Source organism: Centropristis striata, chromosome 18 (genome assembly GCF_030273125.1).
Source record: "Centropristis striata isolate RG_2023a ecotype Rhode Island chromosome 18, C.striata_1.0, whole genome shotgun sequence".
Classification (NCBI taxonomy): Eukaryota; Metazoa; Chordata; class Actinopteri; order Perciformes; family Serranidae; genus Centropristis; species Centropristis striata.
The window spans coordinates 18,764,970-18,908,171 of NC_081534.1; the positions used below are offsets into that span (position 1 = coordinate 18,764,970).

General features: G+C 38.9%; 8 protein-coding genes across 11 annotated transcripts; 5 read left to right on the top strand and 3 right to left on the bottom strand.

Moving 5' to 3' along the window:
* Nucleotides 1-7,967: 7,967 nt before the first annotated feature.
* smim8 (small integral membrane protein 8) lies at nt 7,968-11,669 on the top strand. The gene is made up of 2 exons (XM_059356487.1): nt 7,968-8,204; nt 11,219-11,669. Exons 1-2 carry the CDS (start codon nt 8,082-8,084, stop codon nt 11,375-11,377), a joined length of 282 nt encoding a protein of 93 aa, XP_059212470.1. The 5' UTR covers nt 7,968-8,081; the 3' UTR covers nt 11,378-11,669.
* Nucleotides 11,670-13,891: 2,222 nt separating this feature from the next.
* ddx51 (DEAD (Asp-Glu-Ala-Asp) box polypeptide 51) lies at nt 13,892-23,656 on the bottom strand. Its single transcript, XM_059356545.1, has 16 exons — nt 23,394-23,656; nt 22,158-22,495; nt 21,172-21,347; nt 20,928-21,078; nt 20,475-20,620; nt 20,277-20,348; nt 20,090-20,196; nt 19,560-19,668; nt 19,284-19,429; nt 18,474-18,675; nt 16,884-16,999; nt 16,682-16,798; nt 15,546-15,647; nt 15,297-15,360; nt 15,075-15,209; nt 13,892-14,830 (listed from the first exon to the last, which is right to left on the bottom strand). The coding sequence occupies exons 1-16, from the start codon at nt 23,414-23,416 to the stop codon at nt 14,813-14,815; spliced, it is 2,022 nt and encodes a 673-aa protein (XP_059212528.1). The 5' UTR covers nt 23,417-23,656; the 3' UTR covers nt 13,892-14,812.
* A 256-nt stretch (nt 23,657-23,912) lies between these two features.
* On the top strand, nt 23,913-54,294 carry cenpe (centromere protein E). The gene is made up of 52 exons (XM_059356993.1): nt 23,913-24,103; nt 25,686-25,798; nt 25,918-26,007; nt 26,123-26,241; nt 26,331-26,450; nt 26,730-26,811; nt 26,913-26,980; nt 27,257-27,331; nt 27,467-27,518; nt 27,650-27,737; nt 27,946-28,075; nt 28,708-28,827; nt 28,931-29,083; nt 29,171-29,315; nt 29,445-29,538; nt 30,290-30,650; nt 30,762-30,818; nt 31,270-31,437; nt 31,555-31,629; nt 32,067-32,135; nt 32,782-32,913; nt 33,684-33,861; nt 33,980-34,113; nt 35,718-35,885; nt 36,805-36,939; nt 37,636-37,873; nt 37,981-38,270; nt 38,395-38,616; nt 38,748-38,969; nt 39,428-39,508; nt 40,090-40,164; nt 41,389-41,541; nt 41,766-41,999; nt 42,187-42,420; nt 42,545-42,763; nt 44,281-44,397; nt 44,495-44,728; nt 44,856-45,089; nt 45,218-45,439; nt 45,535-45,591; nt 46,120-46,239; nt 46,345-46,530; nt 46,963-47,172; nt 48,133-48,345; nt 48,508-48,711; nt 49,259-49,435; nt 49,568-49,662; nt 50,722-50,819; nt 51,299-51,434; nt 51,533-51,936; nt 53,029-53,064; nt 54,129-54,294. Exons 1-52 carry the CDS (start codon nt 24,048-24,050, stop codon nt 54,203-54,205), a joined length of 7,770 nt encoding a protein of 2,589 aa, XP_059212976.1. The 5' UTR covers nt 23,913-24,047; the 3' UTR covers nt 54,206-54,294.
* A 2,152-nt stretch (nt 54,295-56,446) lies between these two features.
* Nucleotides 56,447-64,102, top strand: rad51 (RAD51 recombinase). 2 transcript variants are annotated; one of them, XM_059356450.1, is made up of 10 exons: nt 56,447-56,507; nt 57,676-57,762; nt 58,176-58,313; nt 59,271-59,388; nt 59,545-59,636; nt 60,366-60,460; nt 60,715-60,828; nt 62,304-62,433; nt 62,713-62,834; nt 62,990-64,102. In XM_059356450.1, the coding sequence occupies exons 2-10, from the start codon at nt 57,679-57,681 to the stop codon at nt 63,111-63,113; spliced, it is 1,017 nt and encodes a 338-aa protein (XP_059212433.1). In that variant the 5' UTR covers nt 56,447-56,507; nt 57,676-57,678; the 3' UTR covers nt 63,114-64,102. The 2 variants fall into 2 exon arrangements, with proteins under 2 accessions (XP_059212433.1, XP_059212434.1); XM_059356451.1 differs by having other exon boundaries at nt 56,462-56,507; nt 57,619-57,762.
* On the bottom strand, nt 63,920-72,728 carry rmdn3 (regulator of microtubule dynamics 3). The gene is made up of 12 exons (XM_059356449.1): nt 72,176-72,728; nt 70,980-71,169; nt 69,989-70,132; nt 68,786-69,131; nt 68,398-68,500; nt 67,839-67,899; nt 67,660-67,735; nt 67,475-67,552; nt 67,202-67,300; nt 66,354-66,407; nt 65,718-65,798; nt 63,920-65,466 (listed from the first exon to the last, which is right to left on the bottom strand). Exons 1-12 carry the CDS (start codon nt 72,372-72,374, stop codon nt 65,410-65,412), a joined length of 1,488 nt encoding a protein of 495 aa, XP_059212432.1. The 5' UTR covers nt 72,375-72,728; the 3' UTR covers nt 63,920-65,409.
* A 5,662-nt stretch (nt 72,729-78,390) lies between these two features.
* LOC131991549 (uncharacterized) lies at nt 78,391-99,481 on the top strand. Its single transcript, XM_059357003.1, has 23 exons — nt 78,391-78,583; nt 78,866-78,952; nt 79,277-79,400; nt 79,479-79,581; nt 81,741-81,845; nt 81,925-82,041; nt 83,642-83,802; nt 84,578-84,724; nt 85,586-85,688; nt 85,953-86,078; nt 86,322-86,504; nt 86,889-87,130; nt 87,949-88,896; nt 89,499-89,595; nt 89,762-89,845; nt 90,554-92,023; nt 92,936-93,058; nt 93,172-93,300; nt 93,686-93,878; nt 94,105-94,229; nt 96,164-96,354; nt 96,971-97,104; nt 97,234-99,481. The coding sequence occupies exons 1-23, from the start codon at nt 78,565-78,567 to the stop codon at nt 97,464-97,466; spliced, it is 5,244 nt and encodes a 1,747-aa protein (XP_059212986.1). The 5' UTR covers nt 78,391-78,564; the 3' UTR covers nt 97,467-99,481.
* A 2,847-nt stretch (nt 99,482-102,328) lies between these two features.
* On the top strand, nt 102,329-111,452 carry cfap206 (cilia and flagella associated protein 206). Of its 2 annotated transcripts, none has more exons than XM_059355715.1 (12): nt 102,329-102,522; nt 102,635-102,718; nt 102,960-103,050; nt 103,717-103,905; nt 104,085-104,252; nt 105,479-105,693; nt 106,330-106,389; nt 106,517-106,715; nt 106,871-107,011; nt 108,988-109,181; nt 109,513-109,656; nt 109,826-111,452. In XM_059355715.1, the coding sequence occupies exons 1-12, from the start codon at nt 102,415-102,417 to the stop codon at nt 109,967-109,969; spliced, it is 1,737 nt and encodes a 578-aa protein (XP_059211698.1). In that variant the 5' UTR covers nt 102,329-102,414; the 3' UTR covers nt 109,970-111,452. The 2 variants fall into 2 exon arrangements, with proteins under 2 accessions (XP_059211698.1, XP_059211697.1); XM_059355714.1 differs by having other exon boundaries at nt 106,270-106,389; nt 109,826-111,449.
* A 6,453-nt stretch (nt 111,453-117,905) lies between these two features.
* On the bottom strand, nt 117,906-140,061 carry LOC131991714 (gamma-aminobutyric acid receptor subunit rho-1-like). Of its 2 annotated transcripts, XM_059357219.1 has the most exons (10): nt 139,903-140,061; nt 131,441-131,491; nt 130,001-130,107; nt 128,753-128,820; nt 128,441-128,664; nt 121,985-122,067; nt 121,531-121,671; nt 121,295-121,447; nt 119,161-119,357; nt 117,906-118,321 (listed from the first exon to the last, which is right to left on the bottom strand). In XM_059357219.1, exons 1-10 carry the CDS (start codon nt 140,004-140,006, stop codon nt 118,034-118,036), a joined length of 1,416 nt encoding a protein of 471 aa, XP_059213202.1. In that variant the 5' UTR covers nt 140,007-140,061; the 3' UTR covers nt 117,906-118,033. The 2 variants fall into 2 exon arrangements, with proteins under 2 accessions (XP_059213202.1, XP_059213201.1); XM_059357218.1 differs by lacking the exons at nt 131,441-131,491; nt 139,903-140,061 and adding an exon at nt 130,648-130,765.
* Nucleotides 140,062-143,202: the final 3,141 nt, after the last annotated feature.

Below are 143,202 nucleotides of genomic sequence, written 5' to 3' on the forward strand. Positions count from 1 at the left end.
AGACTATAGGCCCACACTTGCTCTCATCTAAAGACAGGTGTTTAGAGTTTTTAGTCGCAGCCTAGTCTCAGATTGAGATTTTAGACAGACTGTGAATCTTGCAGGGTAACTATTTACAAGACTACAACTTTTACAACTCTTTTTTAAATTTTGACCAATTGTTTTTCTTGCCAATAAATGGTCTAAATGGCAATATCTAAAATTTCAAATTTGAGAGAAATGTTGTCAGCACTTTATAAAATGAAACAAAAATGCCTCTGATTCTTGTAAAAACACTAGAAAATCTCTACATGTGAAGAATAAATATATATGAATCAGCAGTGTGATAAAATAATTTATTGTTCACTGATTATAAACATGTGTACATTTGTTTTTGCTATCAGAAATATGTATTTTTAAAAATAATTCAAGAAATCCAGTGTTAAATAGGTAACTTTTCCTTTCAAACATGCATCGTCTTGTAGAAAGATTTCATTTTAAGACACAAAAAATATTTCTCCTTTGCAGCTGAGAGACTCCTCATAATGACTGCATGCTAACACTGGATTATGGTTTCTTTATAGTGACAATCCTCGGCCCGGTGTCTCTGTGATGGCGCACTAACATTTATTACAGACAGTAAAACCAAAGCTCTTCATTTCACCTGCTGCACCCGGGTCGATGAGTCTGCGCTGTCCGCTCAGACTTCTACATGATGTACTTTCATTTATGAGGCCATTATTTTATTTCAAACTGAAAGAGTCTCGAGCCGGTGCAGAAAAGGAATTATCAATGCTCTGCTTAGCAAAAATCCATACAAGCGTCGCGACTGATCCAAGTGGGATCTGCTTCCTCTCATGTGTTCAAACTGCAAATGTTTCTGCAGCCATCATTTGATTTCCAGTGGCGTCGATGCTGGTGCAGGTTGATTCTGGGGTCATTCCTGTGATGCAGCAACATTTATGTCCACGTGAACCTCTCTAATGCTGGGCTTACACCAAAAGATTTTCACAGTTCCAGACTAAAAACTGGAAGTCTTTTCCTAGTTTGCGACAATAATGCTATTAAGCTCTGTCCTTAATAAAAATATAGTGATGTCATGTATTTACGGCCACAAGCCGGATTTTTGGGGATGCTGTTTCTTAGTAAAGAGAACAGTAAGGAGACCCAGTTAAAATGTATGAATAAATGTATATATAAATAAGTAATAGATAATCGATGATTAATGTATGATTAACTAAATGAAAGTTAATAGAGCTGATAAATATAATTATTCAATTAAACAAATTATGGCCTGGGAGCGCCTCAGGGTCCCCCAGGATGAGCTGGACGTTGTAGGTGGGGAGAGGGGCGTCTGGAATGCCCCGCTTATCCTGCTGCCCCCGCGACCCGGCCCTGGATAAGCAGACGAGAATGGATGGATGGATAATTAATAGGACATAAATGAATATCATGAATTCATTTCAAAATTTTCCTTTCCTCTATTCTTCCTTATATCTATTTTTACTGTAAAATAGTCAACTTTTCATTTCAGAAAAACAGAAACCCTTTTTCATCTTTGTGAGGGGGCATTTTGTGGCGTCTTCTCCTCTTCTTTTTGTTGTTGTTTGTTTTTTTCAACACAAACCACTGCACACACTAGAGCAGCTGGAGCCAAAAGCTGCTTCTCCTCCATTTTGTAAGTTTTTACTAAGAGCATGATGGGGAAAAAATTGCATGATGGGGAAAAAAATGCTGAAAGAATTGAAATAGTTGATATTAGTTAGAATAGTTGTGCTCTTGTAAATAGTTACCCTGCAAGATTCACAGTCTGTCTAAAATCTCAGTCTGGGACTAAAAACTCTAAACACTTGTCTTCAGATGTGAGCAGGTGTGAGCTGATAGTTTTCCGGGAGTCTTTTCCAAATCTTTTCAAAGTCTTCTATTGTATAGGTAGCATAAAATGTGTCCAATATTTGTAACAAATGGTTTATCATGTACAATAGAATTTACAACACCACAGACTATATTATGGTCATTATCATGTGCAACATATCTGTACATTACATCCTGCCATGTCATCTGAACTTTATTCACTTTACTCCTTAGACACTTTATTTTTGTATCGTTATATTTATATTAATATTATATATTGTTATTGCTACCTATTTTGTTACCCATTGTTTTTCTTATATTATCCTATATTGTTATTGTTTTTGTAATTGTTTTGAAAGCTCTGGAGAAATATGGAACCAGAATTTCCTTCGGATTAATAAAATTCTATCTTATCTTATCTCTTAAAAAACAGATTAATGTCTTCTTAATGACACAAAAACTGAATTAATCATCTAGTTTTCTTGTCAGTTGAATCAATTTGCACATTTGTTAACAGGCTAATCCAACTTTTCACCTCAATTTGCCACCCCAAATGGTAATATTTATCTCTTATACAACAAATACTAATATTCTTTTAGGTGCATGTTTGCTTTTATTAGCTGTCCCTTTTTATGTTAAAAAGTTGTTGCCACTGATGGCAGCCAAAGGTCAAGAAAAGGTTTCCAAAGACAACCTGGCATAACTGTCGAGCCCTGTTCTGTATCAGATGTACAATAATAAAATATAAAAAATATTCTTTAATTATTCTATAGGCCATTTAAAGGTCCAACTCTCTCTGATTTTATTTACAGTACTGTGCAAAAGTTTTAGGCAGGTGTGAAAAAAATGCCTGGGTGCCATGATTTGAAAGCAAAGAGTGGTCACACTAAATATTGATAAAAAAATGAACTATTAACAATTTTTTTAAAGCACTTACTTTCCAGCATTTTTTCCCCACACCTGCCTAAAATGTTTGCACTTATTTAGAAGATTTTTTTTTCACAATTTCATGACTGTCTAGTTTCTTGAGTGACCAAAAGATAAAAAGAGACTACAATTCCATTGAGGCCATTTTGAGGAAGTCGCATAATTTTTTGGAAGAGATCTTAAAGGAGTAAAGTAAGGCATGCATAAACGTGGGCCCAACAATTATCCATATCTTTCCATATCCATATCTTTCATATTGTAATGTAGTTTGGGCAAGCACCTTTCCTACTACACTCCACAGAATTTTGCTTCTTAAGAAACGTTTTGTTAGGATGGCAACCTGATCTGAGTCACATGCCTCATCCGTAGCTCTTTTTCAGAACCTTCAGATACTGTTCATGACATCAATATTTCTCAAATATGTGTTTTTATTTATAAGGTATATTCAGATCATGAAAACTTTCCAAAACACTTCAGACTTATTTTAAATTGAATTCTCAGGTTCACTCTTATCCAATGCGTCAATCTTTAGTTTTCATCCTCCAAGATTTCTTACATGTAGAGGTCAATTTATTGTTAAATTTAGGGGGACTAAACTATGGGATACCTTTTCCCATCTGGCAAAGAACTCCATCTCTATAAAATGTTTCAAAAGATGTCTAAAAGCCCATTTAACTGCTGTTTCAAAATTTGTAATTCACACACAAATACACTTTTAGATTGTGGTCATTTTTGTTTTTATTATATTACACACATTATAACTTGTTGTTGATGTTATACATATGTTCTTTTCTATTATCAGTTTGTTATTACTGTCTTATAACTATGACATTTAAGGTGGAGGCTTTAAATAAGCCCATCTGGGTTTTCTGCCTCTCCCTGCACTTTACACTATATGTTATCTTGGGCATTTTATGTAATTCTAACTGTGCAAATAAACCTAAAATCCCACTGTCCTCCTCAGGCCAGAAGCCCTGAACCCTCAGGGACTTGACTGACAGCACCGGCTCATGTGAGAGGCTGCAAGGGCTCGAAATGGTATAAATATGAATGGGACAACACTTTGTAGCAGCATATAAAATCACCTTGACACACCAAAGCCCCTTACCTACAATTGTGGGGTTTTTTTATTATAGTTTTTACTTCTGTCACGGCCAATAGCGTGGAAGTGAGGTAACTGTCAATTGTCAAAACAGTATCATTACACAAAATTGTAAGAAATTGCTGATAAATAAACGAGGTGTATAATTAATTCTGTGCTTACATTTGTCTGATTTTGTGTGTTTTTTTGTGTGCAATTTTAAGTCCTTGTTAAAGCAGTGTTGATATATATTGCCATGTTTTAAAATGTTTCATGATGTTAAATTATTCATCACACTCTTGAAGTTCAACCCCGTGAGATGAAATTATGAAGAAAGTTCATCTGCTGAATTAAAAAAAAAAGCATGTCTGACATAGAACACATTCTGTTTATGTGTAGAGGGTCTGTAGGTCTGTTAGGTCTGTGGACAAATATATAAACCAGTCCAAACATAAGGATTATTATTTGAGTACCTGACATTGGCCTGTTTAACAAGTCACTCTCCTTATATGATGCAAAAAAACAAAACAAACATAAAACATCCATCTTTTTCAAATGTTTTGACGTGAAAATGTTTCTGCATGACAGGAATGAACTTCTGTTGTTTTGGGCTTCACTTATGAGTTTATCTTTCCTGCTGATTGCTTAAAATGATCAAACTCTTCATCTTCAGATCAAACAAAATCTTAATTTGTAATACGACAACTGTGCATGAATTTAGGTAAATGCCAACATTTGACAGAGTATACATCTTTTCTTTAGCCCCAAGATTTCAGGATATATAACTCTGTATAGTTTATGAAGCCATCAGTGTCCTCTGTTTACCTTGAGCTGCTGGTCCAGATGTGGCTGCTGCAGACTCAGTTTGGCATCCTCAAAATCTGGATTGAGCTTTAATGCTTGCTGGAAGTCACTGTTGGCATCGTTGAAAAAACCTGTAAGACATAACAAGTTCATGATTTGTAATGTGCTGCCAAACTGGCTTGTTAGGAGTCAGCAGTTTTTATTTTATGGGCAGCAGGAGCACAGGCAGGAACAGCGAATACACAGCTCCACCTAGGGTTTTAAAGAGGAAGAACACAATAATTTGACTCCACATGCATTTTGATAAAGGGTTTGTGGAAAAACAGTCGACAGGAAGCTTGTAGAAAAAGGCAGTGTTGGAAGAAGTTTTCAGATCCTTTACTTGAGTAAAAATACTAGTAATACCACACTGAGAAATTACTCCACTACAAGTAAAAGTCCTGCATTCAAAACTTACTGAAGTAAAAGTACAAAAGTATCAGCATCAAAATGTACTTAAAGTATCAAAAGTAAAAGTACTCTTTATGCAGACTGTTACATATATTTAACAAATATTACTGGATTATTAATATTGATACATTTATGTAAGCAGCATTGTAATTTTCTCAAGTTAGGGTTTATTTTAACTAAATATACTGCTATGTGCTTGTTTATCTCTAATAATATTTTTAAATTCATCATGTTTTTCATATTATGTATAATGTGTGTATTGCCTATTTTTCTTTTCTGCCGTTTTTATTATATGTTGCCATGTATTGTCACTGTAATTTTAATCTGTAACTGGCAACCAATTTTAGCCAGGTCTCCCTCGAAAAAGACATTTCAATCTCGAGGGACTTCCTGGTAAAATAAAGGTTAAATAAAAATAAATGTTCAGTCTTGACCTGAAAAGTAACTTAAGCTGGCACCATATACTGTTACGATCAATTAAAAGGGATTTTTCAAATTAAACCTCATGTTTTTTAATGTTAAATCTCAAACTGAAAAGTAGCTAAAGCTGTCAGCTAAATATAGTGGAGCTAAAAGTACAATATTTGCCTCAAAATGTAGTGGAGTAGAAGTATAAAGTTACATAAAATGGAAATACTCAAGTAAAGTACATTCAAATTGTACTTAAGTCCAGAAATTTTTTTGTGAAAAGATTCTCTTTTCACTGAGCCAGTGTTTTGATTTTGTCATTGATTGTCTGACCAATATCAGTATCTAGTGCGTCACGGGGAGGATCACAGGAGTTAGTCTGACAGAAGAGCTCTATAGAAATCTAATCCCAGCCATTCAGACAATGAAAATGAGCTGTAACTCGAGTTCTCCTTTCAGATTTCCAGTACAGGCTACTTCTTCTGTCTCCCCTGCAATCATATTACTAGAAATGGGCTGTTTGACACTGAGGCTCCGAAGCCTGTTTCACCCTTTTGAAGCAGACTGGTTTGAAACACTGGCTGTATCCCAATGGAAAAGGAAGGATCCTCAAACGGCTGAATTTGAAGGATACTTCGTCATCGACATCCGCCGAAGGACTGTCCCAATGTCCAGGATCCTCCAGAGGACAGAGTCCTTCTTGCCCAAATTCCATGGATGCATGTGTGTATCCTCCATGCGCCTCGAGTACCCATAATGCCCTGCGCACACTGGTCTACCGGGAGATTTAAATTTTCAGTATACACTGAATATTTGTTATCACATAAATTACAAAACTTGTGTTCAAAGACAAGCAAAACATATGTACAAACAAAGGCCAGAATATTTAGCTAAAAGATGATAAACGAAATCTTGATACATTACATGTATGAAATTACATGTACATGTGTCAGATGATGATGTACAATGTGTCATGTGAGGACAATGATTCTCAGAAAGAAGACACAGCTGCTTAAGACTGATTGTTATTGCTTTTGTGTTGGAACTAGACTTAATAAGATGTGTGAATCATTTGGAAGTTTGTGGCTGCTATAATTGCAGCTGACCACTAGATGTCACTAGTAGGGTCTGTCTTTGAGGCTTTGAAGCTTCAAATCTTTGTCGATATAATCAGGAAGAAGCCTCCAAAGCTTCACAAGGCTTCATCCACCCATCTCTAATAACAAATCTAAAACTTGGCAAAGAAGCAGCAAACCCATTAAGCTACAGACCCATAGCATTAACATCACAGTTGGGACAGACCATGGAGAGAATGGTTACAGAGAGACTGACCCAGTTCTTAGAGAAGAAAGGCCTGATGAACACCTACCAAAGTGGATTTCAGAGGGGAGAAGGGAGAGGGACACTGGACTCAGTGATATGTCTGGAATCAGAAATCAGGAAAGCCCAAGCAAACAAATGAGAACTTCAGAACATCTTTCGGTGTATACGGTGGAACTTATTGGAATACTTTTAGCAATACAGTGGGTCATTGAAAACAGCCATTAAAACATCATTGTGGCATCTGATAGTTTGTCAGCATTTGTAAGTATACGGTCGGGGAAATCAGCTTGTAGACAAGACATCCTATATGAGATTTTTCGCTCACTGCCCATACTGCATAAAAAGGGTTCGGTCATCTCCTTCCATTGGGTTCCTGCTCACATAGGAGTAGATGGAAATGAGAGTATAGCTATTTTGGTGAAACAATCACTAAAATAACCGATAATTGACTGAAAGATCTGGCAAGAACACTGGGGTTTGAGCGACACAGGGAGAAATCTCTACAGTATACAAAAACATGTTGGGGCTGGCGGAGTAAAGAGCGGGAACCCAAAAGAGTAGATGGCCATCTCGTGTTTTAGGATTGGACACACAGGATTAAACCAAACACTCCATAGAATAGGCAAGCACCCTACAGGGCTTTGAAGTCCCTGCAATGAACCAGAAACAGTCCAACATGTGCTGGTAGAATGTAAGAGGTATGATGATGAAAGAAAGAGACTTCTAGAGGATGGGAAACACAGTAACACCCTGGAAATTCTTCTTGGGAATAAATCATGCAAAGGAAACAAGCTTCTATTTAATTACCTGAGGGAAACAGGACTTATAGAGAGAATTTAGTTATGTATTTAATGATGTAAAAATTATAATAATAGTAATACGTATGTTATGTATGTAATTATTTATATTTGTATTGTAATATGCTATTATTTACACTATTGTTCCCATTTTTCCCGTTAAATAATTTATTCATCTTAATTTTTATTATTATTATTACTTTATTTTTATTTTTCATTTTATTTTATTTTATCAGTATTATCATTTTGTGTCCTTATTTTCCTGTCACTCTACTGCTCCACACTCCAGTCCAGTAGGGGGCGGTAATGCACCTGTACGTTGGTCTCCCAACCGCCAAAAAAAACTCAAAAGAAGAAGAAGTAAACATGGCAGCGTTCATGGACGCAGCATAACTTAGCTTCAGATGCCCCTTTGCCGAGTTTCTCCTGAGAACGGTCTTTTGTAGGGTGGAGCAGACATGTCAGATAAAGAGGTCGGAAAGGAGAGCCCTGGGGGGAAAGGGTACAGGACCCCGGGGCTGAGGAGCGCACAGACCACGACGATGTTCCGAGCTTTCAACCCTGAACTGTTCATAAAACCTGTAAGACTCCGACAGGGCCTCGGTTTAATGTTTACTAAGCAAAGGACGAACGTTGAAAGTTGTTTCTGATTTAAATCAGCGTCGCAGTTCATATCTGCATAGTAGTGGGGCGGATTAGCTGAACAATCGTTCACTTTGTGATAAAAGCATGAAATTTGGTAGATGTGTTGGTGAATATGTTTCAAACAAATCTGGATATTGGGCCACCTCAAAAGCGCCCCCTAGTGGCCATGGCAGGCATTTGTTATACGAATAAATCAATGATGAATAAAAACTGCCCTTTTAATAATACCAACTGGTGATGAATTGTATATTGTTGGAAAGCCTGATTAGTCACCTTTACAACGAGGTACAGCTTGTAAGGATCGTGCATTCATGGAATGGGCAACGGGGCTAAACGTGTGGGTAGCAACCCCCAAAAATGTGCATCCCCTGTGGGGCGGATTAGCTCAATAAATCACAAGAATTGTTTATTTTGTGATAGAAGCACACAATTTGGTGGATGTGTTGGTGGATATGTTTCACACAAATCTGTATATTAGGCCATCGCAAATTCGCCCCCTAGTGGCCATAGCAGTCATTTTCTTCATTAAAATTACAAAAAATATTAAAATTATTTCTTAAAATATTTAAAAAATTTAAACTAAATATACAAACGTAAATTAAAAATGTAAATACACATATTAAATTAACAAAAATCCAGTTAGACACTCTTTCAGTTATTTTTCCTGCCCCACCACAATCGGGCTAGCCATCGAGCTAGCTAGCAAATGCTTCCTGGGACAAGCAGTGCAGTGGACTGTCCATCAAGGTATGTCTAAATATTTTATTTCACCTGTTATAATTATGAATAAAATATGCTATGAACATCATAAAGGCTAAAGAGAAAAACAATCATCATGGGCCTTGGCGGAAAGTAAATTAGCAAGATAGCAAAAATCACTAGATGACTCACTATAAATAATTTATTGATCAAGATCTGACATGAGATGAAAGTGTACCCTTGATTTTTTTGAGCAGTGTACATGGCAGCTAATCCACACTCTCCCGTGAGCATTGATTCCAAACAGTTTCAACTCAGGATACCCTGCTGCAGCACTTGAAGCGAGTTGCCCAGTCTGAGTGAATATTAACATATCTATTGGATCAAATAATCATCTAGTGATATTCTCAATAGCTTTAAATGACTCTTTGACCCAGAAAATGTATATTTTGACACCAAGATTGACCTTCTAAGTGGCTTGGAAGATATAGCATTTCTCGAAGACTTTATATGGCTGCCATCACCGCAATCTTTTTTTTTTTTAAAGATTATTTTTTTGGGCATTTTACATCCTTTATTGAAAGTGAGAGACAGATAGAAAGGGGGTGACAGAGGGGAGGACATGCGGCAAAGGGAGCTCAGGCCGGATTCGAACCCGGCTCCACCGCAGCGAGGACTGTAGCCTCTATACATGGGGCGCCTGTGTAACCCACTACGCTACAGACCACCCCCTATCACTGCAATCTTGATGAAGTGGCTCCTACTAAAAATTGAAACCTATAATGATAGAGAGTATGTGGAAAAAATGTGGTGCTTTTGTCCGGCGTGTCCCCTTTATTTGGCTAAGCCGCCTGACTAAGTCACACACCTCAGTACAAGGATTTTGCCAGAAAGAGTAACCTGCTACAAGTAACCCTAGTAGAATTTTTAAAATGTATGATTTTTTCTCTGTCTAAATGTGTTTTGTTTTTATTGTTGCAGGTCATACAATATTGAAAATTATTTTTTCTTTTTAAGGAGCAACAGAAGAATACAAGCCAAAGAGGAGGCTGTAGCCTGTGAATGGGAATATCAAGACCTAATAAAATGTTATACAAAGTTAATGTTCTTTTCTATTAGACTGTAATAAAGCTTTTGCCACTTTAACATGTCTCTAAATTATATTTGTGGTGCTGAAAACATGAAACAGCAGCTGTAGGGTAGGCAAAGCATTCCACGCCAGTAACCACCGGTGGCCATTTTTAAAAATGGCTGCTTTTAAATGGCCATTTTTAAAAATGGCCGCCACAGCCATCAGAATTTTTTTTTGCGATGGCCCAATATCCAGATTCATTAAACATGTATTCAGCAATGAGTGTACCAAATTTGATGCTTTTATCACAAAATGAACGATTGTTCTGCTAATCCGCCCCACTACACAGGGGATGCACATTTTTGGGGGGTGCTACCCACACGTTTAGCCCTGTTGCTCATTCCATGAATGCACGATCCTTACAAGCTGTACCTCGTTGTAAAGGTGACTAATCAGGCTTTCCAACAATATACAATTCATCACCAGTTGGTATGATTAAAAGGGCAATTTTTATTCATCATTGACTTATTCGTATAACAAATGCCTGCCACGGCCACTAGGGGGCGCTTTTGAGGTGGCCCAATATCCAGATTTGTTTGAAACATATTCACCAACACATCTACCAAATTTCATGCTTTTATCACAAAGTGAACGATTGTTGTAAAATATTGAGCTAATCCGCCCCACTATAGCTAGTATAACATGGAGTCTGTTTTTGAATGATCGTTTCATTTCTAAAATGACTTTACTACATGTCTACAAAAATGTATTCTTAGTCACTTGCTACTTTTTTTTAAATACATATTTTCGTTTGATATAATGCTTATTCAAAGATATGCAGAGGGAACCGGTGTTACTGGTTTCCACTCTAACTGGTTGCCGTACTCGTGTGTGCAGCTGTGTTTTGCCTCAGTTAGCAGATTCGTCACATTTTAAATAAATATATAACTGGCGATTTCCAGGTCGCATCTCCTATCTACTGTGGATAATATTGTTATATAAGTGAACACTACATCACAGCCACCTATAAATAAAAATACATCTCTGACTGGAAAAATCTAACAGTGGCTACTTTTGGGTAAATCGCTATTATTTCACTCAGAATGAAAACGTTTTCAGGCTGCCTGATGCATCTCCTCCAAAGTCTTCACCATAATAGAAATCTGTATTTATTTGCAGAATAAACCAGTGATGGCGTTTGGACTGGTGACCATCACCTTGTGTGTGGGCTACCTGGGCTATATGCACGCAATGAAAGAGAACGACCAGCAGCTATACGAGGCAATCGACAGCGAAGGAGACAAATACATGAGGAGGAAGACTTCAAAATGGGACTGATGGCACAGAATGTGCTATAACATGTTTGTGGATGCTTATGCACTGTAAGGACAGAGTGAATTAAACCTGACTTGGTTGGAAAAGGGACATTTATTAAACATTTCCAATCTGTAAATTATATGAAAAGATGCTAATAAAAGATGTTCACTGATGAACCTGCTTTTCTTTTGGACTGTTGGCCAGATGAAGGAAGGCATTTGAAGATGTCTACCGTGAGCTCTGGGAACTTGTAATGAACACTTCAACTAATTAATGTCGTTCATAATGCTGATTAAAAAATATTGATAAATTACTGGATACAACAAAAAATGTTATTTTCAACCCTATTGTAGGGCTTCACATAATTCCCACCATTGCTCCACCCACCTGAGAGGCCTAATCAGATAATTAGGGCCCGAGCAGGCAACGACCTGCGAGGTCCCTATTGTATTTCCAATGATTATTATTTTTATTTATTTATTTATTTTCTTCTTCCCAAATGATCACATTTTTCACTGCCTGAACATACCCCATAACTCATGAAACTTTAAATATAAGTCAGACATGGTGAAAAATTGTATAATCTATTGTCATCCTGAATTTCCACCACTAGGTGGCGCTATAATAAAGGAAAGTGCGTTTAGGCTAATAACTTCCACATACTTTATCACACATTCAAAAAACGTATATCCATGCGTTCACTTGAGTTGTGCTGAATCTCGTGATATAGGCCACTCCCATTTTATTTTTTTTGAAATGTATATATAAAAACATACATAAAAGCAACAATAAATAAACACCTGTGCAAAGCATAGCAGGGACAAAACTGTTTTTGTGTCTTTTTGTTCTACACCTAGGGATTGTAAACCTACGCCCAGAGGGGAGGAGCTGAAATTCTGTGTGCAATGGATGGGAACTGTCATTTAAAATTGAACCACTAATGCACTGTAATTATTTTGTGTACAAGGTCTCCACGTTGAGCTGTGGCTCACCAATCCGTCTGCTAGACCACTTTACTATTTGGTTGACTTTATTTTTCTATTTGACTTTATGAGAGGTTGCCGTCGGGGTGTGTGCGTTACAGGGGCCACCTAGGGTCCGATCGATAAAACCTAAAGTGTTATCCTCAGGAGGGCATTGACAATAATTGTACCAAGTTTTGTATAATAATGCACAAACTATCCCTTTAATCCTCATACAGTGTCTGAAGGAGGACTCTTAACTGATATGTACAAGTTAGAAGAGGCAGGTAGCAATGGTGGAAAGTAACTATGTACATTTACTCAAGTACTGGACTTAAAGTAAAATTTTGAGGTACTTTTATGTACATTTTATGTAACTTTATACTTCTACTCCACTACATTTTGAGACATATATTGTACTTTTTATTCCTTTACATTTAGCTGACAGCTTTACTTACTTTCAGGTCAAGATTTAAAATGAAAAACATGATACATTTAAAATGATTACCCATTTTTATAAATTAAACCACTTAAATGTTTATTAGGTAGTTAAAATGAGCGGAGTGGAGTCATTTCACAGTGTGGTATTAGTACTTTTACTGAAGTAAAGGATCTGAACACTTCTTCCACCACTGTCTTTTTTACTTCTTTATTTTTTTTCTTTATTTTGTATTATTTTTTTTTTAATTTTTATTATTTTTTCTGGGCTGCGCATGCGCGGCCTTTTTTCGCCTCTGCGCATGCGTGGGTTTCTTCTGAAAAAAGCAGAAGCTCGGAAAGGCCGCGCATGCGCAGAAAAAAATAAATAAAAATAAAATAAATATAAAAAAAAGTAAAAAAAAAAAAAAAGTAAAGAAGTAAAAAAGACAGTGGTGGAAGAAGTGTTCAGATCCTTTACTTCAGTAAAAGTACTAATACCACACTGTGAAATGACTCCACTCCGCTCATTTTAACTACCTAATAAACTTTTAAGTTGTTTAATTTATAAAAATGGGTAATCATTTTAAATGTATCATGTTTTTCATTTTAAATGTTGACCTGAAAAGTAAGTAAAGCTGTCAGCTAAATGTAGAGGAATAAAAAGTACAATATATGTCTCAAAATGTAGTGGAGTAGAAGTATAAAGTTACATAAAAGTACCTCAAAATTTTACTTTAAGTCCAGTACTTGAGTAAATGTACATAGTTACTTTCCACCATTGGCCCGTTCAGTACTGCTTGCAGTCCTAGTTAAGCATTGAAACCACTCTGCGGGTGTGTGTAACCTTTAATATTACAAAGAAATTAATGACTAAAACACTTCTATAATCCAAAACACTACTTGGGTGGTGGAAAAAGACATGAAATATTATAATTGTTTGTGTGGTACTAGGTTAAGCACGTTGTCTTTGTCTATACTTGGGACTTAGATGCAAATCAGATCACATTTTATGACAAAATGAATGCAGAAAAATAGGTCATTTTAAGGGTTCACATACTTTTTCTTGCAACTGTAAATTGGATGATAAACTAAGGATAATCACATGGTGTGCTTATGACCCTGATTTTAAGCCTAATCAATTAGATAGCCAAAGGCATAACAATATTTTATTCAAAAACAGACAAGGGACAATTAGAAAAATTGCAAACAAAATATTTCATTTATATCTGCAACTACGTCATTACTTTGACCAAGTTGTTACCAATGATCCACTAGATAGTCATGGTGCAGTGATGAAAGAAGTGATAGGAGCCTACTTGTTAGAGTCAAACAGAGGAACTATATCCAGTCTGTTGGAGGGTTTCATGACAAATAAAATAACCTGGAGATTTCAAAGGAAGAATGGTACAAATATTGCAACATTCAATGAAAGTGCACCAACTCACATACACAGAGAGAGTTCGGGTGAAAGTGTTTCATTACATTTTTTATTCCCCGCAAAATAAAGCACTTCACAGGAGAGGACTCAAATTGTTAGAGACTTTGTGGAAGCCAGGATGCCATTCATTCATTCATTCATTCATTCATTCATTCATTCATTCATTCATTCATTCATTATCCTTAACCACTTTAAGTGGCGGGGGGCTGGAGCCGATCCCAGCTGACATTGGGCGAGAGGCGGGGTTCAAATGGACAGGTCTCCAGACTATCACAGGACTGACATATATAGACAGACAATCGTGCTCTCATTCACTCCTACGGGCAATTTAGAGTCACCGAGTAAACCTAAGTTCATGTTTTCAGACTGTGGGAGGAAGCCGGAGACACGGGGAGAACATGAAAACTCCACACAGAAGACCCACAGGATGGAGCCTAACCGGCGACACTCTTGCTGTGATGCTAACCATTATACCATCGTGTAGCCTGCCAGGATGCCAATCACTGGCATATATTTTGGGAATGTCCAGTAATAAAACATACCTGGTTAGACATACACAAAACATTGGGAAAAAAATCGATGTGGTCTTTATAAGGCACAGATGTCAGCTCAGAGGAGAATGTCAGTGCTGCTCCATTAATTGGTTTTCTCATCCTGTAGAGACAAACAAGACTAAGTACTTGTAGACAAACAGTAATTAGTCATTCATGCCTTATTTTGAGTTTGTGCATATAGTGAAGTGCATGAAAATGAATAATACTCATTGTCATCAGTTGATGATTAAAGAATAGTTCATTAAACCGTACTCAAGTTGTCATAATATAATGCCAGATATGCATAAAGACCTGTTAAAGTAAAGGACATTCAGTCTATTTAAACCATTTGTTTGAGATGGTACCTTGATAATGTTAGCCAGCTCCTTCAGTGATTCTTCATATCGGGCTTCCATACCCTTCAGGTTCTCTGGTTTAATAATTTGCTTTTTAATCCCGGGTGTTCCTGCTTCCATCACCATCTGAAGGAAGTTCTTCTCCTGAGGTTGAAAACAAAAATCGTCATACATCTGTCCGTCCCTCATCCATATTTAATGATGTTTATTTGTGTTATAGAAGTGTTTCACCTGTACTCCTAGCAGAAAGGTGAAGGCCAGGCCTGCTTTCCCAGCTCTTGCTGTTCTTCCAATCCTAAACAAAAATAAATAAATAAGAAAAGGACAAAGTCTCATCTAGAATACAATACAATGGAGCCACACTGGACAATGTGGCGGATCACCCGTAAACCTGTTTTTTTTTTTGGCAAAAACATCCTTATACACATTAGAAAAAATTGGACAGCAGATGTTTACATATACATTTTATGGTCAGCTCACCTGTGAATGTACGTCCTGATGTACTGTGGTGCATCATAATTCACCACACATTTGACCCCACTGATGTCGATGCCTCTGGCAGCTGCATCTGTGCTGATCAACCTGTGGGATGCAACCTTAGTTCCATTAATTGCTCATCAAAGATCACACTGCAGGAATTTATAGGTTGTCAGGTAAATACATATGTACAGATTAGGGTTGTCACGATACTAAAATTTTCAACTCGATACCGATACTCAGAAAAATATTCGATACCATTTTCGATACCACAAGGATAAAAACAAAGACCCCAAAATTTAACAGAAGTATTTTTTATCAACAAGAAAAATGCAAAATGTAAAAATTAAAAGAACCACAGGTTAAATATTTATAATAAAAAACAGTTGTGCAAAAAGAAACTGCAACTATGATAACAAGCTTCAGGTCTGAGGTAGTGCACAAAATAAATAAATACAATAAACAATAAGAATAAGAACACTATTTTGAGGTTGTATGCTGTGCACAATATTAGGCAAGCTTGATAATTAATAACAATAACTTAACTTAAGTGTTCCTTCCTTGGCTATGCTTTACACACATAACAATAAACTAAATCGATACTTTTGAAAATGAATATCGTATCCGGATACAACGTTTTAGTATCGATACTTTTTTGAGTATCGATACTTTTGACAACCCTAGTACAGATATACATTAGGAGAGTACTTATACTGTATTTGCTTTGTTAGGCCCAAGATCAAAATGACTACTTTGCTCCCCAGGTAAGGATATATTGCTAGACTCTTGCAATACCTGTTGATAAATCACATAGTAGCACTCTCTGAGTGAGTGTAAAGTGAGTATAAACTCCGACTTGACTGATTTGCAGTTATTTTAGTTTTGACTATTGTATTCGTTTGAATAATAGGTTGGGCCCTAGGATGCGTCGTTATCTTTCTAAAGTATGTGAAGTATATAGAAGGCCTCTGTGCATTTGAAATTAAATATCTGAAGACCTTTGCTGTACCGGAATATAGATATGAATTTGAAATTAAATTTCTGATGATTATCTGTACTTAAATACAGACATTCAAAAGATGTATCTTGAATATATTATTCTCAAACACAGCTGTGTGCATATAGGTACACTGACTCACAGCTGGATCTTTCCTTGTTCCAGTTCCTTCAGTGTCTTCTTTCGCTCAGCAGGAGAGAGACGGGAGGAGAACTCAGCAGCTTGAATTCCACCAAAGAGCTGCACCAGTAGATAAAGTCTGAGGAGGAAAGAACAGTGATGCCACAAAGAAAATGTGTACAAAAATGAGCTTAATGAGTTGAAACAATGTTGCTTTCTCCAACCTGTGTGCAGTCTCTCTGGAGTTGGTGAAACAGAGGATGGGGTAGAGCTTCATGCGCAGGATGAAGTGGAGGATGAGGAGGGGCTTTTTTCTTAACGTACAGGGCACATAATATTCCTAAAAACATAAAGAGGCAGTCATTTACAAAGTGACCCAAGTCTTCTTACAGCAAAAAGTTCTCCTCGAACAGAAAGCATTGTTGGTTAAACATTTGCTCCTATGATTGATCCGACTTCACTTTGAGCACCCTGAGTTCTTCCTGAACGCCTAAGAAAAATGCAGAAATTGTCTTTTTAGAGTCATCAGAAGAAACTGGTACATCTGCTTTACTCCATAAATGTTCCCACCTTTTTACCATGGCAGTCTATGAGGCTGTGGGTGCGTGTTGGTGGAGCATCTGTGTGTCCCAAACTATAACTCTGACAGCTTTAGCAGTCCAATGTGAGTGAGAAGACCAATTTTCCTACGTTTCGATGTATAAATTATTTCTGTAGAGTGGTATCTGAGGCCTCGAGCACAGTTTCCAAAAATGCTTTTCAATTTTTTTTCTCTCCCTCTGCATTTTTTATCAGATCCCTATATTCAGATTCCTGTCCATTCCTGATACACGCCACAGTACCAGTGTCGTCCAAGTACTTCTGGATGTTGCAGGACTCAGAGTTATATTTGTAGTCTGCTGTGTACAGCGTGAACAGGAATGGAGCCAGAACAGTCCCTTGTGGAGCCCCTGTGCTGTTCATTAATGTCCCAGAAACACAGTTCCCCAACCTGACATACTGTGGTCTTCCTGTCAGGTAATCTGTGATCCAGGAGATTGAGGAAAGATCCACTCCCATCTCTGTGAGCTTGTTTTTAAGTATGTTGGGTTGGATGGTGTTGAATGCGCTTGAAAAACCAAAGAACATGATTCTCACATAAGCACCAGTTTCCTCCAGATGAGCAAGGGCACGGTACGTGTACGAATAGTACATAGTGTGCTCTTTCAAGCACACTAAATTAATAAGCAATGCCCAAAAGGCTTAAAGACAAAACTTGCTCAAGTACTACTATAACCATTAAGTCTGGGACGACTACGTTTTTATGTTCTCTACACCAATTTCACATTCACCCCACCCCAAACACCTGCTGGGTGCTGTGCCTCAGCCTAAGAATGGCCTGTAAAGACCCTGAAAACCACTTTACAGAGTAGGCTGCAATAATAAAATGCATTGTGATTAACTCATGAGCCTATATACATAACTCTGTATCATCATGTCATTGAATATTATTACTTTTTTCATGCAGTTATTGTTTTCTACATTCATAATAAGTTTGTTTTTGTTTTTTAGTTAGTAACTACAATATCACATCTGTATTGCAAAAAAAAAAGTGGGTCACAGAAGTCTGCACACTAAGTGGACTTTTTGGAAGTCTGCGGAAGGCCCCTTGTGGACTGGATAAATTGTGGATTCGACTTCCCAGAATGCGCCCATTAAGTATGCAAATGCAGTGAAGTGGAGACATTTGGATTTAGCTATTGTCCGAAAACAAAGTGTTCTGCACTTCCATGTATGCCTGCACACCTTCCTGATGGTCAAAGGTAATTTCTTACCGTCAGACCTTCGGGGAAGTTAAAGCGACCTTCTTGCTGGATGGGGTCTGCTGGCGTGCTGCTGCTGCTGGTATTGGAGTTACTGTGGATGGAGCTGAAGAGTCTGGGCTGGTGGAGGCCCAGTTGCTGCAGCTTTTCTGGATTCTGTGTCAGAGTGGCAGAAAACAGCAGCTTCTGCAGCGGCATCTGAGGTGGAGACAGACTGAGAAAGGAAACAGATAGTTTCTTAAACTTTCAATTTATTTTGCTATTTTAAAGCTATATCCAGTTCATATTTTCCAGTACACTGCCCTCTAAGTGACATGGACTCACAAGTAGTTGGTTTATTACACGAAATAATTCTAAAGTAGTTAAGTTCATGGTGGTTTGACTTCTGCCCCCCTCATGTATGTAAATTGGGTTTACAAAAAATCTGAAACAGGATGGTTGCCAGGGCCAGTGAAGCCAGAAAAGTGTTCACAGTTGAAGCAACTTAATGTCAGGATTGCTTTTCCTCAAGAAACCCAAACAAAAAACATGAGAAAGACTCAATATTATGCAGTCCAGCACAACACCAACTTTGACCTCAATAACAGAGATATATTTAAGACACCTCTCCAAGAATTAGAAAAAAATTTGTGTCACATTTGCTATTCCTTATCTTGATGAAATGTTGAATATTTAACACAAGTTACATATGAAGGGATTGTGTTCATAAAGAAAAATACATGCTTGAAAAATTTCAATTTCATCTCTATCCATCGAAAAAAAAAATGTTTTGAATGAAAGATGAAAAAAAAAGAAACGTTTGGAGGAGGAATACAGGCTCACCTGGCTGCTGTGACATATGCTGGCTCAGTCCGCATGAAGATGGACTTGTCTTCTGGTCCACCTCCTGAGCTGTACACCGCCTTCACCACCTGACTGAGCCAAGACTGGTGCATGCTGTCAATCATCCTGTCAGCCTCATCAATAATCTGGAATAGATGAGACAATCAAAGCAAAATAAACCAATAGTAGATGATGGGCAGCAGGCTTCATTGTCAGTCGTATCTACTGTTCTTTATCAATATATTGGTCCAAGTTATACAGGTTTTAAGAACTCACAAGAAACCTTAGGTGTTCCAGACTAAAGCCTGAATTCTTGTTGATGTGATCAACCAGTCGACCTGGAGTGGCCACAACAATGTCTGCTAAACTGCGTCTCGTGCCCCATCTGGAAAAAAAAAAGTTTAACATCAGAACTAAAATAAAAGAGGTGCTATTGTGAGAATTATCAATGAAAGGTACCTAAAACCTAAAGTATTCATTGTACAGAACAGCTTCCTACTATGCAGGATCCATCAGCCAAACTGACTGTTTTTCCAAGCTGATTACCCAAATGTGTCTGTAATAATGGCTTTGATTCTATAGAGTCTGAATAAATGATTCAGAATCATCTTTATTGCCAGGTACGGGTGGACATACTAGGAATTTGACTCTGGATTGCTTCCTCTTATATAAAAACATAGAAAAATACATGGCCACGGGTTACGAAAAAGGGGCCTTATGCCTTGCTTATACAATCATATAATATCCAGTCTCATGTCTCCTCAACAGCAGCTGAAGCACACCCATTATTATGAAGCTTCACTCACCTGTGCTCTGAGAGTAGAGCCTGCTCTGCAGCAAAAGACTTTTGACCAGCCAGCATCACCACTTTCAGAGTGGTTCCCTCAGAATATGATGTAAACACTTTGCAAACCTGTACAGAAGAACATGTTAATCTAAAGTGCAAGACTTACTAGATTATGTTATCCACACTTTGTTTGGAAAGATTCTAACCTGCTGGGCGAGCTCTTTTGTCGGCAATACGGCCAAAGCCCGGACTTGACACACCACTCGTTCCATCAGCACCTTATGGTAGAGAAGATCTTTACTTAATCCGGAGATACTTTCTATATATTCCCTCTTCATGCATACACATGCAGTAATGCCTAAAGATATGAATGAATTGAACAAGGGTGATGGTGGGAGGCTCACCTGTATGACAGGTATGACAAATGCAAGAGTCTTGCCACTGCCAGTTGGTGCAGACACACAAATATCTCTAGGCTTGTAGCCACCTTGTCCAATCAGCATCCCCTGCTGAGCACTCTCCAAGATGGCTGGGATAACCTCTGCTTGCACTGTGAAACATTGACAGTATTCTTTCTTATTTATAAGATGTATGCACAATATACCAAATGTTCGCAAACTTTTTTCAATCACAACATCTCTTCACAGGGAATGTTTTCACCCCCACACAACTCATGCACCCTTCTAAGCTATACAGACAACATAGATGTCTGATTTATTATAATTGAGCAAACAACATTGATGTAACATGTGACATATGAACTAACATCAATATTGAGTGAAATAATACAGGCCTATTCTTGATCATTTGAAACTTTGGAGATCAGTGACACAGATAAACACAGCCTGTGTCGTTACCTGGGAAAAGGTGCTGAATTGCATTATTTTGTAGTTTTTTCACAAGCAGAGCAGAAAGTCCTGGGATGTCTGAGATGGGGACCAGGTTGCTTTTAATGTCTCTGTGAATGACATCAGGCTGAGCGAGCCACGGAGGCAGGACTCTGTGCACCTATACAAAGAAGAATACACACATTTTACACATATTGTCCGCAGAGGATGAATACGAATGATATTGTTGAGCATCATCAACACATTACTGTACCTTTTGGACAGGTTTGTTCTCAAATCCTCCCAGAACTGTGAATCCAGTTAGAGCAGTGGTTTGTTTTAGTGTGACATTTTCTGTCTCAGTTTTCTCCACTTCTCCTTCTTCTCCTGTGTCCTTCTGTTCATCTCTCACAGTCACAGAAGTGTCTGAAAGGCCTTTAAAAGAACTACCTAAAATCAAAAGACAGAAAAAAATAAATCATCTGAGGCATATGTTTGTTGTGTAGGTATCATGTACATTTCAAAAGCAACATCACAATTTGACAAGGCCATAACTAAACTAGTGCTGTGACGGTTAAAATCACTAATTAGAATCTACTTTCAAATGTTATAGTAAAGGCTACAGTTAAACCCGTCACAACAACTACAATGCTGACATAAAATAATCTCCTCAAAACTGATAGTGTCCATATATTGTACAATACTGTCTATTGTGTTTATATGCATGTTTGTTTCCACAAGAATATGAACATTTTAGCCAACATGATGCCATAAACAGCAGTTTTCCCAGCCATTATAAGCCGTGAGTGCAACATCTAAACCTTTTTTTCACAGCATCTAGGCCGAATGAAAAAAATATATACTGGGACACGTTGATTATTGCCACTTAAAGTTGTTATAGTACGAGTGGTTCTTAAATGGGGCCCAGTGAGCTGAAAGACACTTGGATAATGTAATAAAATGGATAGTTCCATTTTATTCCATTCCATCCGTTGATTATGATTCGCTGAGCCTTTTCGAAGATGTTTCTCAGTACTGCTGTGCCAAACAAATTCTTACAAAATCTCAGAATATTGATTTCCTAGGGGCGCTTAGCGTGGATACATGGTTAAAAAAGATGGATGGCGACCTGTCCAGGGTGTACCCCTCACCCTCTCGCCGTCAGCTAGGATAGGCTCCAGCCCCCCGTGACCTGGGTGCAGTTAAGCGGTTAAGGATAATGAATTGCCAACGTGAGTCTATGCCAGAACAAGCACACACCTGGCTGATCCTTTTTATTTTTCCGTTTCTCATTTGGACCTGTCTTGCTCTTCTTTTCCTCCAGGACAGGCTCATCACTGTTAGCAGAGTCTGCAACAAACAAAGGTCCTACTTCTGATTTCCTCTTTTTATGGTGTTGATGCTCTTGACTGTCATCCTTGTCAGCTTTTCTTTTTTTTTTAATATTCTGCTGTTCCATCCATTCTTTAGGCGGTGGTGTTCTCTGTACTGCCAGACTCTGCTTTTGCTTTTCTTTTGCCTTCTGCTGAAGTTTAGCCAGTAACGCCTTTGAACGAGACTCCTTTGAATCATTCCCATTTTCCTCTTCTCCAAGATACCTGTGAGCAACATGACAGAATTTAGTCTGTAACAAATTCTTCATAAGCACAGCACGACAGTATTTTGTCAATTTAGAAGTTTGTGACCTTAGAAAACACTTTTCCTCAATATGTTTTTTATGTTATTCCAGTGTGAGGCAGCTTCCGGTGCAGTCTCCACTATCATAACAAACTTTTTGTTGTCTCTTAAATACGGAAGCCGAGAACGGCCATGGATTTTTTTATGCACCAATATCTCGTGATAACGACTTATTTCTTTATCTCGATGTAACAAAGATCCCCTTCTCATGATATCGAATTAAATAAACTTAGGCATTAAGGCTTAATTAGGCTGTTTTGAGGGAAGTGCCTGAAGCACGATACAAAGGGATGCAACATGCAGCAAATATTGAGCAAAATGCAGCATAAACAAAATATTTGACCTTGTTAGTTAACAACAAATGTCTGTAAAACATAATGGGAGTATACATATGTGCAGACTTGGGTTAAACACTGTAAATATAAGGTCTGATGGAATCATATTGTGAAGAGACACATGGCTACTTAATATTCGGGGAACTAGCTGTCAGCGGCTCACTTCAAGTTTAATTGCACGTAAAGGCTATATTGTAACGTTAGTTGTCAAGTCAGATGCGTGTGTGTGTGTCTGCGAGACTGTCAACATTTCTTCGATTTGTCAGAGGAGCTGCGAGGTGAGCCTCCAACGGAAGCAGCCTCACACTGGAGGTTCGCAGCCAGACCCTCTTAGTGGATTTTGATACAATATACATTGCGTTAACCGCCTCTGAAATACTGTATTGACCAATTAAAGATAATTTTACTGCTTACTAGTTTTACTGTCTGATGTGAAATTCCTAAAAAGGAAACCATGTGAGCTAGTAGAGGGAAAAAAGCCTACCTGTTTACAAGAAACAGAGACATTTCAGCAACAAGATGAAACGCTATAAGAAAGTTCTCCTTTTCAGCTACTGCCGCTTTTGGAAATTAAAAGTACCGAAACAGCTTACGAATGATAACAGCTCTGTTGCGTTTAATCACTGTAAACGCTTAGCTTCTACTCGACCACAAAATAAACAATGTTTACAAGTGTTGTACATTCCCCATGCTGTTTCCACATTGTAATAAGACGCGATATGATGACGTCAGTCATGCCAGTCGCTTTCTAACTCGTCACCAGTCGGACGCTACCATATTAACTTTATTTTTGTGGTGCAAAAAAAAATCAAATAAAAAAAATGTAAATTTATTTCGGAGTCAGTTGACCATATATCCTAAGGTTGATAAACGCTTTAATACATGTTAAGAACAATCGCAGCTAAAAACTTAACTAAGCCGTTTTTTCCCCACCGCCACCCCACAGTCATCTGTCGCCCGGAGACCTTCAACCAATCAGATCAAAGCTGCAATATTCAAACCTGAGCAAAGGGAGTCAGTCAACTCTACGCCCTCGCGACGCGACGGTTGTTGAAAACTGTTGTAGTTTATGTGATATGTTTGGTTTATAAACTGTGATAGTTTATGTTATATGTTTGGTTGGTGACAGAAGGCGAAAATGACAGAAGAGTCGGCTGTTAAAGTCTGTGTTCGAGTGCGTCCGCTGATTGCAAGGTAAGTTTTGTGCCAACATCTTACTTTAGTAAGTTGCCATGGTAATGCTAACCGTGAAAGTGACGTTAACGTTAAATTAAAGTTAATAATCGGAAGAGGCTGTTTGCCAAAGTTCGGACGTTAATGGCGAATCTTTGTTCCATTTAAAAATAATTGAGCATCTAGCATTATAGTTAGGCGGTTACACTCATTGTATGTTATAACCACAGTAAGCGCTGTACTAAAATAACTTAAATAAATAAAATGACTTAAATTATTTAGCTTTAAAGAAAATATTATAAGATTGTACCGTGTAAGCGTTAACGTCAATGTAAGTTACTCTGTTGTCTGAATTTGAATGGTAGTTAGAAACACAATGATTTAGGTGTCGAGATGGCGCCCTTGCTTTGCCCTGGTTTATGTCTGTTTAGCAAACTATAGATAGGGAAGGAAGTGTCCTCAATTTTCACAAAAAATAAGTAAGCAACCACTTTCAAAGCATCCAAAATTAATTTAACAACACCTATTCCCAGCAGCAAAAATGTATTGAACTGATAGAGCCATCACAGAGAAAGACAAGACACAAACAATTGCCCAGTTGCCCATATGGTTAATCCAGCCTTGATCCTAACTGTCATTGTCATAACGCAACATCTACGACTATAACGTGAGATGAGTGCATACTATAATAATATTCTAATTGACTCACTGAAATCTGTCAGTAACTTCTCCCATGCAGTAACCTTAAATGATGACATTGCCCTAAAGTTCACAAGATTGAAGTTACACTTATTATCATACTTCTCGCCAATGATCAACGTTACATTTCCACCTGAGAGAGGAAGACTCCTCCAAAACAGAAAGGAGATTTATTGACATAAGTTGTCCCTTTAGTGGTATATTGAACTGGTGTATATCAGAATAGTTCTGGTTTTAAAAGGAGCTAAATTTACATTTAAGTTATGTTGAAAGTATGTACTTTTTTGATATTAGAAGACACAGAGATTTGAGTTATCGAATATTTCCATAATGTTACTAGTGTATATAGCTTAACTTCATATTTATAAATACAATTCCATGGCAAAAAAAATAAATTATTATTGTATGGAAAGGTCAAACAATACACAGATTGTTTATTTCTCTACAAATCCAGATTTAAGAAATAGTCTCTCTGTACACTTTGTAATGATGTACCTGTATTGTACAATTATGTTCTACTATGTTGTTTCAACAAGATGAAGAGAATGGTCTTTCAGTGATGAAAAATATGAATGGTTGGAATAGGTAAAAACTGGTAAAAAACTAATTAAGGGGTTTTCTTTTATGCTGTAAGAAAATCTGAGTTTATTGCGTTTAAGAAGCAAGACCATCATCTGTGATCTTGACGACGTATGTTTAGACTTTTCAGTACTAATTGGGTATGATATTATGATATACATTTTGTTTCATCTGAACTTCTGAAACTTATAAAATCATCAGGGACGTTTAAGCAATTCATTCACAACTTAATTCTCACAGAGCAACGATAAACATTGTCTCTTGGCGGTGTTGTTGAGTCTGTTAATGATCCCACATATATCTTGATTGTGTGTCTTTGTTACAGGGAAGAAAGTGCCGCATCAGAGGACGCAGAGCCTGTCCAGTTCTTTTGGAAAGCTGATAAGAAATCTGTTTATCAGATCAATGATGGAAATTCCACAAAGAGCTTTAGTTTTGGTAAGTATTGCAGCATGTTCAAAGTTAAGACATGTTTCTACATGAGTCACCAGATGACTCTTTGAGGTAAATTGCAACGAGTCATAGAAACAAAAAAGATGCTTCTCTGTTGTTCACAGATCGAGTGTTCACAGAAGTTGAAACTACCAATCATCTATACCAAGACATCGCCAAGCCTCTGGTTGTTTCATCTGTTGAGGGATACAATGGTATGTAATGGAAACTAAATGCAGTGAGACCTTTCTTGCATTAGTGTTGCTCCTTACACTCACTGTAGCATAGTGCTAATGGTGTGCGTGTATTTATTCTTTGTTTGATCTACAGGAACCATATTTGCTTACGGGCAGACATCTTCTGGAAAAACATTTACAATGATGGGAAGTGACCATATTCATGGAGTGATACCTTTGGCTGTGGAGGATGTCTTCCAAACCATAAAAAATGTAAGAGTTATATCACGTTTCAAACATGCCCCAGTTTGTTGTGCAAAACCTCCTTTATTCTAACCAATGTCATCTCTTTTGCCTAAAAGTGCCCAAAGAAGGAGTTCCTTCTTCGGGTTTCTTACATGGAAATCTACAACGAGACTGTAAGTGATCTGCTTGTGGACAGCTGGAAGCGAAAGCCACTAGAAGTCCGAGAAACAATCAATGTAAGTGGGATATTTAGAAGTTTAGGGTTTCACAGGATTTTAGTCAAATATGAATAACAAGGTACTTCTATTTTGTTTTGTATGTAATACTTTTTTTAATGTTTAACAATCTGAGTTAAAAGCAGAAGCTTTAGAAAAATGTACATGAATTTCAGAATTTGGTTTTAATGACTCGAAGAAATTCAATTCAAGATTTCTTCAAAGCACTGAATGCCACAAATCCTGAAAAAATATATTTTCCTGTTTTATGATTGTGATTGCACCTTGAAAACCATGCAGAAAAACATCTATGTGGCTGACCTGACTGAGGAACTGGTTACAACCTCTGCACAAGCCCTTGCCTGGATTAGGAAAGGAGAAAGTAAGATCTGAGATAATGGAACATGAGAATGATTTCTACAGGATTTATACTGCAGACTGAGTGCAACAACTAATGTGTCTCTGAATTATCTGCCTCTGTAGAGAACCGTCACTATGGGAAGACCAAAATGAACGAGCGGAGCAGTCGCTCGCACACAATTTTCCGAATGGTAAGAAACACCAAATGTATGCAGGCAAGTCAAAACTACTCTATAAAGAGTGGTGTGGCTGGAGGGTTTTGTTTCAACCAAACGAGCACACCTCATTTAAGTAATCAACTGTTTTAAGACTTGGATAAGTTGATTAAACAGGTCACAGTCCTGCTTGTTGAAATAAAAACATGTATCCACACAATCTATGGAATAGTTTGGACTTAACCTATGTACAGTAATAACAAGTAGGATGCTGGGGAAATCTGGATTGTTCATTCTTTTAATTCTTCTTAGATACTTGAAAGCAGAGAAAGGAGCGACCCAGCATCAGGGGAAAATGCTGATGGAGCTATCATTGTGTCTCATTTGGTAAGCTAGCTTCTTTCATTATTGCCTTGATATCTATCTTTCTGTTAACTCTGTTGTTTGTCTTGTTGCCTGTATTATTCTTGGTGTTTTATAATAATTTGTTTACTAGAAATTTGATTTTGCTTAATTTTTCAGAATTTAGTTGATCTAGCTGGATCTGAGCGGGCAAGTCAAACAGGAGCTGAAGGTAACATGGATAGAGAATTTAGGTTACTAATTAAAGCCTCATGAAATGCATACTAGGCCTCATCCTATATTAGAGTTTACTCTACAGTGTACAGTTAGCTCACAGTAATCTATTTTGTCTTGGTATTGTAGGCACCCGTTTTAAAGAAGGATGCAATATCAATCGCAGCCTGTTCACACTTGGCCAAGTCATCAAGAAACTGACTGACGAAAGCCAGAAGTAAGTAAAAAATGGACTTGACATGGCTATTCAGCTTGTGTTACAAAACTGTTAATTGAGGAATAAGGAATACATTTTAAAATGATGAATTAATAGACTGTTGAACATTAATTCCAGCTACTTTGATTATTTCTAAAAGCGCTATATAAACCTGATAATTTTTGTTATAAGGTGCTGACATTTGGTAAATACTATCCTCTCTTTTCAGGGGTTTCACCAACTACAGGGACAGTAAGCTGACCCGCATCCTGCAGAACTCTTTGGGTGGAAACGCTAAAACGGTCATCATCTGCACCATCACTCCGGTCGCTCTAGATGAGACCCTCAGCACTCTGCAGGTTGGGGAAATATGCAGATTTCTGTCTTGCACACCTTAAACCTCTAAAATCTGAATATGAAAAGATACTGTATAGTGTAATACTAAATGGCATGATACATGATACAGTACAGGCCAAAAGTTTGGACACACACCTTCTCATTCAATGCGTTATCTTTATTTTCATGACTATTTACATTGTAGATTCTCACTGAAGGCATCAAAACTATGAATGAACACATATGGAATTATGTACTTAACAAAAAGTGTGAAATAACTGAAAACATGTCTTGTATTTTAGATTCCTCAAAGTAACCACCCTTTGCTTACTAGAATATAAGACATGCTTTCAGTTATTTCACACTTTTTTGTTAAGTACATAATTCCACATGTGTTCATTAATAGTTTTGATGAATTTACAATGTCAATAGTCATGAAAATAAAGGAAACGCATTGAATGAGAAGGTGTGTCCAAACTTTTGGCCTGTACTGTATATGGATAGCTACTTCCCCTGTACATTTATGCAAGTTAAAATACTGCTATTCAGGCGTCATCCATCCGGAAAGTGCGGATATATGAGACTTTAAAACCTGAACTATATGAGGCTGGGAAAACAAAGAAGATAATTTTTCACAATTTTTTTTTTGTATTAGTTTGCCAGCACTGCAAAGAAAATGAAGAATGACCCTCATGTGACAGAGGTTTCTGATGACGGAGCGCTGCTCAAAAGGTATCGCAATGAAATTGTAGACCTCAAGCGACGACTTCATGAGGCAAGTGTAATTTCTCTTTCTTTCTTTTTTTCCTTCATGTTTACTGCAAATCCCATTATAGCTGCACTTCCTACCCACTGACATGTGGATGACCTCCCTACAGGTTTCTTCAGTCACACAGACCACAGCGACAGAGAAGAAGCAACTCTCCCAGCTGCTCCAAGAAAAGGATCAGCTCCAACGAGAACAAGAGGATAGGATCAGAAACCTAACCAAACTGCTGGTCACCAGCTCAAACCTGGTTCCTGTTCAAAAGGTAAATAGGACACAAAATAATGCCGTAGTTGTAGTTCAGCTTTCTTTACAATATCATAGTTTTAATGATTTTTGTTCTGCTATTCAGATGCCAAAACGCAGGGTTACATGGGGAGGAAAGATGCTCCGCTTTGCCCGTCTGTCTGAATGTGATGGCGGTTCATCTGACCTTAGTTTCGCAGAATCTTTCAATCGGAAGAGAAAAGGCTCCAACCTAACACAGCTGTGTGAAGGTAAGGACGAGCACATAAAATAAAAAAAGTATCTGCCTACATTTAATCATAATTTATCTATAATTCCCATTCCATGCATAAACTGCACCTTGATAATTAGTTTAATGCATACATGGTACGTTTTAACAGATGATGATGACTTTGACTCTCACTGGGAGATTCCTGACGAGCCTTCAGATGAAATGGACATGAGTTCTGTGACTGATCGAAGGTTTGGAGACAGGTGAATGGCTAGTACAGTTATAGCAGTTTTCATCTGAACACATTTATCTAGTGATGTGCCAATGGAGCCTCATGTATAACTTTCTTTATTTTCTGACCCCTTTAGATGGTACTCTTGATTAATACAAAAATTATCAAGCTATGGTAATTGAGTGTGTTTTATAAAATAAAGAAAATGGTTCATGAGGCTTCATTGGCACATCACTACAATCTAAGTTGTATGGTTCCCATAATTGTTTTTAATTATCCTAATTTATAGTGTTCATTTTTGTTCTGACAAAAAAAAACAATGTCATGAACAAATTTGATATTTCAGCGCCTCTTTTTATTGTATTTGCAAACATTTCTAAAATCCTCTATTCACTTTGTCATTATTGTTTTTTTAGAAAAGATTATCAATGGGCCTATGACGGTCTACTCAGCAGTCGATATGTAAAATTGATTAAAGTATCAGGGTCACCCTCATGTGCCGCCCTAACATTCCACTTCAAGTTACTGAAAGTATTTTTACATTATTCATAATTCATGCCCCCTGGGCTCCTTCATTCTCATGAACCCCTAAATGGTGACATAATTTCACATAATGTGTGCTTTTTCAGTGTGGGGCTTATTCTGTATTGTAAATGTATACTGTTTGTAAGCTCAAGTCTCGGGCTACTGTATGTTACAAAACCCTGGTTTTTGTAAGAAGTTCACAATTGTTCAGCCTAGTAGTCGTCATCCATTAATTTCTTGTTTGTTCCTTTTCCCAGTCCCAAAGACTTTGTGTCTCCAGACTCTATGCGAGAGCTTTCAGGAAAAATGTCCAACCTGGAGGCCCAGCTGGAAATGGAGAGTCAACAGAAAGAGGAAGCCATGGCAAAGGTAGAAACATTAGATGGCAGAGTGGCAGAGCTGGAACTGCAGCTGAAAACAGAGGCCCAACAGAAAGAGGAGGCCTGGGAGAAAATGAAGACAGCAGAACTGAGGGTAGTCGAGCTGGACCTGCAGCTGCAAATAGAGGCCCAACAGAAACAGGAGACCATAGAAAATATGAAGATGCTGGACTTAAGAGTGGTTGATCTGGAGAGTCAACTGGAACAACAGAGCCACACTCAGAGTGATTCTGAACAGGTATGATGTGTTTAAATAAACCTGCTCTCGTATAAAAGTAAGAGGATAAATCTTCAGTTACACATGAGAGTAGCACCTTACCCACTCTGATTTTCACATCTTGTTTTCCAGATGAGAAGAGAGTTTGCAGAGACCATCCAGTTATGTGAAACTCTGGCTTCAGAGAAGGTAATGCTTGATGTGACAATTACTCATCCCACAACTTGGCTTGTTTTGCATTTGAAAGCAGGGAATCTGCTTGTATCTGTATGTTTTGTTATTTTCTGTCTTGTGATTGAAAGGATCCATTCCCCTTACAAGGTATTAAATAAACCAAAAGCATGATTTATTGACAGTTAAGGAAATCCAAATCCAATCACTTAATTCAAGACCAGGATAATGTAGGACTTTTCCCAGAAAGACAGTTGAAGTTAATGGATGATTTGTTTATTTTTATCAGACACTAGTGCAACTTGCTGCTAAAACATTTTTAAAAACAAAAAATATGTTTTAATAAAGGTTGACTTGAGGAGATACAAATATTTTAACATCCAGAAAAGAGAGAAAGTATTCCACAAACAAGATCGGCATATTTAAACTACTGACTGCTGCTTAAATGTATTAAAATCTACGTTTATAGGACATAGTGCTTTCTGAACGGGACTATCTAAGGCAGGAGCTTGGAATGTTCATAGAGCAGACTGAGAGGCTTGAGAAAGAGAAAGCTGCTATGTCTCAGGAGCTGAAGGAGAAAAGAGAGCTGGAAGAGTTCAAATCTCTGGAAGAGGACATCTGGAACGAGGATAAGGTAACGGATTTGATTCCATTCAAACACTGCTTACAGTGTTTGGACTTAAGAACAGAGCTTGGAGTCCGGGGTTTGGGTTTTAGTTAAAATGTTCATTTTGTTTGTGTATTCTTGCAGAATGAGTTGCAAAATGAAATCTCTAACTTGAAGGCAGCAGTAGAATCCTCACAACTTCAATGCCTTGAGCTTCAGGTAAGTTGACATGCTGAGAATTAGTTAACTGAATCTGAAACAATGTGTAAACATTAGTTTTTGTCAGTTACAGTACACACAACATACTTTACCTGATATGAAATTTCTTGCCATTTTATGTCTTCTGTGTGCCTGTTTACTGCAGAGTACAAAAATTCTTAAGCTACAATTCACTTTGGACTCATACCACTCTAGTCGTTGACTTCAACACATGTGCAAAATGAGGTTGAAATGGTTCTGCACTCAAATGCAGATCTGGTCAATGAGATGGAGAGTGATTTTAACTAATTTTGATGTTATTTTGATATGTTTAGTTATTGTTAAGATATTAAGGAAAGAGTGGTTGATTCAATATGTTTATTTATATTATTATGACAAGCCAGACCATAACATTGTAGTTGTTATGTTGAATGATGTTTTTTTTTTTGTCTTTTAAGAATAAACTTGAAACTCTGTCTGAGGAGCTAAAGAAGAAAACTGAATTTGCAGAGCAGCTTCAGAGTATGGTATGTGTCTTTTTAATTGTTGTCATATTACATAAAATCATGAAGGCATCGAATGAAGCCAGTGCATAAAATGACTCTTTAAGCAAAGTTGGGCAGATGCTTTTAGAGATAAGGCTGTGTATTAAACTCAGTTTGTAAGCATCCCATTGTGAATTCAAGATCTAAGTAAATTCCTGTCACTTAAAATCTAAATAGATTCATTGGCATAGCAGTTTAGTACTGCCATACAAGCTGTGCAATATTTACAATTATTAAGAATGAGAGACTTAAAGTCACGTTACTACACCATCCACCCTACATACTATATACTATGCTATAGTACAGTGTGGTCTGGGTCTGCCTCAGGATCTCCTACCAGTTGGACTTGCCCAAATCACCTCCAAATGAGGGTGCCCAGGAGGCATTCTGAAATGCCCAGCCATTTATTTACCTAACATCTTTAGCAAAGAAAGAGATGTGTCTCTATTTTTTTCTGTGCTCCTTGCTCTGTCTGTTGATATGAAATGATATTATATGAGATGAAATTTGGGCTAAATATTTCAGTAAGAATGAAGGTCAGTTGAAGCTGAAGCACAAACGGTTTGGAGTGTAAGGGATAGACGCTGAATCCAGGTGAAATCTGTTGTGTCTTGTTGCCTTTTTGCAGAGTGGTAAGGACTTGGTGCAGGAGGTGGCGCAGCTTCGTCGCTCTCTGGATGACGCTGAGGGACTCAGCAGAGATACAAAGAAGGAATGGGCAGTCCTGCGCAGTCAAAACATCGCTGTGGAGGAGGTCAATGTAAGTGAGATTAACACACGCTACTGACCCGGGCCTCTCATTCTTGCTGGATGCGAGTTTGGAGCACAGAGTGGTGGGAGGGGGTTGTACTGCATTTCTCGGAGCTTCCATGTTGCTGTTCTGGTGGTTCTTCTCCTGTGATTGTATTCATGTTCTGCTACCGGCTTTGTTGGATGTGCCCGAGAGGGGTGGGGGGTGGACCATGCGGAGCATGCGCTGTCTTGTCATACATGCTGGCAAAATCGTATTCCAATCGCATTATCTGGGTATCTTAATCAGAGTTGGAGAACTTCAACATTAGTCGGACTAACACGTTTACATGCACTTCAGTTGTCCAGTTATAGGCAATCATTCATTTTTTTCAAGTGTCATGTAAAGGTACTGAGCGATTTTACCAAACATGTCTTTCACTAAAATAATATGAAGCAATACTTGTCACTGCATTTTACTCACTTCTACAAAGATAATTAAAAAACACGGATGAATTAATTATAACGAAGTTAAGCTATGACATTGACATTCCATTGGATGCTTTCCTTTTCTGGCAGTCCTGGAGTTTTGTTTGGCCTGCACCAGACTTTTGATTGACAGCTGTTGGTGGTTGGCTTATGAACCACGAGATAGTAACACATGCTATGGTCTGCTAGTTGGCTCGATGTGATTTATTGACTTGATGATTTTGTAATATTTGTAATATTGAGACCAAGACCAACAATCATGTTTTGTTTTTGTTAATTTAGTTTAATGTTTCTTCATGACCTTCCCAACAGGCCACCCTGACTGCCAACCATGAGAAGATGGAGGCTGAGGTGAACAGCCTGCGCTTTCATCTGGACACAGAAAAGTCACGCTACCGAAAAATGCAAAACGATCTCCAAAAAGAGCTGAATGTGGTATTTGACGAGAACACCAAGCTCACCACTCTGTTAGATGGAAAAGTCCCAAAAAGTAGGTTTAAAGTCAGGGTGTTTATATGTTGTATCTGCAGATCAAGTTGTAAGTGCAGACATTTAGTCCGTCAAATCAGATAAGAGTTGTAATGATGAATTGATGTTTTTGTCCCCAGATCTGATAGACAACATCGAAATTGAGAGAAAAGTGGCCCAACTGAATAAAGAGCTGGCTGCGTCTCATGAAGCAGAAGGAGCCCTCAGAGCACAGTTGGAGGAGCTAGCTTCATTACAGACTCTTCCAGATAAGGTGAGCAACTCCATGAAACATACTATAATGTAATCAGCCGGGAGACAGTGTATCATCAATGCATGTCAACTTAAAGTGCTTGTTTTCAACACAGACAGGCTGAGATTGTTTTAACATTTTGGTACGATAGTCTGATTAAGACAACAGTGGAAACATGATTGATGGTTCCAGTGAAATTTGTTTAGTTTGAGTGTAGAAAACGTAGTTTATTTTTATCTAAAAGATTTTCACAATGTTGATTAAAACAGTTGTTTATGTTAGCACATTTTCAAATTGTGCCATAAAATGTCAAGCAGGACTTGGCACAGCTTCCATAGGCTACCTATGTTGCAGACTGAGAATTTTCTCTTATTTGACAAAACAATTCTTGATTGAATTTAATTTTGTGGACACAAAATGCAATTTAATGGTTAAATCGCAATATATTGTATCGTAACTCAAGTATCGGGATAAAATCGTATCGTGGGGCCTCCGTAATGTAAACTAGAAGTGTGAATCCCCAAATTATTGATTAATTAATGATTACTGCCAACCAAAGAGGAGATGAAATTGTATACCAAAGTAGAAGAAGAAAGGAATAGAAATGCTTTTCTGAGAGTGGAGAGGGCATATGTTGTTACCTAAAGTTATTGTGTTTAGCTTGCCTGCTGATGTTGCAGCGCTGCTCTCCTGTCACTGCCAGTATTTTGCTCCTTATGTGAGTGAAAGTAGACTGGGATTATGAATTTTGTTGCATTTGTACTTCAACTATCAACTTAAGAAAATACAGACTCTGATAACAAATCTGTTAGCTCTCCTTGCTGTTATAAGCAAAGATCAGTGTACAAAACCTTCAGGAATGGCTTCTTGTTGATTTAAATGCTTAAGATAACAAAGAAGTTGTCAGTAGTTCATATCAGCCCTTCCTGATTAACATTTTTTCTGATGATGATGATGGCAGGGCAAAATTGAAATTGAGTGACTTTTTGCGCTCTCTGTCTGCCAAAAATAGTAATAGAAACACAGCTCTGAAACAGTAATGGTAAATGGAGTGCCCTTATATAGCACTTTTATCCAAAGCGATTTACACTACACACTACGCTCATTCACCCGTTCACACACACATTCATACTGGTGGCCGAGGCTACCAGGGCACACTGGTGCCACCTGCCACCATTGGGAATTCATTCACATAGCGATGAACGCAGCATCGGGAGCAATTTGGGGTTCAATATCTTGCTCAAGGATACTTTGACATGTAGGCTGCCATGGTCGGGGATCAAACCACCAACCTTTTGATCAGTAGGCGACCGCTCTACCAACTGAGCCACATCCGCCCACAGTAATGTTTCTTTTTCACATCAATTTCAAGAGTTGCTTTCTTTCCATTTAAACATTAACCTGACTCTGATCAGGATAAGGTTCCAAAAATGTATGAGAATATCTCGGACCACACTGGAAAAAAAAACTAATTCATAAAAACCATTAGCTGCATTTCATTCAGATTTCATTTGATTGTTGGATTATGTTAAGACATTAAAACATTACTTGTCAAGTCACAGACCTTGATCCGTTAAATGGTAATACCATAATTGTAACCACATCTTTTTTTTGGATAATTGTAGCTGAATCAGCTAACTGAAGAGCTCCAGTGTGTGCAAGCTGAAAAAGATGCGCTTACGTCGAAGCAGAATGCTGATGCAGAGGAGATGGAAAAGCTGCTCTCTATGGTTACATCTGTCACTGAAGAGAGAGATCTGCTCAGGAGCGAGGCTCAGGAAAATGTGGAGATGGTAAGTGTTAAATATTAAATAATAACCTAAAACTGTTTATATCACAAACATTTTATGATTTAGTCCAATAGTCAATCTCTTCCTCCCATGTCCCTATGCCCTTTGGAAGAATCCATGCTGTGATTTGGGTTCAAAAACTTTGGTCATTTTGAAGATTTCTGTATTTTCTGCAATTGGATGAGAAGCACTTTTGTTCTTCAAACTGCTGAGAAACCCCTCTTATTGTCAATATACCTATAAAGCTGCATATCCTCTGAATGCTCTAGGTCTCTAGTTTGTGGTTGTAAGTTTGTAGTTTCATGAGGCTGTGATTATCCTAGAGGGCACAGCAGCTCATTTTATACACTGAGGTCAAGACTCAAGAAATGACCTCATTGCAACTACTGATGACTAACATCATCCCACATGAAGAAAAGTCAAAAGTCTCAAGAAGAGTCTCATCTTTCCACTGATACCCAGTTTCTAATTCAAAGCCTGTTGAGGGACCTCAGTATACACAAATATTCAAATACAGTTGGCGGAAATGGCACATTTGTACTACATGAGAAACAGTTTTTTGCCTTAAACTGCTTGCATAAAGGCATGTATGTAAAGAGGTTTGAAAATCACCATGAAACATCAAAAATAGCCTAACTTTGCAGCATTATTTCGATAACTTCTCAACCGATATCCTGTATCTCCAGTATACTGGTAAACACTGGTATAATACCGATGTAGATATTTGTTTATGATTATATAATATAATCGTGAATTAATTGAAGTCAACTGAAGAGACCAGCTCAAGATAGACCTTCAAGAAGATGTGGTGATGAGAGATGTGACTACTCTGCCATTCCAGTTTTTTTTTCATACCATTTGTTGGGCATCTGCTGTTTATTTTGTCTCCACATGTTATAGCTGCTTTTTTCCCCCCAAACAGATGATTGAGAATCAGGGGGAGCTGAGGACAGCCCTGGAGAAGAATCGTGAACAGAAAGAGCAGATCAAACAACTGTTGACTGCACAAACATCACAAAATGAGATTAATGCACAGATGGAGGAGCTGCAAACACTTGTAAGATTTTGTTAATACATCTGCAGGGGATTCAATATTGTATGACACTATTATGCCAATTCTATTCTTACTGTAGCTTTAACATGATTTGCTGTAAAAGCTGAAAATTTCCATATCAGTACCAATATTAGCATTAAATTTCTTTCAGTCATTTGTAATAGAATCGTGTTTGTTCTACCAGACCCCTTTTTTTTATTGATCAACTAAAAATGAAACTTCTAATTTAAAAGCAGTCTGACAGACATGATAATGCCAACTTTAATACTTTTGTGAATTATGAGTTATTTTAGGGGGCACAATTGAAACACTACAAAGCTTGGATGGGCATGAAAGTATATTGGTTAAATAACCCATACAAAATATACTGTGTTAGATAATGATGAGGGATTAAAAGTTAAATCATGTAGATCTAAAAACAAAGTAAGTTAACTAGATTCTCAATGTCTCGTCTCGACTGTAAACCACCCCAATGTGTGCTGAAGATCACTGTCAGATGAAGCCAGCAGAATTATGATGCCTACTACTGTCTGTGGTCTCTTGAATAGAGAAGCACATGGAATTATTTGATATCATCTGAACTGAATTTTATCATTTATTTTATCTGTTTAGCAAGATCATTTACAAGTAAATACAGATTATATATTCATGTCACTCCCAATATTTGAAATAACATATGTCTCCATTCTTCCCTGACAGGTTCAGAGGCTAACTGAGGAGCTTGAGAGTATACGAGCAGAGAGAGACAGTCTGCTGTCTGAGAGGACGGCCGACACTCAGCCTCACAGTGAGGAGATGGAGAAGCTGCTGTTCAGAGTGACGTCTCTCAGTGAGGAGAGAGATCAGCTGCAGGAGATACTGGAGGGACTGAGGCAGGAGAAGAAACAGCTCAGAGAAGAGCTGGAGGACAGGATGGAGATGATGCAGATGGAGGTTTGTGTCCGGTTGCTTTACTTCTTTTAAAATAAATTTCGTTGAAGGGTTACACACATTCTCTGTATACCCTCTAGTAGTTATATGATTTGGATTGATAATTGTTAAAAGTTACAGCCAGAGTTAAAGAGAACCTTGGATGGTTTCATCTGCTGCCTTCCTCACAGATGAGGACTCTAACTGAGAAACTGAACAGCATTGAAGCAGAGAGAGACACTCTGCTCTCTGAGAAGGAGACGGGCTGTGAGACCTCTACAGAGGAGATGGAGAAGCTGCTGTGCAGAGTGACCTCCCTCAGTGAGGAGAGAGATCAGCTGCAGGAGACACTGGAGGGACTGAGGCAGGAGAAGAAGCAGCTCAGAGAAGAGCTGGAGGACAGGATGGAGACAATGCAGATGGAGGTTTGTGTCTGGTAGCTTTACTTCTTTTAAAATAACTTCCATTGTAGGGTGTGAATACAAAGTATTTGAAGCGACAGCTGGAAAGACACTTGAATGAACATTTTTTCTGCCCCCTTCATCACAGATGAGAACTCTAACTGAGAAACTGGAGTGCATTGAAGCAGAGAGAGACACTCTGCTCTCTGACAAGGAGACGGGCTGTCAGACCTCTACAGAGGAGATGGAGAAGCTGCTGTGCAGAGTGACGTCTCTCAGTGAGGAGAGAGATCAGCTGCAGGCGACACTGGAGGGACTGAGGCAGCTCAGAGAAGAGCTGGAGGACAGGATGGAGACAATGCAGACTGAGGTTTGTGTCTGGTAGCTTTACTTCTTTATAGAATAACTTTCGTTGTAGGGTTTAAATACAAAATGTTTGAAGCGACAGCTGGAGTTCAAGACACACTTGAATGATCATTTTATCTGCCCCCTTCATCACAGATGAGAACTCTAACTGACAAACTGGAGAGCATTACAGCAGAGAGAGACACTCTGCTCTCTGAGAAGGAGACCAGCTGTCAGACCTCTACAGAGGAGATGGAGAAGCTGCTGTGTAGAGTGACCTCCCTCAGTGAGGAGAGAGATCAGCTGCAGGAGACACTGGAGGGACTGAGGCAGGAGAAGAAGCAGCTCAGAGAAGAGCTAGAGGACAGGATGGAGATGGTAAGTTTGGGCTGAATGCTGTAAATTGAGATTACACTTATATCCTTGGCGTTCTTACTGAAATCTGGTCCTTTCTTGGAACAATACCTGCTGGGAGACACATTTTTTTTACATGTTTTTTCCTGGATTTAAGACGTACATGTCCTCAAACAGGGCTGCATGGCCGTGTAGTGGTTGGCACTCTTGCCTCACAGCAAGAGGGTTGCAGGTTCGATTCCGGCCTGCGGCTCTTCTGTGTGGAGTTTACATGTTCTCCCTCTGTCAGCGTGGGGTCTCACCGGATAATCCGGCTTCCTCCCACAGTCCAAAAGCATGCACTTAGGTTTAATGGGTGACTCTAAATTGCCCGTAGCAATGAATGAGAGCGTGATTGTCTGTCTCTGAAGGGTGAATAATTACAAGAAAGTCGTAATTGTCAGTACAAACTGAGGTCATGTGTTTTTCTCTTTGTTGTTCAGATGCAGTGTGAGTTCCAGCAGCAGCTCAGCTCTGCACATCATTCGCTGAAAGACGAGCAGGAGGCTCAACAAGTTCTGCAGGTAATTGTTACCCACTTATTCACATTCTTACACCAGTAACATTTTTACAGTTTAAGCCTCATTTTACTTTGTTGGGCATACTAATATTGAACAAGACTCTGGAAGAAAGTAAGACACAACTTGCTGCACAAAGTTACGTACTACATATGTTCTCTGGAACTCAGTGATTTTCAGTTTGTATTCTTTTTTATGAATTCAGGCATTTCCTGAAGTAATTAAAGCTGTCCTCTGAAAATAAAGTAATGCTGCAAATATTATGTTTTTTTTTCCCTGTATGTGCTGGGCTACTCAGTGGTGTAGTGGTTAGCACTTTTGCCTCACAGCAAGAAGGTCTTGCGGCTTTTCTGTGTAGGTAGCATTTTCTCCCTGTGTCAGCGTTTTTTTCTTTAGTGACTCTAAATCACCTCTAGTTGTGAATGGTTGTCTGTCTTTATATGTCAGCCCTGTGATAGTCTGGAGACCTGTCCAGGCTGTACCCCGCCTCTCGCCCAATTTCAGCTAGGACTGGCTCCAGCTCCCCACCCATGGCCAGTGTTCAGATAAGGATAATTAATTTATGTACTGTGCATCTGATCCAACAGCTGGAGGAGCATCTGGAGAAAACAAAGGAGGAGGTGAGCCAGTTGAAGTCTGACCTTCAAGAAAATATAGAACTGGTGAGTCGTCGTCGTCCCCCCCACCCCCCCTTTCCTCTGATTTTTCTTATTAGATAAATAGTTTGGATTTTAACGATATGAACTAAACTGTTGAACCATATGTTATTGTTTGATATTTTATTTCAAAACCATGGGCTCAGTCAGGTCTCAGATGTGCAGCCCAGTCAAGTTCTTTCACGGTAAAACTTTAGGTTATTTACATAACCCCGGTTCTCTGAATAATATGAGTGACATGTCTCACTATAGCCGTGTTTCCATTAGGGTAAAAAGTGGCAGCTGGGAAAGGGTCAGGCCACACCCTCTCAAATGGACGCTCACTCGGCGTGTCTCCATTAAAAAAAAAAAAAGCCCCCAGAGGGATTTACGAGACTCCGGAGGTGACATGGTTTTCGATCGTCGCGTAATCACTTGGCAACAGTTTCGACCGTGACGTCACATACATACATACATACATACATACATACATGACAGATTTATTTATATATATATATATATATATATATATATATATATATATATAAATAAATAAATAAATAATCTCTATGCGGGAGACACACCAAACGTAAACAATGAGAGATGCCGAGATGGAAGGAGCAAAGCTTGCTGTAACGGCATGCACAACTACTGCGGCCGCCGTCGCTAACTGTGCACAGCGTCCACGGCTTATTGTAAACAAACTGAGCACGCTAACTGTACATAAAGTGTTCGCCGCTGATTGTGCACAGAAAGCGATGCCAGTTAATTCACGGAATGTCCGGTGCTTGTTGTAAACAGAGGTCGCTAAGTGAACACACACTGCTGCAGCACATACACTTACTGCTATACAGCTAATGTTGCAGCCTATTAGCATTGTGCTACTGTACACCTTGCTTGGCAACGCCGGACTGCACTATGAAAGGGCAGAATATAACGCCTTCATGGGATCACTATGAACGCCCTAAGGCGAAAAGCCAGCACAGATCTTTCCAGCAATTTAGAGGTGTTTGAATGACGTGATGCCGTCTGCATGAACTATTTAAGGTAAGTGGTACTACCTGGAGCGGACGGACACGTTTCACCAGCCAATCAGGATTGATCAATTAATCAAGTAATCTTTGTAGCTTTTATTATGTGACAGCCCAAGACTTTACAGGTTTTTAATTGGAGACTGTTCACGCTCTCTGTTGTACACTCCTTTTTAGTGAGTTTTTACAGATCTACACATGTGGTGGTAATCTCTTTCAGATGATCGAGAACCAGGAGGAGCTGAGGGTGTCTCAGGAGAACGTCAGAGTTCTACAAGATGAGATCAATGTGCTGAGGGGACAACAAGCAGAACTGCAGGGCGGACAAAGCACTGCAAGTGATACAGAGATTGCCCTTCAGTTGCAAAATCAGGCAAGACTACATTAGTATACACACAGAAAACACCAAGTGCACCTGCTGTCTAATGATAGCCGTAGTTTCTTGAATTGATCAAATGCAGCATCTGAACTGGTGAATTTCGGCTAAATTAAAAGAAAAAAATTTTTGTTTTTTAATTTTTTTTTAAATACAGATTATAGATTCATTTCACTCCCAATGTTTGAAATAACGAATATGTCTCCATTCTTCCCTGACAGGTTCAGAGGCTAACTGAGGAGCTTGAGAGTATGCGAGCAAAGAGCGACAGTCTGCTGTCTGAGAGGACGACTGACACCCAGCCTCACAGTGAGGAGATGGAGAAGCTGCTGTTCAGAGTGACGTCTCTCAGTGAGGAGAGAGATCAGCTGCAGGAGATACTGGAGGGACTGAGGCAGGAGAAGAAGCAGCTCAGGGAGGAGCTGGAGGACAGGATGGAGATGATGCAGATGGAGGTTTGTGTCTGGTGGCTTTACTTCTTTTACAATAACTTTCGTTGAAGGGTTATACACATTCTTTGTATACCCTGTAGTAGTTATATGATATTTGGATTGATAATTGTTTAAAGTTACAGCCAGAGTTAAAGATACAGCCAGAGTCAAAGAGAACCTTGGATGGTTTCTTCTGCTGCCTTCCTCACAGATGAGAACTCTAACTGAGAAACTGAACAGCATTGAAGCAGAGAGAGACACTCTGCTCTCTGAGAAGGAGACCAGCTGTCAGACCTCTACAGAGGAGATGGAGAAGCTGCTGTGCAGAGTGACCTCCCTCAGTGAGGAGAGAGATCAGCTGCAGGAGATACTGGAGGGACTGAGGCAGGAGAAGAAGCAGCTCAGAGAAGAGCTGGAGGACAGGATGGAGACAATGCAGACTGAGGTTTGTGTCTGGCAGCTTTACTTCTTTTAAAATAACTTCCATTGTAGGGTGTGAATACAAAGTATTTGAAGCGACAGCTGGAAAGACACTTGAATGATCATTTTATCTGCCCCCTTCATCACAGATGAGAACTCTAACTGAGAAACTGGAGAGCATTACAGCAGAGAGAGACACTCTGCTCTCTGAGAAGGAGACCAGCAGTCAGGCTTCTACAGAGGAGATGGAGAAGCTGCTGTGTAGAGTGACGTCTGTCAGTGAGGAGAGAGATCAGCTGCAGGAGATACTGGAGGGACTGAGGCAGGAGAAGAAGCAGCTCAGAGAAGAGCTGGAGGACAGGATGGAGGTTTGTGGCAAAAAGTTGTGCTGTTGGTTATTTACAGGTTTTTGTGAAAATGTTGCAAAATTGCAACTAAATATTACATACTGATAATTCAATTAGGTGACTTTTTATTGACATGACAATGGCTGACACAGCATAAGTAAAACAAATAACTTTGGCTAGTTACATTTGTAATTATTATTCATGTTATAAGGCATTTCTAAATGATAAGAAGTTCCAAAACAAATCATTTTCTTACAGTCTTTATGTCTGGGGAGTATTACTACTTGGTAGATGACATCCATTTAAGTCCAGGATTGTGGTTTTGCAACACTTAAAATCAATCCCCCATATACATTATTCTTTTCAAAATGTTTTAAAAGGTCAAATGCTTACTTGGGTAATTGAAGAGAGCTGGAGGGTCAGTGGGAGACAACCATGTTTGGACTTGAAATGTTTTGTGTATCAAAGTGTTTCTGTTTTCCTTCCAAAAAAGTTGCAGGGACAGAGTTTAGATTCTGGGGTGTTGGGATATGTCAGGTAGGGGTGTGCCATATTGTATTGTTCACAATTATACCAGTATAATTATTTTGAGTAAAAAAATGCATATCATGATATTGGCAACAATCCTACTTCTTGACAGTCGCATTAGGGTTTCCCATTACGGTAATTACCTAGACTGTCGCCAGAGTCTCATGTGCTGCATTAATGTCACATTTCAAGCTACTGAAAGTATATTTACACTGTTCATAATATAAAGTTATTTTTCGTTGTCTCTGCTCAGCAGTGGGTCTGTCACCAGTCAGTCAATCAAAACCCCAACCCACCTCTCCGTCCTCCTCCGAGACATGCGCGCTTTCACACACTTACACACCCACTGAATATACCGAGTCGCCCTGGCAACCTGCCTGTATCAGTCCCGAACCCACATCATTTCTCTGTGTGCGTCTGCGTGCTATCAACCTGTCCGGGCCAGCAGAGGTCCGTACGGTCCAAACACACTGCTGTATTATGCCGTTCGTTAGCCGCGAGCTAACAGTAGCTAACAATTAAAGTTCTGTTATTCACAAAAAGCTACTTTTACTTCCTGTCGCTAAACACATGCAGCTTTCAAAATAACAACACAGTCTGGTGTTAACAGAATCCACCACAGAATTTTCAAGACTGTCAAAATAAGATCCCTTAAATAAAACATACCACAGAGTGCATGCCCCCGGACCCCCTAGATGGTTATTTTTGTATTATTTGCTAATACTCAAGAGTCAAGCGTATTATTTTTAGTTGTATCTATTTTTTCTGACTGAAAAAAACATATTTTCTATATATTTTTCAGTGTTTTGTAATATCGTCAAGAATATCGTGATAATCTTTTAGGGCCATATTGCCCACCCCTAATGTCAGGAATATGTACTATTGCACTTTTTCAAATAGGTTTTGCAACGGTGGGCCTCACAGGGTTGTTACCATGCCTAGTTTCTCATTACCCTTTTTTTTTTTTTTTTTTTACTTTTGACTAACTAAAGTTAACAATTTGTTCAAAGGCTTCCACAACACAAGAAGCTCTGAAGTCAGTCCAAAAGGAGCTGTGTGAACAGAAGCAGATCAACTCTAATCTGGAAAAGCTGTGTCAGGATAAGGAATGCTCTTTAAATCAACAGGTTAGTGTCTAATATGTCATTATTAATTGATTCATTATTGTGTTAAAGCAAGATTTTGTTTTTGCAAAACTTGTTCTAACATCTCCATTCCTCACAGATGAGAACTCTAACTGAGAAACTGAACAGCATTGAAGCAGAGAGAGACACTCTGCTCTCTGAGAAGGAGACCAGCTGTCAGACCTCTACAGAGGAGATGGAGAAGCTGCTGTGCAGAGTGACCTCCCTCAGTGAGGAGAGAGATCAGCTGCAGGAGATACTGGAGGGACTGAGGCAGGAGAAGAAGCAGCTCAGAGAAGAGCTGGAGGACAGGATGGAGACAATGCAGACTGAGGTTTGTGTCTGGTTGCTTTACTTCTTTAAAGAAAGACTTCCGTTGTACGGTTTGAATACAAAGTGTTTGAAGCAACAGCTGGAGTTCAAGAGACACTGAATCATTTTATCTGCCCCCTTCATCACAGATGAGAACTCTAACTGAGAAACTGGAGAGCATTACAGCAGAGAGAGACACTCTGCTCTCTGAGAAGGAGACCAGCAGTCAGAGCTCTACAGAGGAGATGGAGAAGCTGCTGTGCAGAGTGACCTCCCTCAGTGAGGAGAGAGATCAGCTGCAGGAGATACTGGAGGGACTGAAGCAGGAGAAGAAGCAGCTCAGAGAAGAGCTGGAGGACAGGATGGAGACAATGCAGACTGAGGTTTGTGTCTGGTAGCTTTCCTTCTTTATAAAATAACTTCTGTTTTAGGGTTTGAATACAAGGTGTCTGAAGCGACAGCTGGAGTTCAAGAGACACTTGAATGGTTTATTCTGCCCCCTTCCTCACAGATGAGGACTCTAACTGACAAAATGGAGAGCATTACAGCAGAGAGAGACACTCTGCTCTCTGAGAAGGAGACCAGCTGTCAGACCTCTACAGAGGAGATGGAGAAGCTGCTTTGCAAAGTTTCCTCCCTCAGTGAGGAGAGAGATCAGCTGCAGGAGACACTGGAGGGACTGAGGCAGGAGAAGAAGCAGCTCAGAGAGGAGCTGGAGGACAGAATTAAAATGGTACAATATTGTAACTATAAAATCACTGGTAACTTGGATAAACTGACTGCTTCAAAACACACTGACAGCTAATTTATGTTGTCTTACGTCGATAGGTCTCAGCCCTCCAGGAGAAGTTGAGTGAGCAGGAAAAGTTGAACTTGCAGCAGCAGGTGCAGTGTCCCGTTTGACTCTTATTGTCTGTATCTGTAGTTACTGATGCAGTGACTAGCAACAAAGAAACACGTGTGTGTTAACCTTGAGTTTTTCCTCCAAATAAGATGGTTAAGATACGATAAGATAAGATATAAATTAACTGTTGTGGGAATGTCTCTGAGTTCCCAAACATTTACTTTAAATGTGTATTTTATCTCTCTACGAAGTGATGTGGTTTATCCTAACAATACATAGACAAGGCTTTTAGAATAATTTTAAGATGATAGACATGTGAGAAGAGAAGACATGTGCTATGTGGAGACTATTTACAACTTCAATGTCAGAACCATAACATGACAAATATGTTTTATTTTCAAGAATCCAGCATTCTATCTCATATCTTCATATCTAACATACTGTCTGAAAATACAAATTGTGATATAGATACAGCTTTAGCTGGAGATGAACCCTGTGTATATGACTGTATAATTAAAAGGATATTTTAAGTTTGAGGTTTTCTTTTCTTTTTTTTCTCTTAATTTTAGATGCTCAGTGAAGCGACTACAACCATCTCAGCAGACCAGCCAAAGAGTCTAGATCAAAGCACCAGTGGACTTAAGGAGACAATGTCATCACGGCTGCAGGATTCTACTGGGAAGCTTCAGGTAATGTCATCAATCAGTTTTGTTAATGAGCAACTGAAAGGCAAATACATACAAACATAATAATTCAACGTAACACTGATGCAACTGAACTCAATGTCATTGCAGGACTCCTTCAAGAAATTCCAGCACTTTATAGACACGTGTTCCAAGTTTAACTCGACAACCCTGGACAAGGTGCACTGTGGCGTAAAGGACTCTGATTTGACGTTTCTACCAAAATCCACCATGAGTTCCTACATCGCTGTGTCTCATCTGGGGCTGCAGACGGCTCAGAGTTTGGGAAACATAACGGTAAATATCAATATATTTTTTCTATTTGAAATGTTATCATTCTTAAGTGCCGTCCCCATCAACAACGATAACTATAAAGATAACTACAAATAAAAAAACTCCTCTCCCCCTGTCTCTCCTCACCTCCATGGACACACAGCACTACAACTGTGCAGCAGCAGCACTTTTCAACTGTATTCTTATTCTTATTAGTAAGAATATGTTAATAAAACATATTTATTAGACTTAGGAAACACTATAATGCAGAACACGAAGGACATGGGCAGCTCTGACACAGTGGACAGCATGTGTTTGGTGCCGTTGTTTTCAGAACATTATGAGTGTGGAGGCTCACATCATTATAGTTACCATTATAGTTATCCTTGGTGTGGACGGCCCTTTATTCTTTTGATCAGGTCATAACCTTAAAACTCCTGCTCTCTGCTTCCCCAGGAGCATATTCAGGTGCAAGCACAGGGATACAGGCGTCTGTTTGAGGATTTAGTTAAGAAAGATTTGGCTGTTTTTGAAGAGAGGCGTCTGCAGGATGTGTTGCTGTGCAGAGCACAGGCACCCTGCTACTCCGTAAAAGACGAGGACTTCCACACACTGTGGGACCACAGACTGACTGAGCTGCTCGACAAGAGGCAGATCTACCTTCAGGTGAGCTCTGCTGCTCCGCCTTTTTAAAAAGGCCCCATTCACACATGATAAACATTACAGATGGGGAATCCTTAATCCTCATTAATTGTGCTTGTCAGTATTTCACCTTGTTGTTCCTGACAACAACTTTAAACAATGTAGAAATTACAGGATATGGTCTGTAACAGAGCTGGACACTCAGCAGTACCAAATAGCTCAAAGCAAATGCAAATTGCATTAATAATTTAATTTCTGTGTAAATTGCTTTTCTGCATGTCTATTTTGTATGAATTGTTTTGTACGCATCAAGTCTATTTAATTGATGTTAGTGAAGCGTTTTTTTTTGCATAGATGGCTGTTTAAATCACATCGATATCCCGTCGTATATGTGTTTTGAACTTATTTACAGCATCTACGTTCATTGATGGTGCTGATCTGTTTGTGTTCCCGTTTCACTACATGCAAATTCCGCTCACTTGCTACAATGGGTGGTGAAATAAAATCAGTCATCATCATTCAGACCTGGAGTGTTGATTAATAAATCAACATGCTGTAAATCTGTTCAAAACATATACAGCAGGATGTTTGATTTAAACAACTGTCTATGCAGATTATGCTTCACTTTACTTCAAAGTGGAACAAAAGCGCTTTTGCATCTTGGGCCCTAATAATTGCCTATAAATGGGTTAGGTAAAAGCACTTTCCTTATGAGGTCAGTGACAACGTGTTTGTTCAGGGGCTGTTCTTCATCTGTCCTCAGTTACATACACCCTGTGTGTAGGGCTGACCTTTGGCAGTCAGCAAAAAATAACATACAGTGCAGTCCTACTCAACTTCAACAATGACCCGTAGCTCAGTAAGGTTGTGTTTATCACACCTTAGATTTACAGATTATATGTCAAAGTATCCTATTCCTCAGATTGTTTCCATTTCACAAACATTTCTCTATTGAAACTTTATGGTGACTCTTTGGCTTTGTAGAAAATGGACAGCATTTTGGGGAAGCTCTGGGCAAACATGGCATTGTACCCCAGTGAGCTGTCAGCTGATATCCGAGACAGGGAGAGGTTCAAGGAGCAGATGGAGGCCGTGTTAAACAACGAGCCAACCAACTTCAGCGGGCTGGACAGCATGCTGAGCTCTGAGCTGGACCACAGATCTGCAGTGTTACGCCGCCGGAAGACGACTCTGCAGGTTGTGTTTAAAATGAATTTATTTAGTTGTTTGTTGTGTTTTAACCTATACTTCCGGCAAACAACCAGAACCAAATATCCACCACATTTCATTCCCCAATGTATGTATTTTGGTGAAATTTGACATGTTTCTAATGTCATATTTTCCACCTGTCTCCTGCAGGACATCATAAAGGAACAAAACGGTCCAATTAAGGAGCTGAAGCAGCTGAAGGCTCAGGTTGATTCTCAACTCAAAGAGGAGAGAAGCAAAAATTCTACTCTGCTACAGACGATGGAGGGAGCTCCTCTGAAAACAGAGCTCTCCCTGCTGAAGGACAACCAGCAACTCGTGCTTCAGCTTCAGCAAACTGAAGAAAAAGTCAAGGTGTGTCTGACGTAGATCCTCTTCAGGTCTGTTTTATATATACGTGTTTATAACCAGTGGTATCCTGTATGTGTTCTTAAACGAGCTGGGGGTCTTTTCCTTGCGAGTTTTTGGTCAAAAGTGGTGACCACATTACCACATCCTTCATAATCAGGAACACACACACACACACACACACACACACACACTCACACACCATCATGCTTCCAGAAATTCTTAATAGAGCATCAAATGAAGATTAATCCACCTCTGAAAATATAAAACTGTTTTTAAAACCTGTTTTACTAACTTGACAGAATACAAAATGACAGTGACCTGCTTTCTTATAAGATTAATATCTGCATAAGAAACCAGTGGACTCAAGGCTGAGGGCCACAAACAAGATAACACATTGTTGGTGTTGAGAGTTGTACTTTTTCCATAATTTCGTCTCTTCCTAACCTGTCTCTTTGCGTAGCAGTTGTATCCAATGTTTCATGTAATAATGGCATTACTGGGACACTTGTTGATTTACAGATGGTGACAGACAACTTTCTGATTTTTTTAGGCTCTGCGTGTACAAAATGAGCAACTGGAGGAAGCTCAGATCAAAGCCAGCAGCAGGGTGTCCAACCATAAACAGGCTACTCAGCTGCTGCAGACAGAGCTACAGGACAGCCGCGCACAAGTTGAGGAGAAAGAAGATGTGATACAAACTCTCAGGAGCAAACTGCGGGAGTCTGAGGTTCAACTCAACATTTCATTGTCACTTTCTATGGCAGCACATTCTGAGGCTAATTGCTTTATACGCTGAGCTCTTTTTTTATGGTCTTTGGCACTGAGTATCTTATATAATGTTTTTCTTGTTTAAAAAAAGGCATCACCCAGTGCTGTTGAGCTGGAAAAACTACGGACAAAACTTTTCAAAATGGAAGTGGAATTCAGTTCAGCATCTGATAAACATGAACAAGAGTAAGAGCCTTTTTGTTGTATTCTTTTCCTGACTTTCTTTTTCTGCTTTTTTATTATTCATAAGGTGGACCAGGTGGGTTGTTGAAATGTCAGGGTTTCTGTAATTGCCTTCTCTTTAGCTGTGTGGGGGGATTTGTTTTGTTTGGGGTTTTTATGTGTTGGCAGATGGTGAAAGAGGCTTCCCTGTTATTTATAAATCAATCAAATCAAAATTACTTTATTTATCCCCAAGGGCAAATTCAGTTAGTCTGTCAGCTCTTCTGTAGATTACTGAAGACTTAGACAGCCTGATGGCTGTAGGAGCGAAGGATATTTTGAATCTCTCCGTCCTGGAACAAAGGGAGAGGAGCCGTCCACTGCTGTTTTTTTGGTCCATAAAGGTTTTGTGTAGCGGATGATCTGGGTATTTCAAGATGGCCTCAAACATCTTGACAGGTCTTCTCTCCACCACCTCCTCCAGTGTGTCCAACCTGGCTCCAACCACAGAACCAGCTCTTTAGACCAGTCTGTCCAACCGCCTTGCATCTCTGTGTCTGATGCTGCCTCCCCAGCAGACTGCAGCATAAAACAACACACTACCACCATAGACTGATAAAACATCTGCAGCATCTTACTACAGATGTGAAAAGATCTGAGCTTCCTTAAGAAAAAGAGGCAGCTCTGCCCCTTTTTGTAGAGAGCGTCTGTGTTTAGGGACCAGTCCAACTTATTATCCAGGTATACACCTAGATACTTATAACTTGGCACCACCTCCATGTCCACCCCACAGGTATTCACTGGCTGAAGAGGGGTCTTCCCAGTTCCAACCTCACCCCCATCTCTGTGACAGACAAGGGTGGAGGCTTAGGTCTAAGAGGGGGGGTGGATGCTGCTTTGGAGATTTAAACATTTTAAAGAGGAGGAGGTGGAGGAGGAGAAGGAAGGAACAAATGGTTGATCAGTTCAGCATCTCTGATGCATCCTAGCTGTCCTCTTTCTCCCCATTAGGAGAGAATAAAAAGCAATTGATTTAATTCATTCCATGACTGACTGTTCTGACCAGAGGTTTGTTCTTCTCAGGATCCAGAGGATGACCACACTGTTGAGTGAAAAGGAAGAGTCACTGAGGAAGCTGGGAGAAACCTTGCGGAGGTCACAGCAGCAAGGAGAGGACTCGTGTAAGTCAGCAGTATGTCTGTCTGTATGTAGCTGTTTGTCCTTTTTCATGATGTAATAACACTTGTCTGCAGCTTTCAATTTCAGATGGTAACACTTGAATTCTCAAACTCTATTGTCAATACTCAAAAATATTTTAATAATAGGACATCATTAAATAAATATGAAAACAAAACATCCCTGTGGTTTCTCAGTGTGGTGTGGATCACTAAACAAATTAATGTTTGATTAGCTGTATAGTCTGTATAGTCTAGATGAAAGGTGTGTTGTACTATGTAATGGATTTGCATTTATCATGTGGCCAGAAACTGGACTCCAAAATTCTTGCTAATATATGTACTGAATGTGTAAATGTGCAAAGATTTTTCTCAACATGCATAGCCCAATAAGTCTTACACAACAGAAAATACAATTTTAGCCTAAATAGTTGTTTTTTTACAAAATAGTAAATTGTGCTCTGATGTAGTCATGTTGAATCCAGTTCTGCAGGGTGAGGACCTTCATGCTAGACTGACCAACCCCAGAGGTTTAGCGATCAAGACCAGCATTCTGATGGAAAAAAATAAACTGGAGGAGGAAGTCAAAAAACTGCAACTGAAAATTAGTGACCTGGAAAGGTAAGACCTGTTTTGAAGGTGGAAGTACCTGAACAGTTCATGTGATTCCTTGCATGATTTAGACCTTTAGACCTTATCCGATGTCCCTGTCAAATCAGCTTGGTATCCAGTCAGCAGTCCGAGATTAACAAGTGGAAGAGCAGAGCCATCAAGCTGAAGGTGAAGAGCAAGCCCGAGGTGGAGAAGCCTTCATCACCCTGCACTCCTACCAAAAGGCCACACCCTATGGCCTCAGACTCCTCAACCTTTCTGACTTCACCAAAAAAGATTTTGGTTACTCCCAGGAAGGTCCTGGGCTCTCCCATGACGCTGCGTGACTCTCCCAGGAAGGTCCTGGGCTCTCCCATGAAGCTGCCAGACTCTCCCAGGAAGGTCTTGGGCTCTCCCAAGAAGCTAAACTCCCCAAAAAGCAGGTTCTTTGATGTGGACGAAAGCTCTGAGCTGCTGTCCAGAACCTATCCCAAGCAGTTCTTTGATAACTCCAGCCTTGGGACCATTCCAGGTAAGCTCTATCCAAAGTTCACCTTTCTCTACTAGAGTCTGTCTAATAATCTCAGACCCTGTTCCCACTTAGCAGTGACAATGTGGTCTGAGTGATCTGAACACAAGTGGACAGCTCTAAATACAGGTGAAAACACTGTCAGGACGCATTGAGGTTGGATGTCAAAAACCACATTGGGAGGTAGTTCAGGCCGCATGTGTCCCCATTCAGATAGTAGTGAGAACGGGTATGTGACTCTTGTCCACATTAAGGAACGCCTACTCAACTGCTGCCCCCTGCCTGATCAATCTGTGTATTTTAATGATAAATGAATTACTAGGTTTAATTTTATCCAAAACTTATTCCAACACAAACACATTTAAATATGCAAAATTACTGTGATAACTAACCTCATGCCTCTTCGAGGGGTGCTAAAATACGCCTGACAGGATCAAGTCTATTTTCGTCCTTTCAAAATAAATGTGTCCGTTGTCAAAATAGGCTAATAAATAACTGAATTATTGAACGCTGCATATACATGGCAGTTATAGACCACTGTGTCCAGCTGTGGTCAGAGCAACTGTTACAATGTTTTAATTTCATCTTTTTCGCTCAAGTATTTTTTTTCTCCTTGTAATGTTTTCATACTGTCACATTTATTTTTACCACTATATGTGAATCAGGAGCAAGCGAGCGTGTGTGCGAGCAAGAGAGAGGAGATACCGGGCGTGTACAGGCAAAAACTGAAATTGGCCGCTTGGAAATGAAAAGAGGGAAATTGCAGAACACAGGATATGTCCTGGACACTCAGGATGTGAATGAGGGAGGCTCGCATGATGGCTAAGGGAGCTCAGCACACCTTTCTAAAACTTTATTTTGTAGGCTAAGAAAGATTCGTATCGCAACTGGCTGATATACGGTTAATATACGGTTACGGTGGAATGGGATCACAAGTGGTCTCTGAAGATGCATGTGGAGACGCATGCTACTGCCAGGTGAGAACACACAGACTGAGAGCTGTCCACTTGTGTTCGGATCACTCGGACCACATGTTACTGCTAAATGGAAACAGGGTCTTAGCATCATAAAGACCTGAGCTGTTTGTTTTCTCAGAGATTTCCAATGTTCCTGATACAACAGATGAGGAGGGTAACTGCTTTGATATCACTGTTTGTGGTAACCACTGGGGGTTTACTAACAGAGGCATGAGGTGTTGGGACATCACCAGGTTTCCACTGAGCCTAATAACCTGAATCAGGAATGATGCACACTTTCCCAAGCAGATGAATTTACTTTTGTTCTAATTAGTCAGAGCAACTATGCACTGTGTTTGAGTAGTCAATTGATTTAGCATTCATTCAAAGGGGCTGTACATGACATTCAGAACATAATTATAGCAGTAAAAAACCATTTCCTTTCTAGTACAGTATTGGTTTCCTGATCAGAGGGTAAAGATATGCTCCCTCCGTGGATGTTTTAATCTGAGCTCTCTGTTCTTTTTTGACAAAAGCAGATTGTTGTGGTAGACGGTCATTTCACACATCTTTATTTTGGCCTGCTATTTCAACATTTGAGCTGGAATCTCAACCTTCCAAGACAGTATCAAATAATTGATTTAATAAATCCAAGTTTTATTAATTTCACAATTTGAACCTCAGTCTTTGACACGTCCTACTCAAGGAACTTTTAGGTTGTCCCACTTTACATGATGTCCTGTTCACTCCTGTGTGCACACTTTCTACTTGTCTGCAATCCTGTACACATCCCTCAAGTGGAAACATCCACAATTCATAGTTTAGTCTTGTTTTTAAAAAAAATGCAATGTGAAGGAGGTGGTCAGTCTGTTAGACTGTACAGGAAGTATAGTACTTTATCTTGTAAAGGCATAACATTTAATGAGCTGACTTGATATTTACATCATCCAATTTGATAAGACAATAATTACAGACACCAGTTTGTTAACATATTAATAAGAACAAATCATCATGGAATACTATACATATATATATGTTTATATATATATATATATGTATATATATATGTATATATGTGTGTATATATGTGTGTGTATATGTATATATATATATATATATAAAAGACTCACAATGCAACAGGGTGGGTTTAATAGCTTCAGGGGCATTACTGTTGCCATTAAGATGGATTGTAGTATGGAAGTTGAGTACTGCTTTTCTCAAAGGTCTTGTCTGTTGCAGATGCAGCTGTGGGTGCAGACAGGAAGGACCTGTGGCCAAAGTCTCCAACACAAGAGGAAATGTGCAAACATCAGTAAAAAGTTCCAAATGTACAATATTTTTATGTCTTTGTCTTTTAATAATTTCTTTGTAAATAATAATTTCTTCGTAAATAAAGTTTCTTTTAAAGGCATTGATTGTTGTCTCATTTACACCCAATTTATTAGTTTCCATGAGCCAAATAGAAATGGTATAAAGGAGTTGCTTTATTAGGGCCCGAGCAGGCAACAACATGCGAGGTCCCTATTGTATTTCGAATTATTATTATTATTATTATTATTCCCAAATGATCGCATTTTTCAGTGCCTGAACATACCCCAAAACTCATGAAACTTTAAATATAAGTCACACCTGGCGAAAAATTTTATAATCTATTGTCATCCTGAATTTCCACGACTAGGTGGGGCTATAATAATTTTGATAACCCAAAGAATACTCAATTTATTAAATAACTTCCTGCAGGTGGCGCTATTTTAAACACAAAACACTAAGTGTTGCATATCTCCACATTGGTGTGTCTGAATGATATGAAACTCAAGATCCTACTTCCCCATGAGCCCCTGAGGCTCTGTGCAAAATTTTGGCCGATGACCACTAGGTGGCGCTCTTTAAATTGAAGTATTTTATATCTCCAAATCGGAAGGTCGGATTAACACCAAACTTGGTATACTTATTGTCAATGCCCTCCTGAGGATAACCCTTGAAGGTTTTATTGATCGGCCCCTAGGTGGCGCTCTGGTGGCTGTCTAATTTAATATTTGGCGCTGTGCCTAGACCATAAGACTTAAGGCAATGAAATTCATTATCATTATCATGTTTTTTATCTTTTTATCTATGTTATTTACTTCATACTGCAAACAAAATCTACCTCTGGGTACAAATAGAGTCCTCATACACACACACAAAAGAGGCACATATCACACATCATTCAACTTAAGACAGTGGGAGTTAAGAAATGGCAAGTTAAATAAAAAATTAAATAAAAAATTATTAAAAGTTCTTAGAGGTCCAGACTATACTTAGATATTGATGTGAACTAAAATACGAATAGCAACAAAAAAAAGACAGAAAAATAAACAAAATAAAACAGCAAAATAAAATAAAACTTATTTTGGCTGTAAAAAATGTAGATAAAGGTTAAAATGTATATATAGAAATAGTAAAAACATACATAAAAGCAACAATAAACACCTGTGCAAAGCATAGCAGGGACAAAACTGTTTTTGTGTCTTTTTGTTCTACACCTAGGGATTGTAAACCTACGCCCAGAGGGGAGGAGCTGAAACTCTCTGTGCAATGGATGGGGACTGTCATTTAAAATTGAACCAGTAACGCTGTAATTGTTTTGTGTAAACAATGTTGAGCTGTGGCTCACCAATCAGTCTGCTAGACCACTTTACTATTTGGTTGACTTTATTTTTCAATGAGAGGTTGCCGTTGGGGTGTGTGCGTTACAGGGGCCAGTCTATACCACAACTATGAATTTCATAGTGTGGCCACGGTACCAAATATGACATTTTTTCGCTTCTGCGCATGCGCGGGTTTCTGCGCTTCTGCGCATGCGCGGTCTTTCTGGACAATGCGCATGCGCAGAAGCAGAAAAGGTCGCGCATGCGCAGAAAAAATAATAATTAAAAAAATAAAATAAAAATTAATTTAAAAAAAATAAAAATAAACTTTAAAAAATAAAAAAAGGAAAAAAATAAAATAAAATAAAGAGAAAAAAAATAAATGTGAAAAAAAAAGTGTAAAACAGCTATTCTCAACCTTGGGGTCCCCGACCCCAATTGGGGTCGCGAGATGATTTCTGGGGGTCGCCAAATCAGTTTGGAAGTCAGCTCTGTCTCCACTGTGTTAAAGTGTTTTAGACTTTTTGGTAATTTAATGTCTTTTTTTTTGTTAATTTTGTGTTGTTTTTTTTGTCATTTAGTGTCTTTTTTGGGTCATTTGTGTCTTTTTTTGGCCATTTTGTGTCTTTTTTTAGTCATTTTGTGTGTGTTTTTGGTCATTTTGTGTCTTTTTTTGGTAATTTTGTGTCTTTTTTTAGTCATTTTGTGTCTTTTTGGGGTGATCTGAACTGTGCGTGTGAGATTCTGTTCAGTGAGCGGGGGTAGCGGACAACATGTATATTAAATTGGGGGTCGCGACTCAAAAAGGTTGAGAACTACTGGTGTAAAACAATGAAAGTACATCTCCTTTATACAGATTCCCCCAACCCAATCAGAAAACTCGTTAGAGGCTACGTCATCACGTATAACGTCATTGCGTTTGGTTTGTACGTCGCGCGCGGGAGCTTTGGTTACCAAACAGTCGAGTTAGAGGGAAACAAGGAGGCAGCAGGTAGGTGAAACCTGCAGCTATATGAAAATAAACAAGTGTAGTATGTGATTAAAAACAACTTGCCATCTCGCTTTGACGCAGTCTTCGGTGTTATGGTCACTAACACCAGCTCCATGGATGAAATGCAGCGCACTCACCGAAAACAGCGCTAATGCTAATACGCTAACAGCTTAAGCTCAAGTGTTAAAATGCTGATGAGACTTCAATTAAAGCTGTCTCAGGACATAAGCTATAGCACGATTGGGCTACTTCTGTTGTTTACACCGGCTACATTAAGTTGTTCATAAATGTAGTGTAGAATTATATGAAACTCGCAAACGTTAATTATCGCCACCCTGTTAATATAATCGCCCAACTAATTTTTTCAAGTTTTGCAGGAAACACAGAAAACTTCACCAAAACTGTAACATATGACATTTATTGATCATTTCACTCAAAAAATGATGGCTATTGGCATAGTAATAACACTATGTGTAAATTATGTAACTTAAGAGAAATAAATGAATTAGGAAAATTTTGAACATGCCTTTGTGACTTAAGCAAGATATGGTAACACTTTATTTTGAAGGTGTCTACATAAGAGTCACACAAGCCTGTCAGAAACATGACATGACAAGTATCATGAGCATTAATGTTACTTCAAAGTGTCATTAATGTTCATGACACATCCCATGTCATGTTTATGACACGCGCATGTCATGGCATAATAATAAGTAGTAAGCAAACCAAATATAAGCATCTACCGTTCGCAGGTAACGTTAGAACGGTTATGAAATAATTATATTTACTGCTATCTTGCCATAGCTCTGCCTTGCATTCCCAGTATATTTTTAACTTTGAACGTATTTCATATCTGTCCCTTGTGGTGCACACCATACCAATGATGTGAAAAGTGATTCAAGAAAACTCAACATAGGTCTGACAACATTTACAAAGAGCAAATGAGTATTAACTAACAGCAACAAAAGAAAGTACTTTAGAAAGTGATTCTTTATCTCACAACCCATATTGTTCATTTAAAAAACAGCATGCCTACAAAAGTGGATAACTTTTTTCTAAACAATCATAACAAGAGTATCATTTGATTCACTGTCTTCCACCTTGCCGACAGCATTGTCATTACTGGTCACAGAGTCACTTATCCCTGCTGCTTCCACTCTCTTCATAGACTATGGCTATGAGGAGTGAGGCCAGGGTGGAGACAGAGGTAGAAGAGGAAGAAAACTTCGGACCACAACCTCTGAGCAGACTTGAGGTTTGTATCCTAAACACTTTGTTCCCTCTTAAAAACACTGAATTACACTACACTTGGTAGTAATGTAACATCTACTTTTCTGAGTGGGCCTGGTTTGGGGAGAAAGTTGCCTGTTTGTGAAGTGGGTTTGGTTAATATGTTCACATTTTATTTGTTATACAACGATAACATGTACCTCGTTATGTAAATGTGTTGTGTGCAGTTGTTTACATGTCATCTGACCAGAGTTATAATTTTATTTTTATACTATTACTGACTTGTGAGAGAACAGAAAATCACACTTCTTTCTTTGGTTCTTTTTTCCAACTAAGTGTGATTGTGCCTCTCCAGGTGCCAAATACTTCATGAACATTTTCCTTTTTTCCAGTGAATTTACACTGAGCTGTCTCTCCTTTCATTGTCTCTGCATGCAGCAATGTGGAATCAGTGCCAGTGACATAAAGAAGCTGGGGGATGCAGGTTTCCACACCATTGAGGCAGTGGCCTACGCACCCAAGAAAGAGCTACTCAACATCAAAGGCATCAGTGAGGCCAAAGCTGACAAAATTCTCGTAAGAAACAAATTCTTCGCTCAGTGTGGCAGAGTAATCCATGAATTCTAACTGAACTGTCCTAATGTAGCATTTTTCGTCCACACCCTCTTGTGGGGAGTAGGGGTGGGCAGTATGTCCCTAAAAGAGTATCACAATATTTCAGGGTATTTTTGGAATAACAATATTCTTGATGATATTACAAAGTCCTGTCAAATATATAGGACATTTTAAAATTATTTTCAAGTCTGTATTAATAAAAATTGTACAACAAAATAAAAATCAACCATAAATCTAAATTGTAGTGTAAAGTGCAAATCTCACCACAAAAACTCACTTTGATGAAAGTAAAATGCTGCTTACATAAAAAAAATAATTGAGGTCATTCTGCATAACAAGTACTTTTACTTTTGATACTTTAAGTACATTTTGTTGCTGGTGCTTTTGTTCTTTAACTGAAGTAAGTTTTGAATGCAATGATTTGATGTTATTGTGCCAACAAGTAGTAAAGTTGCCATTATCGCGATATGCAATTTTTTTTTTTATCATAAAAAATATTCCAGTATTATGGTGAACGATACAATATGGTAATATTTTTATGTAATGTCAGTAGTGGTTTTATTTCAAACACACATTTATTTTTTAATAGAGTTAACAAGGCATGTGGCTCAGAATCATGCTTTTTGATTTAATCTTTAGTTATAATAGTTGTTATTGAGGTTTCCATATGATGATGTTATCTAAAACATTAACAAACCACAATGCAGACAATTTGTTTTGTATTCAAACTGATAAACACTTTTTTTGTGTGTAAATATACACTGTGAATTTGATGCATTCTGGGGGGTTTTATTTTCAAGTTTTTTATGGAAATAGGATTGAACATTAAGATCACGTTCCCATATTTACTACTAGTAGTATAAAGTTAAAATTGGTAAATACAGTTACTGACTCTTTTTATTTTTCCTTCCCTGTTAGACTGAAGCTGCCAAACTTGTGCCCATGGGTTTCACCACAGCTACTGAGTTCCACCAGAGGAGAGCAGAGATCATCCAGATCTCCACAGGCTCCAAAGAGCTCGACAAACTCCTGCAGGGTTTGTACATCTAGTATATCATCCAGACATTCAGCTGGTTAGTTAAGTGGGAAAACCATCATCCACCACTGACAGGGCCAGTGCTCCATGATCATCCAGTCAGGTCAATAATCACAGACAAATTAAGTTGTTTGGTTTGACCTGTTTTTCCTGCAGGTGGGTTCGAGACGGGCTCTATCACAGAGATGTTTGGGGAGTTTCGGACGGGGAAGACCCAGCTGTGCCATACGCTCGCCGTCACCTGTCAGGTAGAGAAAGAGACGACCTCACTGGGTTCAGGGGAAGATGTATAATGAGTAATAATAATAATAATCCATTTTATTTATAAGCGCCTTTCAGAACACCCAAGGTCCCTGTTCAACAAAACATAAAATAGTAGTAGGACTGAACAATTTATCATAAATTCTTAAAAGTCACCACATGGACCAGTGCAATATCCAATTTGCACTTTCGGTCCAGATCCTCCCAAAAAAAACACCATCATTTTTTTTATATTTTCCAGTAAAAATTAGAATTATGATTTTAAAAAATATTTTTTTTTCTAATATGGTCAGAACAATCAGAATTAGATCATTTTACAAAACGTGTATTATGTTCTTAAGTACTGATAAAAATGGAAAATCATGCAGTTGCTGAGAATACAGATACAGAACTGATTTTTTTCGAGTATGTGTTGATAGAGTCCCGATCCCATACTTTTGTTTTCCCACACAATACAGCTGCATAGGACACTCTCCATGTACACTGGTTAACACAAAGTAATTTTTATTTTTCATTAAATAAGAAGTCCTCTCTGCATTTGTTGCTATCTCAAGGGAATTTCTCTCTCCTATTAAGCATCTAACTCTTCTCAAGAGAGATCAGAATTTAGAGATCAACTCTGCCTGCTGCAAAACACCATAGATGACAGCAAAATGGAGACTTTCAATGATTTTACAACTAAACGGTTTCATACTGCATTTTGTATGCCCATACAGCTGCCCATTGATCAGGGGGGTGGAGAAGGTAAAGCCATGTACATCGACACAGAAGGAACCTTCAGGCCAGAGAGACTCCTGGCTGTAGCCGAGAGGTCGGTCTGCACATTTCATCTCCAGCTGTGACAACTTTTCTTCAGCTGTTTGTTTTTCTTGTTTCTTTCTAAAAGTAGAAGGCTAGAATTAAAGAAAATTGAGTTTAGTAAGTAAAGGCGAAAAGGCATATTCAAATTTTGGTCATGCACAAAAATGCTTCATGCATCAGTGTTGGTCATATTCTGCTTGTATTAATCTGAAGTGAAGTGGACATTAGTAAGAACACCTCCTGATGACCTCTCTCTGCTTTCAGGTACGGGTTGGTAGGCAGTGATGTTCTGGACAACGTGGCCTACGCCCGAGCTTTCAACACAGACCATCAGACCCAGCTGCTGTACCAAGCCTCTGCCATGATGGCTGAATCCAGGTCAGTCACGAGTGGTACTGCATCAAAACTGTGCAAATTCTTTAACCAGTGAATGTAGAGTAGTCAGGAAGTTTCAGACAATTACTGTTGATACTAACTTGGTTGTTGAATTTCCTTGGAATATGATCCTGGTTCTGGCAAGTTGGACTACAAGACTTCATTTCACACAATTAACTTGTACCCTTAATTGATGGTTGATTGATTAATTCATCCCTGCAGAGCTGTAGTTGGGTCACTGTTATCTCCAGCTGAGATGTTATTTGGGATTTGAATATCAACCTAATGAATGTATCATTATCCTCCAGATCCTTTATTCATTTAGTGCTTCAGACTACACCGGAATTATTGTTTATTATTTATTATTCATTTATTAAAATAAAAGTGTGTGGGGAGAATAATATAATTTTGTGATTACTAGGGCATGTTTGTCCCATAACAGGGCCTCTTTTTTTTTCCCCAAAAAGAAAAGGCCATTGTGTAACATCATAAACATTATGTCATGGCAACAAATGTCAACAACAAAAATGTGGTCAGATGAAACACAAGCTAACGAATAAAAAATAAATACAATGGAATACAAATATAAGGAATACTGTATATTGCACAAAATGGCCCTCATTTATGAGACAAACTAATATTACTAGCATGTTATATAGGCTCTTAGACTATACGGCTGTATAAATTAAATAGTTTCATTGTCCACTGCTGCACTGCTGACCTCAGCACTCATTTCCTTCCTCACTGCCCTTTTTTCACTCCCTTTGATGCCACTTTTAAGGCTGCCAAACAAAACCAGTTGGTTCTGATTCTTGTTTTCAGCCACCACATTTATTCATAGATCATTCTTACGCTGTGATTGGCTGGATACAAACTTTTCATGAATCACATGTGGACCCTATCATCAGATGATTTTTGTTTCTATGTTTGATAAATGAGAGCCAATGTGTCATCTCAGTTTTAATTGTCATAATCTAAATGAAACTTCAGACGCATAGGATCAAAGAATAATTATGACTGTCACATTATGTGATTTGTTGCACAGATGTAACAGTATTCCAATAATATTGGAGATTATATAAGGTATTGGCTATTATATTTTAGTGAGTGGGATTGTGGTATAGCTGTAGAATGTTTCAAAGTGAGTTTTTGAAATTGGCAGCGATCCTTGTTTAACTGCATTTTGGTGAATATTTGTTCAAGTAGCTGAAATAAAGAGACTAAATGATGTTGATTAAGACCACAGATGTCTAAAAAGTATTGAATTCAATTTTAGCCTCAACCCCTTTTAATTGCAAATCACCAAATAGATTATAACTGGGTCATATTCTAAGCTTACAATCATGCCTATGTCTTTGATCAATATTTTTTATTTTATTCAATACAAATGTGCTTTTTTACTATAACTGCTGTGAAAAAGGTTTTGTTGTGGACTGTCCCTGACGCTGACACACTCTCTCTCTCTCCCTGTGTGTCAGGTATGCTCTGTTGATAGTAGACAGCGCCACAGCTTTGTACAGAACAGACTACTCGGGCAGAGGAGAGCTGTCCGCCAGACAGGGACACCTGGGGCGATTTCTCCGCATGCTGCTCAGGCTGGCAGACGAGGTAGGCAGCTGGACTGTGTGCAGGTGAACTCTAAGAGGCCACTTGCAGTCATCCTTGTAGTGTGGTGAGATCAAATGCTCCCAGCATGTGATATCACCACACTGCATTGGTGTAGGGGTTATCTCACATATTGTGGCTGTGCTTTAGTCACATTCACTGTCAAATGTAACCATGGCAGCGCATGCACGGTGCTGATATGTGATGCATTGTAACCCAGGAGGTTTTAAACTAAGGTGTCTGTAACATGAGTATTTTTGTGTGTCTCGATCGTCCCGACAGTTTGGAGTTGCGGTGGTGATAACAAACCAGGTGGTAGCACAGGTAGATGGGGCAGCCATGTTTTCCGCAGACCCTAAGAAACCCATCGGAGGCAACATTATGGCTCACGCCTCCACCACACGGTGAGTGTCCCAGTGTGTTTGCATTTGTTCTTATAGCATGGTTTGATACTTGATTGTATGTTTTGATAGTTTGATAGCGAGCGAGAGAAGGTCATGGCTGCAGCTTGATGACACCATGATGTCACGAGGATTTAACAGCGACCTTGTCTTTGCAGCCTGTACCTGAGGAAAGGCAGAGGAGAGACCCGGATCTGTAAAATCTACGACTCGCCCTGCCTGCCAGAGGCTGAAGCCATGTTTGCCATTAATGCTGATGGAGTGGGTGATGCCAAGGACTGAGCTGTCAGGGAGGCATGGAGCAGCAGGGTGGTGGTAAATGTTACTGCCACACCTGTTGACTCATTCTTGGATTCAAGCGTTGTATGTGCAAACTTCACCCATACTATTGCCTTCACATGAAGCCTCAGACTGCTGGGTAATCAAGAGACGAAGGTTTGGTTTTAATGCTTCAGATCTGGCCCTCTGGAGCTCAGTGGTGCAACAGCAAGATGGAATGTTTTTCTTTCATGTTGAAGCACATAAAGACGGTTCTTGTTATTATGACATGTTATCTCATAATTACAAGCTCTGTTATGCTATTATGAGATATTTTCTAATTACAAGATCAATATCTCATAACTATGAGGTCTTTATAGTGCAATTACAAGATCTATTGTCTCATAATTACAAAAATGTGTCCTAACATTATCTAACCTAACAAGATCTCTATTTATTTTATTGAGTGGTGTAAAAAAAATTTTGAAAAATGTTTGGTTTGAGATCTGTTAACGTTATGATGTTTGTAAAATGGTTTCCTTTTTTATGTCAACAGTTAAGTTTTCTGAGAAGGCTGTTGAAGCAAAGCTATACTTGTGTTATTTCTCATATTTAACTTCTTGCCAGCTATACCACTAAAGGTATTCCTCTTTTTAGTTTGTCTTCATCAGAACCTTCTGTATATAAGCTTCCTAGCTAAATAAAACTTCTTTTCCTATTAAATTGTGTAATTTGTAAGCATTACTTCATGGAAGTGTTTGATAAGTTCAGTGGTCATTACTTACGAAGGGTACGATATGGTCTAGATGTTAAACACAAGTCAACAAGAAATCAATACAAAATAATTTTATTCAATGTTATCGATATGTCACTTCAGTGTATATTAACTTTTCCTTGCAGGATCAGAATATTGAGGAAATTTTACACATCTACTGATATTTCACAGCAGAAACTGCAAAAATGGCCTCAACAAGAATAAATTAAAAATAGAAAACAAAGTGCCATTAAAATAATGTTGGATCACATGGTAACAACCTGCTAAGAAACTGCAATTTATCTTTCACTTCAGAAAATAACAGGAATGTTAAAATCATTAAATACCCTCAAAGTTCAAGGCAGCAAACGTACTGGAAAGAAAATTGAGGTACAAAATTATCAGGATACTCTTCAGTCAGAACCAAACAAAAGACCTTATTGTACTGAGGTGACTGACTGCGATCCAATACAGTTTCTTTATACTACATTATTTATTAGTAAAAAATACTAGTTTTACTAAATCTACATGAAGTGTCATTTATCTCCACAACACAAACATCTGTCAAAGAGCAGCAGAGAGGGACACAGCAAAACAATTACAAATAATAGAGAACTTATCACATGTATGGTTTTTTTTCTGTGATGTTTTTTGATTCTGACCCTGTGAAAGGTTTTGGTTCCATTCGTCCCCTCTTTGGAGCTCACTGCCCTGAGGCACCTAAGACACAGTGGTCATCTGTGTGTTCCAATACATATGCTGCCCTAAAAAAATGTTTTCATACTATATAGTTTGTCAAATGTAGTCTGCCAAAATACCAAGATGTCCTACTACACCCAAGTGCAATTTGCAGTATGCAAGTCAGCATGCTTTTCTTATCCACCCAGATAGTCAAAGTTCAAGGTGCCATGTTTTGACTAAGCAGAACGTCTCAGCTACATGCTTACTGCATGAAACAGCAAATACTTTGTAAGGGCAGCTTGTGTACAAACTAAAAAAAAAGTATACAGTATACGATTTGGAATGTAGCTCATGTACTTCACAAATCTAACTAAAGAAAAGATTGGACCAATTAACATACAAACAACTTCAAAAAAAAGTGTCTCAATAGATAAAGCCAAAACCATCTGCATAACTGGATACCACTAGAGTGAAGTGACTGTTTGTTTTGTCATTTAGGGAACTGACCCATTAAGTATGTCTGTTGGATTAAGAATATGGTACATAAAAAAACTATGCATATTTAATCACTGATTATCCGTTAAAAAAAGTGAGCAAAATGATAGATTAAATAAAGATTACATTAAGATTTATATAACTCATAGCAATAATGGTTCAATCAAGCCATATTAAAGATAATAAATATACATCAATAAACTCCATATCATTTCACAGTGACAGTATGACAAAGGTAAATCCACCATTGAAGGGAAAGAAAATAAGTGTGCAATTTGTGGTGCACTTCTGATTGGATGACCACAGATTGGCGGCCTGACTAGCCAATCAGTGTCATCTGCTTAGTGGCTCCTTCTGCTGGATCTTAATAGAAATATTTTTTCTTTTTTTTTAGATTTTTCTGTCAGTTAGGACTTGAAGCTGAGCTTCCAGCTTAGACGTTTCGACCTGGAAATAAAGAAAAGGTAACAATGAATAATTCACACAATAGTGTTACACACACTTAGTCTAAATTCTGACTAACTTGTTATGTTATTCCATGGCACATAGAAGAAAATCATGATTTGATTGTAATCTGCAATACTAAGCTCTGTACACAACTCTAACAACTAGAGGCTAGAAATATTCTATTACATTTTTGGTGAATATTTTGAAGCTCTTGCAGACATTTAAATAGTGAAAATGAAGTGTGTTCTTACATCATTAGAGTTTGTGGGCATTTTCAGAGCGAGCTCAGTCCAGTTTGTGGCCTCAGAGATGTTTCCTAGCTCCTTGTGACACTAACAGTGAAACAACATGAAGATCAGTGATACAGTCCACACAATCACAACAGTGAAGAAAGAGTTAAAATACAAACCCTGTTGTGTTTGCCTTGAAAAGGCATCATCCACTAAAAATGGCCTTTAATCCTTGAGTTTGTGCTCAGATCTCTCTTTTACATAATTTGAAATCATCGCATTTTGTGTAAATATCCAAGGAAAACATACAGTATGTATACACAAATCATTGTAGTGGTATAACCTGTGGTTAAAACACAGTATTAATTCCATTCAGGCTTGATGGGGGTGCTGGTGTTCTGATTCTACATAGAATTGCTTCTCACAAAATATATATAGTCTATTTTAGTATAAATATGAGCCTGTTAATACTGTTTTACAAGTTTTTAAACAAAATGTCTCCATCAGGTTTAAATTGCCAGTACTACAGTTCTGAATCATTGAAAACTCAACACGTCTCTATGTAGCTGCAGTCATCTATGAGCCGCATGGCATGAAAGTACGTAAAGTCATAAAATTGTACTTGTATTAAAAGACTTAGTGGATGTGATGATTTACCTGTGCGATGTTAAGTCTCACAGCCTTGGAGAAACCTGGACTGAGTTCCTCTGCCTGGAAGAGCACAAAGGGTTACGATATTAAACATGCTCTTTGACTATCAATCATAAAGTCCAGTCAAGGCAAAGGGCCATGAAAAACAAAACCAAGTCACCACTCCTCATTTTTCTCAAAGCATTGTGGGAAAGGGGCTTAAATGTTATTAAATATTTCAGACATGTACTACAGTACTGCAACAGGAACCTTTGTTGGATGTCACCATCCCTGCTCTGTGTCTCTATACTGTCATACAACCAATTGATATGATCCAAATTATATCAAAGTTATTTTTAAAAAAGTGGGAAAAAAAACAAAATTCCTTCTTCACTAATCCAACAAAAAAGCATGGTGGGACAGCAGGCGACAGACCACCAACAGTGTTTTAACCTCCAGTTAAAACCTTAATGTAGACCACCTGGATACATTATTGTACATTGTTTAGATTACTTCTGATTAGGCCATGTTTACCTATTAGGTCCCTGTTAATCCAAATAAACAAATTAATATAATAATGTTTAAGCACAGTGCTCAGATAGCCGACAGATTTTTTTTCTTCATATTTTGATAAAGTTGGCCTATTTATAAATGGTGATAATATTTTAATTTGTTTCACGGGAATAAGGAAATTAGGGAATATGTGTAATACAAAGAGCAGATGTCTTTGTTTTTTATGTAAAGGCATTTGTGCACATTATCCCTTTACCAATCGCTTTACCAAACTTTACTGCCGGTTTCACTGTAACAAAGTTACCTAAACTAAATGACTTGAAGAAGGGCCCATGGTTTTTAATGCAGCCTTGCTCTGGTACCTTGAGGAAGTTCTCCAGCGCGTCATGCAGTGTGGAGGTCGGGGGGCTATTGTAGAGTGCAGCAGCTGCCTTCTTCTCCAACCAGTCTAGAGTGGCTACCTGCAGAGACACACACACTTTAAATTCTCACTGTCGTGTCTTGAGTGAAGTTCACATGTGGATATTAGTAATGGGTATAAAGATTTTGTACTTAAGATGTGGTTTTGTTTGTATGTTGGGTGATAATGTGCATGTGATGAGACCAGAGTTAACAACAACAGCCCCTCCTCTCACCTCATAGCACCATCTGCCAAGCAGGTAGAAACACATGGGGTCATCGTCTCTGAGGGTGATTGCACGGTCCAGATGCTCCTGAATGAAGAAAAACAGATTCAGTTGTATGTGGTACAAAACTCTAAAGTTAACCCTGTACACAGTAATAAAGTAAACAAACATTAGCGAAACGCCTAAACTGTTACCTTTAATATATGGCTGCTCTTCAGTTTGCTGTGCATGCTCTCATGCTGGGTGGTCAGTCCTGTCAGCACAGCAAACCTGGAACCCCCCAAAAAAAATAGCATTGTGACATCAAAACACAACGGAATGGTCACTGGTGGCAGCAGTGGAAATCCACAATATTATAAATTCACCATCTTACCATTTGTGGCATTCAGCATTCAGGCCATTCTTCTTCAGGGCCAACTCTGCCTCCTCTTGACCTGCAACACCAGCTCACAGCTCAGTGACAAAAATTCGCAAGTCCTGAAGGTGGAACTGTCCCCCTGCATAAATGTACTAGAAAGCCAGTAGCCATTAGTGCAGCAGTAGCCTTGTAAGCAGACAAGTCCACTCCTTTAAACTGTTTTAGGTTTTAGGTAGTGCAGTGGTGCCTTTTCCACCTCCTGAGAGAACATGAGAGCTTGAAAGGTGGATGATCTTTTTAACTTTGGGTAGATATGTTAAACATGGTAATAATCGTATCTAGGTGTCATTTGAGGCATGCTGCAGGGCTTAATTTTTTTGTCCAATAAGATTTTGTCAAAATGCAAGTGAGAACCTGTTTTTTAGTTTTATTTCTGCATCTTCAACTGGTTTATTCTACCTTTTTTTTTACTTTGATTTATTACTCTGTTAAGATCAAACTCAATTTAATTATAATCATATCTGAGTGTGTGTGTGTATATGTGTGTGTGTGTGTGTGTGTGTGTGTCCATTACCTTGTTGGGCATAGGTCTTCTTCTCTTGTTTGTCCTCAGTGGACTCGTACATATCACTGTAAGCCCGAGCCAGTCGCCACAGAAACTCCCTGCTGTGTCCATACTACAAACAAACAATCCAAAAACCCTGTGGTAAGTGATTTCATCTGCCACTGATTGCTGTTTTAAAAAAAAGAAATCACTTTTATCATTGTCATTATTTTCATATCCTCTATGTGATGCTGTGTGTTCTTAATGTTTGATCTAAAGTGCTACATAAAAACACTATTCTATAACAATAAAAATAGTTATTATTATTATTATTATTATTATAATTATTAATAATAATAATAATAATAATAATAGTTTCACTAGTTTACCATGCAACCAGTGAGTCAGAGTCTCTTACCTCTGCTCTGTTGTCTAGCAGCAGGTGAAAGCCCTCTGCCTTTAAACTTGCGTCTCCTGTGTGGAGGATGTCACTCTGAGCCAGGAGGAGAGCCAACTCCCCACTGGGAACTTCAGTGACCAGCTGCAGCCTTCCCTCATCATCATCATCATCCTCCTCCTCCTCCTCCTCCTCCTCCAGCCCTCTCTCCTCCACTTCCTCTTCCTGGGAGTCCTCCTGGCGGAGGGTGAGGACAGTTGCACAGCTCTTGTCCTCTTCCTCAGACTCCTGTTCAGGCTCCCGCTCACCCTCCTCTTTGTCTGTGTCACGATCAGTATAGTCCGACTCAGCATAGGCCGTGGAGTACCTTGGAGATACACATTTTTTATTTGGCGGGTTGTTTGATGCTTTTGTTTAGTGACTTAAATGATTTGAAATGTGTTCAAATTTGGAATTTCACATAATATTGATTAATCATTTTGCTTTCACTTCTCTTTATATTTTATGCGTCTGTTCACCCTAAGGTCAAACAAAACACTTTCACTCCTCTCTGTAGTGATACTTTTGGTTTAATTTGTTCAGGTTTCGAAATGTCTCGATAAAAAAAGAGATTAATTAAATTTTGTGCTCATAGCATTAAAAAAAATACTTTTACAAAGTTCAGCAACATCACTTTCCCAAATCAGTGTTACTAGGGATAATCCACAGAACACACTGTTGGCAGTCATTACAGGCATTTAGTCCTACTGTTTATAATATTTAGGACACAACCTGGGGTTGGATATTGTGTCTCAGGATCAGAATCAAAATCTGGACGAGGAAAGTATATAAACTATTGGCAACAGTGATCCTGTCAGTTACTAAGTATTTGCCACACATGGCACTATTTAACAGTCTGTAATTGTCTTAGAGATAAACAGGAATTAGCTGATAAAGCTCATTAAGAAACATCAAAACTGGATCTCGGCCTGACCTGATCCTGCACAGTGTTAGATTACTACTTGACTCACAGGCAGGTATCAAAGACTCAAATGATTATTGTTAGCTAAAAAACAATCAAACCAAACAAAAGCTCAAACATTTAAGATACACTGATCAATACTTCTAATTTGACAATGGATCAAATGACCAAACAAGTAGAAAGGAGTTAAATGAATGCAGCTTTAAAAGAAACCAGTTACATATATTATGTAGTATAATATATGACAACAACCCATAACATACCCTCCTTCACTGGTCTCCTCACATGTGCTGGCCATGCCCTGGCTGGCAGTGAAGTAGATGGAGCTGGAGCTGGCGGAGTCAGTGCGCTCCCTGTGTACAACATGGCGCCGCCGACGCACCCGCTGACTGTCCTCCACTCCCTTTCTGAATGTGGGGCAGGAGGAACAAACATTCACATGTGTCAGAACACCAGCAACATCCATGTAGGGAACCATCCCCAAGGTTCCACGCCGTGGTGTTTCAGCTGATTATTAGAACATCCTCCACTCTCTACAGAAGCCATAGTGAAGACTAATGGTAGAAGAGCCAGAGAAGAATGACCTGTGATATAAGGTCTGTGACTGACCCTTTACATGCTGTACACTTATTGTCATGCTGCATTCCCTTGAGATGGGAAATGTATGGAACTAAAAGCAGCAGCAACAGAGATTTCTACAGATTCTTTTTGCTAAGCTTTCCAGAGGCTTTTGTTGATCTTATTAAGATTTCTTACCGAGTGTTACAGCCAGGTTTATCATAATATAACAGAGATTACATACAAAAGCATACATTACTTAATCTATTTCAATGCAAGTCTCTGCAGGTCTTTTACTTTTGGTCATTATTAAGAAGCGGCTCTACTGTTATTGAAGAATTCTCTTGAAATTGGAATCATAATAATCATTTTCTTCTTTTTTTCTTAAAAACTGTGTTTGTAGTTAGTGCATATTCTCTATTCTCATTTTGATGTATGTTTTTTTTAATTGTGTAACCCTGCTGAATACATTTAACAGCAGTGCAACCGTTTGAGGCTCAGCCTCAGTGTTTCCCTCACATTTTGAATTTCATACCAAATAACTTTATATGAAGAAAACTCCTGTTTGACCATGTCACACTGGATGTGTGTGGATCAGACCAGTGTTAAAACATACACCATGCCTTTATTGATTGGCATCATACCCAAAAAAGGTTCAGTAGGGCAGATGCTATACATTTCTCCACTGTGACTCACTTGACATCCTGAATAATCTGCAGGGCAATGTCCTGCAGGCCTCCCCTCAGCTCAGCCACCTCTGAGCGCAGTGAGGACACGCAGTTCAGCACCTGGTCCAGCTGGTTCCTGAGCTCCTGCTGCTGCTCCGGGGACAGGCCCTGCACCACTGCCTCCACTGCTGCCAGAGCCTGCTCCTGGGCCTCCACCTCTGTAAAAGCAGAAAACAAGTATATAGATGCAGGTTTGGACTTTCAATTTAGTCACTTAAATCCATAACCCTTTCCCAGCCTCCAAACATGAACATCCATCCATCTATTTTCCTTTGATTATCAAGGTTGTAGCTACAGCTGGCTAGGAAAGGTAGCCCAGACATCATTCTCCATACTGCCCTTCATAGATCCCAACATGTTCCCAGGCCATATGGGATATACAGTACAATATAATCCAGTGTAATTACGGTATACCACTGGTTTGGTATGTGTCAGGATTCAGGAATACCTGAAAGGATGTAACAAAGGATGGTTATTGGTATAGTTAACATTGTGTGTAAATTAAGTAACTTAAGAAATAAATTATTTTTTGAACATGCCTTTGTGACTTAAGCAAGATATGGTAACACTTTATTTTGAAGGTGTCTACATAAGAGTCACACAAGCCTGTCAGAAACATGACATGACAAGTATCATGAGCATTAATGTTACTTCAAAGTGTCATTAATGTTCATGACACATCCCATGTCATGTTTATGACACACTCATGTCACTCTTGTGTAGACACCTTAGAGTAAAGTGTTACCAATATTAGTGTAAACAATAAAACACTGATAACTAAACAATCTCCCTCTAGCTCGTCTTTGCTGGGTTCTTATCTGATGACTATGAATGTGGCAAATTGTCAAAGAAGTGATGATCTTAAACGGGTAAAATCACATGATCAGATAAACTGAGGATGTAGGCAATTTTACCATAGGTGGCTGGCGTCATGAGGAGATGATTTAGGCAAAAAAAGACAAACAATGACGATTATTTTAACAGGGGGACGACATGTGATGCGTGGTACAAATGATCCATCATAATAACGAAAGAGAAGTTTTATCACATCCCAACTACTAAAACATAACGTTAGTTGGAACCAAGCTTCCTTTACTATCTCTCAAACACACGCATCTTTTTGACCAGCTGGTGTCGGTACCAGGCAGCGCAGTGCCAACCCACCCTGCTCATCCAGAGCCTCCAGCAGCATTGCTTTCTCCGCCCCGTCAAACAGCCGGGGAGCTGGCCGGGCCTCCAGCACCAGGCTCTGGGATCTTCTCCTACATATCTCCTTGTAAATAATGAAGGCAATCAAACCGCAACCGGCTGTAGCTCCGATAGCAAGCCCGATTAACCCGTTCCTCCCGAGCGGCGTGTTCATCTCCTCGCAAACGCAGGTCGTTTCTAAGTAGCGTTAACGTCAATCGCTTACAAGTGTCGCAGTCGTCTGTAACCAAACATGACTGCTTATGACGAATCTCTAGGATGCTGCTAGAACGTTATGGCGTTAACTGGCTAATAAATACACTGACGGTTAGTAATAAGCTAGACTCAAATGTTACAATTTTCATTTGAGACCTCACCTATTTTATATATCTAACACCACGTTTTCATATGTAACATTAACGAAACCAAAGCGGCTTATTTACACCATACCAGGGTGCAAATGTTTGACGGCTAGCGCAACGATGCTATAAAATATATAACGTCACTACATCGCATCATGTCAACGAGGCTCGCGCATGGGCATGGGAAAACAACTTCCGGTCCCAACTTACAAAATAAAAGGTGTTGACAAGCGGACTGCGACGTTTTTTTTAATGTTGTTAAATGTTGTAGCTATTTTTATTGTGCTTTTAAGGGAGACTCACACAAAGTGGTGTTAGTTTATTCATTTTACAAATCGTCACCCTGTTAAAATAATCGCCTAACTAATTTTTTTCAAGTTTTGCAGGAAACACAAAAAACTAAACCAAAAGTGTAACATATGACATTTATTGATCATTTCACTCAAAAAGGATGTAACAAAGGATGGCTATTGGCATAGTAATACCACTGTGTGTAAATTATGTACCTTAAGAGAAATAAATGACTTAGGCAATTTTTGAACATGCCTTTGTGACTTAAGCAAGATATGTTAACACTTTATTTTGAAGGTGTCTACATAAGAGTCACACAAACCTGTCAGAAACATGACATGACAAGTATCATGAGCATTAATGTTACTTCAAAGTGTCATTAATGTTCATGACACATCCCATGTCATGTTTATGACACGCTCATGTCACTCTTATGTAGATACCTTCAAAATAAAGTGATTTCATATCTTGCTTAAGTCACAAAGGCATGTTCAAAAAAATGGAAACTGTGTATGTACCCTTTCTCAGTGCATTTATAGATTAATCATGCAAGATGTGTTGCTATAATGCTCATGTGCTACTATTGTTGGTAAACTATTGGTAAACTAAATACATTTACTCCATCTGCTTAAACTTTCTCTGTCCTATTTAGAGTAAGATTCTATCATCACAAAAATATATATTTTATGTTTTATTGTTTGTTGCAAAATCTGTGTCTCCAATAATATCTCTGCAAGTCATACCAAGGCAGGAGTTTGTGATTTGAAATTTTGTTACAGGTCAGTTCACGGACATGGTGTGCTGAGCAGAAAGATAACTCTTCTCTGCTTGGTGACATGAGGTGTTCACGTATTGATTAAACTGAAAAATCAGCGGATTGAAAGGAGGCGACTTCTGGAGAGTTCAACCTACAATTTTAGTAAAACCTCTGTTTAGCTATAAAACTGGGTTTTAAGGAAATTAGACCGCGTCCAGACTTCATGAACTGACCAGCCTAATATCATATCAGGGATGTGTAGTTTGAACCAAGAGACTCTGTAAACTGCACATTTCTTGACGTGATAAAATTAAGTTAAAATGAGAAATCAGATGTCTCCTGCTCATCCTTTCCCGATTAAACAGTCGGCGCAGAGAAATAGGTGAGGTTTTTTGTGTTGGAGTCAGATCATTTAATTTTAAAGGTTTCCTCAATGTATTTCTCAACACATAATAGAATTAAAAACACTTTAAAGTCTAAATTATGAACAGTTGAAACGTGTAGGCCTGGTTTGCATCACAAAATACATTACGAACAATGTTTTAAAAAAAGTAGGCTACCAAATCAGGGGGCCCAAAGTTACTTTATGGTAGTTTGATTAATTACAATTGTGCCAATACAGCAAAATTAAAGACTAAGGTGGTATGCGATGGCTCCTTTATTTTCATCCAATCTTGAGGCCCTGTTTTATAAATTAAAATCATGCTTTAATATCCTACTTTTAATATTGCTATTGATATATGCTTACAGAGTGCATGTCATGGGGGAGTTGTGTCTATATAGAGCCTTAATATGGGCAATCACTAATTTATCCTCCATCGCCCCCTAGTGGCTCAACCTATGCCTAGAAATAATTTTAGCACCGTTTTTCTGTCTAGGATTGGGGATGTTTACTGAGTATGAATAGAAAGCCATGTGCTGATGTCATAATGTCTCAAAATGTTTTGCCTTAGAGGTGGTTATATTAGGTAGTTAATGAAAGGATCTATGTTTTGAGCTGACTCAATTTTTAATGTTACTCTTCTCGCAAAAGTTTGTTTCAGGCTGTAATAATCAGTTGTCAAGACATCCTTTCTTTCTCTGTGCCCAGGTCGCCTCTGACAATCCTTGGACATCCAACTTATCTCTGGACTGCCTCCATGTAATAGTCTCCAATGATTTTTGGGTCACTGCTGGTAGTAAATGCATTCATCCAGATCATTTTCTGGGAAAACCCGTCGATGCAGCCGTTAATACAAATACCAAATGGTTTCAGTTTGTCATAAGAGTCCAAGTTGTCTCTTTTGCAAAATAGCTTCAGCGATGGAGCCGTCTTCTTCTTCTCAGGAGTTCAACACCCCTTGGGTCAAGTTCTTTTAGAATTAAGCATACGTCTTCTTTCTTGACGTGTAATCCATTCTCCTTGCATTTTGTGTACATCCACCTATATCCACAGAGCTGGCCAGATGTTTGTAACTGTTCATGATTGAAATTAACTACGTGATCCAAGTTGGTGTATCCCTTGCGCTGAAACAGACTACAAGACTTCAAAATTTGTTTTAAATGTCTTTCAGATACAACATAACGGTGACGACTTGCAAGTAAAGCAGCAATGTTTTTATAATGAAGGCCCAGGTCAAAGTATAGCCAAACTAACTCCTGTACTGTCATTTTCACACAGAAACAAGCTGAAATGCAGAGGATGGTCTTTCAGACATCATGCATGCATGCAATACTTTCTGGTGAGCATGAGATACTTTCTTGTGCTCACAAGAAAAGTATTTCGTGCTCACGGGAAACCAACGTTTTATTTTATTTTTACCATGTCCCTTTACAGGCTCCGTGTTAACCCAGACATTACAATGAAACTGAAACCACAATTAACAGAAGATTGTGTCTGAAAACAAAATGATTCCAACTTCATGGGCGGCCGTGTATTTTTCTATGAAATCATGTGGTTTCCACTTAAACTATGTTTACATTTTTTTATCTATATCAATATTATTTGTATGTTTTGTTTTTGTATTAGGCATACATTCTGAGTCAACATCTATTCAACTTTAGCCATTTAGATGTAGAACTGAGTTCATGATTCAAGGGTTTTTATTAGGAAATAAATTCAGGGTTGTTGCACATACGATCTTAGCTACCAAATTACAAACATTAGGTGTCATCTTTTTAATGTTTTTTAAATAAAATAAATCTACTGGATGATCAATGTAAAATTTGGATAGCTCTTAATGGTCTTAATGGTTTAATAGTCCTTAATGAACCTGCATGCCATCTTGTCAGCTTAATGTATAATATGATTTAAAAGTATATTAGGTTGTAATGAAGCTCAGACCACATATTTTGATTTCAGTTTTCATTCTCAAGAACAGATTCTTAAGAGTGAACTCTCCTCATATCAGTGGAAGCAATCATTCCCATAATTTTCCTCTTTGGTTTTAGTGTCCTGATGAATGAACAGAAACAAATAAATCATTGATTTTCTTTTATTTTCTTCCTGAATTTGGAATCACCTGTGGTCAGTGGATCACTTCAACAATGTTGCAGAGTAGGAGATCTTACATTAGGTCAAACTTAATTGCTTAATGACTTAAGTGAAACAAAGACACTGTGTGAGAATAGTGTTCCCACGTGGTATGCAGTCAGACCAGTTCAGTTTGTTAACAGAGATTTAGGGCTTGGCAGGAAATGCTTGGAGGCACAAGTGACCTGACCAGGTGTGTAGAGCTTTAGAGCATTTATAGGGCCCTCAGATAATTTTTCAAGAAATTTGTGTTTTATTCATTTATACAGTTTTGTCTTTATAGCTATATAAGAATATCAAGCACAACACACATGGATATAAAGGTGTAGGCCTACACTTGAGATTCAGTATTGCACTCCCATGAGGGTTTAAAGAGTGTTCAAACTCAAAACAACAGAGGCTGAAATGACGCTTGACTTTAAGTCCTATGCACAAAAAACATGCAGAACAGGCTGAGTAGGAAGCCTTATACTGAACTTCCGATTCACCGGGTCATGTTGTTTTTTGTACACGTTTGAAAGAAGAAAAGGATTACAAACCAGTCAGTTTAACAACATGTAGTAAGAGACAGATTGAAAAAGATTGTAGTTTCATTGCTATACTTTGCAACAAAATAAAAGTGATTATTATATAAAGAGTCACTTATAAGAACAAATTTTTTACTATAATTATCAGGTCTTTGGGGTTTTATTGCTTAGACTTTGTGTATCCTTCTTTCCTTAATGTATAAATCTTTACTTTTGTTTCTTTACTCAGCTGCTTCATTTTAGCCATTTCTGAGGTAGTTTGTCAGAGATATGAACACAGTTGAGATTCACTGGGGTTTTTGTATCCAAACTCTCAAAAGCCAAGAGCTAAAGCGAATAATGCAGGCTGTAATTTGTTTTTGTTTTTTACTTTTGCACTGAAGTTGTGACTCTTCCAAATCTTCTCAACCCTAAAACTAAGCCCTTCTTTTCTTTTTTTAACATTTATTCAACAATGGTCTGGTAACATCAATGTATACCTAAAGGTAAATTGAGGAAAATGGTTCAATTCAATAAAGGTAAAGTATGATCATGCAGTAAACACATCCAAAAATCCGAAGAATCCATACAGGTTTTTAAGAAAGCCATTGTGAACAGAAAATGTAAGTTGCTTCCAAACTTTTGGCCTGTAGTTTATCTGTAACAACCTAATACACCAGAACAGTTTCCCTCTGATCAAGTTATATGTCCCTAGTCCCAAATGACTTTCTTTCTTTCTTTCTTTCTTTCTTTCTTTCTTTATGAGAAGATGTAACTTAAAAATACGCAATTATTTGGAAATTTAGCCAACTATATTATTAACCCTTTGATGCACAATATATGGACACACCTTCTAATGCACAACATTGGTCAAAAATTAATTTCCCATGTTATTTCAGTCTGGCTGTGTGTTTCTGTCCTCAATCTTTTGAAATCAATTTATTTTATGATTGAATAGTCCAAGTATTCTTTAAATATCTTGTTTTTGATTACAACAGATCACTATGTTAAAAAAATGTTGATTTGTGCTCAACAAAAACAAGACATTTAATGAATACTTGGAACAATAAATGATAAAATAAATTTATTTCAAAGATGTATCATAGAAACACTCAGACATACATGAAATAACATTGGAAATGGACGAGTCTCATATTTGACCAATGTTGTGCATTAGAGCGTAGTGATACAAAAAGTGTTTTTATTTAAAAAGTAAGAAATTAAATTTAAAAAAATCTGGATGTATGATGATCAAAAACAAGTTAGTTGAGGAAAACCTGGAATACTGAATGATGAAATGAATATATTGTTGAGATATAGAACCTAAAAACTCAGTCGGGTCACTTTAGACCCACCATGTTGTGCATCAAAGGGTTAATATAAAGCAATACTTTAAGGAAACCCTAAAGTCCTCCGGAAAGATAATAATTTTTGAGGTAAAATATAATAATAATAATAACTTTATTTATATAACACCTTTCCAAAACAAGTTACAAGGTGCTGTACAACAGAAATAAAACATCAAATACAATTTACTGACAACAACAAAATAAAACAACAAGAAGAAATTACATTAAAAAAAAAACTTAAAAAAAATGTAAAATTCAAAATCCCCAGTTTTCCATAGTATTTTCCAGGTATTATCTTGTGCGCATCTTATATTTGGGTAGGGGGGTGGACCTACTTTTTGGAGAACAGAGAGCACGTCCGTCCTCCTCTGCTTTCTCCGCCCTCTTTAATATATAAATGAGCCGAGCAGCATCCAGTCAGCGGGTTAACATGGCGGAGAGAGGCGGTGAGCCGCGGCGGACCACACGGTCCTGTTCTCCAGCACCGCAGTAGGACGGATGTGTGTTAAGTCCAACCCGGGTCTCTAAGTTTGCTTTTACACTACATAACAAAAACTGTTGTGGAAATGAGCGGATAAGGACTTCGAGATGAGCCGACACGCAACAGGTAGGCAAGACAAGTGCGACTGTTGAGGCGACAGCTTTATCCACAGTGACTAATGTCGCGGCAACTTGTGTATTTCACTAATAAACGTCTTATTCGTGTACAATTTGGCGGCGCATTCGTCTTCATCCCTTTACAGGGTGCTGCTCATCAGCCAACTTTTTCTACCCGCAGTGAGGAATTTGCTGGAGCGGTTCCTCCAGTGCTCCTATTGCAAGGACTGTTGGAAATTCTTGCCGGGCGTGTTTTCAATAAAATGATAATCATTTCCCTCAAACATTTCAGACGTCCAGGGGTCTGTGCAGGAGTACGTCCCCTCCCCGCCGCTGCCTGCTGATCATGTGCTCAACTCTGCAGCCGTCTTATTCCCTGGTAGCTATACACTTTATCACTGTACCCGATAGTTCTACGTGGTTTTATATGAACTATACAGTCATGCAATGAGTTCAATGGCAAACGTGGCCAGGAATAGTAAGTCCTAATAAGGAATAATGGAGCTTATCTGTACACTTTAGACTTTTGAAGCGACAGATGCTGCTAACATTGCTGCATAAACTCTTGAGATATTGATCTTAATCACTTAAACATTTTCATTTATATTCACAAGATTGACTTGGTGTATTAATGTGCATGATTTAAATGATGTTTTGGCAAACCCAACAAATTTGAGATAAATTGTGTTATCTGTCTTGACAGGTGCTTTTGATCAACATGGCTGCCCTTTGATCGTGTTCCCAGTGGAAGAACAAGCAAAACTCTCCTCAGAACTCAGCAAAGCAGAAGTGGTGGACTTCATAAATTACTTTCTTTGTCTGCACAAGTACGTATCTGTCTGCACGTACATATCTGTATGTGAGTGAAAATGTCGTGATGGTTGTATTGTTCTCTCTCTCAACAGTAAGAAGCAGGAAAAGGAGAGTTTGGTGTCAGTAGTGGCTGATCTGAGGCATGCCTCGCTCCCTACAGCCAGAGTCATCGCTGATACTCTACTTCTGCTTGAGGTATTGTCATGGCACTGTGTGATTCTGTGTGGATCCTTTCCTGTGGCATGTTACCAATGGTTGGGAAAACTAGCAGAAAGTGACTTCTGGATTTACCTTGTAATGGGTGAAAAAATGGATGCCTCTATTGTAAAGGATTGTGGTTACTAGCCTATCAGCTTGTGTTTAGGCTTACGGAATGTTTTACAAATGGTATATTTTGTGTCATTGTGACATTTAATGCATCTTACTAGCACCGATGTCGGTACAGAGCCTCTGGGATCTTCCGACTGAAGGTGTAACTTCACAGAGGAGAAAATATTGCTGCTTGAAACAGCTGTCTGAAAGGGGCTTGATACATACATCCAATTGACTGACCCTCTGCCTTTGCAACAATCACAGCTTGGCATGACCTTTTAATGCCTCTGCTACATGCATATTTTTTACTATGTGTCCACTTAAAGGTAGTTTAAAATATTTGCTTTGTGGATAAACCATAACAACACATTATAATCTATGTAAAAACATTGGTGCAGCATTATAACCTGTGTGCCTCACAATGTTAAACATTGCAACAAGCTTTCTAAAATTGCCTGTCATTTTCAGCATAAAAACCAAGAATGTTCACAATAACTCTGTGAAAAGCAAATATTGATGATATCAAAGCACCACTATCAGTAAGGCTGGAGTTGTATTGTATTGCTATGGAGCTGTATTTCCATTAATGGGTCCTTGTTTTCCTGTTCACATGAGGAAGCACGTGTGTGTACTTGGGTGATACTTGATGTTCTGCCCAATGGTTTCATACTATTACAGTCATCTAAAGGTGGCGGTAACACTCAAACATGGGAAAGAAGACTGTAAGCAAGTAAACATGGATGTAAACCGTGTTGGATTTCAAATACTTAAAGTAATTTCCATCTTCCAACACAATAGTCCAGAAGGCACAGCAGGGTTGTTTGGTTGATAGGCTTTCATAAGATATCTGTAGCACTCACTTGTAAAGTTGCTCCTGCTGTAAAAAGAAGTTACCTGTAATATTTTCATTTCAGTGTCCAGAAAAGCTGCATAAAAAAGACATTTTCTTAGTGCAGAACATTTTTTTGCAAATTAAGTTTTCAGTTCAGAAGTGTGTGCAAACAGAGCTTTTGTGAAAAGGCTGCTTGGTGTTCATGCAGTTGGTTCTGTTTGAATTATGCAAGTACATAACCGGAGTGGGTCCTCTGCTAGTCAAGAGGGCAATCACAAGTTGAATGCGTCACTACTGTACTGTGTGCAGAGCTGCTTCTTGCAGCATTAAGTTATGAAACCTTTATTTTATTGATTCAAAGAGCTGTTGTATGAGCTGGTCTTTTAAAGACAATACTGTGTGTGTTCACATGCATGGTTATTTAATAGAAAAGTGTCGGTGAAATTACATAAGTGAGTACAATTATGTGGGGATGTGGCATTTTCGCACCCAGATCAAGATAGAAGATAGATTCTGTGGTCTTAGCTGCTGGCCTGATGTCAGCTTGCATACCGGCATGTTTAAAAATGTTATGTAATTAAAGATGCTGGGATAGGGAAAAACCATAACCTCTTCATTGCCATTCTGTCTTAAGTATGACAGTGGTGGCCTAACCAAAACTGGAATGATGTAATTTTAAAGATGCATGACTTGATTAACAGTCTAACACATCAGCCATCACCATATCACTGGATTATGCCTTTGTTAATTCTGCTTCAACAGTATGGTGTGTATATATATGTGTGTGTGTATGTATATATGTATATGTCATTATACACATTGACTTTCTCTCATCACCCCCAACTCTGACTGACTTCCAGCATCCCTGGTCCTGTGTGATTTTCTCAGGCACCCTGTGTCAAAATGTGCTTGTGCTGTTTATTATTTTAGTGCTTACATGGTGTACATTCCTAAATAAAACTCATAGATGCACACATCGAAAACTTTGTGGGTACATAAACAATGGACAGAGGGCAGTAGATGTGGGGTCAGCATTTTTTTTTAATTGGATTTTTTTTTGCCCTGACAGATTTATCTGTTCATGTGTATAGTGGCCGTGGTTGGAATTGGAAGTCAAGTGGGACCCACTGTGCCACAAACATTCTTTTCTTAACAAAATCAAACCATTGTGAGAGTAATGGTGAATGTTTTTCTTTTCTTGCTGCACAAGCGGACCGTCCACAGTGTGTACATAATTCAGCCCAAAAAGAAAGATGTTGTCAAGCTGTTGCTGAAACTCCTGGCTCCATCAAAGTCTTCCTCTGTCTCTTTCAAGGTAAATCAAGCAACACACACATACTTAACCCCTGGGTTCAGATTTGACTGGAGGTAACTCTGATATTACCTTTTTGCAGAAAGTTCTTCTAAAAGAAATCTCCGAGCTCTACAACTACATTGACCGAAGCCAGCTGCCGGCATCGTTGGGCGGCTACCTTATTTACTGTCACAAGAGTTGGGTTGCCTTCATTAAGGTAATTTATGTCTGGATCATGTCATCCCTCTGTGAAAAGCTCTGAACTTTTGATTCACCAATTTCTCTTGAGCCCACATGGTTTCGCAAATGCCAAGGTCAAAAAACTCTGCTTAAAAGGAGGATTGCAAAGGGGTGGAACATTTCCAGAAACTTTCCATGTGAAGTTAAGCTGGGGAATTTTGGAAATATTCCAAATCCAAAACATTCCATGGGAATTTGGGAAATTTATGTAAATTAACTGGAAATTGGGGGTGATTTTAACAAACTATCGTATCAAACATAAATATAAACTTTGTTATTTTGTTTTGTCATAAGCAGACATCCTTGCAAAATAATATGATAATAAAGACAAACATTTACCAGCAGAACTTTATCAAGTTTTAATTATTTTATCGAACAATCACTTCTTTCATTGAACAACAAAAACACGAATGAGTTAAATATTACTTATCCCCCGACCCATCCATCCACAAATTAAGTAAAATAATTTCTTTTGCAACGCTACTTTCAAGGATGTTTGGCTAAAAAGTTGGAAATCTGTTCATTTTCAGATGTTTGGAGAGTTAAACTAAGAAGTAGCTTTCAAACAGTGTCCGTGGGCATTAGCATCAATTATCTGTTGAGCAGTAATACATGAGAATCATGTTGCACTAAAAGATTCACACTGCAATCTGGAAATACACAAGGGGCTAAAATAATAACAAAACAATTGTTTTCAAATGTTAACATTGAACATTTTTAGTAAAGGGAAATGTGACCATGACCATCTCTCTCTCTCTGTATTTACTGCCTTCCTCTCACTCAGGGAGACACTCGTCTATCCTGCCCAATTTATAATAATATTGCATGTGTACATAAAGATCTAATCAGAGGTATCTGCAGTATTTATTTGGCAGAAACCACCTATAATTTTACTATAATGAGCATAGATTATATTAATATTAAGTAAATGCATGCAGTACATTATCAATCCTCCATTCTCAGCAGTTCTGCTTGTGAAACACATCTGAGTGAAGCAGTTGTGTTCTGATCAGACGGCTTATTGTCCCAGCGTCCTCAGCAGTGGTTAGTGTTATCTCACTTGTTCTGCTTCAGTCTGAAGTAGTACACAAATCTGTTTATCTGATGTACAATACTACAGCCACAGCTGAAATATTTATTCCAAATAGATAATGCTTCTTTGTGAAAGAGAGTGTGCTCAGCTCACTCAGTCAGGAGTTTTTTTTCATTTTTTTTTTTCATGTGTGAATCCATTCATGAGATCCGTCCCAGTGGCCTGCATCTATTGTCTGTTACCTTGGTGAAGCTTGTGCAAATGCCTCGTGTAATCAGCTGACATTATTAGCAAGTGAAAGGAGCCCCCTCTTCCCATTACATACTACATTCATTCATGTTCATCTGGGGCATTTGGCTGTGATCACTGTGTCTATAGGAGGCCTCTTTAGGATGCAACTGCATAATCTCCGCTAGACCTATGTTATGGGTGTTGAGCATAAATCAGAACAGCCTAAAAAATGTTAAAAGTAAGAAGTTGTTTTACAACACAACAGTAAACTTGGCATTTGAGATGTACTCTGACTCTGTGCTGCTCTTTCCAGGAGATTGATGGGTTTGTACAGGAGTTGGTGTCCGTGGTGCAGCGGCTCCCCTCGTGTATCTCCGCCCTGCAGGCTCTGTCCAGGCTGCCGCTGCCCTCCACCTTCACTGAGCTCCAACACTTCTGCTCCACCAACGAAGCCAAGTTCCAGCAGCTCAGGAGGTCAGTCTCTTCTACTCCTCCCATAGGCCAGTGTTGGCTAGATGGTCTGATTGCATTTATAGATTCTTAATTATCAAATGAAGTGAGATTTAGTTTATCCTGTCCTCCTACTTATAAGGATGTATAATTGTAGTAAAATGATCTTTTTAATGATTTCATAGATATCGTCATTATGTACATGACAAGACAAACTAGAACTTGAATGTCAAACATAAAAAAAAAAAGGTTATTCAAAGGCAGCCGCCATTAAGCCTGTATAGTGGGAAAGTACACCACCAGTGCATGTTACACAACCAAATAAACAAAACTTGGGAACATTTCAGAAAGCCGTTGGTGGTAAACGCAGATCGTTGCTGCATCTACAACTTCAAGTTAAAACCCCACCATCCAAAGAGAGCCACACATCTACAACAGCCACTGACACCAAGTAGAACTAGTGCAGTCCCCCACTGAAAATGTGTGAAATCCAGGTCAAACTAACTTAAAGTAAAACTAACTGAAGTGAATAAATGACTAATTGTTGTTGTAACCCAGCAGTAGATATGCCCCTGTCCCAACTATTTCTCAACATCTTGTAGGCGTCAACTTTGGAATGAGTGTATTTACAATAAACGTTTATGAATTTGAACATTAAACTCCACTCTTTTTAATTTATGTTTTAGACAGTGTCCCGATTTTTTTTTTTTTTAATCAAGGTGGAAGATAATGTTTTTATCCACTACACCACCTTCAAACTAACCTTTATTAAAATGTCTCTGTATGTTTTTGTTTGCAGGGAGCTAGGGCTGGTTGAACTGCTGAGGCACTGTGAGAGTGTGGTGGAGAGGCTGCGTTACCCTGAGAAGGAGCCATGCTACCAGGCCATGGCTGGCACCGCCCTCTTTACACACACCGCCTTCGAAATGCTCCACAACCACAGCAGGTACTGCAGGGAGGTACTGCGCGCAGGGAGGCTGGTACTGCAGGCAGGCAGGCTGGTACTGCAGGCAGGGAGGTACTGCAGGCAGGCAGGCACTGCAGGCAGGCGGGCACTGCTGGTACTGCGTGCAGGCAGGCAGGCAGGCTGGTGCTGCGGGCAGGCAGGCAGCTCCCACACTGCTCTGTTACAGAAAATAATACTGCTCTCAAATTCCATTATCTTAATCCCCAGTAATAACACATTCCACACATACCATACACTGTTGCAATGATCCTGTGTTGTACAACAGCTATACAATGTCCCAGTTTTCCCGAGTTGTTCAACAGGTAAAGCACAGTACCAAAATGAATTTGACTAGTGAGGTTTTTTTTCACTGAATTAACAAAACAAAAAACCCAACCCTAATGAGCCCTAACTGGCTGTGTGTGTTTGTCAAGAAAAGCATGACAGTATGGTTTAGACACGCAACACCTACATTATACGGCAATATTAATAACAAACTGTGCTCTGTGCGGGGGCGGGGTTTCAGGGCTCTGTGCACATTCTACTTCATATTGCCGTGGTCACATCAAAGGAAGCAAATAATTCGTTGATTTGGAAATTAATACCTCCGCTATGTGCAATGAATTCATATTTGTGAGGTGTGTTTTTAGGGGCAGACTTGGTGATTTGAATGAATAGTAAACGTTAGTAGCTGAGGACCAAAGGATGCTCAGTGTAGAGTGTGAAGTTGTTTCTTGAAGAAGCAGCAGTACAACAGACCAGCAATTGTGCCAGATTTTTCACAGGCACTACACAAGTGTTGTAATGAATATGAAATGATGATGCTAACTATTAGTTAAAGGTCATTTTAATATTTTCCAGGATAACTGCAGCTGTGGAGAAAGTGGAGCTGCTATGGCAGCAGGCCTTTTCTAAGGCTCATTTCCAGCTGCAGATGTTCCAGCTGCGAGAGGATGCTCTGCAGGTGAGTCTGTGGACAAACCCAACCTGTTTCATTCGCTATATAAACAACAACACAAACTGTGGTGCATTTGCCTCTTTGGCGTGTGTTATTTGGACAAATCTTGGAAAAAATCTGTAACTTACACTCTGCTGCTGACTTAACAAAGCCAAGACCACCTGAAACGTTTGATCAGAGTGCACTGCTGTGGTTTGAAAGAAACACTCCATGAGCCTGTGGTTGAAATGTCCGAGTCTGCCAACTCTCAATGTTTTATTCTGCTTACAGATCACAGAGCAGATCAAATCTCTTCAAGAGAAACTCCAGCTTTTCAAAATGGAGATTGCCAAGGATGCTGCACAGGCGGTGACGTTGGTGTCTGAATTTGAGGCATCCATTCACACTCCTGCTATGGTACTTAATGTGTTTTTTTTGTCTGATAAATAGTCTGTTTTCCTTGTTTATTTTTAGATGTTGCCTCAAACTAAATTGTGAGAATTTGAACCACAACATTGGGATTCTATGAAGTCTTTTTCCTAATGAGATATTTAATTTCAGTCACACTTCTACTCTTAACCATGCTTGCTTCCTCTCAGCAGTTTTAAAGTACTGTTGTTCATGTCTGACTTCAAATCCTCGTCACCTCTCACCTAACAGGCACTTGTTCGCTGGGCTGAAGATGTGATCCACACAGTTGCAGAGATGTTGCTGTTTGACGGTCAGAGCAGGGAGGGCTGGGTTCTGGAGCTGGAGAGGCTGAAGGAGAAACTCCATTCTACAGTGCACTATATTCTTCAGACCCTCAGAGCAGTTTCCAGCTACCATCATTACTACCACAAGGCAAGTTCAGTGTAGACATCACCCATAAACTCTACAGTTTATTTGGATCATATCAATTATCTGCGCACGGCTTTCAACATGGCAGTGGCTAAGCCAGGTGTGAGCCAAGATTTCTGCATACTGGGGTCTTGAATTGCATAAACTGGATAATTTAATTCTAACGGTCAGCGAGATATTAAATTCTATTTCTTACATCTTCTCAAAGATAGTGATTTGAAACTGTTATTTATTTCATAAACTGAAACCTTTTTTTTTTCTTGTTTCAAATTTACTTTTGACAGAAAAAAAGATCAGTAAATTGTTGGCATGTGAGATATTTAATTTGAGAAGTGAAGTGTGCTGAAAAGAGCTGAGATGCTGATTTGTTTCCGCTCCCCTCTACAGGCCAACAGCTGGTATCGTCTGGTCCTCTGTGAGAACTTCCTCCAGGAGCTGCTGTCGACTGTTAATGGAGACATTGTTCCCACACAGAAGCAGAGGAGGATCCCTGCATGGAGGTACAAACTGTCCACATTCCTCAAGAAGAATCCCCCTCCAGATATGGAGGAGCTGCTTCATCTGGCTCATCTGTCTAATGCCATCCCAGATGATCAGATCCAGGAGGCCGGCAAGCAGATTTCTCAGCGGTGAGAGAGCATTGAGTTTCATGTCATAAAGGGGTTAAAAAGAGGATTTTTCATCCTACAGATATGCAGGGTTCAGGGATGATAGTTTTTTCACTTGCCAGGTTGGGCAAGTGGAAACCTACTTGCCCAAAGTCAGTTTTTAATTGCCTGTTACAAATAGTTTTATCTATTATTGGTAATCAAATAAGAAGGAGGAGGGGGGATGCTGACAGCCTGTACCATGCAAGCGAGATGCTGCTGGATGCCTATGGAAAACTACCGTTTATCTGCCTTGCAGAGAAAACTGTGCAATCACCCCCATCCTCTATTATCTCGGTTGTGTGAAAGTGAAGTTTGACACTCATATTTATGCACATGACACAAAGACCCAAGTGTTGTGATGTCTGCATTTACTAACTCATTGTAGGGACAATCTTTTTGAAAAATGTAATTTTGTTTAGAAAGCTGTGGTATAAAAACAATTCAAATGTATCTCAACATTTGCTGTTGTGCTTTCATCCAGAGCACTTACTATGTACCTTCTAGTCTGTTGGTCACCTTGAAGGTAACAGCACGTTTGTGTCAAATTCCCAATAAAAGTGTCAGAAAATGGACTTTAACATGATATGCAATATCACAGGAAGAAATTACATAGGAGTGCCACGATACATGATTTTATCTGTATTTCCCACTCCTCCACATGTTTTTCTACATTATCTGTAACAATTGCAGACATGGAACTTGTTAACATTCTTATCCACACTACAGCATGTAAGGTTGTTGACAAACCTTTTTTTCTTATACAGTTGTGCAGTAATCTCTATATTTGTATTCATCAGGTGCATGACCCTTAGGAAAGTCCTCATTTCTTCAGGGCCTGTGGCTGTCAGTCACCTCCAGCTGGCCTTACAGTGGCAGTATGAGTTACTGCGGAGCAGTCAGTTAAATCACTCCTCGGCTGACAGTTCTACAAGCAGAACACTCGGGGATGTTGAAGACCTCACTACTTGTGAAAGTGGGAAGAAAGCGGCCCATCTCCTCGAGGGGTCTCCATCAACAGAGGTTTCTGGGATGGTGTCAGCTGAGGGAAAACCCCCCTCCCTCAGCTCATTCGACTCAGGCTTCGATGGAGCTGGGAGCAGCCGGCTGGAGGCTGGGGGAGGCCGGGAAGGAGTGGATGGTCCATGCAGATCAGCTGGGACCAAGGACTCAGTCAGACCAGCTATGAGCCATCCTCAGATTATCCCCAGTGTTTGTGATCCTGAAGATCTCCGAGAGGAGTTTGACCTCGGCTCCGTGGGAAACTCCTCCAGGGCAAGCATCCAAATCACCCCTAAAGTAACCGTGGATTCCCTCAACTTGGAGATCAAAGTGAAACGCTCAGCTGCACTACCCAATAATCCCTGGCTTAGCTTGCCAGTAGACGCTATAGAAAACTCGTACACGGTGACAATCACCCAGAACGCACCGCAAAAGGAAGACCTACAACTCCAGGACCCCTTTGAGCCCTTTGAGCCCTGCACAACTGGCAACCATTCCAACAGGTCTCGAGATCAGCCCACACAGACGGAGGTGTTGAGCAGCACACAGCCCAGGGGGCCACAGAACAAGGACTGGATACATTTACAAAGCAGCTTGGACGATCCTGAACTCAGTCCCATTCGCAACATTCTGTCCAGCACTATTACAGATGGAAGAGACAAGTCCCTGTGCACCACAGAGGGGATTCCCACTCTTCTCTGGGATTCTTATGATCTTCATGACCAGAATCACGATGCAACTGATAGGTAACTTTTCTTTTTCACAATATGAATTTCAGTTTGACCTGGCCTGTCACTTTTCAATGAACGTGAAATTTGATCGGATTGATCTGAACGCAAACCCCCCCCCAAAAAAAATGAGAAATGAGAAACAAGCATTAAGGTGAGCTTGTAAAAGGCGTCCAATCAGAAACAGTGCAATGCCTTCCTACGTAAAAAATGATATTTTGAAAAATGAATTCAAATAACTTTCAAAATCGGTGGATGGATGCACACCTTTGTGCCATGTGCAAGCCACATGAGAAATCTTAGGGCAGTCTATCGGTCAGTGAGATACACACACGCACACACACACAGATGCTTTATAGATATTTTCACATGTGCTTTTCCTGCTATGTCAAGTCAAAAATGTCAATTGTGGAAGGTAGGGCTGCACCATTAATTGAAGGTTTATTAAAATTGCAGTATGGATTAGTGCAATTTCCAAATTGCGGGAAAGCGCAATATTTGTCCAAATGGCATTCTGAATTGGGTATTGTGGTGCGACAGTAATGAGTATGTCCTATGTTTAATGTATGCATGTGCATGGCCAAAAAAAATGACTATATTGCTCTTTTTTTCTTTTTTAGCGTTATTGACATCTCCTTAAATGACTGGGATGTGAAGGAGCAGGAACATTTGAGGGAGGTGGAAGAGATCCTGGACAGGGCTGATGAAATACTAGAGGTAAGAAATGCACCATTTGAGTTCATTGCTGAATGATTGAATGATGAAATTTCACAACAGCTCTGAATGGCACCAAATTACTCAAAATGCCCATAAAAAGTTGAATCCATCTATGTATTAATTTCTTAGTTGCAGTAGCAGTCAAACAAATGTGCTTGCTCTCCAGAAAGAAGAAAATGTTCTGGCTCAGGAGGCTGTGCTGAATGCCCTGCTGAGCTCTGAGAATCAGTGGCCGCTGTGGGACAGTGAGGTACGTTAAGCAAACTCTAGATAAAATCAAGCATGTAAACTATTTAAATCTTATTTGATTTGCAGTAAATTTCCCAGAGTAGTTGCCAAACTGCATTTAAAAGCCTTTGATAAAGTGGCTAAAATTTGAGCTACAAATTTGTTGCCTTGGTCAGTCACAGTATGGCTAATAGTGTAAATTTAGAGTTTGCTGGAGTTCTAGTTGAAAATGTATCAGCTTGCATGCATGATTCCTTGCTTACTGCTCTACAATCCCACGGAAAGAAGTGGCAACAAAAACGGGACAGTTAGTCCAGAAAAATGCTTCTTTTTTGTGTGTGTGTCTTCGCACGGGAGTCAAATTGAGGCATCAGTGAGATGCAGCCATATAGTACAGACTAAAGCATACAACTCATTCAAAATGTTTTTTTGATGTTGTCAAAATTTGTACATGTGTAATACTTGGGCATACATGCTTTAAGCACAGTGCATTTGTAGTTGCTTTTTTTGATGACTTTGTTTAAGACTTGTTGAATATTAGTCGTTGATAGATTAGTATGCATCCAGACTCTGACTTATACAATGGGCTTCCTCTTGGTTTCTGTCCAGTTTGATTGTGTTTTGTTTGCCAGCCACAGTGACCACAGAACAAACAACAAGGCCTTTATTGAACTACAGTGTATACATCCAGTGTTCATTAAACTTTACCTGTTTTTTCTTTTTTTTAAAGATGACACCTAGTGAGCTGACTGAGGCAGGTGTTCTTGGCCTTGAGGATTACCTTGACCCTGCAGAATCTGAAAATCTTAGCGAAACCAGATCAGCTAATGCTTCTGAAGATGATGGGCACTGTGCTGCAGCTCCCACAGAAGCGGAAACCGTAGCATTCCACAGCAGGCCAGACCTGCTGACGGAGCTAAACAAAGTCCATGTCCTGGATGAGCTGATCATGGAGGAGAACCTGAAGATCCACGAGCTCCGAAGATGCAAAGAAAGCCCCAAAGAGGAACTTTCTGTCATTAAACCTCTAGATACAAACGGGCCATCAAGTATGAGTAAAGAGAGGGAGGCTTTTAGGTTACAGCTGGAAAAGGAGAAAATGGAGGTGGAGAAGCTTGAGAAGAGTTTGAACAAAGAGCGTAAAGTAAAGCTGCACAAGGACAGGGCTAGAAAGGTTGTAAAATGTTCTATAATGGGGAAAGCTAGAAGTGAGAGTAAGGAGGACCGAGCCCTCTGTGATGAGCTTTTATCAGGTAGTTTAAAAAGATCCCAGACAACACATTCAACACCTTTGGTCCAGAATGATTCTCAGGCTCAGGATACCAATAAAACTGAAAATATTCAAGCAGTATTGGGTCCTGATGATGCCAAAAAGGCTGCACCACTAGACTTTGCTTATCTTTCAGATTTCCAAAACCAAGATCATTTATCTGGAGCAGAACCGTCAGTATTTAATGGAGCTACCTCTGATGCAAAGGAAACTCCTGAAGAGGTTGGAATACAACCTCAGCGATGTATCGATATGAAGAAAATAGATGGATCTGATGAAAATGCTTCTTTAACCTCTAACATGAGGCCAGATGATGGAGTGTTTGACCCAGGTGGAAAATGCCACCTTCCTCCTGTGCCTAAGCCAAGAAAAGCTTCACTTCCTCTAATCGACAACCTCACTGAACACGAACCTCCTTATTCCACAGAGCCGCAAAAGCCAGCTCCATCCTCAGTTGCTCAAGATCCCAATTTTGTGCAACTTGATCTACAAGATAATCCACTTGATGCACTGCCAGAGAATGAGACTCCAGCCACCAGTCACAACTTGTTTCTCAATCCAGATGTAAAGGAACACAGCAGCAACAACAATAACAACAACCATGCGCTCGTAGAGGAATGCACAGTGCCATTAGAACACTTGTGTGAAATGAGCACTAAAGATGAAGAGGATACCACAGAGGATCCCGCATGCTCCCTACAGAGAGATTCACTCCCAGCTGAGGAAGTCTGGACTTCACCTCCTGATGATGAGCGCCCACATCAGCAGTCGGCGCCCCAGCTCCCTCCTGACCAGCCTCTGGAGTTTGACCCCGGTGGACGAGACGAGCATAAGGACTCGCCTGATGGTGTTCAAAGCTCTGAGGCCATGAGAATATCAGGCTCTGGGGCAGCTGGGATTCAGGCCCAGATTAACATCAACACGACCAAGGTACCATCTTCTGTAATACATGGGGCGGACACGTTTTAATCTAGTTAGTTAAGCTAAGCATAAAGACTGGGAGCAGAGAGTTCTCTAAGATGTAAAAAACACCTATCAACGCCTGTAGCGGCACTCCGTTTGCTATTCTTTCTTCGCTATTGCTATTCTCTCTTTTCCACTTCGAGAGTCAGTCGAAAAAACCCTCTTTTTCCAAGCGAGCAACAAGACTTGACAACTTCCTTTTTGTTTTTTAAAATGTTTACTTAAAAACAACAAAGTAAATTACAAGATCTGACGCACAGTCAATAGTGTTGTGTAATGACTGTGTTGCTTCAACCATGAACTGACTCTAAAAACGAAACTTAAGGTACACAATGTCAGTTACCGTAGTTACCACTATATAGTGACATCACATTGTAGAATTTAGAGCATAGAAATGTTTTTAACCTTTTACACATTGTAAAAATGTTTTATATTTTATACTAACATACTATACGCATTGCATGAATTAGAATGAAATTATCATTCATTTTTAACTGTTTTTAACTTAACTGATCAAATTGGCCCTTACAATGCATTTAAAGACCACTGATTAACGGGTTCTCTCACTAACAGAAATATCAATAAGGCCATTTGTAGTTTAAAGGGGATTTGTGTGATTATTTGTGCTTATGTGAGGCATAAGCAGACGAGATGCATGTTAAGTCACTTGAGACAGGGCAAGGTTAGCTGTTTGCCCCCTCTTTCGCTTTGTGTCTCTCTCTATGATAAGCAAGGCCAACTCATGACCAAGTTGAAAGCGTCATGAGCCTGAAGACTGAGAACCAGATTGTGCTTAAAGGACGGTCGACACTGGTGAGCTTGTTAACCATATTGTTCATTTGATTAAAATGGATCTTATTTTTCTAAATGTGATTGCAGGTGACCGACTTCAAGACCCCCATAGTACTGGATACAGGGTCTGGTTTGATGAAAGCAGGTTTTGCGGATCAGGACCTCCCAAATATTACATTCCCAACAATTATTGGAATGCCAAAATATGAGGTTAGGGCATACACTCCGTCTGTTACTACCTGCTCACTACAAAAAATTCATTCAAATAGTGATATGGCTCTGCTTTTAGCCAGCCTTTCTGATCAGATGTTTTGGCTTGGCAGGAAATAATGAATGGTCAGCTTGAGAGGGAGACCTTCATTGGATTTGATGCTCAACACATGAGAGGGGTCCTGGCTCTGAAGCATCCTATAAAGAACGGCATCATCCGTAACTGGGATGACATGGAAAAGGTAAGTAGGAATGCATATGCATTATATGAGATGTGATGTCATTGGGTATCACTCGCTACTAAAACTACTTACTGCTTCTAAGCAGGATCTGAGTATGTAGTGTGTTCACACAGGAAATGGCAAAAGAATTATAGACACAAGTCATAAAATATTGACTGGTGGAAAGGGAATTAAGTTCCTATATTCTCTTGTTTATTTAGCAGTATATAACGAAGACTGGCTTTAATATCTATCCTTCTTTGTGGCCATACTTGCTAACATGTCCCTCAGCTGCTTTTGGCTCAGTGCCTCTGCCCACACGCATTGGAATTAATTGCAATAAATAGGTTTGTGACTGTAGGCTTGTTACCTTGACTTACTGATAAACTGCCTGTTTTATTTTCAGATTTGGCATTACACGTTCCAGCAGCTGTGTGTAGATCCAGACGATCACCCTGTTCTGCTGACCGAGGCGGCCATGAACCCCTTGGAGAACCGTCAGCGCATGGTGGAGATCATGTTTGAGTGTTTCAATGTTCCCTTCACCTACGTGGCCATGCAGGCAGTGCTGGCACTGTATGCAGCAGGGAGATCAACAGGTAATCTGGCCAATTGGTGTCTTTTTATGTCTTTTACTTACATTGGATGGATACACATAGATGAATACTTAAGTTAGAAATTGCTCACATGTTATGTCATTATAGGGACTTAATAAGCCATTATGCCTTGGACTTGTATCTGTCTCATTTTGGCATGCTAAAACTGCTGCTTTTAAAGCTATATTTAGTTTATTGGATCAAAAAGAAAAGTGACTTTTTCTTGTAGGTGTGGTATTTGACTCTGGAGACGGAGTGAGCCACAGTGTGCCTGTGTTTGAGGGATACAGTCTCCCTTATGCAGTGCAGCGCTTCCCTCTGGCTGGTGTAGATGTCACAATGCATCTTAAAAAGGTATTCACCAGTTTTTTTACATGGTGGTGTGTGTGTATAACATAATTGTCAAGTTGGGTGAACAATAAACTGTGTGTGCAAAGTCGATGCTAATTCATGTTAGCATTAACTGGGATGGTAATTTTGGCTACCAAAAAACAAAATGTACGTTACTAACCTGAAAAAATAAACAGCGACTTCTTGGAGTGTCTGTTAACAACCAAATGCTGAACAAGACATTTTTAATTAACAAAACATTCAAATAAATTGTTATTAAGTAAAAGTACAGTGTGAAATGGTCAAAGTTATGAGACCAAACTGGACGAAGACACGGACAGCAACAAACAAGTTCACAGCTATTTTAGAGTACACGTTGCTTCGGATACGCATTGCTTTTCTTCTCTTCTGATGATTCTCTTGTTGGTGACCTGTCAATCAAGGGTAGCCACGCCTCAAATCATACGATTCTTTATCTTCTGTTTTCTTCTAAATGGGTCCGTAATTTACAATGTAAACATCAAATTGTCATGAAGATTTTTTACTAGCGATTGAGACCACAGTGATGACAGTTTTTTTTTTTTCCAGAGGTAATAAATCAAGTAAGAATTTGGCGTCAGGGTTTGCCGTTTGCCTCACTGCTCAGACCCGGAGGTTGCCGCCTGGTTGAAACATGGTGTTTTGGGGTCTTGTTAATAAATCTGGTGAGACGATGGATGATATATGAATATAACCGGTTATATGAATATGACGGATGAAGCAATGTTTTTGTTACTTCAAATCCACAATTCAAAAAACAGCTTTTCACAAATAGAAACCAAACTGTAATCAAACAATGTACAAGTACTTCATCTTAGCATGTTCATATGACTAAATTGCCAACAAAGACTCTGTGTAATCCGTAAACTCAAAGGACTGTATGTTTCCCCTCGTCTTCTCCTACTGCTGTACCACAGTGTCATCCAGCCAGTCCTCTTATACTGCTCCTCCTGCTTCTTCAACATGCTAACTGTCACCAACTGGGCCAAACTCGCACTCATCACCAACATCGCTGCCAAAATAATCGGTCTCCCAACACCCAGTCTCATAGAACTGAACAACAGGGCCATTTCCCATATTACAACCACAATAGAACAGGACATTACACACCCACTCAACCAGTACCTCGCCCCAATGCCTTCTGGTTGGAGCTACAGAACTATAAGGTGTAAAAGGGCTCGCCTTGGCAAAAACCTGATCCCTGCAGCAATTGCTGCTCTAAATAAAAGAGCACAATAAGCACAGAGTGTAATGTTTCTCTGTCATGTGCTGTGTGATGTTTCTGCCTTCTGTTAATGCCTTCTGTTATTTGTTAATGTTCATATGAACAGTGCTGTGAAAGTGAATTTCCCCCTGGGCACAATAAATCTAATCTAAATCTAAAATAAATACTTGTGCAATTAAGAGAGAGGTGCACCCTGCAGACACAATGCACAAATAGCTTGCGAACTGCAACTCGAGCCTGCTGAACTGTTTTAACCCCGGTTAGCCCAGCCCTGTAGCTGCCTATGCTGATGTACAAATTGGATTTTTAAGTTTGTTTGATTTTTGAACCTTCTACAGTGTAAATGGGTTTCTTTTTGACTCTTACCTCCCTTTCAGATATCAGTTTTCTTATGCATGTGTTGGCAATTTTACATGCAAGTTTCATATCTGAAAATTCCTCTAAAGTCTTAAACAGCAATCGTGATGATCAATGATGAACCTAATACGCCAAGTGCCTCTCGCACTCAAAGTGCTATTTAGGTTTCAACTGCAATCTGTTGTTAATCCATTAGTGACGGGTCCTTTGAAGGAACAGGAAAAAAGACAAATTATTCATCATTGTCAGTGCCTTGACATTAAACTGTAGGTTAGTGTTCTGTTTTCAATCCTTCCAATCTGTCAATTGACCATTTTTCTGTGCCTTTTGCTTAAAGCTTCTGCAGGAACAAGGGGTATGCATGCGTACCACGGCAGAGATGGAGATTGTGAGGGAGATGAAGGAGAAGTGCTGCTGTGTGGCTCTCAACTATGAAGCTGAGCTGAGTCAAGGGGGGGCATCCAGCAGAGAGATGCATTACACCATGCCAGACGGACAGATGGTCACGCTCAGCTCAGAGAGGTTCAGGTAACTGTCTGCACATCATGTCCTGCTTTAGATTGACACTCAGTTGGGGTTCTAAAGAACATCAATATGAACTCTAGAAATGTTTTTATGTGCAATTTAGCATGTTTTAATTATGCATCTCGTTAGCTGTTACGATGGGAAACGACTACCTTTAATATAAAATGTATGTTTGTTTATCTGTGCATTTGTTATCCACTTCCTGAGACATGGAGCTTATGTGAGAGTAAAAGGTTATTTCATATTGATTACCTTTTTATCTAGTGCCATCATCAGGTCAAAATGTGTCCAATCATCAAGCAGCTGAACTAAAAACTTCCCATCATGCTCAGCTGCACTTTCCACAAAAGTTGCAGAAAATTGGGAAGTTGAACTGCTCAGACTGCCGACAGCTGACACAAAAATCCTGAGCTGCCAGAAAGCCAGCCAGTCATCTGTTTAGTCTGCAGATCTGGCCGAAACCAATTCTAAAATGAGTCAGGGGCCACCAGTGTGGGGCTGATATTTAATCTGTACAGTATCTACTAATAATTTGAAATGCAAATAGAGTAGCAGAGAGCCTTGTCCTGCAGAGGCTGCACACGTCAGACTGAGACTTTCACTTCCCTTGTTCATCCAGGGCCCCTGAGATTCTATTTAAACCCGAGCTGATTGGACGGGACCATTATGGGATGCATGAGAGCGTCTACAAGTCAATCCTAGGCTCAGACATTGACCTGCGGCGCTGCTTCCTTGGAAATATCATTCTGTCAGGTATTTAAGTTGTTACACAACTGTCTGAGGGCTCTAAAATGCACTCCAGCTGTGCCAGTAAATCAAACTCACAACTTGCCATGGTTTATGCTTTGATCTAGGTTTGTGTGTGTAAATCTCTTTCTGTAGGTGGGAACACTCTGCTGCCTGGCCTGCCTGAGCGCCTCCAGGCTGAAATCAAGGGACTGGTACCTGCCGACACGGGGGTGAGCGTTTGTGTCACAAGCCCAACAGACAGAGACTTTTCAGTCTGGCGTGGAGGGGCAGTGCTGGCCAACCTCCCCTCCTTCAACTCTGGTTGGATCAGTCAGGAAGAATACGAGGAGTACGGACCGCCCATTGTCTTCAGGAAATGCTTCTGAGACGGACCACTATAAGAGGTGCATGGTGGACTCCTTGTAATGCATCACTTAATTTTATTTCACCAAGTGCAATATACAAATAACTCTCCAGTGCCATGGATTGGTCTGAACCAGTATAAGCCCTCTTGAAACATTTGTATTGAGTATTGATGAGTTTCCCCCTTGTCATCAGTGTGGATCCTGGCCTGTAAGCTCTTACTAGACATCAGTGGCTTTCTGCTCACCTGCTGCTTACTGTCTTAACTACGAAGATCTACAATCATGGCATGGATGAAATTGATGTTTATGTCATAAAATTACTGTCAGTCAATGTTATTGTCCCTCAAGAACCTTTAACTGTGTCTCAAGTTTCTCATTTTTGGGGAAATATATTTCTGTGTCTTGAGAATTTAAGCGACAGTATATTAATGTTTGTGGTTATGGGACAAGAATTGAAGCTGGCCTTTGATTAAAGTCTATTTTGTTTCTATAATAAGTAATTGAGGTGCGTGTAGAGAAGTTAATGTGCTGACTGCATATATATATTAATCTAATATTAAATTATGGTCTGTATTTATACAACAATTTAAAAGTTAATTTGGTATAACATATCTTTTGTGTTTTAGACATGGTGAAAGTTTGTTAATAAGGTTCAGGGCAGTTGTGCAGTATTCACAACTATGATATATTTTTTTTAATTATAGCAGCATTGCATTTTTATCATGGATTATTACAGCCACTGTTAGGAAAACATTTAAAGAAAAAGTTTGTCCTTTCTTTAACTGTTGAGAACATATCTCTCACCCTCTTATGTTTCTGTCGGAACATTACAACTAATTTCAAGTATTTATTTGTAATGTTACAACTCTTTTGCTCATTTACATCATTTTTTCAAAAATATGTTTAATTTCCTAATTTTTCCTTAATTTACATACAACATACATTATTTTCCTTAATAGAAATTTCTTACATTCCATAACATTTTTGTAATATGATTTTCTTGTAACTGTAAAGCAAGAATTTCTGTGTATAAATATATATTTTCTTACTAGCAGTGACTCAGATACTCCCAAAGCAAATCTCCCAAGTCAAAGCAAAAAATGATTATAAAAGAATACTGCTGCTGTGGTACTGTGAACTGCAGAGGAGACAATTTGATTTGTGGAATACGGAGTTTGAATTGTAGAAAAACTGAAAAGCAGAGTCCTGTGTCATGAATGGCTATTTTCCCACATGTCGATCCAGTTGAGATTCTCCACTTGAGTTATGTTTTGGTTGGTGAAGGATTGTACATTATGCAGCTGGTAATAATGAAGTGTAACTCCATGGAGAAAGATGTAAAGTACTTTATTGGTTGGTTGGTATTTCAGTCCGTTGAATTAGCAGCTGATAAGTGCTACTGCTGCAGGTGTAGTGTTTGTTTATTGTCTAAGCTGAAATTCTCTTTAATATGTTCTATTGAGTGAAGTGTCTTGCTGAATTTCATTTGTTTTTCAAAATCTTCTGATCTAAGAGTATACGTTGTGATTTTTAACACTTGCACAGTAGTGTTTTTGTGAAAGCTGTTCCAATGGTGCCAAAATGGTTGCATTTATCTCCATCCATGGATTCTGAAAAACCATAAGCCAGCCCTGTACATTTATACCTCATCTAATTGTTTGAGTGTTATTTCTGTTGCATGCAATTATTTTGTTTCAAGCTATTTAGTTGCACCTTTTTTTTGCATGTTCTTATTGTCTGCATGGTTTTCTTTGTTTTTTGGAACTGCCTCTTTAAAGGTATGGGATCATCATGTAAAAGTCACATCTTAAGTGGAAAATTGGCAAGAAATGTGACTGGGAACTCTATTTCAGCCCTTTTCTACTGGCTGTAGCTTGAAAGGTAGGTGGTAGGGGTATTTTTGCCTGGGTATCCTTCTCCTCTAAATGTACTGTAACAGTCTAAACTGAATCTAGCAATTTTTCACCCAAACCATGCTATTTATGTCATGTCTTTTTTTTTGTTTTTTGTTTTTATAATAAATGTTTTAATCATGATTGTTTTGTGTTGTCCCTTTGTATCAACCCCACTGTGTTCAATGAGGTCAACAACAGACAGTTCTTCATAGAAGTACATGCAGGAAATGTGTCATACTCTGACACTACATGCACATAAGTAGAAGAAATTCCCTTATTACCAAACATTGCACATTTTTTTTCTTGCATAAAAGATTTAAAGAATAATGTCTGTGTGTTTGTACTCCTGCTTCTTAATCCACAAAAACTACAACAGTCCCAATGCTGTTAGATTATATGGAATAATTGCTTTCACATGGGGTTCTACTTTTTTTCCTTTTTTCGTTTTTGTACAATTTTTAATTACTAGCATTGTATGCAGCATAACATGCAGCAAAAGCACAAACTTAAAATTAAATAAACTTCCAAGTATACAGGTATATCTAAAAAAAATATAATATGAAAAAGTTCAATAATTTTTTTCATTTCAGAAAGTGAAGCTCATATAGATTCATTACGCATAGAGTGAAATATTTAGGGCCTGAGCAGGCAACGACCTGCGAGGTCTCTATTGTATTTCTAATGATTATTTATTTTTTTTATTATTTTTTTTCTTCTTCCCAAATGATCACATTTTTCACTGCCTGAACATACCCCAAAACTCATGAAACTTTAAATATAAGTTAGACATGGCGAAAAATGTTATAATCTATTGTCATCCTGAATTTCCACCACTAGGTGGCGCTATAATAAAGGAAAGTGCGTTTAGGCTAATAACTTCCACATACTTTATCACACATTAAAAAAACTTCTCCACGCAAAATGTCGCAAACCTAGTTTTTCGAACTCCTCCTAGGCAATTTCATCGTTTTGCACCAAACTTTGCACACAGCATCTATGGACCCTCATAACAAAAAGTTATTAAATAATTTTGATAACCCAAAGAATACTCAAGTTATTAAACAACAACTTCCTGCAGGTGGCGCTATTTTAAACACAAAACACGAAGTGTTGCATATCTCCACATTGGTGTGTCTGAATGACATGAAACTCAAGATCCTACTTCCCCATGAGCCCCTGAGGCTCTGTGCAAAATTTTGGCCGACGACCACTAGGTGGCGCTCTTTAAATTGAAGTATTTTATATCTCCAAATCGGTTGGTCGGATTAACACCAAACTTGGTATACTTATTGTCAATGCCCTCCTGAGGATAACCCTTGAAGGTTTTATTGATCGGCCCCTAGGTGGCGCTCTGGTGGCAGTCTAGTTTAATATTTGGCACTGTGCCCAGACCATAAGACTTAAGGCAATGAAATGCATTATCATTATCATGTTTTTTTTAAAAATCTTTTTATCTATGTTATTTACTTCATACTGCAAACAAAATCTACCTCTGGGTACAAATAGAGTCCTCATACACACACACAAAAGAGGCACATATCACACATCATTCAACTTAAGACAGTGGGAGTTAAGAAATGGCAAGTTAAATAAAAAATTATTAAAAGTTCTTAGAGGTCCAGACTATACTTAGATATTGATGTGAACTAAAATACGAATAGCAAAAAAAAAAAAGAAGACAGAAAAATAAACAAAATAAAACAGCAAAATAAAATAAAACTTGTTTTGGCTGTAAAAAACGTAGATAAAAGTTAAAATGTATATATAGAAACATACATAAAAGCAACAATAAATAGACACCTGTGCAAAGCATAGCAGGGACAAAACAGTTTTTGTGTCTTTTTGTTCTACACCTAGGGATTGTAAACCTACGCCCAGAGGGGAGGAGCTGAAATTCTGTGTGCAATGGATGGGAACTGTCATTTAAAATTGAACCAGTAATGCACTGTAATTGTTTCGTGTACAAGGTCTCCACGTTGAGCTGTGGCTCACCAATCAGTCTGCTAGACCACTTTACTATTTGGTTGATTTGGTTGAGTTTTTATTTTTCAATGAGAGGTTGCCATCGGGGTGTGTGCGTTACAGGGGCCAGTCTACACCACCCCTATGAATTTCATTGCCTTAAGTGTTATAGTGGCGCTGTGGTGGCAGTCTAATTTCATATTTGGTACCGGGGCCACAGTATAACACTTAAGGCAATGAAATTCATAGGGGTGGTATAGACTGGCCCCTGTAACGCACACACCCCGACGGCAGCATGCCCTGGCATGCGTGTACTGCGAGGGCCCGTTCAGTACTGCTTGCAGTCCTAGTTCAAGCTTGTTTTTCTTGTGATTTTGATGATTTTGGCTTAGAGATAATGAAAACCCCAAAACTCAGTGTCTCAGAAAATTAGAATATTGTGAAAAAGTTCAATATTGGAAACAATGGTGTCACACCCTAATCAGCTAATAAACTCAAACCCCTGCAAAGGTTTCCTGAGCCTTTAAATGGTTTCTGGGTCAGTAGGCTACACAATCATGGGGATGACTGCTGACTTGACAGATGTCCAGAAGACCATGGTCATTTTGTGTCTTTTTTTTTTTTTTTTTTTTAGTAATTTTATGTCCTTTTTGGTAATTTGTGTCTTTTTTGGGTCATTTCGTGTCTTTTTAAAATAATTTTGTGTCTTTTTTGGTTTCTCTGTTTCTTTTTTTTTTGTCATTTTGTTTCTATTTTTACGTTTTTTTTTTTTTTTTGTCATTTTGTGTCTTTTTAAATAATTTTGTGTCTTTTTTTGATCATATTGATACTGCCTCCAGCCGCCCCCAGGTAATTTTTATTTGAGACCCCTGATGTAAATAATGCACAAACCGTAGCGTATTGTTGGTATTTTTCATTATTTGAATCTGAACGTATTGCGTATCGTAGTGCACGCCAGTGGAAACTGTGACGTCACACACCCGGGTGTTACTTTGGCAACCAGTTATCAACAAAAAAACCAACCCAGTTATCAACAGGCTGCAGTGGATGTGGCGTTAGCTTGCGATATCGGTGCCAGTAACAACTATTAAGATAAATTAAACTGGGTAGAAATGGCTCGAGCTCACGCGGAAAACGTAATTAAAAACATTATTCGTGAAATCGTGCAGGAGTGTGCAGTGAGAGGACATGCGGTGTCCGACACTTTGGTGGCTTTCATGGTCAGTATTGTTAATGCTTCATAGTTCAGTCAGTTCACACACACGCTGTAACGCTCTCCGTCTCTCTCTCTCTCTCTCTCTCTCTCTCTCTCTTTCTCTCTCTCTCTCTCAGGTAAAAGCTGTTGTGTTGGACCCAAGAAATGGTTTTAATGGTGATCGCACACTTACCAAACAAGACATCCAGAAACTTCAAGAGGTGAATTGCCATGCTAATCTATCTATCTATCTATCTATCTATCTATCTATCTATCTATCTATCTATCTATCTATCTATCTATCTATCTGTTATTATTGGCCGAAAGTGTTGTTTCCACACATTAAGTTTTAAAGCCTTCTTTACACTGCCGAATTCTGGTGTTCATAATTAACAACCTTGTTTGATGCCCAACAGGGTGAATACTGAACTTCTAATCTCCATCTGCAATATTTTCTTACAGCTGTGTCTGGATAAACTAATGGAAAAGTGCAGTCCATCCCTTGACACCATGAAAATGCAAGTGTATTTTGATATGAACTACACCTCCCGACGTAAGTGTTCTGTATAAAATGACATACTAATGACCCATGTTCCTGAAATGGGTGGAATCCACACTAACTAAATGCATTGTCAAGATGAATGTAGTTTTTGGTGCATGGGCCAGCCACTATAAGGCTGCAACTAACTATTATTTTCATTATTAATGGTTCTCATCATTTAATGTGTCAATTATTTGTCTGATGTATTGACTGTGCTGACAGAAAATAGTGAGAAAAGCCTATGACAAATTCCCAGAGCCTAGCTGTAAATTCTTTGTTTTGCTCAACCAACATTCCAATAACCACTATTCCATTTCAGCGATATAAAACAGAAAAACAGCAAACCCCCACATTATAAAAACTGGAGTATTGTAAAAATCTAATACAAGCCTTCATTTGGTCATGCCTAGATTATAACAATGTTCTTTTTACTTTCCTAAATCAATAAGCCATAGACAGACATCAGACTGCAAAAGGCTCTTGGCATCAAAGCAAAAAAAAAGGAAGAATGTTAAACTTGTTTTAGCTAGCTCTTTTACTGTAGAATTAATTCAAAATGTGTAATGTTAACTTTAAAAGCACTGCATATTTACACACAAGATCTTTAGGGACATTTAAAATTCCCATTCAAAGTATTATATGAATACCATGTCTAAATGGGTTCTCGTGTTTATACAGGGGAGTTTCTTGAGGAAATCCACCGGGTGATTGAGTCCAGGCTGAGTCCAGTGAGCAGAGAGATCACTGACAGCAGAGTGAAAACACGCGAGGAATTAGACGATTTGTACCGTAAAATCATCACCTATATCCAGCTGAGCTCTGGCATTGACTCACCTACAGATGTCAACACTCTGCAAGAGGCTACAGGTTTCACTTGAACTTTCAGTTTTTGAGGAACTAGTCCTTGATAGTACACTATTACACTTGCTCTAATGCAGCTTCAGATATATGTGAATGCAGCAACTAACATCTTGTGGGCCAATAAGGAAGTAATGATTATGAATGAATTGTATCCCAACTCTTGATTTGTCATCCTCTTTCCCCAGCTGCCCTGCAGAGCGTCTTTCCTCAGACTGAACTGGGAGCTTTCATGGTGCTCTTAAAGAGGGACAAGGAGCAGCAGCTCAAGGAGCTCGCCATGATTGTCACAGGGATCCGACTCTTTAACAAAGCCAGCAAGATGGGAGCCGAAGAGATTGACCTCCGTGAACTTAGTACAGTACACCAGGCTGCTGACATAAAACATCATGTTGCATGTCATTGGTAACGCTTTATAATAAGGTCCTTAATAACCATTAATTAACAAGTAATAAGACATTGTTCTCGCTTTAGATCCGGTAGTTGCAAAAAGCATAGTTAACTTATAGTTAACTTATAATAGATGAGCAATAAAGTAATATCAATAAGCAAACAAAATAAGATTAATAAAGGCATGGCAAAGACATAATGGGTGGGTCATGGGTGTTTGTAATGCTATTATGAACAATTATAAGATACTCATGAGGCTTTTATTAATGTTCTTAAGCATTTGCAAACTGCTAACAAGTCTCTTATTAGTGCTTATAAATCTCTTATAGCCTGCTATTAGCTGTATTATAATGCCATTATTAACACTTATATAAGCTTATAAACACACAATAATGTTAATAAGCATCTTGTAAGGACTTACAAGGGCCTTATTACTTGTTAATTAATGGTTATTACAAGGACCTTAAAATAAAGCGTTACCAAGTCATTTGCCTTTTTAAAAAGATGAGGCACATTAGCAGACTCGGTAGATTAGATGCTTATCGGAATATTTCTAAAGCTTTAACACATTTTTATGTAAAAATACCAAGTGGGGCTGGCCTAGCATGGAGTTCACTGATATTCATTAGAGGATTTATGGTACTGGAGGTTCAACGTTCAGAGTTGATATGATGTGTTTTTGATGTGGTTTGCTGAAGGAGGAGAAGAAGCAAAGAAGTGGCGTTCAATGCACATTTAATGCACACGAGATTTAGCTCTCTCATGCTATTGAGTGAATGCATAAATACAGTAGAGAGGGATCTTAGATAGTTGTGGCCAGTGCCATCTATTCTGGTACATTGAAAGTTCCTAAAGTTATAACAAGAATGTCCTTTCATAGTCAGTCTGTCAATACAGAAGCAACACCTTTCTCAGGCTCTGACAGTGCAGACGTTAAGACTGTTTCCTAAAATATACATGCATTCCTACGTGTAAAGTTCTGTGCTGAGTCTACAGTTGCATACTTTATAGGATGGCAATAAAACATTCTAACAAGAGTCAGGTTCAGATGTTTTATGGAAAACACCTATATCAGTCAGAATCACAAAATCAGGCTGCCTCATCGAACATGTAGAATACTGCCTATGCATGAGTGTAAACTTTTATTTTGTGTGTGTTCTACATCATCAGATCTCCTACATTCTCTCCACAGTGCCTGCAATTCTTAATGAAGCTCTTCCAGTCACCAGTAAAAGTATAGAAAATGACCTGAGTGTATCACAGACTTTGGCATGGAAATTCACAGCTGTGCTGGAGAAGCTTACAGAGCCTGACAGTCAGCCTGGAGAATGTGACGTGCCTAGTGTCCTACTCAAACAGGCCCTCTACAATGTCAGGCAGCATGAAGTTTTCCTCAAAATGTTACTGGTGAGGTAACACAAAGTAATGGCTTGTGTCAGTGTGGTATTTTCATGTACCTTACATCTATTACTATTTTAACCCTTAATAGGGCACTCATTGAAATACTTGCAAATTCCAAATTTCAACCCTAGAGAATATTGGAGGATATTACATACTGCCAGAATGTGTAAAAAAAAAAAAACATACGAAAATAATATTTTGAGAAAAAAGTTTACGAGATTAAAGTGGCAAATCTACGAGAAAAAAATGCGCAGATTTATGAGATTTAAAGTGGTCAATCTGCGAGAAAAAAGTTGCCTTTCCCCACTTTTTTCTTGTAAATCTGCCACTTTTTTCGCACAGATTTGCCACTTTAATTCTCTTAAATCTGCGACTTTTTTTCTTGGAGATTTGCCACTTTAATCTAGTAAATTTGCAACTTTTTTCTCAAAATATTACCTGAAGTTACCAAATATAGTTCTTTGCCTGATGAAGGGTTAATGTAAATTTATATGTTTAATTGCTGTTTTATGTGTGTATGTATGTGTTTTAAGTGAAATGTATGGTAAAAAAAAATGATGTATTGTTTTTCCTTTACACAAGGCTGATGCATATGTATGTGCCAAGCATGTTGAAATCATACAGACTGAGCTGTCATCACAGATGAAGCTGCTGAAAGAAGTTGTGCAATCAAAGACAGCAATTCCAACAGCAAAGGTTTTTGTAAGTGTCTTGGTCACTGCTGTTGTGTTGCTACTGTTATTGTTTCTTGTTAAATGATCTCTGAAAGAGATTAGTTTAATTTTATTTCTGCAGCCCCATTTTTGTCATTCTTCATATTGTCTTTCAGCCACTGTTTAAGTCTCTGTCAAAGCTGTGGTCTGGACTTCAGGATGAGGCTGAGCTGCTGAATATCCTCAACAACATCATGCACAATCTGCAGCCATTCGTTGCCTCTCAGGCCAAGATTTTTTCTGAGGCTTATTTGGACGGCCTGCTGGAGGCATCCGAGGTGAAGACGGATGAACAGAGAACGACTGAGTCCACAGGTATGGCTGATGTCAGTATGTCAGCCTCTAAAGTGATAAATTCAATGTTCCATAAGTCTTACAAAACTAAACTCCAGAGAGAAAAATGTCTCTGGACAAAGCTTACATAAGTGCTGAGCTTAAATGTGGTTGTTCTTCTTCATTTTTTTCTTAAGATGAGCGCATTGTTCCAGCTGAGATGAAGACCCAAGAATGGCTCCTGCCTGAAACAACAGCCAGTTTTGATAAGCTGCCACTACAGTATAATGGAGTCTGTGGCTACACGCTTGTGAAAAATGATGGGCTTCTACTTCCAGGTACTGTTCTCATGATACACCACTGTGATGTCAGAAAAGGTGTTCCTTCTTTGTCAAATATGGACATATGGGTATAGGTCTCAGCATGATTCAAACAAACTAGGTCACATTGCTGAATCCCACTGCCTTCCCGATCTCCATTAATTAATATATACTTTAATTTTTTGCTGCTTATCTGGTCCAGATTGGGGTTGCAGTAGACTAAGTCTTCCAGCTCTTCCAGAGTGTTCCCAGGCCAGATAGAATAAATCACATCAAATCAAAATTACTTTATTTATCCCCGAGGGTAAATTCAGTTAGTCTGGTAGAATGTCTGTGGGAGCGAAGGATCTTTTGTATCTCTGTCATGGTCCATCTTACCCTCACTTTTGAGGGACAAGACTCCAAGATACTTGAACTCCTTCACTTGTGGTGACCCACTTCCACCCTTAAGGGGAATTTTCAGACAGGTTACCATCTCCTCTGACTAGGAATGAATTCTCTGGCTAATGTTGTGAACTCATTAAAAACTACACATACTCCCATGAAGTTGAAATAATTTTGTTTTCAGACACAACCTTCTGTTAACTGTGCTTCAAGAACAAATCACATTGTCACAATCCCTTCATGGAAAGAGGTAAAAAATATTTTATTCTAACTTTATGGGCAACCGGGCATTTAGTTATTTTTTATGCAACAAAACAACATGGTTAAGGTTAGGAAAAGAACATGGGTCTACTGGGTGAAAGTCATGAGACACCACCAGCAGTTTCTTGGGTCAAAGCTCTGGGTTTGTTTGACCCATCCATCCACGTCATCTCAATTCCTATAGCTACCCTGCACGTCCAACAATGTTGCTATAGGCGTACACTGTGCATTAAAAAGCAGCGCCAAGGACTCCTGACCCAGCATCCGAATGTGGCGAGTAAGTAGTTTGAACAGGTTGAAACAGAACAGGAACCCATACTCCCAAAGCAACCCCACAGCACACCTCAAAGGACACACATACAGGTAGACTTGAGAGGCTAGTTCTCTAATGCCTTGCAAGGCTAAGTAGTGTAATCGTCATTTGAGTAAACCCTCTAGCCCCCTTTAAAAAAAAAAAATAGGAGCCACTACCCCGGCCTGTCAGACCGCGATCTCACTTTAAGAATTCTTTGCCTCTCTTTGAAGTTATTCATGGTGTTGCATTTGGTTGTACACACAACTGACTGTGACATTATAGAGAGAAGAGTTCAAGCTAGTGGTGTACAGAGACGTTTATATCGGTATTGGGGAAAAATATTATTATATTCTTGATATTTTAAAGCATTAAGCATTCACAGTACAGTAATTAAATCCAGTTTCAGAGACACATGAGCAGAGAATCCAACTTCAGGGGTTATAATGTGTATTTGCATGATAGTATCTGACTGGCTGTGTTCCCAAGCTACTTTCTTTTGTTTCTTTGAAGTTTCTGTCACTATCCTGTAAGGTCTGATTCCTCTATGTTAATTACATTAAGTCGCGACTTCACCTGTAACTTTCCCCCAGCCCTTTGATCATGTGAGACTGAATTTCTGTATAAAAGTGTAAGAGTTTCTTTTGTCGAGAGAGAACGCTGAAGGACTTCTCTCCGTGCTGCACGAAACTAAAGGCTTGATTGATCACACCGGCTTGCTGCATTTTTCTTCAGAGACTTAAAGACACTCAGTATTTTGGGAAGAAACTCCACCTACAGTATCTGTATCAGTCCAACCAACGAAATGAGCTGTGCCTTTATGTAGGCTATGTATGTATTTGGATAAAATACTTAAACTGGCTGTGGTTTACTAAATGTTGTATATTGTAATCTAATAGTCTTGGTAATTTGCAATTATTATTCTCTGTCTCTTTTTATTTTTAACTGTGCTACTTTTCACAATAAATGCATTTTGTTTAAAGGGCAAAGCATCTTTAATCTACTCTACTGTGCCTGAATTCTATTCATTTTGTAATGTTTGACATTTCTGTTGCAGGTAATCCATACATTGGAGTCTTCAAACTAAAGGAGAAACTCTATGTTTTTAGGTCCAAAGAAGCTGCCTTAAAATTTGCCTCCAGTCCAGAAGACTTCATTGCAGAGGTGGCAGAGAAAGCAAAGCACTCCCCTGAACTCATTCAGCTCCTCAAACTCCATCAACAGTTTTCCTGCGTCAGTCCTTACTCAGAGGTTAGCAGCCTCTTCCACGTTCAGTATTCCTAAAGCACATATTTCATTTACAGAGACACAGTTTTACCAAACAAGTCCCATAGCTGAAAGGACTCACTATACCTGCATTCTATTAAGCAGCCAGACAGATTTTGTGGGATTCAAAAATGCATTAGTTGGTTGTTATTAATATTTATCATGTGTATTTATTTTATAGACTGTGTTACTACCTCTGGTGGTATTATTCAGAATGAATTGTGTTGTGCTGCTGACTGCAGTGCTTGCTACTACCTGCCTAGAAACCTTTCCCAGACTCTAACTTCACCCAAACTGTTGCATTGTGGTTTTGCAGATTCAGCCAGGAGAGAGTTTATTGGTGAAGCCCATCACGAAGTGTGAGAGCGGCACCCAGACAGACATCCACCCAGTGGAGACAAACAATGATAAGTCATACGAGTGGAATGAGTGGGAGCTGCGACGAAAAGCTATCAAACTGGTGAGTCAGAAGTCATTAGATGCAATTCTGTGTGATATCAATAAATAATAGCCATTGTGTATTTGTTTAAACTTCTCTAACATCAAGCAACACACCAGCAACTGCATTTATTGGCACTATATTAAGTTTGAAAGGAATACATAATATTTTTTTAATGTCATAATTCTAGGCTGATCTCTTAACCAAAGTGACACACTCAGTGCAGACTGATATGAGCCACATGAGACGGGAGAATGTCACTCAGACCTGGCTGCCTAAAGATGCTGCCTGTCAAAGCAAGAGAGATGGTGAGAGCAACGTGCCCAAACCTTAGGTCGACCTGGCTGCAGAGAGACAGACATGTGGTCAAAAAGAACCTGACTAGGTCTGTGGAAGAATAATCATAGAAAACATTTGTTGTTGAGTGCAATAAAAGTGAATGTAAGAATTTTCTTATGGTTTTTGTTTTCCACCTCTGATAGAGCACAGTCCACATTTGCTGCCCTAAACTTTGTTTCATGTAAAGTAAAGAATGGGGCACAACACACTATAGCAGTGGTTCTCAACCTTTTTGAGTTGCGACCCCCAATTTAACATGCATGTTACGCCAAGACCCCCCACCGACCCCTTTTTCCGCTGTGCTCACTGAACAGAATCTCATGAGCACAGTTCAGATCATACAAAATCAGTTGATACGACGAATTTTGGACAAATAATGAAGCAGATAACAACTAAAACATCTCCCTGTCTGAAATTATGTCACTTCATTTTAATTTTGTGCATTTATATTTTTTCCAAAATGATTTGGCGACCCCCAGAAATCATCTCGCGACCCCAGTTGGGGTCAGGACCCCAAGGTTGAGAATTGCTGCACTATAGGACAAGTAGATTTTAATTTTCATTTAACATTGTGACTTTTTTTCATCAAATGTTGACTTTATTGTGGTAATATTTTGTTCTGAAAACATAGTAAGTAAAGATAATATATTTATTTAGTATAGCACCATTCACAGAAATAAAATTCACAAAGTGCTTCACAAGAATAAAAAACAAATAAAAGATATGCAAGCTATACACAAAGGCAATACAAACGTACAAGAGAGAAATTTATTCATGAAATCTCAGAGAACACACATGGATATACACTACTTTGAACATTAACAGAAATCTTGCTGAAACATATGAGCTATTGTTGTCCAGGGGTTTATAAATTCATTATAATGAATCAATTTTTTACATACACCTTTAAAGAGGTTACTTCTCCTAACAAAAGATACAAAACAGAACAGAGAATAAATCATGCCTTGATGTGTGTTGACTCAGCAGAAATAACAAATGAGAAAAGTTGATCTAAAGAAGATTTGGGTATGTTAAATGTGGTTAAAACAGCATAAAATGATGCTTAGGTGTTACATATATATTCTGACAGTGATGTTTAATAGTGTGGAAAGAATATGTATTAATGTTACTGAATTTATTACCATATATTGGTTAAAAGTAGTCCGTTTTGGATTCATAAATTAACTGTAAAACTGTGGTAAATTTGTGGTGTTTTGGGGCCCTGTAATTGTTGGTAACTTAGCTACCATGTCATTTTGCCTTATGTAAACAGATTGAAACAGTTTTCAAGGAAAAGCCAAATATATGTTAATGTATGTTATTGTTATTATTCTCATGCATTTGACATTGTAATAATGCATGATATTCTCCTCACATACAAGTATTTCTGCTACTACAATGCTGGCACTGCTTTCACTTAGGAGGTCAGTAAATTTTACAATTGTGTTTTTAAGGCCAGTTGAATGGTTAATGACATTTGATGAACGTCAGAATAAAACATTACGCCAAGTTGATCACAAACACATAAAGTGTCTCTGTCCTTGCTGCTTCACAGACCCCCAGGACTATGCAGCAAAATAGCTCCTGGCCCAGCTACCCCTCGGCTTGAGGCTGGTAACACTGGTAAGATCAGGGCCCTGTAGAAGCTGAGCATTTAGTGATGTTCATTGATATCTCACTCCACAGTCAGACACAACTCTGATCTTCCTTTTAGTGGGATGGTAGACTCCGTGATGTGGTATGTACCATACTTTACCATCACCACGGTCCAGCTCCTTTTCGGGCATTTTCTCAGCATTGCCTTTAGTCAGAAGGTCATTTATAAAGGTGTCCTTCAGAAACCTCTTTTTCAAATAACACAGGCATTGTTCAACAACTCTCCTGTTGTTTGACATGCTGATGTCACCGTTTCTTAAAGGCAACGCAATCTGATAATGCCTCTCCACCTGTTTCACCTTTGATACTCCCTTGACATTCCTTATTGCTCCTCAATGCTGCTTTCGGGGAAGTCATTCTGAAATTGTTGCTGCCAGTGTTCATCCAGGTTCACGACTGAAACTCTGTTGACAGTTATTTGAGGATGCTCCCAGTTAACAGTATCTGCACTGCTTCCTGTCAGTGGACCATTGACAGTCCAGCCCAGCAAGGTTGGAATAGCATATGGTCCATCATTCTCGCTACATACCACTTCCAGAGGTTCCAGTGCTTTAGGAACATTGGTTCCTATAAGTAGCTCAATTCCTGCATCAATCTGAGGTAGGCGAATGAGTTTTAGATGTGACCATTGTTCATTTAATGAACAAAACGTTCAAATAAACTGCCATTAAGTGAAAATACAGTATGAAAAGGTCAAAGTTTTGAGACCAAACCGGTAAACGTAATTTTTTTAAATTTCTATATAACGTTATATATAACTTTATTGACAGGTTGCCGTGGTTACGCATTATTCTGCTTCTCTCCTGATGACGGCTCGCCTTGTTAGTGACCTGTCAATCAAAACTAGCCACGCCCCAAATCAGTATTATCAATGGCAGCAATATCAGTCATATCAGTGTTAGGCAGAGGGAACATGTTCATCATTATGGTTTAGGTGTGGTCTGATTTAAGTTATCCTGTTTCTGAAGATGTATGAGGTGTTTGCCCACACTTTGCGTAATGAGTTTTCACAAGCATATGATGAGCATTGGCATGATGAAGAAAATCTAATACTATTACACATCAAGTTAATAGTATTGATGGCTGGCTGCCCGAAAGGTTTAAGATTGATATATGTATCCTAACAAAATGTTAGTAACTCTATTTATAATAATGCCATCTTCAAAGAATTGTTTTAGTGTAATTCAGATATTTTCCTTAATTGATTCTTTGATTCTTTAGGGGAAAAAAACATCAAAGGTATGTTTTAAAGATGAGTGTAAGAGCCACTTCTCCCTTTGTATGCCTCTGCGTTTATTTGATGTAATTCATTTATTTGTACACTAGGTGGCAGTCACCTGCAATGTGACTCTATAAACAGACAATGGCTAATTGGGGCAGGTGTGTTGCATACCTGCAAAGCAAACAGCTTTTTGACCATAATTGAAAGCATGAGCATGATCATGGCATCAATCAATGGGCTCAGTTATTGTCTTTTTTATTATTAGTGTTACACAATGCACTGAAACATATTTGTCTTTATCTACACTGTAATAAGAAAAGTGGTGATGTTCTATCTTTATGTATTTTCAGTTAGAGCCAAATACCCAACCAAGTATAAGAAGCACTTAAAAAAGTATCCAGTGTATTTTCCAATGGGGTATGACATGACATAACATTCTTAATATTTGAGAAGATTTGATTCCACATATAGCCTGTAATCTATTTGTCCTCCTTTTGTACAGAGTTGAGCTGTTTGAAAAGGAAGGAAAGAAAAGGAAGTAAAAGTGGATTTTGGCAAACAGAAGAAAAAGTAATTTCAGTGTCCATCCTGTACTGCATGTTTCTCTACTTCAGCGACATTGAGAAAGCATGATTTGGACAAACACTAGCAGGTTTCAGAACCAGTATTCCTTGTTGAACAAGACAGAGAAATATTTGTTCCAGCCCAGGACAAATCTAGACCGCGGACCATAATTCACACTTACAAGTCCTTCAGTAGATAGAGCCTCGATTGCGAAGGAGCAGGGTAGGCAGAGAATGTATGCATCTCGAAAGGGTAAAGCACTTCAAGTTGCAGCAACAACCTCCTCTGCTGCAGACGACATCTATTAAGGAGATGTTTGAAAATGGGTTGATCTCCAGCTCCACAAAAGAAGAATGTAGTCAGTTAAATGATAAAGCCACACAAGATGGACCTACATGTGTGTACCCATTCTTCTTTGAGGAACAAGGCTACTCATGTAGTACTACTTCCATAAAGTGTACTTTTCTGTTTATACTGCAAAAGTAGACAGATGGTGCAATTTTGGAAGGACAAGAATGACTCTGGACACTGGAAATTGGACATACTGATGCAGAGGCAACAAGAGGGAAAATGTGTGTCCACATTTATGTACCAATGGGCTGGACCTTTCCTCTTGCGTGTGAACATGGATAAGGACATAGATTCCACTGACACTGACAATGATAGTTTTACTTAAGATACGGAGCGGGGGATTTTTCAAAGGAATGATCACATAACTTCAGTGCAAATAACAAATAAGAAATATTGTTGAATACATGTGGAAGTCCAAAGGAATGCCTCCAAAATTGCCAAAAGATATGCAAAACACAGCACCAAATATCCCCCAGAAGTTCTCACCAGAGGAAACCAAATGCCCTTACTGACTTGGTCCAACACCACCAGATCCAACTGTTGCTCAGAGTGGCAAGTCACGTATAGGCGGACTTCTGTGACAGCATTTCTGGTGCTGTCCGGGGTGCTGAATCAGTCGATCAGCATAATAAACAGTGTTTTTCCCTTAACTTGGAGATTGTTGACCCAAAACATGCATAACTCTTTTTCAGAAGCAGCGGAAAACAAATGTCTATGCAGGAAACGTCTAAGTGGGACTCTTATTGAAAAACCACTGTGATTGAATTCCTTTTCATCAGTAATTTGCCTGTTGCTCAGGGCAGCAAGTCATCTATAGGCGGACTTTTCTGAAGACAATTAAATTGCATTATTCCTGGCGCTGTCCTTGGTCCTGAACCAATTTATCAGCACCATTGACCGTGTTTATCCCTTAACTTGATTATTGTGGACCCAAAACTTGCATAAGTCTTTTCCAGACGTGAAAACAAATTTCTATGCAGCAAATGTGTAAAAGTGACTTATTGACTCTATGAAAAAATGTCTATGCAAACTGCTTACCAAAGAGAGAATCATTTACGGGATTCTTACAGTTCATAAAGGTTTGTCTGCTTAAATACCTTTTTTTATTTAAATGTTTTAATAATATGAAAAAAATGAATGAATGTCAAATTTAACTTCTTTTCTCTTTTTTAGATGTCCATGTGTACATCAAAACTTATCCGTCTGCAAAACACCTGACAGGATTCCACAACTTCAACAATCTTCTATTTCAGCCTAATTCAGCCTTCAATTGTGCTCATTCATGACCAATTTGCCCAAGGTAATACATAATTGTTTTTTACTGGACAGCCTATCAACATGTAATGCCCTTGTTTTGTGGTTAATTATGTTCTAAATAAAATACAACATAACTTTTCTTTTAACAGAGCCACACTGCTAATAGACGGTTCATTACTGCCATGGAACATCAGCTCAACATATCATTTCACCACAATACCACACTCAGCACTGACAGGCTACTCATACGAGTTCTTATGCTACAGATGTGGCCACCACCCAACAGTAGCAGTAATATATATATATATATATATATATATATATACATACACACACACTGCTCCTTTTTGGACTCCATCAAAGGAAGAAGTTGGTCCTCATCGATGCATGGACCTTTGCATGGTTTGGTTTCTGTAGCTGGCTTTCTCCCAGCTGGCAATTTAGAGTCACCAATTTAACCTTAGTGTTTTTGGACTGTGGGAGGAACCCGTAGTACCCGCTGAGAACTATATGTGAGCTTATTAAGGCTCAGATCTGGGTGTTTCAACAGAGGGATCTGAGACAGACTTGATAAACAGACCTGGAGAGATTCTTCTCTACAAGGAAGTTTATCCAAAAATGCTCATTTCAACACTTAACAGTGCTAGTTATTTAATCTTAGGAGTTAAGAATGATTCAATATTACTGTAACAATGTTTCACAACTAACAGTAGGTGTTCCTGTATTGGTAACATCAGTAATCATAAGTTGTCTCCATCTAGGTGGTGTACTGCACATGGGCTGCACTCACTCTGAGGTATATTACTGTTCCCCTCTTTTGTGGCAAGAAAATGCAAGGGACCATGCAGATGGCCTTTTAAGCTTTGCATAAACACATTTCTGATTTTACCGGTCGTGTTGCAAGACATGCAAACAACAGAAAAGCACAAAGGTTTTTTCATTCTTTGTGAGGCTTCACAGGAAAACATACAGGCAGCACAAGAAAACACTGTAAAAACGCAACTTCCTTGGGCAAAAAATCTTACTCAATGTTTTTCAATGCGATAAATGGATGATGAGTCACAAATAATTGAGAGAAATGATGTTGTGTAACAAGTAGTGCTGAACTGATGTTATATCATATATCATGTTATTAGGACAAACTGGAGGCTGGATGGGCCAGCATAACTTTAAAAATGTTCAACTTTTATGTCTCATTACTCAGTGTCAGTGTTCTGGCCACTGTTGCTTGTTCCATGATTCTTACTGGAATTGATGTCATGAGGCATAATTTCTATTGCCTTGTGCACTGTCAGCTGCACTGAATCTATTGGCAATATTCCACCAGAAAGATTTTTTGTTGGTGGGAATGCCTCTAGCATTGCCTTGTATTATTTTCCTGCTGCACTTTCTGTTTTCTATCTCCCACATTGAATTTCTACAATTTTGACTCTCTTTTATAATTTCCAACTTAAAAGTTGGGGGAATTTGTGCTTGTCGTAGACAGGTTACTATGGAAACAAACCGACCTGAACTTTTTGCACTGTCGATCAATGTGACAGGAACTCCAAGAAACTCCCCCATAGATACTAATGTTAAGTGAGAGCAAACTTTTATTTATTATTATGGATGAAATAAAAAAAGGCAGTTTTCTTAACCGCGCTTATGAACCCCCCTTTTTTTAACACTACACATAATTCACAAACTGTATGGTTCAAGGTGTCCTACAGCTCATCATGGTCTTTAATACCATACAAACAAACAAACCTCATCACAGTTAGCATGGGAGCAGAATTACTACGCACGCCCACACATGCCCACTGATCAGAAGGTCGGTGGTTTGATCCCTGACCATGGCAGCCTACACGTCGAAGTATCCTTGGGCAAGATACTGAACCCCAAATTGTTCCTGAGTTCATCAGTAGTTGAATGAATTCTCAATGGTGGCAGGTTGCACCATTTAGGGTAGCCTCTGCCACCAGTATGAATGTGTGTGTGAATGGGTGAATGAGTGCAGTCTGTGTAATGCGCTTTGATTGAGAAAAGCTCTATATAAGTGCAGCAGGTCCATTTAATTTTACCATTTACACACCATTAATCGACTCCTGTGTTACATTTTAAGATATGATGCAACCATTTACAAGGTAAAATGCAGTACAATTATGTCTGAAATAGTATCGAATTATATAAATGTCTTCACCAAACAATTTTTATCATTTCTATCATTGTACTAAAGAGCTGATTAAAAAAACACACACTTTGGGCTGTGTCATCACATCATGACACATTTCACCATCCAGACAACAATATGATTCCCCGAAGATGCGTCTTTCCACTTGTTGAGCTGCTGTCCTGTTATTTTGGAGAGGCCCACTCAGTCCGTGTGCCTAAGGTCCACCACTTTGCACTTGCCATTGTGCAAGAGTGGACCTGTCCCTTGATTTAAAAAACAAACTTACCAAAATCAAACTGAGCTAAATGGACACGAGGCTAGAAAAAAGCATACACAAGGTAGTTACTGATGCACTGTCTGCAATTTTTTGCAAGCCCTTATTTGAAGAGTTTATCAAGTGTTGTACCACTTGGGAAAACCTTAATCAACAACTGGTAGACAACCTTTATAATTAAACACTTCCAGACATAGCTGCACCCTGACAAACATTCAGGACCATGGTATACAATCCATAACATGATGAAGCCACGTTGGGTAATTATTGTGCTTTAATTGACTAAAGATTTAGCTTTATGCGGTCCCTGTAGACTGTGCCCAGGTCCTCTGGGGTTCTGTCCAGACCCGAGGACAAGGTTAGGTAGAATGTGTTTGGGGAGTTAAGTTTGCCTGAAGAACTCTACTGTCTTTCTTTGGATCTCACTTTTCCTACTCCATTTTAAAATGGAGCCTGAAGCCTCAATTTGCAAGCTTTGAGTTCAAATCTTCATTCTCATCAGTCCATCTGCGAACCACTGTGACAAGCAGGGAGGCAGATTTGTGACACTTCTGCTGGCCAAACAGGTCTGTTTGACTCTGTGTTAACAGTAGATAGACCAGTAGATGATGTTAAAAAGGATGTAAGATCCAGGAAAGATGACCCGGGAGTACTTGTCAATAGCATGTGTGTCGATCCAGACATTGCTGTAGGGGCTGGAGCCAACATGGCCAGTGACCTGGTCGTTCTCCATCGCCAGCTGCACCAGCATCCTCTCCTGTTTCATCCCGTTCTCTTCTGGCATGCCGTAGTTGCCTGTTGTATTGGGGTCCATCTCACTGTAACTTGCTGACATCATGCCAGGATGGGCTATACCACAGGTACATGGCAGCTGCAAGTACACAAAAAGTTATCTTTGTCTCCCCCAACACCTCAATACACAGAAAACTTGTTAGCAATGGAGTAAACTTTTAACTTCAGAAAACTACATGGAATTCAAACTGCCAATATCCAGATAACTAAAACAAGTTTTTTGGAGAAAATTTTTAATTTTAAGAATTAATAAGTAAATCACATGAATGTATGCAAGTTATGCTGCAAGAAAAAAGACAACAGTACTTAAAATTGTATAGTTTAATTTAAGAGGGGCTCAAGAATGCTATAAAAGACATTAACATAGTGATATTACATTTGTCAAATTTACTGCACATCATTTGTCTTTTAAAATTCTAAATATTATAACTCAACAGCTGTACAATTTACAAATCACTTGTATATTGGTCCAACTATAAACAAGACTTGAGTTTACTCCTAACGGCTCTAGTAGGCTGTATTATAGGTACAGTGGTGCTCTGAGTTAAAAGCTAATCAGCATGCTAACACGTGCATAGTGAAAATGCTGATGTTAACCTGGCAGTATTTACCATATACACTACAGTAGTTGAGAGTATTGAACAGGTTAAATTATATCTGGATAATAAAAAGTCAGGAAATCACCAACATCATTAGGATTCATCCTCTTGGGATCTTGAATGTATGTACAACATGTCATGGCAATGCAAGCAGTAGCACTAAATATTTCAGCCTGGACAAAAGTGGTGGACTTACTGACAAAACCAACCAACCACCCAATATCAACCAATATAGATGGTGCTTTAAAACAATGATTATTGTAAATGTACATTTACCACTTGCCATCTATGAACATGGGGATGAGTGACTGGTACTAACCCTCTCTCGGAGTGTCCTCTCTTTGCGTTCTTGTAGAGTAGACAGGTAGTTGACAGCAGCGTATTCAAGCACAGACAAGAACACAAAGACAAAACTGACCCAGAGGTAAATATCCACAGCTTTGATGTACGACACTCTGGGCATGGAGGCGTTGACTCCAGTGATGATGGTGGACATGGTGAGCACCGTAGTTATGCCTGAAGCAGGACAACAAGTTCAAAGCAGGTAACTTATTTGCTAAAATACAATTGTGATGTCAGGTGAAACTTAATGAATAAGACCTCAGCCCCAGAAACTCATTATTGAGTCGCTCCAAGCCACATTTGATTGGATATAATAACCACCCTTCGTCAATCATTCATTTATTATCCTTAACCGATTATCCAAACTCGGGTCGCGGGTGGCTGGAGCCGATCCCAGCTGACATTGATATCAGTCTGGAGGGGGTTGCAAAACCCAATTAAAGGCTCTGGTTAATAATCCGTCTTATGCTACCTATACATCAAAAGACTTTGAAAATATTTGGAAAAGACTCCTGGAAAACTATCAGCTCACACCTGCTCACATCTAAAGACAAGTGTTTAGAGTTTTTAGTCACAGCCTAGTCTCAGACTGAGATTTTAGACAGACAGAATCTTGCAGGGGAACTATTTACAAGACTACAACTAGATTATTTTAGCAATTTTTTCCCCATCATACTCAAAACTTACAAACTGGAGGAGAAGCAGCTTTTGGCTCCAGCTGCTGTAGTGTGTGCAGTGGTTTGTGTTGAAAAAAAAAAATAACAAAAAGAAGAGGAGAAGACGCCACAAAATGCCCCCTCACAAAGCTGAAAAGGGTTTCTGACATGAAAAGTTGACTACTTTACAGTGAAAATAGATATAAGGAAGAATAAAGGAAAGACAAATTTAGAAATGAATGCATGACATACATTTATGTCTTATTTAATTACAATCTGTTTAATTGAATAATTATATGTATCGGCTCTATCAACTTTCATTTAGTTAATTATACATTAATCATTGATTTTTTATTATTTATTTATGTATTGGCTACATTTATTTATACATTTTAACTGTGTCTCCTTACTGTTGTCTTTACTAAGAAACAGCGCTCCCAAAAATCCCACGTGTGGCCGTAAATATATGACATCACTATATTTGTATTTAGGACTGAGCTTACTAGCATTATTATGTTACTTTTTCCTGTCGAAGTGGTTTTACTGCCGTCAAGACTAGGAAAAGACTGATATAAAACAGTGCAGATTACAACCTTAAACTTAACGATGGAGATGATGGGTGCGCGCTGTGACTTCAGTAAAGTTAAGTTTGGCTATAGTTAATAGTTTGGGTATAGTTAATTCTATTGTTTTACAATCTGAATCAACCACAGCCTGTAGGGTGGCCTCTGATTGGTCTTACCATTTCCTGACCTTCGCATCTCTGGGGGCATGTGCCATCATTGAGGCATCTGTCCCATCCTGTGTTCAACTGTTTTTTTTGGGTTGTTGTTTTTTTAGGATTTTGATACATATACACTAGTTGTATTTTCCATTTGTGTATTTATGACAAAAGTAAAAAAGTAAAATAAATTATTGACAATTGTAAGGATGCCTCCCGGACGCCTTCAGTTAGAGGTGTTCCGCACATGTCCACCTGTTAGGAGGCCCCGGGGAAGACCCAGAACACACTGGAGGGACTATATCTCTCACATGGCAAGGAGAGGGAGGTCTGGAGTACTTTGCTTAGCCTGCTGCCCCCACGACCCGACTGGCAGATGAAAATGGATGGATGGATGGACAATTGTCAAATTATTTATTTTAATTCAAAATGATAACTCTACCATAATGATAATAACATTGCACATGAAATGGGTTTTGGAGAATTTTGCGAGTGATTATTAAATTCACACATCTTTTTTATTAGGTTTCAACACAACTTGTGCACACAAATTGAAAAATACATTTAATTTGGAATAAATTATTTCATTTCATTTCAGTCATATAATAATAATAATAATAATAATAATAATAATAATAATATGTGTCAGCTCAACAGCTAGAACTAGGAACAAAGCCAGCAATCACCCACCTATCCACAGCAACAATTAGCTAACAATGACTAAGCACGCTCACCTAGTGGCACTCTAGCTGGGACGGCCCTGCGGTCAATCCAGAAGGACACCCAGGACAGCATGACCATCAGAGTAGCAGGGAAGTAGGTCTGCAGCAGGAAAAAGAAGACGTGACGCCGCAGAGTGAAGTTGATGTACAAACGGTTATACCAGCCTGGAAAAGAGATTTTGTTAGAAGTCACATAGGCCGAAGGTGCGGTAGGTCTAAATTGAAAGACAGCTTTGCACTTTCAGTACCTGTGCTGCTGTAGAATGCCAGTTTGGTGGTGGTGTGGAACTCCTGGATGAGGAACTGGGAGAGAGAAATTCTCTCATCTGTATTTAATGACTTGTTCCCTTCCTTCCAGTACAGCATCAGGTCATCATCTGTATACGCATCTGGAAAGACAAAAAGCACACACTACAACTGTAATACCTGCAGCACAAATTTTATTGTACCTCATATGAAATATGCTATTAAGACTGTACAATGCCGTAAGAACATCCTCCACAGTCTCACAGTATTTTATGACAATTTACCATGATTTAAGCATATTCACATAGTAACAGAGAACAAAATATTTTACTGCTTCTGTAGCTGCAACAACACTTTCGACAGATATCACAGGAATGATCAGAATACAACTGTTGGAAATGGTAACTATAGAGGAGAGGAAAAGCCACATCAGGCTTGATTACATCAGTCACTTACAGCTCTCTATCTCCAAAGAGCATGTCTGTGTATCAAGAGGAAAGCGACTCAGGTCCATGCTACACATGGCTGTGACTGTCACCCTGCAATGACAAAACAAAGCTGTAGTGATATGATGAAAATGTTTTACCATATATATAAATATTTTAGTTAGGTCATATTTACTTTGTTAAAAAAATAGTTCCATAGTTCAAATCATTGTCACATTTCTGGTCAACATTACTGCCACCCTTGATTTTCTTTTGTAAAACATGAACAATATTTTCAGAAATAAATGGAAAACTACAAAGTTTACCGACCTTCCCTAATATTTGGTTGCACAATTTTGGTAATAATGATTGTTTCTTGTAGCCATCTAAATCAGGCTTCTGATAGTTTCAAATGTTTTTAGGATTCCTTTTCCCAATGGCAGACTTCATCAGACAAAACTATTCATTGATTGTTTGTCCAGATTGAGGGTCTCTTATTATCTCGATGACTTTATTGGCATTGCAAAGTCCAAGGAATGGTCCAAGGAATGTTCCACACTGTCCAGTTGATCTTATACTAAACTGATTTGGGGTTTGATATCAACTGGAAGAAAGCTGCAATTGCTCGGGATCATGGACCCCAACTGCCACCTCATCAACTCACTGTTGGACAGATTGAGATACAGCTGTCAGTCATTCTGTTAGCCCCAGGCCGCCACTTGGTGCTGTTGTATGCAGCAATGATTTAAATGTTGGTGACACCGCCCAACATTTCACAGCCCATCAACTCTGATGCTAAGGAAGGGGGGCATAGACCCTTCATCTCTGCTGCTCCATCACAGGTGATTTTAGTCAAGGGGATACGGGGTTAACATAGTCAGAAGTAAGCAGTCTACATGGAAGGCATGGGTAAGGAATTGGTGACTAGGGGGGGCATCCTGGACAGTTTTTGCCTAGGGCTCAGAGAAATGCGGCTCTAACTGTGGTCAGTTAGGGACAGTCAGTGAGACTGGCTTGTTATGCCGCAATAGGGCATTCATTGTGCTCCACCCACTGTACCCATACAGTCCAGTACAAGGAAACCTTTGTTAGATACAACAAAGGTATCTCTAGTTCTTTTAGCACAGGAGGAGCCCTGATATGTACTGTGGTTTAGCATGTATTCAAGTGCTCTATGATCGAGGTTGAAGGAGAATATAAGTCATAGAGTCCAGGAGAGGGCTCTTCCTGTGCTAATAAAACTAGGTTTACAATATCGTAACCTTCGTTATATGGAAACGTAAATATGGAATGGTAAATGTTTGGATGGACGGCCTTTTAAGATAGAAAGGTCATGGACATACATGATTGGAGGGTGTATCAAACACAAGACTATAAAACGATTTCCGTGTTCTTTCTATTTAACGGTTCTCGATTAAATAGTAAGCTAGCAACAGCAACATGCTAACTCCAATAGAGACGTAACACCTAAAAGGGCCAAAAGTCAATGCAATATTGCAGAGATGTCGTGTCAAGGTTACCAGAGAGAGCTTTCCCTCATGCTATAATCCTGCAGCAAAAACAAACCCGAAGTTGACTTTGAGAATGTACTTGCAGTAAAGAGGCTAAGCAATAAAAAGACCTTCCAGTTCTTGTTGAACCTGCGATGCAGTCTATGTCATGGGATGCATGTCATGGCACTGATGCCGTTTATCATCAGCCACCAGCTACTGCATTATGCTGTTGAATACTGCGCAGTCCTTTTGGGGAGGTTAAGCAGAGTCAGATGTGAGAAAGTGACACATTACTATCATCGAATACAAATGTCTTGTGATAAATACTGTAAATAGTGGTCAAAGGCTTTTCATCATAGGCCCACAGTGCATGTCTAACCTTTAGCAGACCATTACCCCTTCATATTCACAGACAAATACTGAGTTGATCAGAGGTTTCAGTGGAGATTTGGTTTCCAGCACAAAGATGATAAATGAAAATACATAATCCAGCTCATAGGACGAGAGGAGGCTACACGGTCAGCAGGCAAGGCCTACAAACTGTCATCCTCATTCGCCAATCTGCCTTAGCCTGGAAAATCTCCAACCAGCACCAACCCCACACAGATTAACCCAGGCCATGTGATGAGTATACTTATATCTAGCGTTTACCCTTAATGACTCCCACATTCTCACATTTGGACACACCCAAAGCACTATGCCCCAGCTATCAATCACATATCACTCAATGTCCCTCAGTGCTATCATTTATATTTTTCAGATCAACTAGTAAATGAAGAGGAACATATATTTGTGGATGTTGATGTCATCATTGGAAATTTGTATGTGCCAGTCCATCGGAAAGGCAGTACTATGCTAGTCACAACAGGACGCAGATGGCCAGCTGTTAATCTCTGCCATGCTCTGTAATGTGGATTACAAAACCAACCATCTTGGCTCTGAGCCTCAATGAAATAACATGGTCTTGCTTAGCAGTATTAGTGGTCGTAATTGGCAGAACGTTATCCCTTTAAATACACATCTTGCACTGTGACAGCTGGTCCCACTTTGTCTTGGCAGGACAGCCAATGGCAATTACATCCCTGAACACCCACTAACATCATAACCTGGCCCACTTAAAAAGTATGACATGTACCGTTTGTATTTAGTACAAAATAAAACAGTGGAATATATTAAAATGCTAAAATGTTTGGTGTGTCATAGTAGAAAATGCACAGGTATATGTAATAACAAGAACAATGGCTATTTTCCATTCAAGTGTCCCAGTAAACCATGTGAGCATGACCAGCATAAACAATACCAGGACACTGAAACTGAAGCAGCTAAAAGGGATACCTGCTGTGACATGTTTGAATGCATTCACTGAAAATGAATAAAGTAAGAATATAAATCTCCATTTATCTGTGTTAATTGAATCACATGTTATTACCTGTAATTAATATTTAAAATGACACAGAGCCTCTCTCTGAAATAGTTTGATTGATTGATTTTATTTGACCATTCTTGATATAAAAATATGAAACAGCAACCTGTGCCATACGTTATATAAATAAATAAAAATAGTCATGGACGACACAATAAAGCCCTAAGGCTTATTTCCATTGTGGTCCCTATAAGGCAGGAGACAGGGGCAAGTAGCAGCAAATCATACATAAATCAAACAAGTATCATTCATAACTCAATGGGGCTTAATGCTTATTAATGAAATAATCATTTATCCTGAATAACTGTCAGACATGGAGAAGATAGAGTATGAGAACATACCGTGTTAATGAAGCAGTATGTCAGATGTAATATTTAGATATGTGTGAAGTCCTGAATATATTTCCAATGAGTCTTTTCCTGAATAACACTATGCCCTCTTTGCATTGGCTCTGTGCACAGCCTTTTCCCATTTTCCAATCTTTTTTAGATAACAATTCATCTTGTAGTTAAAATTAATTTACTTCCCGAACCAGAGCCAAACAAAAAGTTGTGGTCTATATCAAATAAAGAGTTATTTTGGCCCGAACTCATTGCAGATATATAACACTTTATTTAAGGTTTCCCTCATTTACAATTTACAAACAGTACAGAAATACAAACTAAATTTCCTCTTGGGAAATTCTGAAAGGGCCACGGGGGCTACTGCTGGTGTGTGTACACTATGATGATTCTTCAGAGATTTCAAACAATTAATACTAGTAATGTTATGATACTATATAATATACAAGGAGCACACCTCAAAATGTGTGTGTGTGCGTGTGTGTGTGTGTGTGTGTGTGTGTGTGTGCAAAGCATGTGTATCTGGAAGAGTGTGTGTGTGTATCTGTAACTGTAATCACATAAAGTTACATGTGTGTGTGTGTGTGTGTGTGTGTCTGGTTGTCTCTTTCTGTGAGAGATGGATGAAAGGATCAAAGGCGTTGGGGTCGACCAATCAGAGCAGAGCAATCAACGGAAATTAACAGCTGTGGAATCTTCCACCACATTGACAGCAGCCAGAGGTGGACAGACTGGAGTTTCTGGCCTCGAACAGAAAGCATTTTTGGCAAAACCATAATACCTATCATTGATCCGACTTCACTTTGAGCATCCTGAGTTCATTGTGGAAACCCTGCACACTGACATCTGCAAGAGTATTCTCCACAGGAACACCCCCAACAATGGCTGTCTAGGCCAATTCCCCGTTTTAATTAGGATACAAAAACGAGCAATCAAATTCTACAAACACCTGAAAACAAGTGACCCCAGCTCCTACCATCACAAAGCTCTCCATTACCAGGAGGAGAACACAGAGGAGTCCCCTCAGCCAGCTGGTCCTGAGGCTCAGCTCCTCTCAGGACAGCCCTGACACAATACGGACAAACCAAATCATAAAGAAAGAAAAAGAACATTATGTTGACTATTGGACATCTACCACAAAAACACAAAAAACTCAAATACTACTCAGCTCTGAATAGATAATACACAGTGTCAAACTATCTGAGCACTGTGACTGATGGGAAAGTGAGACAGACCTTGACTAGGTCCAGACACAGTGATCACAGCCTGGCCGCAGAGACCGGCTGCCACAGACAGACCGACTGTGGCAGCTCTGTCCACAGAGAGAGCTAGAGACACAGCAGCATTTCTTACTACACTGTAGTACAGACCAAGACCAAAGAACAAAGTTCTTTACAAATATGAAATGTAAAGTCCCAGACTTTGCTTCCCTCTCTGAGCAGACTAAAATGCAGCATATGCTTGGTGAACATAGTATCAGCGCCACAGAAGCAGCAAGATTTGTGAGCGTGAGTCACAGCCTGAGAGAAAACCAGCACAACACAAAGAACATACACACTCCTCTACTACACAATATTACAATATTAATATCTTTATTTACTAGATTTACTTAATTGTATATTTGTCATTGATTTGTCTCACAGACTATTTCATTTTGTCCATGTATATATATTTTATGAAATGTATCCACCTTGTTTAATAGATTATACGTACACATACGTACACACATTCACTTATGTATATGCACATTCACTCCTCTACTACATAATATTGCATCTGACACATTGATATATTGTTGTTGAGAGAGAGATAGAGAGCGAGAGCGAGAGAGAGAGATGGAGAGACCTGATATGCAGAGAATTACCCCCAGTCTGGAAGGAACAGAATGGAATGGTGTCTGTTTTTTATGTGTTATTTTATATCCACTACAGAGGCTATTAAATATCACTCACAGCTTGTTTGGTGTTCACTTTCTGCAGAAGTAGCAGCTCCATATCAGAACAACTTCAGATTTTCATTTGGCATTTTTGGCTTAAAACTTTCCTTTTCAGTTTCTCTGTGTGCACACAGCCTTACAGTCTCATGCCATTTTATGTGGCAATTGCAGAGGTGACAATTCTCTGTGGGTTTATCACTATGAGCGACTCCTTTCATACTACACACAATCATTTAATGTATTGTTTATATAAAATATTGAACTTTAAATATATGCTGCTGTTGACTGTTGGGACCACAGGTATGCCCCAGATGGATTTCGCCCATTTGTGCACCTTGGACTGATTTTAATGGAAACAGAAACAGCATTTTTCATATTTAGGCCTATTAAAATGGCTTCTGAATCCTTTTGTTCTCCAACAAGGGAGACAGTTTTCAAACTTAGTTCCCCACGATACCTTGTTTTTTATTGCATCCAGGTGTTATAATCTCATTGATCAAAAAGACATCTGACACAGCAGGGGGGTCCCACAAGTAATAAAATGTCTGGGACTCTTCTTCTCACTCACTTTCTCCTTCTCCTCCCTGGAGCCCAGAGGACAGGGCCTACAGCCACATGGCTTACCCGCTCTCTTTCTGGATCAGGGACAATGACTGATCTCTCCCCTCCATTGCATGTGGTGTACTTGAATGTAGCCACATGAGAAACCTGCATTAATATTTTGATTAGTTAACTCAAAATTAACTACAGCAGCAGTCAGCCCAAAGCCCAGCACACAAGGTCTCAGATAACTTTGCTGAGAAAACAACAACAACCACAGCAAAGAACTGCTGGGCCCCACCAGCAACCTACTCTTCTGCATTCACAGACTTTGTAATGTACTGGGTATAGGTTAACACAGCAACAAGCAAAAGGCTAAGCACAAGATTTGAACTTGAACACCTCGATGCATTTTCTTTTTTACAATACAACATCTTTTCTACCTCAGCCAAGCACGAACATTTGGGGGTTTAATAGGTCTTGTAAAATGTATGTTATTTCCACTCCAGTTTTATGAGCAAATTAAAAAAGGGGATAACAGGTGGATGGAAATGCACTTACTCATTGCTATTGCCTGGTGTCCCCCAAGAAATAGTTGCAGTAGGAAAAGTTCCATGTCACTCTTTGAAAGAAAGCAAATAAGTGTATTTCCCAAAATGATGAACTATTCCCTTAAATTGTTCCTGATTTAACAGCCGTGTTCAGTTGTTTCATACATGTTGACTGTGGGTCACTTTTCACAGAAGGAAATTACCGTAGGCTGTAGAGGACCTTGCCATCTGGATAAACTCGCAGCATGACGTTGTCAGTGGTCGTGTCATGGGTGAAGGACCTCTTTGAGTGGACAAAAAACATGTCAGGTACCCAGATTTTTTTCACCAGACGGCCATCAAAGGTCATGCTCAAGTTGGTGTTGCTTCTGAAGGAAAGACGCTCATCTTTCCAGTAGTGCCTCAGATACAGCGTCATAGTAAAGTCCTTAAACAAGAAGATACTTATCTGTTACATTATTATCTCAACTAACAACACAATACATTATCTCACTTACAGTTTGTTCCAGACATACCATATCGACCTCTGAAATAGCATCCAAACTTTCAACCTGAACATCCACTCCAACGGGGACTGCAGGCCCTAAAGGAATATGCAGCAGTTTACAAATATGCATCAAGCTGTAGTTTACAATAGTGTTGATGTTAGTGGTATGTTAAAATGGATGGTGAATAGTTAAGAGTTCAGATGTTGCCCAGGTGCCTCATTCGAATCCCTCTGGATTATCTGTGTTTGTTTGGAGGTTGTGACTCCTTTTTATGCCAATCCTTTTGCTTCAAACAATGACTTTTGCTCTCTTTCATCCAAATCCCCACCAAAGCAGCAGGGAGCACTCTAATCCTAATTGACATGATAGTGCGTGCAGGTTTTTTTAAATTCATCTTTTAACTTTTTTTAAACAGGGCTTCAAATTCTCTACATTGTCAAATTGAAAAAAAGCAAAAATCACAAATCATTATTTGAATTCTCCTGATGAATTGACAAAGACCTGGGGCTATAAGTGTTAACTATTTCCTTATTCAACACAAAAGTCTAACCTCTGTCATGACTTGACTTATGGAATTACATCATTGCATTAAAAAAAAAGACTAACAGCACCTTTAGTCCTGAAAGGAAAACTAATGCAGAAGTACCTTTAAGCCTGCATTCTTTGTATTGTTCATCAGGCCGCAACTCCACTGGTTGCAAGAGGAAGTCTAATTGCATAAAAATCAGAAGAAACTCTACTCGACTCTACTCACTTGATTTATTACCTCAGTACACATTTTCCTAATGAGCTTATGGGCGTGATCATTAGTTTTAAGTGTTCTTCAATACAACATGATATTCATTGTGTAAATCCTGGTCATATTTAGAGTAAAATACACAATAAAGCAGGGTACGGTGTCAAATTGAGATGGAAGCATAGCAATCTATACTGTTTTTTGGATGTTGTCCATATATTCATCTCACAAATATGACCCTTTCAGTTCATTAAAGTTAACTGTTAACAATTTGGTCACCTAAAAATAGTATACATATTATAAAGTCAGGTTTTTTGTGAGCCAAAATTAGCAATTAGCTAAGTAAATATCACAGTAATTTAAAATTATGGAATTCCAGATGCACCTTGGTAACCAAGCAAGCTAGCAGTAGCCTTAGCTGGTAACCCTCTCATCCAAACATGCTCACTTTGCCCACACCCAGGCTGGAAATTCTCTGCCTACCTGCATGACGAGTGATTCATATTATTCCATTTAGTTTGGTAAAATGAACTAATTACCTCCAAATCCTGGTCGCAATGTAAAGTCATGGTCATCTATCCTCAGCAGCTGCTCCGACTTTGTACTCCAGGTTTTAGTTAGATCTGGATTCCTCCTTATCATGGGGCTGAGGAAAGTTTTTGGAATACAACATTTTGAGAGTTAATTTCTTCATTTGAAGTTTTGGGTCACAATAAAACACAAGCTATTCATTCATGTTATTAAAAGGGAGAGAGAGACATGCATTTGATAAATCACAATTTAGTCTAATGCACATGTTCTTGAAAACATATAGACCTACACATGTTAAATACTAATGTACTAATACACTAAAAAGTGTATTAATGCAGAGTTAACAGTCTGTTGTTCATAATTTCCTCTCATAATGTATTCTCGCCTTTCATATTAGATTCAATGTTATAGCCTAAGGATATATTGAACAAACTGTAAACTGCAGAAACTTTTTAACTTGACAGAGGTAACAGAACTAAACTTCTGAAATAATCAAAATTTCAAGCACAGATTTGGGCTGGACACACAAGGCAGAGGCAGGCAGAAAGTTCAATGTCTTTTAATGAAATCCAAGGTCAAAACCATATTTGAACAATCCCAGGCTAACTCAAGGGTCAATATAAAGGGAAACAATCTGACATGGGTATAAACTCACTAGGACCAAATGCTGGAACGCTGTCACAAAGGATCAAGACGACCTGGCACAGCAAGAAGGGAGCTCACGGGTTAAACACACAGAAGGTAGGGCGACAACGAGACACAGGTGCAACATGTCAGGGCGGAGACAATAATCACACAGACAGAGACTTGACAGGACGTGGGGAGTGACACAGAGGACCTTTTAATATAAAACAGGAAACAGAAAACTGACACTGAGGCGCTGACTAAACATGAACAAATCGATAACTTAACAAACAGACATGACAAAGCTACCGGACCCTTACACAATGAAGTTACTCTGCTTTCTAAGTAGGTGTAAAAAGTGGCCCCTGAGTGTCATTTTCCTGTGTGTTTGAACCTTTGGATGGCTGCTTGCAGATATATTTACTAATACATCTCCCAAGCCTTCTTCAAATTCTATTTAGCAACTATTTAAAATTTACTGATGATAAGCTTTTTTATGTTTTATACATCTGACAGTGTCCCGGTACTCGGTTTTGTGAGTTTGTTGACATCGTATTGAGTTTATGCAGCATAGTCGAATAATCTTTTGAATTTCCTAATTCTGAGGGATAAAAATGGATTATATTGGGCTTACTAAAATACTTGGAAGCAGCCCATCCTCCGCAGTAGATACTGCAAACAATAGTATGATTAAAATCTTGACCATGTGCCTCTAACTCCACGTTCCTTTAATCTCCACTATAAGATCCTGCTTCCGCCCCAGTTATCTTCCTAATTGGACTAAATAAATAATAATAATAATAAAAAAAATGTATGGGCCATACCTGCCAATCTTGCGTCCAAATGCTTCTGCTAGAGGCATTTCTCTTTTTGATCTGAAAAGGGTAAAAACATTTTTTTATGCAAGCTTTATGCAACTCTTAATGGCACTGCCGCTATTATTGAAAGAAATCTTTAACTTCAAGTAACATGAGGAAAAACAGAGTCAAGATTTTGAAAGTCTGATACCCAAGGTATACATCTGTTCTAGTAGATGAAGGCGAGATAGATATACATGCTTTAAATGAGCCTCAGGAAACAAGATCATTTGGATTCTCTCCCCTCATGTCTACGGGATATTAGATAACATAACTAACACCATGTTTTGATTTTTTATATGCACTGGGAGAATCTCATAAAATGCTAAGTTATCATGCCCCTCCACTAAGCTACCTCAGCCAGTTACATTAGCAAGTCTCTTTAAACACTGAGCAATTTCTCACTAAACTACCAAACTGGACTCATCATTGATGGCTGAATGTACTATTGAAATATTTATTTTGACTGTATCACCTCAAGACACCCACAAAATTACTACACAAAATTAAAATGTATTCATTGTAGTATTCTTGGCTGACTAAAGATCTTGTCTACCCTGCATCTTTGCTGTGATAGTTCACAATGTTGGGCGGCTGTGGCTCAGTTGGTAGAGTGGGTTGCCCCCTTGAGCAAGATACTGAACCCCAAATTGCTCCCGATGCTGCATTCATCGGTGTGTGAATGAATTCCCAATGGTGGCAGGTGGCACCATTTAGGGTAGCCTCTGCCACCAGTATGAATGTGTGTGTGAAAGGGTGAATGAGCGCAGTCTGTAGTGTAAAGCGCTTTGAGTGGTTGCAATGCGATTAGAAAAGCGATATATAAGTGCAGGTCCATTTACCATTTACATCCACTGTAGGATGTTGTGAATCATTAAGTATATTACTGTAAAAGATGAACTCCTTTGAACCAGGAGGCTACACCACTCTTTTTCTTAGTTACTGTAATACCGCTTTTACCTTTAGTCATCAGCCTAGATGGAGTGAAACTGAGAAATGATTAAGCGTGTGATTGAGGATTGACCACGGACAGGTCAACCAGCTGATGAGCACCATCTGGTTAACAGTTAAAACCATCTGGTGGTCTTTGAAAACAAAGTTGACTTGAGGCTACTGAGTAATTTAATGGACTGAATATAACATACTGAATTTAACATACCAAGAAGTCAAGAAGTGTGGATTGTAGCAATCTCCTACACGGCAGTGTGATTTATTGGCTGTCATTCAAATGCCAATCAGGACAAAAGTGAACATACATACTGCAAACAATACATAAAACTTATATTAGTTTTTGGAAACCATGATTAAAAACATCTAGATATTGCAGTCTCTCAGTAGTTCAAACTTCAAACTTCTTTAATATTATCCTTAACCATGCCATCTGAACTCTCAGTTTGAATGTTGGAGTGCCCCAGGGCTTTTCTCACTTAAATGTTTAAATATAGATGTTGGAAAATGTCAAAAAGTGGCATGCAGATTCTGGTTTGTATCTAATATAAACCATCAAACAAAAATAAAATTGAAAATTACATTCCACTGCAAAATACAGTTAGAAGGTGAGAAGCTACAAATAGTTTCAGTTTCACATATCTTGGTGACATCTTAAACTCGACCCTCCTCCAAATAAAATAAATAAATAAGGAAGTTAATTTAACCTTAACAATTTAACTAACCTGAAGCTGCTAAAATGTATGTCCATGCCAAAATTGTCTTGCTGATACAAATATATAGCCTGTACAATCTGTATATAAAGAAACTCTCTAGGGTCTGGATCATAAATCTAAAAGCTACTTCCTAGACATGATCTCCTATTCAATTTCACATTGCTTTTTAATGTGTAAGAGACAGTTGGTGTGTTGTGCTTATTCTGTCGATGGGATTTTGTGTAATCCACTGGATTGGTTAAACCCATTCACCACACACACACACACACACACACACACACACACACACACACACACACACACACACACACACACACACACACACACACACACAAATAAGCCATTGTGAAAAACAAACAACACACAAAGAGCCTGTTAGCTAATACAATAGGTTGGGCTAGATAGCTACACCAAACTAAGTTCGCTAACTTACTAGAAAGACAAAGAGGCCAATGGACAGACAGATTAACAATTTAAACACTTGCAAAGAGAGATTGTAAGAAAGGCTATAATTATAAAGCTTAAGGATGGCTTCTGACTATAGTCACTATCTTCATGTATTTTTATTTTGCTATGCTTTAATTGCCTGTGTTTTTGTATTAATTCTGCATTGTACATGTCCTACTTTACGTGATGCTTTCCTTTCCCTCTATGCTTTTTCTACAATTTTAGAATGTTGTTTTTTAGTGGCTAATTTGGGCAAGGGACAACTGTTGAAAACTAGTCTCTTGGCTTACTGGCAATTTTTTACAACGACAAATTGAGTCAGTCTTTCTAGGATTGACTGGCGTCTTATTCAGAGCTCATGTCATCTGAGCTTTCGTCATCATTAATTTTCTCCAGTTCTGCTTTTAAATGATCAGATTCCTGAATGGCACAAAAACAAAGTGTTCATCATCTGTCCCTGAAATGTTCATCACCGTTTCCTGCATGGGGCCATGTGTTAATTGGAGCATGGATTGATATTAAGGGAAATCTACACTGCTAATTTCCACCTCAAGACTTACAGTTGTAGTAAGATTTCAGTGTTGCAAATGAAAGCAGTAACAATGCAGGGACAGGCATGTAAAAGGTTCGTCCGCCTGTTTGCAAACATCCTTTTTTCAAGACTGGCTGGAAAAAGGGACCTCCTCTCAGTTAGCACAGAGGGGGAATTAACAGGCAGCTGTCTGGAACAATTAGAGATGCTGTAGAGTATGATAAAATACCCAGAATTTTACGTAACCGTGCCATAAGGTCACACGACTTGATTGTTATGTAAAATGAAAAATCTCTCTATTGCCATAGTATGTGTGAAATGTGACTGTAGTATGTGTGTGAATAGAAAAAAATAACTGAAGGTACCTAAAAATGTTATCACAATTTGTGACTCTGACTCATTTGAGTAAGTTATACATTTTACTTAATTTCTGAATGGTGGGGTCGACATTCATGTTTTTGTTGTTCAATGAAAGAATTGATTGTTCAATAAAATAATTCAAACTTGTTAAAGTTCTTAGTATTACTTGCATGGATGTCTGCTTATGACAAAACAAAATGTTTATATTTATGTTTGGATATGATACAGTTTGTTTAAATTACCCCAGAAAATTCAGATAAATTCCCATGGAAGTTTACAATGTGGAATATTTCCAAAATTCCCCAATTTAACTTCCCATGGAAATCCAAACACAGGAAGTCAGGATGGATAATTTTCACCCTTTAATATGAATGTAATAACATGCACCACAACAAAACAAGGCCATAGGCCTGCAGGAAAATATGGAAGAACACACTTTAACAGTACAGTGGAAATTACATTACTCACTGTTCTACTAATGCTCAGGAAACAAATGTTCACATATCAAAAAAGAAACCTTTGGTTGGACAAATGACCCTGCAGAGACAGAAATGTCCTGCTAGCACATTTAACACTGTCACAGTAACATCATTACCTTCACTGTCTAACTGCTGGTCTGTTTATCACCTCCAGATCAACTAGAGAACAACTGACCACGCTGGCACAGGTCACAGCAAATCAACACCAACACTAACAGGACTGACCAACATGTGATTATGACAAGGAACTAGAACTGTGGCTCAGTTGGTAGAGTTGGTTGGCCCCCAACCGAAGGGTTGGTGGTTCGATCCCTGCAGCCTACATGTCGAAGTATCCTTGAGCAAGATACTGAACCCCAGATTGCTCCAGATGCTGTGTTCATCTGTGTGTGAATGAATGAATTCCCAATGGTGGCAGGTGGCACCGTTTACGGTAGCCTCTGCCACCAGTATGAATGTGTGTGTGAAAGGGGGAATGTGCACAGTTTGTAGTGTAAAGCGCTTTGAGTGGTCGCAAAGCGACAAGCAAGCTACACATGCTGTGTTCAAAGTTAGCAAGCTACCAAAATAAAGTTTTGCTGCCTCTCTCGCCCTAAAGGCCACCTCCATCATGATAAATTATGATAAATAAAGTGCTGCAGTACTAAACATTTCACTTAGTTTAGCGCATCCACATGAAGGAATTTTTGTCTGTTTTTCTTGAAATTTCTCCATGCCTCCTTTGTGTTTCTTCTACATTTATATTTTTTGTCAGTCCTGTGACTGATTGATTTATTGATTGACAGCCTATAGGCCAAAGGATCATCTTTATGTTTTTTAAGTCACTCAGCCCCAAAGACCTGCTGGGCCACTGGGCATTTGCCTGGTATACCAGTTGGCCAGTCCAGCCATGGTCTTACCAGACCAAGTGAGACTGTAGCAGCAAACCCCTGAATTGGAACTGAACAAGGACATAGGCGCGTTGCCAAAAAATTAACAAATTTAGCTTCTCATTTGTAGAAAGAAGAAATTGTTGTTTTCTCTTAAATTTGACATAGCCATTAGTTAGATGTACATTTATGGCCCATAACCAGCCTTGAAATTGTTTATTGGTGCTTAAGACAACATGCAAATGAGCATCAGTGCCATTTTGTGCTTAGTACAGTTTTACTGGTGGATATTGATTCATAAACTATTTTTTTTCCCAAATTGCTGCTGGTACACAGCACTGTGCATCAGAGGATTTTATCTGTGGCATTACCGTACAGAACAGCAAGGTTAAAGGTTGAGTCACTGTTGTGGTGCATTATCCAGGCAGAAGTGAAGTCTATAACCCATCAACTAAGCTTCTCAAATCTAAAACTGTATCTTTTGACAGATGCACAGCAGAAGGACAGTATAATATGTTTTACATTTATGCTTTACTAAAAATGACATTTAATTGCTGGCCTTCCTTCTGCCTGGATGACCTTTTCCAAAGCCACAACAATAGCAATAATTCAGAAAGCACATTAACACAATCAGATTACTGGTTACATAATCAGACTAAGTGATTTTTCAAACAAGCCACACGTCACCTTTTTGTTGCTGGCAACTGAAAACAGAGCGTTGATTACCAAGCATGTCGGAGGAGTCTGTCCTGCCCTAATATAACCCCAGTTAAGAAAATACACCAACACACAGTAAGCAGGTCAAGTGTCACTTAACTCAAGACTGGGTCATTGAAGCTGCCGGTGTATCTCACATGTCAAAAACTTCTATTTAAATGCTCAGATATGTTGCGACGTAAACAACAGCAGCATCCCAGAAATAATCATTTGCGATCCATGTTTATTCATGTTGGAAACTATTTAATAATAGAAAAGTATTGGAATATTTGGGGAAGAAAAGAAGTCTAAACTAGTCCTGTAGTGAGGCCTTCAAAATCTAGTTTTGATACCTTTAATATAATAATATATTACATATATGCAGTAATATGTACACATACAATAATATTGCACACTAAAAACAACAATACATAACAATATTGTGTTTTATTTATGTATATAATAATGCTTAAATAAAACTACAGAATAAAAGTTCTAATAATTCTACACAAAACCAAACAATTTGGCTTTTGAACACAAACAATTCAATCAATCAATCAATCAATCAATCAATCAATCAATCAATCAATCAATCAATCAATCAATCAATCAATCAATCAATCAATCAAAATCTTAATTGATGTCTCGCAAAGCAGCAGTTGAACAGTGCAAAATGAGAAAAAAATTCCCAAGGAATATGACATTCCACACATAAAACTTGAAAAAAAATCCAGTTTGTGATAAAATCAATAGGAATAGTAATGTAGAAAAAAATGCAAGTAAAAAACAATACGTGCAAAATGATGCAAAACAAGCAGCAGAATCAGGTGGCGAACAGCGTGTGGAAAGAAGCTGTTTAGCAGTCTGGTTGTCCAGGGCTTTGATCCTGTGGTGTGCCAGATGACAGGAGATCCAGGTGTGTGTGAAATAGGCTCAGTGTGTCCTTTGCAGTGTGTTTTTTTCTGTCAGCAGCTCTGGAACAGTTCTTGTACAGAGGGCAGGGAGGTGCCGATGATCCGTTTTATTCCCCTCACTAACTTCTGCAGAGCCTTCCCGTCTGAGCAGCTGGAGTTCGAGCACCAAATGTTAATGCAGTAGGTGAGCACAGACTCCAGCATGTCCCTGTAGAGAGTCCTTAGGATGTTGGTGGGGAGAGAGGCCTCAGTAAGTGCAGTTGCTGATGAGCTCATTTGATAATCCCAGTGGTGTTCATGGAGCAGGTGAGACTGTCTGTGATCTGCACTCCAAGGAACTAAATATTCTTCACTCTGTCCACCGTGGCGTGAGGGGTGGGTGTTTGGGCTGTGACCTCCTGAAGTCAATAATCATCTCCTTAGTTTCAAGTTGTTGTTGCTGCACCAGTCAACTCAGTGTTTCACTATCTGGCAATCTCTGTAGAATGTTTGGGGGCGAGCGATGAGGGAAGGCCGGCAGTGATTTGAGGTTTAACCAGGTATTCAAAGCACTTCATTACTTTGGGAGCCAAGGCGAAGGGATGTTAATCATTCAGAAAGGCCACAACTAATTTATTTACTATTCGGATTATTATGGAAGTTTTGAGGGGTTTTGTGGGGACAATGGCTTGACTTATGCTACCTATACATCAGAAGACTTTGAAAAGATTTGGAAAAGACTCCTGGAAAACTATCAGCTCACACCTGCTCACATCTAAAGACAGGTGTTTAGAGTTTTTAGTCTGAACCTAGTCTGAGACTAAGATTTTAGACAGGCTGTGAATATTGCAGGGTAACTATTTACAAAACTACAACTAGATTCTTTTAGCATTTTGTCCTACCATGAAATTTTTCCCCATCATGCTCTTAGTAAAAACTTTCAACATGGAGGAGAAGCAGCTTTTGGCTCCAGCTGCTCTAGTGTGTGCAGTGGTTTGTGTTGATAAAAACAACAATAAAAAGAAGAATAGATGCCACAAATTGCCCCCTCGCCACAAAAGCTGAAAAAGCGTTTCTGTTTACTATTTTACAGTAATTATATTTATCAGCTCTATCAACTTTCATTTAGTTAATCATACATTAATAATCGATTATTTATTACTTATTTATGTATACATTTATTTTTACATTTTAACTGGGTCTTCTTTCTGTTCTCAAAAAATCACGCTTGTGGCCGTAAATATATGACATCACTATATTTTTATTTAGGACTGTGTCTAAGGTCAGGACTGGCTGGTCAGATGGTGAGCAGGGGCAGGGGTTAGCTGCGTCAAAACGTGCAACGAAATTGTTCGTCTGGAAGAGAGGAGCCAGTGTCAGTTACCTGCTGCCTTGCCTCGTACCCTGTTTGGATTCCAAATCGTCCTGGGGTCTCCTGTGTCACAGAAGTGTCCCTGAATTTTCTCTGCATCAGCATGTTTAGCTGCCTTGATCCCAGTGCAGTCCTGCTAGATCGAAGAGCAGCTGTGTCCCTGGATCTGTAGGCTGCATCTTAGTCCCTCAGCAGAGAATGCACCTCTGCTGTCCTCCATGGCTTTTCATATTCACATGCAGTGAAGGTTTAATGACTGAATGAAGATTTTTCACTAAACAATCTTAACTCAAGGTTCACTACAGATTTTAACTGAATCTTTGTCAAGATTTTTTCCAAGGTCCACAACAACCATTCATGCCCAAACGAAAACGTGTAGGGATTTCAGGTTGTAAAAGGACTTTGATGCAGGTGCTCAAATTAGCAGTGAAATGATTAAGGATATGTGAAGCGTGAGTTTAAAAGCAGGCAGCAGTTGGAGCCAACAGACCTCAAACAGCATCTTGTATTGTTACCCTAGACAACAATAATAAACATACAGGAGATATGTTAGCTAAATCAAGCATTATTAGAGCAGTTCTTCTAGACTTTTAATTCCAAGGCCACTGAGCAAACTAATCAATGTTTCTGCTGAAAAGGACTGTGTGTTAAGGTAGGAAGTTGCTGAACGAGTCTTTAAGTTGACCTGGAGTTGAGAATGTTTTACCAACTAATGTTTTTAAGGTAAAAATGTAACTGTCTTATTCAATAGTTTAATCTTGTATTTTGTTCTTGTCTTTTTTCCTACAGAACTCGTTGTTTAAGACCTTTTTTAGATGAAAATGTATTTTCTCTGAGCTGCTGTACTGATCTTCCACTTGACACACATATCTTTTTTTTTTATTTCTTTTCCATGTCCTCTATAATTTACCATGCCTGCTGGAAAAAAGGTTACAAACCTATGGCAGGATCTATACGCTTTAATAAATGTGTGAAATTTAAGATTATACACACGATTTATTTACTAAAAGTTAGTTTTTTGTTTTGTTTTGTTTTGTTTTTTTAGATTTACGCGCATTTACGCACGGCACAAAAAGTCATCCAAGCCTCTCCAGAATTTCTATCAATCTGAACTGACCTTACATGTCGGGATGGCTGCGGTATTTGTCCTTTCGGACGCGTTTGACCAGACACGCCGGCCATCCAAACTAGCAGGTTGAGCAGCACCACATCCGTGTGCATGGTGTCCAGCGTCCCAGCTGTATCCAAAAGTTTCAAAACTGCAGGGTACTCCCACAAATTTCCCCGCACAAGACACGCATTCCGCACTTCGCGCTTCGCGTCGTAAACATAGTGAGAATCTATACATGGATGCCACGGTATTTAATCTCAAAGAGGAGGGGGAAGCAATTTCGCCTAAACCTACAAATCCTCCGCGTGAGATAGCTGGGATTTATTCTCCGTGTGCTCGGTGGAGTCTGAGCAGGATCACAGGGCACGTTTTTTTTTTCATCCTGCAAGACTGCATCACCTCCACTGGCATAGGTGAAAGCTGACAGCTGTGGAGGTCATATCTACATACCCATAAACTATATCTATGTAATATGTATTTTATTGTGTTTTTACGGTAATTTACAGGCAGCAACGTTGCCAGTAAGTTACTGTAACTACCTCTTTACAGTCCCTTTACTGTAATGTTGTCAACAGAAAAACAGCTCTACCATTACTCTGCTTTAGAGTAAAACAGTTCCACCATTAGTCTGCTGGACTACAGTCTGTTTGATTACATTATGATACTGTAATTGTATTGTACCGTAGTTTCATTTTGAAGTTTAATACTGTTATAGTGTTTTCATAAAATAATCATATTAGGGCTTACTGTTGCAAACCAAAAAACATGTTTACAGAATTTAATAGGAGAATAGACTGCATTATTATATTTCATATGAGATATATGTCTGAGCACAGCGAAGCAAAGACACTTTTAGACAAAGACAGATTTATAGAAAGGAAATCAATTTATTCTCAATGACCTTAAGAGCAAAGTCACAAAAGTCAGGTTAAAGGAAATCTTTAGACAATACAATATCATATTAAGCCATACACAACAGAAAACACCACAGGTTACATTACATTACATTACATGTCATTTAGCAGACGCTTTTGTCCAAAGCGACTTACAATAAGTGCATTCAACCTGACGGTACTAGACATAGACCATAGGAATCAAGTAAGTACATAACTTGAAGAGCCAACTGTCATTGCTAAAGGAGTGCTATATGTTAAGGATTAAAAGAAGAGAAAAGAGTAAGAGCTTTTTTTTTTTTTTTTTTTAATATATCTGTTAGGTGACCATGACTTAACCGAGGTATTGTTGGAAGAGATAGGTCTTCAGCCTGCGGCGGAAGATGTACAGGCTGTCTGAGGTCCTGATGTCGGTGGGGAGCTCGTTCCACCATTTGGGAGCCAAGACAGAGAAAAGTCTGGAGGAGGTTTTGAGGCGAGTTGACCCACGCAGGGTGGGAGTCGCCAGCTGTTTGGCTGATGCAGAGCGGAGAGGACGGGCAGGGGTGTAGAGTTTGACAAGGTCCTGGATGTAAGTAGGACCTGAACCGTTAGCAGCAGAGTACGCCAGAGCTAGAGTCTTGAAGCGTATCTTGAAGCGTAAACAGGTCACAGACTTTTGTGTAAGTCATCTTTTAAAAACTTTTTGAAAATGATTTCTTAAAAACTGTTACACTGTATAACAACAAGAATCTATCAGTACATGTTTTGCAATATATGAACGTATGTTACATATGTAACATAGATGGCAAACAGCAACAAACAGTACTAAGTTTTAAAGGATACATCTTTACCTCATTAGCCTTATATGAATACATTGCAATATTATTGCCATTGTAATTACGTATATTAAGAATTGAATGTTTTTATATCAAGAAATACTGTGATGTCAATTCTATGTGCTACCTAAATTGATACATTTTTTTTCAAAAGAAGACATCACCTCCTTTTAGCCATTATATTGCTGCAGGCTTGGCATTTTTTTATTTAAACATTGAAAAAAAAAACTGCAAATCACAATTGCAAAAATGCTGAATAATTACCAGAGGACAAACAATGAGAAAACAAGGATGTCAACAATACAGTTTGATGGAGCCTCTCATTGGAAACACTTTTCCACATTTAGTCCTGCAAATACCCAGTAGTTAGAAAGTCTTTTCAGTAGTACTTAACTTTACCTGCCCAAGCTGTCAGCCACCACAAATAAGCCGCACTGGAGCAGTAGGAATCACAGAAAGTCCATCAAGTGTGCATCGAGTATCCATCGAGTGTGGTTACAGAAGGTTAATGTACCTCATCCTTGTGTCCAAAACATGAAGGATAAAAACTGTCCTTCGGCCATGTTGGAATGATGATCTTGTGGTAGCCAGGCTGTAAATAAATAGAGGGACATTGTGAGAGGTCATGAGATGCTAACACATGTGTTTTAGCATGCTAACTAGTATAGGCAACACCCAGGCTAATGTTATATGTTAGCTAACATTATGTCATTTCCATAAAACACAATAAAGTCACCTTTGTGTAATAAAGTACAAAACTCTTTATTTTGACCCTTAACACATCATTTTTCTCTCCTGAATGCTTTTACACATATTAATAACATAAAACAAGTTTTTTAACATGTTTTGAACATCAGTGCAAAAACAAAATGAAAACTAAAAAAAAAACAATATAATTTTTGCCCCTTTCGGACAGTTAAAGCTAATACGGCTCTTTAGGAACATGTCAGAGTGTGTGAAAGGCTGTGTAACAGTTCCAATCAGCCTGCAAGCATAAGAACACCTTGCAGGTCACACACCGCACTTGGGTTCTCCCAGTGCAGTCTGCTGCTCTGCAGCGTGCTGCATTCTTGGGGCTGATCATCTCTGGGAGATGTGCATTATTAGCCCTCGTGCAGACTGAGACACTACCATCACTGGACATTTTTTTGGTCATTCTTCTGAATGTTCTTCTCCCTCTGACAGCTCTGAAAGGTCTACATCGTCTTCTTGACTCTGATGCTGGGCCAGGGGGTCCTTGCCACTTCAATATGGAACCCAAGGAACTGCATGATGCTCTTCTTTGGTGTACCAGGCAGTGTAAGGTCTTTGCAGTAGAGTAGCTGTTGGCTAAAGACAGATCAGTGAACCGCATTAGCATCCGCATTGTCCATTTCTTAGTATGCGCGCCCATGCGATAGTAACTGATCATTCTATCAACCAAGTCAACTCCACCCATCTTGAGGTTATACTCACGGACAATGCTTGGTCGTGAGACAGACACATATTGTTTCAATTTCTTGTCCCAGCGCTTGTGTAACCCACACAGAATATGTGGTCACATTTTCTGTTTAATTGAATGTGTTATACTCTGTACTCACCCTGTATACATACTC

What these genes read in the sequence shown, in the direction of transcription:
- smim8 (XM_059356487.1), top strand. Translation starts at nt 8,082, where the DNA reads ATGTCAGATAAAGAGGTCGGAAAGGAGAGCCCTGGGGGGAAAGGGTAC. An exon ending in CTGAACTGTTCATAAAACCT is followed by an intron (nt 8,205 to 11,218) that starts GTAAGACTCCGA and finishes ATTTATTTGCAG; the next exon opens with AATAAACCAGTGATGGCGTT.
- ddx51 (XM_059356545.1), bottom strand. Translation starts at nt 23,416, where the DNA reads ATGTCTCTGTTTCTTGTAAACAG. An exon ending in CAAAAGAGCTCGCCCAGCAG is followed by an intron (nt 20,197 to 20,276) that starts GTTAGAATCTTT and finishes TCTTCTGTACAG; the next exon opens with GTTTGCAAAGTGTTTACATC. An exon ending in TCCAGAGAGACTGCACACAG is followed by an intron (nt 16,799 to 16,883) that starts GTTGGAGAAAGC and finishes TTTCCTCCTCAG; the next exon opens with ACTTTATCTACTGGTGCAGC.
- cenpe (XM_059356993.1), top strand. Translation starts at nt 24,048, where the DNA reads ATGACAGAAGAGTCGGCTGTTAAAGTCTGTGTTCGAGTGCGTCCGCTG. An exon ending in TCTGATAAACATGAACAAGA is followed by an intron (nt 49,663 to 50,721) that starts GTAAGAGCCTTT and finishes TGTTCTTCTCAG; the next exon opens with GATCCAGAGGATGACCACAC. An exon ending in GCAGCAAGGAGAGGACTCGT is followed by an intron (nt 50,820 to 51,298) that starts GTAAGTCAGCAG and finishes TGTTGAATCCAG; the next exon opens with TTCTGCAGGGTGAGGACCTT.
- rad51 (XM_059356450.1), top strand. Translation starts at nt 57,679, where the DNA reads ATGGCTATGAGGAGTGAGGCCAGGGTGGAGACAGAGGTAGAAGAGGAA. An exon ending in CGCTCGCCGTCACCTGTCAG is followed by an intron (nt 59,637 to 60,365) that starts GTAGAGAAAGAG and finishes ATGCCCATACAG; the next exon opens with CTGCCCATTGATCAGGGGGG. An exon ending in CTCCTGGCTGTAGCCGAGAG is followed by an intron (nt 60,461 to 60,714) that starts GTCGGTCTGCAC and finishes CTCTGCTTTCAG; the next exon opens with GTACGGGTTGGTAGGCAGTG.
- rmdn3 (XM_059356449.1), bottom strand. Translation starts at nt 72,374, where the DNA reads ATGAACACGCCGCTCGGGAGGAACGGGTTAATCGGGCTTGCTATCGGA. An exon ending in TGCTAGACAACAGAGCAGAG is followed by an intron (nt 68,501 to 68,785) that starts GTAAGAGACTCT and finishes GTTTGTTTGTAG; the next exon opens with TATGGACACAGCAGGGAGTT. An exon ending in TTGGCAGATGGTGCTATGAG is followed by an intron (nt 67,301 to 67,474) that starts GTGAGAGGAGGG and finishes GTGTCTCTGCAG; the next exon opens with GTAGCCACTCTAGACTGGTT.
- LOC131991549 (XM_059357003.1), top strand. An exon ending in GGGCTGATGAAATACTAGAG is followed by an intron (nt 89,596 to 89,761) that starts GTAAGAAATGCA and finishes CTTGCTCTCCAG; the next exon opens with AAAGAAGAAAATGTTCTGGC. An exon ending in TTGGAATGCCAAAATATGAG is followed by an intron (nt 93,059 to 93,171) that starts GTTAGGGCATAC and finishes TTGGCTTGGCAG; the next exon opens with GAAATAATGAATGGTCAGCT.
- cfap206 (XM_059355714.1), top strand. Translation starts at nt 102,415, where the DNA reads ATGGCTCGAGCTCACGCGGAAAACGTAATTAAAAACATTATTCGTGAA. An exon ending in GATTGACCTCCGTGAACTTA is followed by an intron (nt 104,253 to 105,478) that starts GTACAGTACACC and finishes TTCTCTCCACAG; the next exon opens with TGCCTGCAATTCTTAATGAA. An exon ending in TTTTCCTCAAAATGTTACTG is followed by an intron (nt 105,694 to 106,269) that starts GTGAGGTAACAC and finishes CCTTTACACAAG; the next exon opens with GCTGATGCATATGTATGTGC.
- LOC131991714 (XM_059357219.1), bottom strand. Translation starts at nt 140,006, where the DNA reads ATGCACACGGATGTGGTGCTGCTCAACCTGCTAGTTTGGATGGCCGGC. An exon ending in GGCATTCTACAGCAGCACAG is followed by an intron (nt 121,448 to 121,530) that starts GTACTGAAAGTG and finishes TCTCTTTTCCAG; the next exon opens with GCTGGTATAACCGTTTGTAC. An exon ending in AGAGGACACTCCGAGAGAGG is followed by an intron (nt 118,322 to 119,160) that starts GTTAGTACCAGT and finishes GTGTACTTGCAG; the next exon opens with CTGCCATGTACCTGTGGTAT.